General features: G+C 62.6%; 12 protein-coding genes, 1 long non-coding RNA gene, 2 other non-coding genes and 1 pseudogene across 33 annotated transcripts; 9 read left to right on the top strand and 7 right to left on the bottom strand.

Annotated features, from left to right (window-relative positions):
- Positions 1 to 3,724: 3,724 nt before the first annotated feature.
- Positions 3,725 to 7,387, top strand: EDF1 (endothelial differentiation related factor 1). 2 transcript variants are annotated; one of them, XM_033859119.2, is made up of 5 exons: positions 3,725 to 3,909; positions 5,410 to 5,461; positions 5,833 to 5,993; positions 6,282 to 6,375; positions 6,937 to 7,387. In XM_033859119.2, exons 1-5 carry the CDS (start codon positions 3,832 to 3,834, stop codon positions 6,996 to 6,998), a joined length of 447 nt encoding a protein of 148 aa, XP_033715010.1. In that variant the 5' UTR covers positions 3,725 to 3,831; the 3' UTR covers positions 6,999 to 7,387. The 2 variants fall into 2 exon arrangements, with proteins under 2 accessions (XP_033715010.1, XP_033715011.1); XM_033859120.2 differs by having other exon boundaries at positions 3,742 to 3,855.
- A 480-nt stretch (positions 7,388 to 7,867) lies between these two features.
- MAMDC4 (MAM domain containing 4) lies at positions 7,868 to 15,807 on the bottom strand. The gene is made up of 24 exons (XM_073806946.1): positions 15,651 to 15,807; positions 15,404 to 15,577; positions 15,199 to 15,324; positions 14,877 to 15,007; positions 14,709 to 14,793; positions 14,433 to 14,558; positions 14,123 to 14,260; positions 13,944 to 14,032; positions 13,685 to 13,858; positions 13,341 to 13,425; positions 13,076 to 13,255; positions 12,848 to 12,973; positions 12,556 to 12,687; positions 11,889 to 12,005; positions 11,312 to 11,721; positions 11,022 to 11,241; positions 10,783 to 10,920; positions 10,557 to 10,675; positions 10,382 to 10,472; positions 10,082 to 10,228; positions 9,768 to 9,902; positions 9,540 to 9,667; positions 9,326 to 9,434; positions 7,868 to 8,803 (listed from the first exon to the last, which is right to left on the bottom strand). Exons 1-24 carry the CDS (start codon positions 15,805 to 15,807, stop codon positions 8,586 to 8,588), a joined length of 3,555 nt encoding a protein of 1,184 aa, XP_073663047.1. The 3' UTR covers positions 7,868 to 8,585.
- A 2,258-nt stretch (positions 15,808 to 18,065) lies between these two features.
- Positions 18,066 to 19,759, bottom strand: PHPT1 (phosphohistidine phosphatase 1). The gene is made up of 3 exons (XM_033859116.2): positions 19,380 to 19,759; positions 18,884 to 19,008; positions 18,066 to 18,333 (listed from the first exon to the last, which is right to left on the bottom strand). Exons 1-3 carry the CDS (start codon positions 19,537 to 19,539, stop codon positions 18,241 to 18,243), a joined length of 378 nt encoding a protein of 125 aa, XP_033715007.1. The 5' UTR covers positions 19,540 to 19,759; the 3' UTR covers positions 18,066 to 18,240.
- Positions 19,760 to 20,192: 433 nt separating this feature from the next.
- Positions 20,193 to 27,954, bottom strand: AJM1 (apical junction component 1 homolog). Of its 4 annotated transcripts, none has more exons than XM_033859112.2 (3): positions 27,634 to 27,954; positions 24,955 to 25,112; positions 20,193 to 24,879 (listed from the first exon to the last, which is right to left on the bottom strand). In XM_033859112.2, the coding sequence occupies exon 3, from the start codon at positions 24,825 to 24,827 to the stop codon at positions 21,897 to 21,899; it is 2,931 nt and encodes a 976-aa protein (XP_033715003.1). In that variant the 5' UTR covers positions 24,828 to 24,879; positions 24,955 to 25,112; positions 27,634 to 27,954; the 3' UTR covers positions 20,193 to 21,896. The 4 variants fall into 4 exon arrangements, with proteins under 4 accessions (XP_033715003.1, XP_033715004.1, XP_073662947.1 ...); XM_033859113.2 differs by having other exon boundaries at positions 24,955 to 25,038; XM_073806846.1 differs by lacking the exon at positions 27,634 to 27,954 and adding an exon at positions 26,654 to 26,759 and having other exon boundaries at positions 24,955 to 25,038.
- A 151-nt stretch (positions 27,955 to 28,105) lies between these two features.
- On the bottom strand, positions 28,106 to 47,892 carry RABL6 (RAB, member RAS oncogene family like 6). Of its 4 annotated transcripts, none has more exons than XM_033859114.2 (16): positions 47,518 to 47,889; positions 41,447 to 41,581; positions 40,177 to 40,224; positions 37,858 to 37,910; positions 36,841 to 36,932; positions 36,572 to 36,712; positions 35,936 to 36,041; positions 34,360 to 34,463; positions 31,949 to 32,268; positions 31,625 to 31,775; positions 30,924 to 30,977; positions 30,527 to 30,739; positions 30,223 to 30,445; positions 29,695 to 29,866; positions 28,858 to 28,916; positions 28,106 to 28,762 (listed from the first exon to the last, which is right to left on the bottom strand). In XM_033859114.2, the coding sequence occupies exons 1-16, from the start codon at positions 47,645 to 47,647 to the stop codon at positions 28,571 to 28,573; spliced, it is 2,193 nt and encodes a 730-aa protein (XP_033715005.1). In that variant the 5' UTR covers positions 47,648 to 47,889; the 3' UTR covers positions 28,106 to 28,570. The 4 variants fall into 4 exon arrangements, 3 of the variants coding, with proteins under 3 accessions (XP_033715005.1, XP_033715006.1, XP_073662948.1); XR_012332777.1 differs by having other exon boundaries at positions 28,670 to 28,762; positions 28,858 to 29,456; positions 47,518 to 47,892; XM_033859115.2 differs by lacking the exon at positions 30,924 to 30,977 and having other exon boundaries at positions 47,518 to 47,888.
- Positions 47,893 to 48,317: 425 nt separating this feature from the next.
- CCDC183 (coiled-coil domain containing 183) lies at positions 48,318 to 57,202 on the bottom strand. The gene is given in 17 exon segments (XM_033859118.2): positions 48,318 to 48,430; positions 49,090 to 49,186; positions 49,257 to 49,367; positions 49,453 to 49,529; positions 49,532 to 49,620; positions 49,814 to 49,956; positions 50,567 to 50,667; positions 51,116 to 51,117; positions 51,158 to 51,210; positions 51,289 to 51,404; positions 52,513 to 52,645; positions 55,129 to 55,233; positions 55,432 to 55,607; positions 55,752 to 55,821; positions 56,287 to 56,408; positions 56,948 to 56,985; positions 56,987 to 57,202. Coding segments are annotated over 17 exon segments (1,575 nt in total). The 5' UTR covers positions 57,016 to 57,202.
- A 1,955-nt stretch (positions 57,203 to 59,157) lies between these two features.
- Positions 59,158 to 61,132, bottom strand: TMEM141 (transmembrane protein 141). The gene is made up of 5 exons (XM_033859117.2): positions 61,017 to 61,132; positions 60,673 to 60,739; positions 60,364 to 60,447; positions 59,997 to 60,104; positions 59,158 to 59,598 (listed from the first exon to the last, which is right to left on the bottom strand). Exons 1-5 carry the CDS (start codon positions 61,068 to 61,070, stop codon positions 59,585 to 59,587), a joined length of 327 nt encoding a protein of 108 aa, XP_033715008.1. The 5' UTR covers positions 61,071 to 61,132; the 3' UTR covers positions 59,158 to 59,584.
- An 8,378-nt stretch (positions 61,133 to 69,510) lies between these two features.
- LCN15 (lipocalin 15) lies at positions 69,511 to 71,946 on the top strand. The gene is given in 6 exon segments (XM_073806945.1): positions 69,511 to 69,938; positions 70,331 to 70,470; positions 70,541 to 70,611; positions 70,814 to 70,854; positions 71,114 to 71,803; positions 71,890 to 71,946. Coding segments are annotated over 6 exon segments (1,095 nt in total). The 5' UTR covers positions 69,511 to 69,842.
- Positions 71,947 to 74,621: 2,675 nt separating this feature from the next.
- Positions 74,622 to 77,091, top strand: LCN8 (lipocalin 8). The gene is given in 6 exon segments (XM_033859351.2): positions 74,622 to 74,705; positions 75,670 to 75,800; positions 76,233 to 76,300; positions 76,596 to 76,703; positions 76,783 to 76,872; positions 76,971 to 77,091. Coding segments are annotated over 6 exon segments (564 nt in total). The 3' UTR covers positions 77,054 to 77,091.
- Positions 77,092 to 86,161: 9,070 nt separating this feature from the next.
- LCN6 (lipocalin 6) lies at positions 86,162 to 91,790 on the top strand. The gene is made up of 7 exons (XM_073806944.1): positions 86,162 to 86,251; positions 86,431 to 86,570; positions 89,956 to 90,026; positions 90,539 to 90,649; positions 91,004 to 91,105; positions 91,406 to 91,431; positions 91,606 to 91,790. Exons 1-7 carry the CDS (start codon positions 86,162 to 86,164, stop codon positions 91,606 to 91,608), a joined length of 543 nt encoding a protein of 180 aa, XP_073663045.1. The 3' UTR covers positions 91,609 to 91,790.
- A 1,112-nt stretch (positions 91,791 to 92,902) lies between these two features.
- Positions 92,903 to 96,314, top strand: LCN10 (lipocalin 10). Its single transcript, XM_073805687.1, has 6 exons — positions 92,903 to 93,013; positions 93,769 to 93,908; positions 94,242 to 94,312; positions 94,637 to 94,744; positions 95,880 to 95,978; positions 96,286 to 96,314. Exons 1-6 carry the CDS (start codon positions 92,903 to 92,905, stop codon positions 96,312 to 96,314), a joined length of 558 nt encoding a protein of 185 aa, XP_073661788.1.
- Positions 96,315 to 102,420: 6,106 nt separating this feature from the next.
- LOC101337575 (uncharacterized) lies at positions 102,421 to 107,592 on the top strand. 4 transcript variants are annotated; one of them, XR_012332774.1, is made up of 6 exons: positions 102,421 to 102,439; positions 103,819 to 103,860; positions 104,215 to 104,302; positions 105,253 to 105,323; positions 106,371 to 106,461; positions 107,393 to 107,592. It is a non-coding gene; the product is annotated as an uncharacterized lncRNA (long non-coding RNA). The 4 variants fall into 4 exon arrangements; XR_012332775.1 differs by lacking the exon at positions 102,421 to 102,439 and adding an exon at positions 102,850 to 102,868; XR_002176112.3 differs by lacking the exon at positions 102,421 to 102,439 and adding an exon at positions 103,041 to 103,353.
- LOC117312850 (small nucleolar RNA SNORA17) lies at positions 104,009 to 104,139 on the top strand. Its single transcript, XR_004527256.1, has one exon. It is a non-coding gene; the product is annotated as a small nucleolar RNA SNORA17 (small nucleolar RNA).
- On the top strand, positions 105,390 to 105,523 carry LOC117312848 (small nucleolar RNA SNORA43). The gene has a single exon (XR_004527254.1). It is a non-coding gene; the product is annotated as a small nucleolar RNA SNORA43 (small nucleolar RNA).
- A 949-nt stretch (positions 107,593 to 108,541) lies between the features above and the next one.
- On the bottom strand, positions 108,542 to 118,036 carry DIPK1B (divergent protein kinase domain 1B). 9 transcript variants are annotated; one of them, XM_073806835.1, is made up of 6 exons: positions 117,706 to 118,036; positions 116,577 to 117,182; positions 110,666 to 110,760; positions 110,353 to 110,460; positions 110,073 to 110,228; positions 108,542 to 109,672 (listed from the first exon to the last, which is right to left on the bottom strand). In XM_073806835.1, exons 1-6 carry the CDS (start codon positions 117,758 to 117,760, stop codon positions 108,860 to 108,862), a joined length of 1,833 nt encoding a protein of 610 aa, XP_073662936.1. In that variant the 5' UTR covers positions 117,761 to 118,036; the 3' UTR covers positions 108,542 to 108,859. The 9 variants fall into 9 exon arrangements, with proteins under 9 accessions (XP_073662936.1, XP_073662935.1, XP_073662939.1 ...); XM_073806834.1 differs by having other exon boundaries at positions 110,073 to 110,249; positions 117,706 to 118,033; XM_073806838.1 differs by lacking the exons at positions 110,666 to 110,760; positions 117,706 to 118,036 and adding exons at positions 112,957 to 113,091; positions 115,842 to 116,072 and having other exon boundaries at positions 110,073 to 110,249; positions 116,577 to 116,701.
- Positions 118,037 to 120,272: 2,236 nt separating this feature from the next.
- On the top strand, positions 120,273 to 120,339 carry LOC141279034 (U4 spliceosomal RNA; annotated as a pseudogene).
- The last annotated feature ends 3,470 nt before the right edge of the window (positions 120,340 to 123,809 follow it).

Here is a 123,809-nt window from a genome sequence, read left to right as displayed (position 1 = left end):
ATGGTTTCACAGTATCATAAATGTATTTAATGCCACTGAACTCTACACTTTAAAAATGGCTAAGATGGTAATTTTTATGTTAAGTGTATTTTATCACAATAAAAAATGCTTTTTTACAGAGGGGAAAGGGATGACACAAAAGCTGGGCTGCCAGGAAGTGGGGTCCTTGGGGCCACCTCAAGGGCTGTTGGCCATGGTGATCATGAGCTGCCTTTGAATGTGTGAGTAGCCCCTCCTTCGTGAGGGTACAGACCTTCACGTTTACTAGATTTTACTGGATAGTATTTAGTTGATAACTTTTTTTTTTTTTTTTTTTTTTTTTTGCGGTACGTGGGTCTCTCACTGTTGTGGCCTCTCCCGTTGCGGAGCACAGGCTCCGGACGCACAGGCTCAGCGGCCATGGCTCACGGGCTTAGCTGCTCCGCGGCATGTGGGATCTTCCTGGACCGGGGCACGAACCCGCGTCCCCTGCATCGGCAGGCAGACTCTCAACCACTGCGCCACCAGGGAATCCCAGCTGATAACTTTTAATGCTAATTTTCACCAGGGAGGGACTTCCCTGGCAGTCCAGTGGTTAAGACTTCGCCTTCCAATGCAGGGGTTGCGGGTTCGAGCCCTGCTCAGGGAGCTAAGATCCCACATGCCTCGCGTCCAAAAAACCAAAACGTAAAACAGAAGCAATATTGTAACAAATTCAATAAAGACTTTAAAAATGGTCCACATCAAAAAAAAAATCTAATTTTCATCAGGGATACAATATTCAAGTTAATATCTTTATTTGGGAAATAGAGAAATAGCCATGTTTTATCTTTGTTTTCCAGAAGGCTACAGAATTCTCTTTTCCCTTCTCCATGAATGGAGATGTGTGACGCTGGCTACTTTAGTGAAGGCAAGCAGGGGATTCATTAAACAGCAGTGGTGTGACGCCTCAGGGGAGATGTGAGCTGCTCACCAGGCCTCTTGAAGCCGATTCTCCATGCCACCTGCTGCAGCTTCGCCCCCAAAGCTACTCTCCCGTGGACCCTGAGTAAATCAGGAGCACCCAGAGCCAGGAGGGGGTGAGCACGGGTGACCCGACAGGGAATGGGTCGGGGGGAGGGGCACAGACACCTGTACCACCTGTGCCCTGGTGGTAGCTCATGCCACAAGGACGGGGGCTGCAGAGGTCTCTGTGGCATCAGGCCTGGACTCCTGACCAAGGGCCAGATGTGATGATGGCTATCCTGGCAGACACCTGCATGGACAGAAGACACCAGGGTCTAGGATGCCCCCTCTCTGGGCTGAGCCAACCAGGGCAGATGCAACACCACGGAGCTGATGCAACTTCTCCTTTGGGGATCACAGCCCTCAAGAGAGGGCCTCACTCGAGGGTTCACATGGCCGGGTGTTGCTTCAGTTCCAGGAGTAGGATATCTTGACTTAAAGAGGTTAAGACCGCCGTCTCTTTCTAAGCAGCCTCCTCTCTCTTCACACTCTTCCTGGGCCCGCTGCAGCGACCACAGGCATTTTTGGGACCCCACTAAGAGGAGCTTGAGTTGGGATGCACTTAGTTGGGGTACATGGGATATTTTTATGCTGTTCACAGTCTTGCTGGCCTGTCCTGGGGCAGGTACATCTTCTACATCTGCCAACTACTACCCGCACAGCGCCTGGAACTGGAAGTACGTGGAGCAAAGGAGAAACAAGGTTTGTCGTATGAACCAAAAGGGAGTCTATGCAAAATTGTTAGCAGAGGACTCGGCTGTCCTGACTCCTGGATAGAATGTGTGGATTTAATTACAGAAAACTCAGCCAGAGTTGGAGTCGACTCGGGACTGGCCTGTACGGTGTGCCCTCATGCCTGCCATGCATGTCAATTACCCCAAACAGGAAGAGATCTCTGCCTACATCTTGGGCAGGAAGGTGCCTCTACTTACCGTCAGGCAGGAGGAAGGAAACTTCCCTCCACCCCCCAACAGCCCAGCCAATCAGAGACTGCAGCAGTCCAGCCAACAAGAAGCCTCCATTGGACCCCCAGCTCCCCAAACTCTTTGGTTATCACAGCCCGTCCCAACTCCCCCTTCTCCCTATAAAAGCAAGTTCTTCCTGTTCTCCCGATTTGCCTACGGGTCTGCCACAGTTTTAATATTCTGAACTGTAATTCCTAAATATACTTGCTTTTGCTGGTAAGATAACTGGATGTTATATTATTAAAGTGTACACATTTATCAGAATTCCTGTGTTGTGGAGCATAAACCTATAAGAATGCTACAAAGAGTGAGCACATCTGTGCGAAGCGCAAGTATTACCCAAACCGAGGTCAACGCTAACAATCAGAGACAAATTTGATCACACAGGTTAGAAAAATGTCTGAATTGTCTTCCTGTTCTTTCCGTAAAACAATTCTGCAAAGTCATGATGTGGCATTCAATGAGGATACAGCCAAAAATGTAAGCAAAAGCATTAGAGATGCATTCATTAATTCATACAAACGTTATTTTTCTGAATTTTGTGATGTGTGGAGTTTGTCAGTTTTTTTAAATTTATAGACTTATTTTTTCATTATACAAGATTATCATAGGGCTTCCCTGGTGGCGCAGTGGTTGAGAGTCCGCCTGCAGATGCAAGGGACGCGGGTTCGTGTCCCCGTCCGGGAAGATCCCACATGCCGCGGAGCGGCTGGGCCCGTGAGCCATGGCCGCTGGGCCTGCACGTCCGGAGCCTGTGCTCCGCAATGGGAGAGGCCACAACAGTGCGAGGCCCGCGTACCGAAAAAAAAAAAAAAAAAAAAAGATTATCATAAAATAACTATAAAATATTACAAAGTTATTGTTAAATAACTTATTCACATTATATTATGTACACATATATTACATATTGTAAAATTATGTATATATTATATTATTCAAAATATACGTGTTATACAAAAACATTCTCTTTTGTAACTAATTTTTTTTATAATTTTATATATTTCCTTGGAGTCCTCCCACAAAATATATTTGCTTCAGGCCCCACCTAACCCGCACCCTGGCCCCCATCATCTTTGCATCACGTGAGCAGAACTCCAGAGAAACAGAACTTCCATTTGCGTGCCAGGTGACCAAAAAAGGCATGAAACAGAAACTAACCTCAACTACAGGAAAATCAATGAGGCTACCTTTCCCTTGCATCCAGTCTGCGCGCCCACCTTGCCCGCGAGGGGCCAGGCCAGGCCGGGGCTGCTCGATCCCCATCCCCAAAGCTGCGACCAGGAAGCCAGGTGCGGACCCCAGTCTCCCTCCCCCTACCTGCTCCTCCCCCGAGTCCCCTCTTCTCCCCTTCTCGCCCCGGCGCACAGTACCCGCTACTCGCATTTCCCCTTCCCCTCCCAGTACCCCTCTTCACGTCCTGCGCCCCGACCCCGTTCCAGAGCCACCCTGCGCCGCCTCCCCAAGCCGGGTTCCCCTTCCTCCCACCCCCTCATCCTCTCGCCTCCCCGCCCACGGCCCCTGTACCTCTCATTGCCCCACATGCCCCTCATCACCCCCCAGCGCTCCCAAGCGCCCCTCCAGCTGCCCCTGGCGCCCCCCCCGGCCACCCCCACACACAACGCCCCCCAGCGGCCGCACGCCCCGGCCGCGACTTCTCCCGCCCCACGTCACGCACCTCTGGCGTTTCCACAGACGAGCCGGGCACGGATTGGCCCCGAGCCGCGGGAAGTGCCCGCCCCCAGAGCCGCCGGCCAATGGGAGGAGGGGGCGGGCCCGAGGCGGGCGCCGGAAGCGCTCGAGCGACTAGGGGTCGTCGCGTCGCCGGGTTTCGAGCAGCTGCCGCGGAGCCGCCGGACGGACCGCCAGCGCCGCCTGCCCCGCCATGGCTGAGAGTGACTGGGACACGGTAACGGTGCTGCGCAAAAAGGGCCCCACGGCCGCCCAGGCCAAGTCCAAGCAGGTGCGGGCTCAGCGCGGGCCTCGGGGCCCAGGAGCGGCCGGGCGGGCGGGGCGGACGCGGGGCCGGGGGCGGGGAGGACGCGGGGCTGGGGGCGGGGAGTGGGGACTGGAGCAGGGACCGGGTGGGAGCGGAGCGGGGACAGGGGGCGGCGACGGGGCGGGGGCCGGGGGCAGGAGTGGGAGACAGGGGCGGGGTGGGGGTGGAAGGGTCCGGATGGTCTTAGGGCAGTGACACAGGCCTGCGGGCGAGGCGCTGGACCTCTTGGTGGGGACAGGTACATAGGGACTGGAGGGGAGCGGGGCGAGGTTAGCGGGGTGGACCTCGGGGCGCAGATGGGGGATGGAGCGCAGATAGGTGGTGGGTCGAGGGGAGGGATGGGACAGGGGCACGGTTGCCTGGCACCCCCGCCCCAGGGTCTCCTTCCCGCTTCTGCGGGCTGCCGGGTGCCTGGCCAGTCCGCTGCCGCCTGTGGAGCCCACTGAAGCACATTGCCGGTCATAGGGAGTCCCTGGCCCCAGGCTGAGGTGGCCTAGGACCCTGCGTCCCCAACTTGCAAGGGTAGCCGGCATGCCCTGAGGGGTACTTGGGGCAGAAGGTTCCCTGGCTAGTCCATCCGGGGTTCATCAGTGAGTCGATGTGAGGGAAAAGGGGAAGGGCAGTTTAGTCCCCACCCCTGCTTGTTTCTGCTCTCAGGCCGCCTTGGGCCAGCCTTAGACACGCAGTGCCAGGTCTGGGCCAGGACTAGCTTTGGCACTGGTGATCAGCATTCATTGACCTGCCCAGGACTTCTCAGTTAGTCAAAACCAAACTCACTCTTTTTTTTTTTTTCCAAAGGAAACTTAATAGCCACAAGCTAGGAATCACGTGAACAGCTCTAGAAAGCATCTGTGCACCTGTCACACTGAGAATGTCGCACAGTCATGTCTCTGAGGTGTCAGAAGCTTCAAGAAATACACTACATTAATACTCGGGGACTGTAGATCAGGGGATGTCGCTGTCTTTGCTGATGTTGGGGACGGGGGCTGCAGGCTTTGTGCGACGTACTGTCTTTTATCAGGAGCCGGACTGGCCGAGGAAGGCCAGACCAGGTCCTCACTTGACGTTCCTTCCTGCTTTTGCAGGAGAGTGTACTAGAGAGGTAAATCTATTTCAAGTGTGGGTTTCCGAAAGGAATCCATTAGCACGTTGTTTTCAGCAGCCAAGACGTGAGCTCTTTCTGTTTTCCTTAGCAGGAGTTTATTGAGAGTTGCCTGGATATTTGGTTGTAGAGGGATTTGTATAACGGGCTTTGGTTTAAACCCAGCATTTGCTTGTCAGTGCTTGGAAAAGCATCAGGTACTAAGCACGTAGCACTGCGCTTAGGGGCATGAGCTCGGAGCTCACGGGCTCAAAAAGCGCCAGGCGCTAGCAGTGCGCTGACTGGCTGACAGCAGCCTAAACCGGTGTTTGCCAAATACTGCAAAGCTAATTTTGACCGAAGAACACTTGCTAATTTTCCAGGCCATCTTAGCAGCTCAGAGACGAGGAGAAGATGTGGAGACTTCCAAGAAATGTAGGTACTCGTGTGTCCACTCGCAAGACCGGGGGGGGGGGTGCTCTTGGGGTTCGTACCTGCAGACGCGTGAGTGCTGCCCCCGGGCTGTCGGGTGGCTGCTGGCAGCTGAAGCCGCCGCAGAGCTGGGCGACGTCAGGGATCTTGTGAGAGCAGCTGTGGTTGGCGTAGGTCAGGAGGGATTGTTCTCCTCCTTAGTTCACAGATTCTGGACTTGTCCTTTGCGTGCTCTTGTCCCCACTTTGGGTGGCCTGGCCTAGCACGTCACCCTGGGCACAGGGCGCCTCTTGGGCCTGGTTCCCATTCTGAAACGGCTCTCCTTCGGCTTCATTGCAAACCCTCTCCTCTGCTCTTGCCTCGTGCCGGTCCAGGGGCCGCCGGCCAGAACAAACAGCATTCGATCACCAAGAACACAGCCAAGCTGGACCGGGAGACCGAGGAGCTGCACCACGACCGGGTGACCCTGGAGGTGGGCAAGGTGATCCAGCAGGGCCGGCAGGGCAAAGGACTGACGCAGAAGGACCTGGCGACGGTGAGCGCGGCGGGTCCCCTCCTCCCGGGCCGTGGTCGGGCAGGCGGGAGGCGTGGGCTCCGCTCTCCTGGTGACTTGAGGGCTTCAGTTCGCTCTTGCCCCGGGAACCCTGAGCCCTCTCGGGGGGGCCACACGAGTCGGCTGTAACTTCCTGAGCTGCTATCCGCTCAGACCCTCGGCCTGCACAGTGCCGCGGGGGTCGGCGCCTGAGGCGCCTCACCTGGATGTGTTCTAGTCTCCCAGCATCTCCTTCTGGAACTGACGTGTGCAAATACACGTTCTCTTTAGAAAATCAACGAAAAGCCACAGGTCATCGCGGACTATGAGAGTGGCCGGGCCATTCCTAACAACCAGGTTCTGGGCAAGATCGAGAGAGCCATCGGTGAGTGTCCCGCCATCCTTCAGTGGGTCTCGGCTGCCACTGCCTGACCGCGCGCGGTACGGCCGCCCCTCCTGGGTGGGCTTGGTGAGGAGGGGCGCAGGAAGGCCCCTGGGGCCCCGGAATTCTCCGGCGCCTGAAGAAAATTCCCACGAGCATGTAGCGTCTGGGCGCCTCCCCCTTTGGCATCTCCCCGAGCCCCCTGTGCTGTGGGCCTCGCTCTCCCTGCCCCGCCCCCAGCATTGGCGGCAGCGTGGCTCCCAGAGCGAGGAGGCCTAGTTCTGGGGAGGGGCGTCCTCTGTCCCCATGAAGACGGGCAGGCACGTGCTCTTCAGAGTCAGGCGTGGAAGCTAGCGTGGTGGGCGTGGTGCTCATCGGTTTCCTGCCCCTCCACACACGCGCCCACTGCCCCCCGCCTCCAGTGGAGCCTGGGAGCCGCGCTCAAGGGTCGGTGCTGGTGCCGCTGCCCCCTCCGGGGCAGTGGGTAGTGGTGCTGTGGAGCTGCCCTGTGCCTTGAAGACCCAGGGGCGAGCTGCAGCGGTCATGGGCCGGTGGCTCTTTCAGGCCTCAAGCTCCGGGGGAGAGACATTGGGAAGCCGATCGAGAAGGGGCCGAGGGCGAAATGAGCACAAAGCCTCGAAATCAGTGCGTTCCGGCTGATCTCGTCTGGCTGGTTCCCCTTGACCACCAGCGCCAGCGCGGGTCTCCTCACCGGCCGTGCGGAACACAGGGCGGTAGCCCTGCCCGGGAACCCCCTCTACCCGTACCTGCTGTCAAACTAACAAAACCTTGCAGCGTGTTTGCTTCTCCTGATTGTTTTCCTTCCTGTCCCCGTCCCTCACGTGGGGTGCAGAGCGCTGCCTTCCTCTCCCCCGGGGTCTGCCCTGTCACGGCTGTGGCTCCAGGGAGCTCGGAGGGGGGACCGCCTCGCACACGGTGGGCAGCCACCGTCTGGGAGAGGAGCTGCGTGTCCGGCCCGGCTCGTAGAGAAGCCAATAAACGTTTGTCGCCCTTCCTGCTGGTGCTGAATCCTGCTGTCCGGCCTCGCCTCTTGTGCCTGCAGCTCCCCCTCCCTCTGGCCCCCAGTGTGGCGAGGGGCTGTTTGCATGCAGCACTGTGGGGGAGTCTGCGGGCCAGGAGGGTCGCTCTGCAGGCTGTTGCTCGTCACCTCTGCTGGGACGGTTAGTGGGCGTCCATCAGCTTCTTGGCGCCAGACCCTGGCCCTCCCCGGCACTGAGTCCCTGGTCACATCGTTCCGTGCAGAGCCCAGTGGGCCGGGGTGGCAAGGTGGAGCCACCTGGGCTGGAGTCCAGGGTACCTGGCCATGCAGGTGTGGCCGTCACCCCCTCCCCTAGGACAGCCATGCCCGGGGGGCCTTCCAGACCTGGCGGGTGGTGTCTGAATCTCCCTCGTGGAAGACCAGAGCCTGGGACTGTCCCTAGGTCAGAAAGACTCAGCTCCATTTTATTAGATGAGGGTGGCGTGTGGGCGGGGACCTTGACCATGGGAGGGTGGACACGGTGACCTTTATTTGGGACAGGGGACACATCAGGGCATTCCTCCTACAAGTCCAGCTCCATGCCACCTTGGACCCAGTTAAGTGTCTGCTCCTCAGTCTGTCACCGGCAGCTCTGGGGATTTCTCTCTGTCTTAAATCAGATGCAGAATCGCCCGGTGAGGTGGGGCCCCTGATGGGCCTGGGTCGGAGTCCCACTAGGCTGGCCAGAGGCTCGCTTGGCCTGGGGCAGGGGCTTCTCAGGTCCCGCTGCGCCTCCCTCCTGGTGCCCCTAGCCCCTGGCGCCGTCTCCGGGGACTGCCTGTTTCCAGTCTCCTGAGCCACTGAGGCACGTGGGAGGGGCCCCCAAGCACATCCTCTTGGGCAGGTCGGGGAGCCCGGGGAGCCCCCGCTTCCTGCTGGCCTCAACCTTGGCTGGCCAGCGGGGGGTCCCTTGTGGGCCAGGCCACTTATTGCTGGGGTATGTAGCTGCGGCCCCTGTGAGGGTGAGGGATGCAGGGGCTCGACGCGTCCTGGGGGGTGGGAAAGGTGTCGGTCCCTGGGCCACGGGGTCTTCTCTGCGTCATCTACTGGTCATTGGTGACCGATGCTGGCAGGGTGACATGGCCCTAGGAGGAAGGAGGAGATCTGTGGCCACCGGGCAGCGGTGGCCCCGCGTGTGGGAGGGTCCTGTTCACCGTCCAGCCGAGTGCAGGGCTCAGGGGCTCCTGCCCGCCACCCCCCCCAGGGCTCCTACCGCGTTGAACAGAATGTTGTCAAAGCTGGGGGCCACGGTGTCCGTCTCCCCCCAGAAGGGGCAGCCCCCCCTGTTCTGCAGCCAGCGCCGTCCCGCAAGTCCAAGCAACACCAGCAGCATGAGGAGGAGGAGGGTGCCACCAACCACCGCTGGCACCGACGTGGCCACTGCTGTGTCTCCTGTGGGTGTGGGGTGCGTGACCCGGGATCCGAGCCCTCCCTGTCAGCCCCACGCCCGGGCACGGCCGTCCCCACAGCCCTGAGGACTTCTGCGCCCCCCGCTAAAGGAGGGGCGCCGGTCGTGCCCACACAAGGCTCCCAGCTGAGGCCGGGCCCTGGTGGGCAGGCGGCTGCCAGCTGCGGAGCTGGGGGAATCGAGGCCCCAGGCTAGGGCCCCACCCCGCCTTTGTCACAGAACACCAGCAACCGCAGGTGCTGCAGCAAGAGGCTGGCTGTGGCCTCTGGCCTGACCGGACGTGGGGGCGCGGAGTGCAGAGGCCGGGGAGGGGCGCCCCAGTCCTGAGCGAACAGGGGCCAGGGGCGGCCCAGCCCGGCATGGGGCACAGCGGGTGAGCGAGGGGACGGTGCAGGGCCCGGCCCGGTGGCTCTCCTGGTCTCTTGGGCCAGGAGCAGGCCGCTGGCAGCCACGTGGGCCGTGAACCACCGAAGCTGGTGGAGGCCCAGACCCGGGGCAGGGCTTACCCTGGCTGGGTGTAGGCAGCTGGCAACGTTGCCCGGCCAGGTACTCAACGTCATCCAGGGCAATGGGCCCCAGGGCTGGCTGGCCGCCCAGAGTGGCTTCAAACACAATCTAACCAGGAGGGAGAAGAGGCTGGGTGGGCCCGAGGAGGAGGATGGCCCCTCCTGAGCTCCTGAGCCCCCTGAGGTCCCCCGGCTCTGGGCGGTCCGGCCTCACCTGGAACTCCTCGGCGCTGGCCACTTCCACCTGGCCTTCCAGCCACTGGTGCCGCAGGCGCCCGCCCGCGCCCCACACGGCCAGCTGACCCCGGGCGCTGCTCAGGAGCACCCTCAGCTCACCCTTGTCTGAGAGCAGGGGGCCAGGTGTCAGACCCCCGACCCGGCGGGAGGCGGGGCTGCCCCCGTGCCCGGTGCCCCCACCACGCTCGCTGCCGGCCCGACTCACAGAAATGCTCAGGAAAGCCCATGTGGTACCAGAAGCGGAGGCAGGAGGCCTCGGTGGCGGGCAGTGGCTGGCTGCGCAGCCAGGCCGCTCGGCCCCCCGGGCCCAGCACGCCCGTTTCGAAGAGAGCAAAGTGGCCTGGCAACGAGAGAGGGCACGGTGCCCCGTGGACCGGATGGAGCCAGGCCCCCCTGACCTTTGGCCTCTGACCCTGGCGGGAGCCTGGCTGGGCTGGCCGGTTGGCCCGGACTGGGGTGAGTGAGGTGTGTGGCCGGGGGCGTGTATGGCGCTGGGGTCCCTTCCCGACTCAGACCCACCTGCCTCTGTGCCCAGGGTGTGGTCCACAGGCGGCTGGGGGTAGCGGGAGGGCGCGGCTCCACTGCTCCAGTCCCAGCTGTACCCGCCCAGGCCAGGCCAGGGCAGATGGTTCCAGCCACACAGACCAGCCTCAAAGTCACAGGAAGCTGCAAGGGACTTGGGCAATAAGCGGTGCTGCCCCCGTCCCCGGGGCACCACCGCTGCGGGGGGTAGAGGTCAGGCCAGGCGTCTCGGGGGAGGCACGGAGCTGGTACCACCAGGAGCCAGGCAGGTCCCAGGGCCAGGCCACGGGCTCCCACCTGGCCGAGGGCAGGGCCCATCCTGGAGGAGCAGGTCGTCCAGCGCGATGTAGGAGCGCTCCACGCCGGCGGCCACGGCCTCAAACACCACCTGGCGGGCACGGGGCGGGGGGGCTCGCTTCCGGTCGGTACTGGATGGCCCTTGGGGGTGAGGAAGGCCCTCCACCCCGCTCACCCTCCAGGCCCGCTCGGCCTGCAAGTCCACGCTGCCCAGGCGCCAGGCAAACCCTCCATCGGTGCCGATGCTGAGCACCTGCCTCCTCTCAGCCTCCTCCACGTGGACCCTCAGCGTGCCTGCCGCCCGAGCAGCCACAGCCCCGGTCAGCGGCAGGGGCGGCTCCCGAGCGGCCTCCAGCAGGGGCCTGAGGGACCCACGGGCCCCGCTCCCGGCAGCCCCTCACCTGGGTTGCGGAGGCTCAGGTGGTACCAGAAGGTCAGGCAGGCGGCCTGGGCCAGGGGCCTGTGCTCCTCTGAAATCAGGGAAGCCACGTGGCCACGGGGCAGGGCCTGCGGGCTCATGTCCACCACCATGTAGTGCCCTGGGGGGTGCCAGCGTCAGCCTGCCGGCCCCCCCTGCCCCGCCCCTGCCTCCCAGCTCCCCACCCCCACCCCACGCCTCTGCCCCACCCCCTGCTGGCACCCTGAGCCGTCTCTGTGGTGTGGTCTGCAGGGGGGCCCCGGGCCGCCTGGCCCGTGGCATTGGTCTGGCGTGTCCAGAGGCCCCGGCCCCCCGTGGAGAAGCCGCAGGCTGAGTCCTCGAAGGAGCAGCGCTTGGGGGCCCAGCAGGGCCCGGGCCGCACAGTCATGTCGTCCAGCGCCATGGTGCCGTGGTACCCGTCCCGGAGGCCCTCGAACAGCAGCTGGGGGACAGCGGGGGGTCAGCTGTCTGGGGCCTTGCCCTGCCCACCTCTGCCGGGCACCGGGCCTCACTTGGTACTTGGCGCTGGAGTCCTGCGGGTGGTGGAGGGTGGCCCAGGCCTCATGCCAGCGGTTGCCGTGGGTGCCAGACCGCGACCACAGGTGCCTTTCTCTCTCCCCTTCTCGCCTCATTGCCAGGCGCAGAGTCCCTAGGGGGAGGCAGGGTTTGGAGGGGACAAGACCCCGACTCCTGCCTCTCACCCCTCCTAGAGCCCCGACGGGCCCAGAGACAGAACTCGAGCCCCCCGTGGGCCTCCACCGCGGCCCCGCCCAGCACGGGGTCTCACCGATCTGGGGCCCATAGAGGTGGTACCAGAAGGAGAGGCACTCCTGAGCGGCCGCGGGTGACTGGGGCCAGGTGAGCAGGTGAGCACCGGGGCCCTGGGCTGGGGGTTCCGTGGGGTCTAGGAGCATGAAGTGGCCTGCAGGCGGGCCGTGGGGCTGAGCCGCAGAGACGCCAGGCTGGGGACACTCAGCCCAGAGCTCCCCTCTGCCCCCTGGGAGTCCGGTCTGGGAGGCCCCCGGGGTGGGTATGGGAGGCCGCTCCGAGTCTGAGAGCCGCCCCCAGGTCGGGGCGCCCCTGCCTCACCTTGGCCTGTGGTGTGGTCGTACCCAGGGCCACGGCTCTCGACTCGGTGCCAGTGGGCATCTGTGAGGTGGCCAGTGTGCCAGCCGCAGGTGTCCCGCTCAAAGTTACAGGAGATCTCTGGGGGTAAGGCACTGGGGGGTCAGCAGCCCCCGCACCCCTCCTGAGCCCCGAGAGGGTGGGAGAGACTTGCTCCCGGACTGGGGACTCCCGGGGGTTCCTCGAGGAGGCCTGGGTGGGAGGCCCCTGGGTGGGGACTGGGCCACGGTGGTCACCTTTCTCGGTGACCGCCGCAGGGCTGCAGTCCTTCAGGGTCACGCTGTCCACCCCAGCGCCCTGCTGGCCAGGGCCATCCAGGTCCAGCAGCCCAACGAACTCCAGCTTTACGGGGGCGCGGGGGACGGGCCGGTAAGTCAGGGCCGGCTCCGCGTGCCCCTCGCCCCCCGCCCCAGGCTGCCCGCCTCACCCGGAAGGGCCGGTGGCGAGCCCCGAGAAGGACTGTGTCCACTTTCCAGCCCCCGGAGCTGCTGCCTGCGGCCTGCCACACCAGCTCACGGCTGCTGCCTTCCACCACGACCAGCTCCAGGAAGCCTGGTAAGGGGTCACTGTGGGCTGGCCCGCCCCACCTCCGCCCCAGGGCTGGGCAGAGGGCCTGGAGGGACAGCGGTACCTTGGGGGTGACTCTGAAAATAGTAAGCCATGTGGAGTTCACAGCGGGGGCCAGAGGGGCCCAGGGTGGGTGTGAGGACGCGGGCCTGCTCTGCCAGCTGCCCCCAGGCCCTCTGCACGGACAGGAAGTGCCCTGGGGAAGAGCAGGCGTCTCAGAGCTGATTCCTGAGAATGGGGGACACCCCCCAATTCAGAGACCCTCCCCGGTGAAAAGAAGCAGAGCGGGGACCCTTGTGCGGGTGCAGTTGGAAGGCAGGCTGCAGGCTGCCCTGGGCGGGGCACTCGGGCCTCACCAGCGGCCCCGCTGGCGTCCATGCCAGGGCTCCCGCTGTCCTGGGCCGGGAGACGCACCCACTGCAGCCGCCCCACGCTGGCATCCTCCCAGCCCCCGGCCGAGGGGGACTCGAAGTCCGTGGTGCCTGCAATGGCAGCCGGTGTGAACGGTCCCGCCCACCACTGCGAGCGGGGCTGGTCTGGGGGAAGGGAGGTGAGGGCTCCCCGCACCCAGCTCCGCCTCTTACCGCATTCCTGCTCGTCCTCGCCCCCAGGGCACTGCTGCTGGAAGTCACACAGCTGCTCCGGGGGGACACACAGCTCCCCACACAAGAGATGTCCGGGCTCGCAGAAATTCCAGGGCTGCAGGCTGGACAGCTGGGACCGGGGACCTGGAGCCCAGAGCCCAGGAGGTGGGCCAGCCACCTCTGTGGGGGCAGAGCAGGGATCAGGCAGGTGGGTGGGGGCTGTGCCTCTCCTCACGGGGGGCGGGGGGGTGCCCAGCAGGCTCACCTGGGACTGGTTTGCAGTGGTCAGACAGGATGAGGTCATCCAGGCCCACGACACCCCCCGGGCCCGTCTGCCCGGCCAGGAGGATCTGAGGGCGGAGGCGGCTCTGTCATCCCTGGGTCTGCTCCCTCGAGCCCTCTCCCCACGACCCACACCTCGTACCTGTCTATCGCTGGACGCTCCCTCCCGTCACCACCCCAGCCCTGCAGGAGGGGCCTCGGTGGGCAGCCCCTCCTCCCCTCTGGCTTGCCTTCCTGCTGAGACAGCGGAGGGGCCCAGACCGGACTCCCTGAGGGGCCCCTGGACCTCCCCACGTCCCTGCATGGTGCTGCCCTCGCCAGCCTCACCCGAAAGGGGTGCTTGCTCTGGATGTCAACGCGGTCTCGGACCCAGGCGGCCCCCAGTTCCCTGTGGCGCCTGCGCAGCAGGACAGCGGCGTGGGGGGCGCCAGCGCTCCGCGTCTGCAGGAACACCTGGAGGCAGCCGGCCTGGGACCCGTGCAGGTAGTGATAGAAGGTGAGCTGGAAGGGGAGTGAGCATGTCAGGGGAGGCTCTCCAGGGCCTGGGCGATCAGGGTGGCCACCCTGTGTCCTCCACCCGCCTCACCGAGCACTTCTCGGGGGCCGAGGCCTGGAACTCGGGGCTGGAGAGGATGGCTGGGGCGCTGGGCTCTGCCACGGCCACCAGGAAGGAGCCTGGGGAGACAGCAGGCGTGAGCCGGGCTGGCAGGGGTGCTGTGGCCGAGCGTGGCCCGGGTGGCGGCCGGGGTCCCCGGGGGGCCTCACCCTGCGCGCTGTTCCGGCTGTGGTCACGGTGCGGCCAGGCGGGGTGCTGCGGACCGCCCGCGCTGTGGTTCCGGGCCCAGCCCTCTGAGCGGTTCCACAGGCCCAGGCCCCTCTCAAAATCGGTGGCCGTGTGGTGGTCTAGGGCGGGAAGCGGGGCTCCGGCTACCACGCGGGGCCTCCTCCCTGGGCCCCCCGCCTCCCCGGGCCTGTGCTGATGGCCCCAGCTCCAGGTGGACAGGAGCTGCCTCACCCCCAGAAGGACCGTGCCAAGGGACAACCCCCGCCCGTGGCCCCGCCAGCCCCGGCTCACTGCAGGTGGGCGTGTCTTCATCTGAACCGTCGCCGCAGTTGTCCTCCCCGTCGCACAGCTGGTGGGGCTCCACGCAGGCCTTGTTCTGGCAATGGTGATGCCCAAGGGGGCAGTGTGCCTGCGGGGCTAGGGTGGGGGAGGGTTAACCCACCACCCCACCCCAAGGCTCCGGGCCAGGGCAGCTTGGGGAGAGGCTCAAGGCCGGAATGAGGGGACCACGGGCTCCTGCTAACCCCTCCCCCACCCAGGGGTGTGTTCACGGCCTGGGGACCTTACTGGGCAACCCACAGCTCCAGAAGGCCACGTCGTCCAAGGCCACAGCACCCCTGCGGGTGGCGTTTCGGGTGGCAGAGAAGGTCACCTGAAGAGAGTGAGGTCCCTGGGATCTCAGGCAGAGCTCAGACCCTTCTCGCTGCCCCCACCATGCGACCGTCCCCGTCTCACCCTGAAGTCACCCTGGATGCGGCCGGTGGGCACCACCAGCTCCTGCCAGCCTGGGACCCAGGGCCCCGAGCTCCGCCACAGGGTCAGTGTCTCCACACCGTGGGTCAGCTCCAGCCGCAGCTCGGCCACACCTGCAGTGGGGCGTCCCAGGCATCTCAGGCCCCGGGACCCCTCCCCCTGCCCGGTGGCTGCTGCGCCCTGCCCCAGGACCCCTGCCCGTCCCGTCCTGGGGGCGCCCTCCCGTCTCTGCGGCAGCTCCCCTTCCTTTCCCGGTCCCTCCCCTCGGGACCCGCACGCGGGGCGCACGGTCCTGGGCCCGCACCTCCAGAGGCCACGTGGTACCAGAGGCTCAGCTCACAGGAGGGGGCTGCCTCACGCAGGGTTGGGGAGCGCAGGGCTGCGGTGGCCACCTCTCTCCCACGGTGTGTGCCAGCAGCCGCGTACCAGCCTGGCCGGGCCGAGAGGTCAGGAGACCGGGCGGGAAGCACAGAGGGGAGGGCTAGTGTGGAGACCCGCCCAGGCCTCACCGAGGTCAGTGCCCAGAGTGTGGTCCGAGCGCGGCCCTGGACCCTCCGGCGTGGCCCCTGCCCGGTCTCGGAGCCAGCTGTAGCCCGAGGTGCTTATGTCCCGCCAGCCACAGGAGTCCTGCTCGAAGTCGCAGGCGAAGGGGGCGCCCAGGGTGGGTGAGGCCCCGTGGTAACCTGCAGGGCAGGTGGTCAGGTGGGGTGCCTGCAGGCGCCGGCCCTGCCCGCTCCCCGCCCGGCCCCGGCTCACCGCACTGGGCCTCGTCGGGGCAGCCCCTGCAGTCACACACAAAGTTGCACACGGCCTCGCGGGGGGGTCTGCAGCGGCTGGGGCCCCAGGCCCAGCCCGGGGACCTTGCTGCCAGCAGAGAGACAGCCAGGTGGCCTGGGGTAGGGAGACACCACATCCCAGTTTGCCTGGGACTGTTCCATGGCCCAGAAACTGCTCAGACTCGGGCGTCCCGGGACATAGGTCACACTGCTTTGGGGTCCAGGCCAGGAAGTCATGCAGGGAGGGGGCTGGGTCTGTGTCTGGGGGCCTGGAACCCAGAGAACTGCCACCTGGGGGGTCCCTGTCAGGGCCAAGCAGAGAATGACTGAACCTGGGGAGGCTGCCTGCGTGCCAGGATGGGGGGTGCATGGGCGAGCGAGGGACCAAGGACCCCTGATGTGGGACACTCCCTGGGGAAGAGAACAGGAGCCCAGCAAGAAACCGGAGGGGCTGCCAGCAGGGGGCCCCCTCAAGGGGCTGCATCAACGGGTGGCCCAGGCCCCCCAGAGCTCTGTCCAGGTCAAGAGTGGCTGACTACCATCTGCCTTCAGGGCCCTCTCACCTTGGAGCCCAGGTGGAGATGGAGGCCAGGGAGAGCAGCACCCTTCCCCGGCGGGGCCATCCCCAGGACCCCAAGGGCTCGCCTGCGTCCCCCACTGCAGGCCGTCCAGGGCCTGAACCCCTCCTTCTCTGTAGGCCCAGCACCCGAGCCCCCGGACACTCCTGCTTCGGGAGCCAGACCCGACGACTCACCCAGGAGCAGGACCAAGACGGGCAGGAGGTGGCCGGGCAGAGACATGGTCAGGCCAGAGGAAGGGAGACCAAGGGGCAGTGTGTGCACCGGCCAGCCTGGTGGGCACTTTTCCTGGTCATCAGCCCGAGGCCCCACTGGCTGACTCTGCTCTAATCGGAGAGTGGGGCTCAGCCCCATCTGTACCTGCGGCCCCTCGCCTGGCCCCGCCCTGCGCTGACAAGGACGGGCACCCGGCTGTAAAAGCATCCAGGAGAGGGGCCCCTGGCCTAGGTGGGCTCCCACCTGCCTGGCTCCTTCAGGCCAAAGGTCAGGCTCCGACCATCATGCCCACTGCTGCCCAGCCCTGCCGGGTGGAGGCCCCACTGGAGACAGCACCGAGTGACACCGGCCTCGGCCGCTTCTCCCGGGGTCTCTGACCCCACACCTGCTGGGAATTCAACTCAGCCTGGCCCGGGTCGCCAGTAGGAAACCAGCTTGTGCAAAGCCCCCATCCAGCCCCTGAGTTCCCTGCACGGGTTGGGGCAGCCCTAGCAACCCGGGACGTTGGCCTCCATAGCTCAGCCTGTGGGTTCCTCTTCGCTTGCTCTTACAAACGATGGACAGACTATTCGTCAGCAAGTGTCCCGAACGGTGTGGGCTGGACGCTGCCAGGCACAGGGTCCAGAGGAACCTAGAGACTCTGGGGCTTGTGGCACCGACCCCCCTGGAGGATTTGGAGCCAGGCTCCACCCGCAGTTTACTACGGTGCAGCCTGGGGAGCTTGTCTCACCTGAGCCTCAGTTTCCTCATCTTTGTTTTAAAATGTATTTATTTATTGGCTGCGTCAGGTCTTAGTTGCTGCACGCGGGATCTTTTGTTATGGCGCACGGGCTCAGTAGTTGCGGTGTGTGGGCTTAGCTGCCCTGCAGCACGTGGGATCTTAGCTCCCCGACCAGGGGTCGAACCCGCCTTCCCTGCATTGCAAGACGGATTCTTAACCACTGGACCACCGGGGAAGTCTTTCCTCGTTTTCAGACGCGGTCACAATGGTGCCTGCCTGGACAGGCTCCCATGAGGGCCCTGGAGGCTCACAGGAGGCTGGCGCGGCAGGGTCACAGCCTCGGCAAGGGGCACCTCCGCTCCCCACAGCCCTGCGCCAAGAGAAGGGTCTTGGGAGAGGGGCTCCCAGCTCCAAGTCTGAAGCCCTGCCTGTTTACTTGGAGCAGAGCCTGTGGCTGCGGCGCAGGGCCGTGGGACCTGACCTTGGAGTCGAGGGGTCGTAGACTGCCTGACTCATGACCTCAGTTGGCAGCTGGCCAGGAGGGTGGTTGCTGGCGCCTGCCCTCCCTGCACACTGGGATGGGTCCCCGCCTCGGCAGGCCCGAGGGACTCAGCCCTAGCTCCTTGCGTAAGGGCTCGTCAGGCCTCCTCCCAGATGTCCTTGGGGATAGCAGGTGCGTGGAGAAGCAATCAGGCCATAAACGGGGGCAGCAGCCCAGGGGCCCCCTTATCAGGCCCCAAAGGGCTGAGTGTGCACTGCCACTCCCGGGGCCCCCAGGGGTGGAGCGGGGTGAGGGGCAGCCAGGAGTGACCCGCTGCCCCCACTCTAGTCAGGGGTACAGAGAGGTGACCTAGGAACAGAGAAGCCAAGACACACAGCATTCAGGGACCAGCAGAGGTGACGATGCTTTTAATTCTCCCCAGAGAGGTAACCCCGGGCACTGAGGCCTGGCCAGGGTGGCAAAGTGCCAGGGGGTGCAGCCCAGCCTCTTGGGAGGTGGCCTTGAGAACAGAGTTCCAAGTGGGTCGCTGGAGGTGGCTGGTCTCAGGTGGGCCTCAGTAGCCGTCGTCGGCCCAGGTGACCTCGTAGTCAGGGTACCTGGCTTTGATCTTCTCAGTGGAGACGGAGTGCTGGGCGCGACCGTAACCCTGAAGGGAGAAGGCAGCTCTCACAGCCCTGTCCTGGCTCTGGGCGCCCGGTCAGCAGGGACACCAGGGGCCAGCTCAGGAGGGGGCTGTCATCCCCTCCGACCACACCAGGGCGCTCTCCTGTGGAAGCGTGGCCACCAGGGTGAGCAAATCTTGAGGGAGGTTCCTTTAGCTGGAGGCCCAGACCCCTCTAGGTGCCCCTGTGTATCTGCTGGTAGCTTGGTGAAGGGAGGGACAGGGGCCTCTTAGTTTCACCCCAGCACTGATGGCCTCAAAGCACTAAAGGATGACGGCCGGTCAGGCTTTTGGACCAGGAACAGCACGCAGACCGTCAGAGCAGAGGGGCAGGGGGCGGCTCCCTCCCACCCTGTGTGCTTCCTGTGTCATGCCACGTGAGAAATGGGGAGCCTACAGGCCCCGGATGGGGGGGTTCTGCCGCCGAGAAGGGCCGGAAAACTGAGCACCCCAGGTCAGGCAGCTTGGAGGGCCAGGTCTCCCCAAGCCAGGACTGGGGCCCTCGGCCCACCCAGGCCCGAGGCTGTGGGCTCACCATGGAGTAGCCGTACACATGGATCTTCTTGTCCTGGCTCTGGTGGGAGATGCGCCCGCCCCCCAGGCACACGCAGTCATAGCCTTTCTTCTGCATCTCGCCTGATACCTTGTCATAGATGTCCGCTGGGATAGGAAGGGGGGCTCAGCACGCGCCCTGGCTGCCCTTGAAGGCTGAAGGGGTCTGAAGCCCCGCTCTGAGCAGCTCCCTCCCCAGGAAAGGAGACCCTCTGGGAAGGGATGAAATGGAGGAGGGGGTGCACCCGGGCAGGGGCGCTGGGACTAGGAGGGAGGAGTCGGGCCATGGCAGCCCCTCGTCTCCAGGACCATCTGGGTACTCCAGACTCTGGGTACTCCACGCTCCTCTGGGCCAGCCAGGGATGAAACCGGGTACAGGATCACCTCCCACTACGCCCCTCGGCCCCGCCCGCAGCCGTGGCTAGTCCCGCTCACAGACGCCGGAGACCCCGCCCCCTGGCCCTCCGCCCCGCCCTCACCGTGGTACTCGGCCCACTTGTAGCCGCGAACGATCTCTTTGCTCTCCCCCGCCGGGGCCCCGGAGGGCGGCACCGCGTGGACTCGAATCAGCACATACTTGAAGACGCCGTCGGAGTCGATGTCCACGTCGGGGATCTGGGAGAGGTCCGCCGCCGTCATGTTCCCGGAGCGCACTCACCCCCTGCGGCCCGCGGCCCTTCCCCCACGCGACCCGGGGCTGCGCCGACAGTGCGGGAGGCGGGGCCTGGGAGCCCGTGACCAATCCTGCGGGGTCATGCTGCCCGAGCCCAGTGCCTCAGCCAACCACGCGGCAACCCGCGGCACAGACTGGCCAATCGCGATCCAGCTCCTTGCAGCCCAGACACCACGCCGGCTCCACTTAAAGAGGAACTTGGGACCGGGAGTAGGTGGTGACTCAATCCAGCCCCCGTAAAAGTTCCTTTCCAGGGAGCTTGCGGGGAGGAGGGGGGTGTGACAGGCCCCTTTGGTGGGGGTTAGGAGGCCCATGAGGCCCAAGGGACGCGCGCCGGCCCTGGCGCCGTCCCCCACGTGACCGAAGGCCTCCCTTCCCCTACACCGATCCTGCTGTCCGCTCCCGCTGTCCCTTGGCTTCCCTCCGGGTTCCCCCCACCCCGTGCCCGAGGGCCTCCCTCCCCAGTCCCCCACCGAGGCCGAGGGCCTCTCTCTCCTGCTTCCCACTCCGCGTTGCTCCATGGTGTCCCTCCCAGGTTTCCGAAGGCCCCCCCCCCACGCCTCCGAAAGTCTCCGTCCCGCGTGCCACCCACTCCCCCGCACAAAGAATGAGGCAGCAATGGCTACATTCGAGTTTTATTTTCCTTGGTTCGAAAGCGCTCGCCCTCTGGAAATAATCCCGGCCCAGGGTCCTTCCTGGAGGGCCGGCCCTCAGGCGCGGGGCAGAAGGCGGAGGCACCCAGGCCGGGGGGCGCGGCGGCCAGTTTGGGAGGCCGCGAAGGCGGGTGGGGCAAGCGGGGCGCGTGGCCGGTGCAAATGCGCGGAGCCGAGGTGGGCGCACAGGCATTTAGGGGAGGGAGATGGGCGCGGGTGCACGGTCAGGGGCGAGGGCCGGGAACAGAGGCGGGGTTTGGGGGGGGGGGGTCCACAATTTAATTCAGTCGATGCCCCACCTGGCCCCAATGGGGGACTGGGGGCTACAGGAGGGCCCTTCCGGGCTCCCGGCCTTGCCCCCTCTCCAGGTTACTCGCCATCCTTGGAGCCCGGGCCAGGGCCAGCGGGCACCCCGGGGTAGGGCGGGGAAGGACGGACACTCGAGCGTGCGCTCCCGAGGGCCGGAGCCGGGCCCCCTGGCCGCACCACAGGGCACGGCTAGAGCGAGCGTTCGGGGGCGTTTGTTTAATCGCGCCCCCACCCCTCCGGTGGACCACCGCCCTGGCGAACCTGCTCCCATCCACGCTTTCCCCGCCCTGCTCCAAACTGGGAACGCCCCTCTTCTTTGGTCCTCCCTGTGCCTAGGAATAGGGTCCCTGCTGGACGGCCTCTTCGGCCCCTCCCGCAAATCCATCCTGTGCACCTGCTTCCTGCCTCCCTGTATACCTGCTTCCTGCCTCCCTGTGTGGTTAGGGCCTGCGCTGCCGTTTGCACCCCGGGTCTGCCCTGGCACACGCCTAGGGCCATCCTGTCGGGTGAGGGCAGGCAGCCCGATTCACGCCCAGCCAGGTCTCAGGTCTGGCCAGCGCCCCTACCCATACGTCCGCTCTGCTTCCCCCACCCAGGACTCCCTTCCCTCTGGCTGGGTGTCTTGCACCTTGGCTGAGGACCCCCGAGTACCCCTTCACTGCTGCTTGCCCAACCCCTGCAGCAGGGCGGGCAGCGCCGTCAGTTTGCCATGGTCCGGCACACCAGGGATGGGGGCCAGCGGAGACACCACGCGCAGGTCCCCGCCGGCCCTGCCCATCAGGCCAGGACGTGCTTGGGATGCGGACACACCGAGGCCAATCAGGGTGTCCTCTAGAGGGGAAAGGCCTCTGAGCAGGACGCATCCCAGACCACAGGAGGCGGGTGGGGAGTGTGTTTAAAGGGACGGGACTAGGCTTTGGTCGACTCGGGCTCCTGGACCAGGGCGAGCCGGGGTTGGAGAGGTTCCAGGGAGGCCCTGCAGACGGACAGGGGTCGGAGGAACCGATTATGCGCGGTGGGATCTGCAGCAGTGACCCCTCCGCGTAAAGGCAGGGCGGGCTGGTCCTCAGACCCACCCCGCCTCCCAGCGGGGAGCACCAAGCGGCCGAGGACCGGCCCTTGGGGAGGCCCGAAGGCGAGCTGGGGGAGAGGGAGCCGGGCGGGACTGGTCTGGGGGTTGGGGGGGAAGGGGGTTCGCAGGAAGGCGGAGGGAAAGGCGGAGCCTGTGGAGAACGCAATGGGGCGGAGCTTTTGGCGAGCTGGGCGGGGCCTGAGTGGACTGGGCAGGGCTCGGGTGGACTGGATGGGGTTCAGGGTGGGCCCTGGGTGGACTGGGCGGGCCCCGGGCGCGCCCTCGCGGCTCACATAATGTCATCCAACAGGTTGGCACTGGCCACCCAGTCTAGCGCGCGTGGCTCGGAGGCGGCCATGATCATGCACATGAAGGGACGGCCTGTGCGCCGGTCCGTGGGGTAGATGGTGGTGGGTGTGAAGCGCCGGTTGGCTTCGACGAACTCGCAGAGCTGCTCGTAGACGCGCGGGAACTCGTGGCGTAGGAAGACGCCGCGGAGCCGCAGCTCTCGCTGGATGTGGATGAAGGCCACCTCGCGTGCTCGCCGGCCCGCCTCGCCGTCCTGGTCCAGGCCCGCAGTGCCGGGCGGCGGCGTCAGGATCAACGTCTCCATGTCGGGTTCGCGGCCCCGCGCCGGGGGCGGCCGTGCTGGGCTGCCGGCCGCCAGCGCCACTTTGGCGAACTTGCGCACCGTGGGTCCGGGGCTGCGCGGCGCGGGAGCTGGCCGGGCAGGGGCGCCGGGTGGCACAGCGCCGGGGCCCACGGCCACGGACACGCTGAGCAGGAAGCACTCCGCCGGCTCGTAGAGGCGGCCGGCGGCCGCCAGCTCCCGAGCATAGCTGCCCAGTGGCGCCGCGTGCATGGCCAGCTCGCGCAGCGACAGGTAGGTGGGCGACAGCAGCAGCCCCTCGAGGCCGAAGCGCAGGAAGTTGTCTGCGGAGCCGGGACTCGGGAAGCCCAGGAAGAGAACGCCGCGGCCGCGCGACAAGAAGCCGACGCGCGCGATGCGCGAGAAGGCGCGGTGCACTGGGCCGCTGTCGCGGCAGAATTGCAACACGTGGCGGCACACGCTGCCCACGCGGCCGTACACGCAGCGCACCTTGTGCGCGTCCCAATCCTCGCGGCGACAGAGGCGCGAGCAGTAGTAGGTGTAGCAGCTATGGCAGGACTTGAAGTAGAGGCAGGCGTTGAACATGGTCTCGGTGCGCCCGCAGCGCGCATTGGAGCACGTCATCAGGTCATCCTCGTCGGCGCTGGGCTCCGGGGACGCGTCGGCCGCCTGACCCGGGCCCGCGGGCTCCTCAGCGCTGCCGGCAGACAGGGGTGGCGAGCGCGGTGCCCGCGTCGGGACCCCGGCGCCCGAGGGTCGCGAGTCTAGCAGGCGCCGCAGCTGGCGGCCCAGGCCGTCGGACGCGGGCTCGGGCGCTTGGCCGGCTGGGGGCCGCGAGTCGATGACCAGATCGGTGATGAGCTCGTCCAGCTGTTCGAGGCTGCGCTGGCGGCCAGAGGCGGGGCCATCGGGGACGGCGGGCGGAGGCGGCCGCGGGCGACTCCCCAGCAGCTCCCAGCTCCTGGCGCTCGGGCGCTCAGCCGCGCGCAGGTCGTTGTCGGTGATGGTGATCTCCGGCGTGACGTACCAGTTTCGGGCCAGGCCCTCGCCCATACGGCCCTTCTCCGACAGCGACGTCTCGGACAGCGACAGCGCCGCGTAGCGTCTGGGCGAGGTGGACAGGTTCACTATGACGGGCGGACGCCGGCCTTCGGGGGATGTGCCCCGCGGCTCCCGTGCCTCGCGCCCCAGCAGGTTCTCGTAGCTGCGGCCGCGGCCCAGTGGGTCTTCGCGGCGCGGCGCGGGCGCCAGGATGTTGTCCCAGGAGCGCGAGTAGTGGCGGCTGTCGGTCGCTAGCCGGGGTGGGCTGGTGCCGGTGCCGCCGTGCCACGAGGCGAGCAACGGGCCGGGGTCCGGGGGAGGAGGCGCCACCTGCAGGGTGCGGTAAGGCCTCGGGCCCCAGTCGCCCCAGGCCGGGCTGCTGCGCGGGTGCGGGTAAGTCCGCGTCAGGGCGTCTCGATTGCGGTACCGCCCGAAGTCCTCAGTGTAAAAGGGGCGGGCGGCGGGGTGAGCCCGGGGCTCTTCGGGGGCGTAGCGGGGGCCGCAGGGCGGGCCGTAGGCTCGGGGGGCCTCCCCGTAGTAGGAACGGGAGGGTGGTTCTTGGACGGGGAAGGTGCGAACTTCCCCCGCATAGTAGATGCCCCCGTGTCTTGGACTGGGCCCGGGTGGCTCTTCGGACAGAAAGGGCCTGGGGTAGTAGCTGTCGAAGGGCGGTCCAGGGCTGGCCATGAAGCCACCGGGGTGGCCCTCGGGTTCCTCGGTGTAGAAGAATTGGGTGGGGCCCGGCGGGGTGGTGAAGGGCAGACTCCGGCGCTCCGCGTAGTCTCGCGGCCCGAGAAGGGGCCCATCGCAGTACAGCGCCCGGGGGTCGGCGCAGTATGAGTCACTGGGGGTGGGGGTGAGCGAAAGCCCCACGTGGCGAGGCCCGGGCACCGTGAGGCCGTGGAGTTGCGGGGCGGCGCGGGGCCAGGGCGCGGTCTCGGTGGGCCCGCAGGGCCTCGAGCTCCGGGCGGCATGCTGCAGCACCGCGTCGTCGGGCTTGACGTCCAGGCGGCAGCGGACGTGGGGGGCCGGCCCCGCGGGTGGCTCGGCCGGCGCACAGCGGTTGGCGGCGGCGCACAGGGGCGCCATGCGGCCCGGGCCGCCCCGCTGAGGCTGCAGCTTGATGGGGTGCAGCTCGTTGGCGAGCGCGCGCAGCGCGGGGTACGCGGGCTCCCGGCGGGGCGATGCGTCGGCCGGCGCCGCCCGCTGGGCCTCCCGGCCTCGGCGCGGCGGCACAGGCGGCGAGGCGGGTGCGGGCGCCAGGCCCGGGGCCGCACGGGGTGCGCTCTTGGAGCGGGCGCGGCGCCGTGGCTCGCCGTCGCGGGATCGGGCGCGCGGCGCGGCGGGCTCCGGAGGCGGCGGCTCCGGACGGGCCTCCATGGCCTCCCGGTCCAGTGCCTCCAGGAAATCGAAACTGCGGCAGTGGCGCTTGTTGAAAGGCGCGGGCGCAGCAGGCCGGGCCATTGGGCGCTCACATGGCGGGGGCCTCGACACGGGCCCCGGGGCCGCCACCTTGATGTCCTGGTACACGGTCGACACCAGCAGGTCCGGCGGGTCCGTGCGGGTCATCTTAAAAGAGGCCTCCAGGCTGCAGCTCACTCGGCCTTTTGGGGCTTTCGCCCTGAGGGGAGACGCGGGTCAGGGCGGCCCCTCTGTAGCCCAGGCCCCGCTAACCCCCAGCGCTGGCCCGGCTTACCTGGGGCACAGTGGGCGGGGCAGCCCTGGCCACGGGCCTTGGCCGAGGCCGCAGGGACTTGCTCCATGCTGGCGTCAGAAGCACCTGCAGGAGGAAGCCAGCTGTCCGGCCACTCAGGTCCCGCCCCCTCATCCAGACCATCCTTTCTGTGCCACTTTCTGTTGGGATGAGGCGGGTCAGCCAGAACAGGGATGTCATTGCAGTGGTTCCCGAACTTCTGCGCCCACTAGTGACCACTGGGCAGGCTTGGGTAGACCCCCTTTCCTGGGACAGGCCAGCAGCGGGGTAGGAAGAGTGGGGGTGTGATCCCAGGACCACCACCGTGGTGCCCACTGCTGGAGCAACTGGGTACTCCTTTGGGGCCTTCACAGACTTCTTCACAGAGCAGGTGGCTGAAGCCCCCTCCTTAAGACCCAGTGCAGAGCGAGCCCTCCACTGCTGCAGTGTGAGGTCCCGGCCCCGGCCTTCAGCAGCTCCACTCAGTCACCTGATCGTCCCGCCCCACCTGCTGGCTAGGCTGGACAGGCAGTCCTCCCCCAGCGCTGTGTCAGGCCCCAGGTCCTGAAGCGGCCCCACCGGGTCCAGGCATCTCGGCTCGTGGACTTGCCGGCCCCACCCTCAACTCTCCGTGTGGCCCAGGCCAGAGTAATGCTTCCAAAGGTCACAGTGGACCCTAAAGCTCCCTTTCCTTTGCAGAAACATCCTTTGACTCTCCCTCATCTTGGGGTGGCGAAACCCACTAAGATCTTTGGGGCTGTCACGAAAAGCCCGGGAGAGCGACCCCCCATCTTTGCAGTGAGTACACTGCAGCCGGCGACCGGGCCCTGGTTGCAGGACCACGTGGGGGCTTGCGAGCCAGGAGCTCGAGGCTGCCCCTGGGCCCTCTGAGCAAAGCACCAGGCCAGGAGGCTGCCAGCCGGGGAAGCAGGGCGGTGGGTGGGTAAAGCCCCCGCCGCCCCCGGTTCTCAGGCAGGCCCTCCCCACAGCCGCTCGGGAAGGCGCCATGGAAACCTGAGGTTCCGTGCCCCCGCATGCAGGCTGAGCTGGGGTCCAGCCCTCCGTACCAGGCTCACGTTCAGACCTGAGCCACCGGCTTCACTGGGTACCCAGAGCCTGGACAGGCTGGGAGGAGCTCAGACAGCGGTACAGGTCCCCACTTCCTCACACAGGCTGGGGGAGCGTGCTCCAGGGTGAGCTGGGTCCTCACCTGGTAGGACCTCTGGTCTGGTTGACCCTCTGTGTCCCGGGTGTGCCAGGGGCTTCCTGCCGGCAGGGCTGCCCTCCTGGGTCAAGGCCACCCAGGCCCAGTGCCTGCCCCCAGCTCGGCCTCAGGCGCACCCCAACTGCCCCTGGTTTGCAGGACCACCCCCTCCCACTCCCTTCCATCTTAAAGCTAGGCCGGAATTGGGGGCTGGATGACGGGGTGTGAGGCTCCGCCCCAGGGAGGTGACAGCCAGGCCTTGGTGCTGCTGTGATGAGGAGCTAGACCGGGCGACACCCCTGCCCGTGGGGATGGGACAGTCCGCCCTCGCCGGGGTCCTAGGCCTAATGAGCCCGGCGGGTGGCCTCCCCGCCAAGCAGCCCGGCCCCTGCCCCGAGCGCCCGGGTGGGGGGCCGGCGTCCTCCAGGGGCGGCACCCCCATCCTTGCAGGTGCCGCACCTGCGAAAGACCCGCGGGGCAGCGGCCTCGACCCCTTACCTGGGCGGTGCTCCCCCACCTTGCCCGGTGGGCTGCGCAGGCCCGGCGAGCTCTGCCGTCCCCCGCGCTGCCGCCGCGTCCCCGGCACCAGCAGAAGCTTCCAGGCAGCGGCGCGAGGCCGCCGGGCCGCTCAGTGCTGCCCCCAATGGCGACTGGCAGGACTGCACTTAAAGGGGCCGCGCCGTGGGCCGGGGACGCGTGTGCCCCGCTGGCTCCAGGTTGGGGCTGTGGCTGGGCGCGAGGTGACGGGCTCTCTGCAGCCTCAAGGGCAGGCCTGGGGTCTAACGAGGGGACCCGGGTCCAGGGGGCACCTGGCCGGTCCTGCCAGCCCCCATCTCCAGGACACCTGCCCAAGGGCAGCTGGTGGCCTGGCAGGCCTTGGAGCTGAAGCCTGGAGAAAGCCCAAGCCCTGGCCCGCACAGCAGACAACTCCCGGAATTCAAGCCTCGGTTCAGCCCGGGCAGGAGCAGATGGGCGGCTCCCCGCCCTGCTGGCCTCTGCGCTGCAGTGCTGGAGGTGCCAAGCCCTCCCCAGGTACCTGGGTCCAGATGGGCACCACCTGAGTGCCTGCAGCCTCCTGTCCCCAGGATGTCCAGCTTCCCCATGCAAGCGCACACTCTTGCGCTCCCCACCTCCAATGTCCAGAGGCGGCTGCTGCTGCTCTGGGCAGCTCTGCACACCCATGAACTGCATGGTGACAGCCTCCCTCCAGGCCCCTCCCACACACGATACTGAGCAGGAAATATTCTAGCTTGGCAGAGGGGCAGGTCACCTGGCAGAGGAGCAGGTCACCGATGCCCTTGGCTCCGAAGGCCGGGACCTGCCACACTGTGGGTCCGTCAGATGAGGGGCCCTGGGCAGTACGGTCAGTATGGTCCCCACGTTAGCAGGTACTACAGGGACAGTCGACCTCACAAACTCTGGGCTAAAGGGAGCCCCTAAGGTATCTGGGGTCCAGCCCCCAACACCTGTCCACTGACCGATGGCCCACGGCCTCGTGGGTGCGAAGCTCTCTAGGCACGGCAACTGGGGAGGGGGAGGCCCGGCCACCAGGCCCCGCTTCCGCCTGCACGCCCTCGGAGGGAGCAGTCCTCTGGGCGCCTGTGGGGTTGCGGGCGGGGCAGGGCCCTGCTGACAGCTGGCGGGGAGTGGCCTGTGGGGTTAGGGTTGGGTGTCAGGTGGGAGCAGGGACACACAGCTGCCCTCAGAGGGCTGGACCGGGCACACAGGATGGTGGCCGTGCTGGTCCCACCTGGATAGGGCATGGCACACGGAGGGCTGGGCCTGCTGGAGGCTTCCTACCCCCAAGGGTAGTCATCCCTCAGGGGAAAAGGGCTCCGGGGCCTGAAGGTAGGGTGCTAGGACCTTCCTGCCCACCCACGCCGACCGGGGGCTGGGGGCAGGTGGGCCCGTCCCAGCCGGGCAGGGGCCCCGCAGCAGCATACACAGATGCGCAGTAAAACAGGAGAGCTTTATGGTCCGAGTGGTGTGCAAGGACAGCAAAAGAACACGAGTGCTGTGGGCCTCCCCGCTTGGCCCGCGCACGCCCGAGCTCAGGTGCGGGTGCAAAGCCGGTCGCCGTGCCTGGAAAGAGCTGCCCCGAGACACGCGCCAGCGTCGCCTGCCCTCTGCGCACAGGTGCCCCAAGGGTCTGGGGACCAGACGTCTGCAGAGCCGGCGCAGCTGAAGCGGAGGCCGCTGCATGCAGCGGGCCTGGGTGAGTGCGTGCGGCGGGCCGAGGGCAAGCAGGGGCCGGGCGGGCGACGGGAACATTGCCCCAACCCTGCAAACAGCCTCACGGGCTTCCTCGGCCTCAGTCCCATCCCTGAGAAGCGCTGGGGGCCGGCTGCCCCTCCCCGCAGGGCAGGCCCAGCGCCCCCAGCACACGCGGAGCGCCCTGCGGTCTGCGCGCCAGGCCTAGAGCTCCTCGTAATCGCCGCCCCCGCGGAGGTGGCCGCCCGGGGCCCCGCCCCCCAGGAAGGCCTCCAGCTCGTCGACCGCAGGCCTCTCTGTGCCCCGCCGCCGCCGCCGCTCCTCCCGACCCTTGTCCTCCGCTTGGTCCCTGCTCTTCTTCCGCCGGCTCTTCTTCTTCGCGGCCTTCTCTTCCTCCTGGGGGGGGGGGGCGTGCAGCGTCACCCGGGGGCTGGGAGAGCTGGGCCCGCCCTGCCCAGGGGCACCCGGGAGGGCTCCGGGAGCGTGTGTACCTCTCTGCCCTTCTTCTTCTTCTTCTTCTTCTCCTTCGAGGGAGGCCTGCCCTCCTTATCTGCACGGGTGAGACGCAGCCTCAGCTCCCCGTGGGCCAGAGGCCAGGCCCTCCCCGGGCCTCCCGGGCTGCTGTGAGCCTGGGAGTGGGCGGGTCTAGCAGAGGCCCTGAGCCGGGGTCCCAGTGTGAGCACAGCCCAGAGTGAAGACCCAGCACCTCAAGCCTCTGCCCTGGGTCTGGGTGGGGCCCTGGCTACAAAGGCAACAGGAGCCGCTCCTGTGGACGGGCCGACACTTCAGCACCAGGACAGGCCCAGGAAGGTCCTTTCCTCCCCACTTTGGGGACGAGGCAGTTCCAGGACCGGCCCAGGTGACGCTGCTGGGCTCGAGCTGCCCAGGGTGGAGGCTGGGGATGAGGCAGGGAGCGGTGGAGCGGGCCAGGGTCGTCATGGAGCACATGGGGGCTCAGCAACGCAGGGCCGGACTGAGGGCTCAGAAGAGCTTGCAGCAGCGCTGCCCACGCCGCCAAACGCCTCCCCTGTGGCCACTCGGTCAGCTGCCTCAGCTGCCCATCCTTCCAGCCTGGTCCTGGCCTGAAAGCCTGGGATGTCGTCAGAACACAGCCGGACCCCAAGCAGGACAGAGAAAAAAGAAGGAACTGGGCTTCCGGCCCCGCGGGATGGCCTCGCTGCTTGCGCCCCTGTGCTCTGGGGCCCCCAGGTTCAAAGGCACAGGTAAGGGGGTCAGAAACATGGCCCCTGGCTGGGACACAGTACAAGTCACCAGTGCCGACACCGTTGGATGGGGAGGGAGGGGCAGGCGTGTCGCCCCGCAGCTACCTTCCTCGCTGCTCTCCTTGCGGCCTGTGTTTTCCAGCCCCAACCCGAAGAGATCCGAGTCGTTCTTCAGTCTGAAGGAGGGGGCAGGGGGTTTGGGGGGCGGGGGCGGCTGGACAGGGCCGGCTTCCTCATCCGTCACGTCCGAGAGGTCCTCTCGCACCGGGAACTCACCCTGGAGAAGGAGCGGGCAGGTGGGCCGCCGAGCCCCTCCCCAGTTCCCTGTCACGTGACTCCGTAAGGAGGCTCCTGCGCCGGCCCCGCACCACGGGCTCACCCAGAGTGACGACAGCCCGAGCGGGGCAGCCGTGACGCCGAGGCCCCCCACCACATCCTCCCCAGAACGGGGGCAGCCTGGGCCTGGCACACGCAGCCCCCTGCGGGGCAGCCCTCCCGGCTCAGCCAGGCTGCCCTGACTCACGCCCCGCGAGACCCCTGCTGCGTTCTCGTGCCTCCCGTGCCTTTCTGCCACTCCCCACCCACCACTCGCCCTGGACTCGGAGGCAGCGTGGTGCCAAGATCGGTCCTCACCGCTCTCCGCTGAGCATCTGAGTCACTCTCAAAGTCAGGGTCGTCCATGACGAAGGAGAGCATCTGGGCGGCAATAGGCCCCTCGGGGTCACTCTCCGATGACACCTGCTTGTCCCCCCCGTCCTCCAGCCCCGGAGAGGAGCCCTCAGTGCCGCCTGGCCAGTGGGGCTCTGTGGCCTTGGGAGCTGCGTCCTGGTGTGGCCTCGAGGCCTTCGTGGAGGAACTGCAGGACACACAGGAGGGTCACGGAGCCTGAGGCTGCCCTCCCCCGCGGGACACCCCTTCCTTCCCACCCCCAACATACCGTTTGGTCCCTGGTTCAGAGCACTTCTGGGGGGCCAGGACGGTGGCCTCGTGGTGCCCTGCCGCCACCTCTTCCTCCTCGCTGGACAGAGTGATGTGCTCCCTGGGGATGGGGCCCGTGGGTGGCAGGGGCCTACTAGGCGGCTTATCTTCAAGGTCCACGTCGTCCTGGAAACCCGCCACCATTGGGTTCCCCCCTGGGGCCTCCCCATCACTGCAAAGGACAAGCAGGGCAGTCAGAGGTCACAAGTGGGGTACGGAGCACCCACCCTGATCACCAGGCCGCTCTGTGCCAGGCAAGGGCCCTGACGGCGGGGTTGTCCACCCTTGCATGGATGCAGCAAAGGGGGATACACTTCGAGGGTGGCCTTGGGGGCTGTCCCGTGTAGGGGACCCACCACACTGCAGCAGAGCTGTGGCAGAGGTCGACAGGAGAGCAGGCGTGAGGTGGGCTGAGGAGAGGACAGAGATGCCCCTGTGCGACGGGAAGCCACGGCGGGGCCCGCGGGTGGACACCTGAAGTGGGTGCCCTCCCGTGGGGCGGTGGGGTGAGGGGTGTGGGGCCCAGGGTGATGAGGGGCTCAGTGATGCCGGGGCCCTCCCTTGGCAGGGGCACAGTGCTGGCTTCGGCCTGGTATTTTGCACTTTGGGACACGCGGTGGTGGTGGAGGCGGAGCGGCGGGCCTCACTCGGGCTCGGCACCGGGAAGGGAGAGTGTGCGCCGGGCCTCGAGCCTCTCCCGTGCGGCCCTGACCGGCCACCTGCTGCGGGAGAAGCTGACGGCAGCTCTTTGGCCCCAGGGTTCCTCCTTCCACCCGGCCAAGGCTCTCAAGTGGCATCAGCCCCAGGAAGTCACTGAGAGGAAGATGCCGCCGACAGGCGGGTCACCGGCTCCCTGCTCCCTCCCTGCAGGTGTGAGGCTGCCCTTCCCGCAGCTCCTCAGGCCCAGCTCTGCTTCTGTCCCCAGAGCCCAGATGGGGTGCCTGTCCCCTCCGCCCGCCCAGTGCCAGGGAGGCAGCAGAGTCCACACCTGACGGGCCGAGGGCCAAGGCTGAGGACGGCAGCAGCTACCCGCCTGCCTTCCAGGCTCCGCGCTTACCTGTCACTGTCCTGCGGGACCTTGGCTCCAACTTTCTTTTCATCCCTTGGGGGGGCTACGTCCTCCAGGAAGCTGCGGTCAAGACTGTCGTCAGGAACAAAGTCCTCCACGTTCTGGACTCTTGCCGGGGCCTCTGAAGCTGGGGCCGGCTCTGTGGACAGCAGGCACCAACTCTTGCCCAGCGCCCAGCCCAGCCGGGTCCACCCCAGGCTGGGCCACAAGCAGGATGCTGTGTGGCTAGGCTGTGGGGCTGCCTGCCCAGCAGGGGTGTGCCCCACTTGGGATGCCTGTGCCCACCTCCCGAGGGCTGCTTCTGGGGCCTACCTGGGGGTGAAGGGGCCACCTCGGCCGCCGGCGAGGTCCCGAACAGCCGCGAGATGATGCTGCGCCGGGGGGGTGCCGCGGGGACCAGGGGGTGTGCAGGGGCTGGCGGCGCCTCCGAGGGGCAGGGGGGCCCCGGGCAAGCCGAGGGGGCCTGGAGGGGCGGCTGTGGAGCCGGCTGGGGTGTGCTGGGGCTGGAGCTCCCCGTGGACACTGCACTCAGAGGCACCACAGGAGATGGGGAGCCCGAGGATGGACTCTGCCCGTTGGTGGCCAGCGGGGACGCGTGGCCACGGCTGCGGGCCTCCATCATCTCAAGGAAGCTGGGGGCAAACAGGGCAAGGGGTGAGAAAGCCACCTCCCCGCGCCGCCTCCTCTGAGGCTCCTCAGAGGCTGCTACTGCTGTGCTGGTGGGGACGGGGTGTCCCCACTCTCAGGCTCAGAGCCCCTACCTGCCTTTCCAGGTTTCCCAGCGCAGGCTGGTGGCAAACACTGCAAGCGCCCCCAGGGCGGGGAGTGATAGGTGCGAACACAAACACTGGCTGGGAGTCTCTTCCCTCAAGGGGAAGGGTGCGCGTGTGCAGACAGGCAGGCTTTGCTGTGCCCCCGCCCTATGCCCCCTGACCCTGTTTCTAGAACCCACCTACAGGGACAGGCTGCAACCCTCCCAGACAGGGAGGGGCCTAGACCCGGGCAGCCTGGGCCCGACCGTCCCACTGACTGAGGACCCTGGTGTCACCTAGGCCTGTAGCAGGGCCCTCCTCCCGTGGGGTGGGCTTTCAAACATAAGGTGTGGAATGGAGAGCCGGCCTGTGCTTGTGGGCCGGGGTCCCGGGGGGCTGGGGTGTCCGGGCCAGCCGGCCTCACCTCTAGGTTGGTATTTGGGTGAGGGGGTGGGGGGTGGGAGGAAGGACGGGCAAGGCACTGGGTCCTGGCGCAGGCTGGGAGCGGATCCGCCCCAGACCTCGTCCGGTCCCCCAGCTGCTCAGGGGAGGTCACAGGGACACCACAGCCGAGCCCCCCCATGGTGCCGTCTTCTTCCAGTGGCCTGGTCCTGGGGGCTGGCTGGGGACGGACGCTGTGGGGAGGCTCCAGATGCCACCTCCCCAGGGACCCTATGCTTGGTGACGCCGGGCGCCCAAGCTCTCCGTCAGAGAACACCTTGCAGGAGCTGGTCAGCCCCAGGGTGGCATCCACAGCAAGGCCAGCCTGGCAGACGGAGCAGGTGAACCCCCCCCCCAGAATAACTCCTGCTGCCCCCCTCTCGCTGTTCCAGGACCAGCAGCTGGATCTTTCTCGGGAGACCCAAAGGCCCTTCCTCGAGTCCCTCTGGGGCAGCTGGGAGGTGCGAGGGTCCTGCCTGGGCCGCAGCCAGAGCCCGTGCTCCAGGCCGTGAGCACAGGTGGGGCAGCAGCCTGCGCCCCACCCCCCAGCCCCAACATTTGGATAATTCAACAAAACAAAGGAAGCAGCTGTTTTTAGGGGTGGTGCAGGGTTAGGCCTTCCCCCACGAGCTGTGGAAGGCGGACGGGCCTGCTACCTGCTCTGGGCGCCCCAAGACCCTGCGAGGGCAGAGGAGGGCCTGCCCGGGGGCTGCTCCCCGCCCGCTCGGCCGTCCTGCTGCAAGTGGCAGGACAACGCCCCTTCCTCCACTATCAAGGGCCAGGAGATTTCGTTCCCACCCAACACGCCTTCCCAAGGTCAAGGAGCTCTCTCCACTGGCATCAACCTCGGAAACCTATGTCAAAACAGGGACGGGGCCTCGGCTGGAAAACGCCAGGATGGCCGGTCTTGCTGGGGCCTGCGGTGGACACGTGGCCGGGTCAGCGGCTCCCCCTTCTGCATGCCAGGTGGCCGACAGGCGGGCCGGTCTGGACAGAGGCAGGCTGGGGCCGGGCAGCTAGAGCGCCTACAGCCGCACCGGGCCCGCACGCCGTGTTCCCTCCACCCCCGCAAGGCACGCAGCTGTCTGAGGGCAGCAGCTGCAGAAGCACCTCCGTGAAGTGCCGGCCACGCTGCGTGCCCATCACACCCGGTTAAAGCAGGCCGGGCCCGAAGTGCCCAGTGGGCGGGGGCGGCAGGGCCCTGGGGTGTCCAACCTCACATCCTCAGGGCCAGCAGGAGCCCGGTATCTGCTTCCCAAGAAGAGCCGAGGCCTGACAGCGTGGAGAGAGCCACCCTCACCCCCTTCCCATGGGGCCTGGACCACATTCAAAGCTGAAATGACTCCATTTCTTTGAGCAACACACCTCCACGCGGACAGATCTACCCGGGTGGGTGGCACTCAGGCTGCGGGCCCGCTGAGCGCACACCCGAGCTCAGAGGGAGGCCTGGCCCACAGGGTGCACGTGCCACCTGCCCGCAGAGCCCCGCCTGCAGGGTCTAAATGCTGAGGGCAGCCGCGGCCGACATACATGTCGTAGTTCTGGTCCTCGGTCTCCTGCTGCACGGACAACTCCTCCAGCGTGGCATCGATGTCCAGCTGGTTCGTCTCCAGCTGCCGCAGCAGCGTCTCTCTCTACAGAAAGGAAGCAGACACCTGAGCCGGGACCGTCGCTGCGGTGAGCCACCCCTTCAGCCTGGCGCCCCTCTCGGCGGGCCCTTGATGGACAAAACCACCTGAAGCTGAGTGCCTGGAGCCGGGAGCCCGCACGGCCTCGCCCAGGGGGGCACGATGCCTCGGCTGCTCTGCAGGGCTCCAGGGGCAGAGGTCGTGATGCGAGCGAACCGCCCAGAGAGACAGCGCCCTGTTCACACAAGGTACCCCAAAGTGTAAGAAGCCCCAACACTTGCTGAAAACCACGCGCTTCCTGCCAGCCCCAGGCTCAGGACCAGCAGCGGCTTCCAGCTTCCATCCTGCCCGACGCCACCCCCCAACCCACGCTGCGGGCGTTTTCCTGCGATTTGTGTGCACGTTTTACTTGGACAGAAGGTTAAAGGGACTCCTTCAGGCGACGAGGATCAACACCCAGGAAAGGGTGGCCAGCACGTCTGCGAGGTCCGGACACCCTGAAAACGCCCGCCGCCCTGGCCTGCAGAGGCCTCATCCCGTCAAAAGAAGGCGAGAGGAAAGGAAAGAGCCGCTCGCCCGAGTAAGTTCCACATCCTTCTGGAGAAGGGCCACGGGTCAACGTCCCAGTGACAAGCCGCATGGGTGACACGTGTCCCCGCCATGTGATGAGCAGGGCAGTCACCTCTGGGGTCTCGCGCACAAAAGCCCATCACCCATCTGAGGTCAGACAGACCCTGAGCCAGGCACGTCTGAAGAACTGTCACAGCCCAGCGCAGCCGCGGAAGAGTGACCACCACGTGTGGGGTGGGCTGGGTGGGGCCCAGGACAGAGGGCCGGCGGGAGGTGCCGACAAAGCCTGGTTCTGTGGTCTTGATGGGAACACGTGGAAACGTGAGGCTGCAATCGGGGAACTGAACCGGGGCACGGAACCCTCTGCGCTCTCTGCAAACCTACAACTGTTCCCAAATACGAAGGTCAATAACACCAAGAGCAAAGGGCTGCACAGTAGGCAGGGGCCCGAGGCAGGGGCTTCTCGGGCCCATCCCGGCACCTGTCGCCAGAGAGGGGCCAGGTCCACAGCGGGAACACAGCGGCACGGCCACAGGGAAGATCCGAGGCGTCCTGATCTGGGTGCCGGGGCCGAGTGCACCTCCTCGGTGAGGACGGACACACGAGGGCCCCAGCAGGGGTCAGCGCAGAGGGTCGCAGCTCCCGGGAAGAACATGCAAGGACACCCATGTTCTCCCGCAGCTGGTGGGTCCGTGGCTCCAGAAAGGCCCAGGTCCCAGACCACCAGGCAAGGGGAGGGGACAGGGTGGGCCATCCAGGGGCCGCCAGCATCCGCACACGGCATCCTAACTGACGGCCTCGCTCCAACCAAACCACCAAGCTGCCCGCCCGCTCGGGCCCCGCCCCTGCGCCACAGCGGCCCTGGCAGATCCAAGCCCCACCCCCTGCACCCTGCCGGCAGGGCTCACCTGGAGCTGCAGGAATGGGATGTTGAAGAACCTGTGCAGGTACTTGAGCCCGAAGCTGTTCTTCATGGAGGACTCGGCGTAGCGGAAGTAAGAAGACCCTGGGGGCCTGTTCGTGAAAAGCACGGAGACATGAGACACGGTGGTGGCAGCGGGCAGCGTGGCCTGGCCCCAGCACCCCCTTGCAGGGCTGAGTCGCCTCCTGTGGGTGACGGGCTCATGGTCCACAGGCGGAGACCTGAAGTTCAGAGGGCTCTGCTTAGCCGGGCGCCCACCAGGGGATGCCTGGACCAGGAAGGTGCTGCCTGCCTGCCCGGCAGGACCTCGAGGCACCATCCCCAGTGCCCGGCCCCGGCCTCAGAGAGGGAGGGAGGCCGCCCCCACCTGGCACCTGGGGCTGCTCGGTGCCAGGAAGCCAGGTGCCCACCCACACCCCGCCCTCCAGGTCTGCGTCCGCATCCCGGAGGGGCAGGGTGCGGGCCAGGCGGGGCAGGGAAGCCGGGGGAGCTGGCGCACCTGGGGACCCGGGGCTGTGCAGCTGGGTGGGCGGCCAGGGCTCGAGGCAGAGGAGGGCGCAAGCAGGAGCGTCCCAGGCGGACAGCCCGACCGCAGCAGCCGCGCCTGCGAGCTGGCACCCACCTGTCCAGGTTGTCGATGAAGTCTCGCGCGTCGTCGGGCAGGATGACGCGGTGCTCGCCCATGTCGCGGTAGTTCCCCAGCACGCACACAGGCACGTGCGTCGGCACTTTGGGAAGCTCCCGGAGAATGTAGTTGAAGGTCCTTGGGAGGCGCATGTGGGGAGAGACCCGCCTTAGCTTCCGCCCCCGGGAACAGCGTGGCTGAATGGCCAGCATGCACACCGCCCACGGCCAGCCCTCAAGAAGCACTGAGTGGGCCAGCGCCCTCACCACTGCTTGGTGATGTCGAACATCATGACCACCCCGTTGCAGTTCTTGTACACGTCCAGGAACTCGGCATCCAGGGCCATCTCGGACTCTGCCTAGGGATGGGGGAATCGGGCCTCAGAGACGGTGCCCCAGGCCAGGTCCCACAGGCGAGCACCCGCCAGCTCCTGGGAAAGGCTGAACAGGACTTTTACAACTGAAAAGACAATGGCTATTTTCATTTTGCGAAAAAGAAACATAGACGCAAGGTTATCTGGGGTGGAGGCCACACCGTGCCTGCCCTCAGCTGAGGGTCTCCCGCAGTGGCCGGCGGCGGTGTCCCGACCTTGGGGCTCACAGACGCTCCGCTCTGGGACAACGGAGCAGAAGAAATGCGCCGCAGCGCTGGCGACGCCCCGGAGAACCGTCCAGGGCACACACACCAGGGGGGCTGCAGTGCTGGGGCGGTGGCAGCATGCCCACAAAGACCACACAGACCTGGGCCAGGCGGTCACTGGATCTTCCTGTCCTAAAAGGGAACCCTAAAGGCTGCCCGCCGTCAGGAGGCCGTCTACGGACGGGAGGACCCGGAGAGAAGGGCCCTTGGAAGCCGTCGGAAAGCTTTGCAGCTGGCCCCTGAATTCTTTGTGTCGAGGTGGCGGCCGTGGTGAGAGCCTCCCGGAGCCACACTCATGCCCACGTGTGCCTGGGGCCACACCTGAAGGTGTGCCTATGCTTTTATTGGCTGAGGCCTTTGTAACACGGATATAAAATTTGGCCACTTCACCTAAATACCTCTCAGGTCACCCCAACTCCGAGTAGGGTCTGGCGGGCATCCCTGACACAGAGCAGCAGCTCAGGTGACCCCAGCCACCCCAACGCGACCAAGGGCAGCACGAGAGTGGCCACTGAGTCCACCAGCACAGATGGAGTCCTCAGGAGGGCCAGGCCAGGCGGGAGGCAGAGGGGTCTGAAGAACAGATGCCTGCTCACAACCCCCCACCCGAAAGAGTGGGCCACGTGGGAACAGACGCAGCTCACCTCCTGGGGCTCATTCTCCATCTTCAAGGCATCGCCTCGCTTCTTGCATTTTCCTTAAGAAAAGACACAAAGTCACGGGGTGGAAATGCTGGGCCCAAGGATGGCCTGAGGGGGTAGCAGCCCCTCCTTGTGTCCCACTGCCCCCCATGCCCCTGCCCCCGCCTCCAGTAGGTGCCTTACGGGCTGGGGTTGGAGCCGCCGGGACCCTAGGGCAGGACATGGCCAGGACCCCAGGGAGCCCACGGAGGCTCCCTGAGCCGGTGCTGAGGGTGGACAAGCTGGGCTTGGGGCCAGGAAGCCGTGGAACCACCTGAGCAGTAAGAGCTCCCATGCCCAGCCTCCCTTCCCTCCATCTCAGACATTTCTGACAGAGGAGAAAGGACCACTCGTCACCCTAGGGTCCTGGGGCCCTCAGTCTCAGAGCAGCGGGCTAGGTGAAACCAACAAGCCGGGGTTCGTTTATTAGAAGGCCGCCCTCTGCCTCTTCCACAGCCTCTCCCAGAACCTCTCACCACCCTCTGGTCCCGTCTCTGGAGGTGCCCCAGCTCAACAGACGCTGGCCACCTCGCGCCCTCCCAGTGGATGCCTGGGGCCATGGGGTCGAGGCCCGAGCACCACGACTGCCGACAGGTGTGGCCAAAGCCCAGGACGTGCCACCACCACCCAGCTGCGAGCAGAGCGGAACCTGGGCCGGTGCTCCTGGGAGGAGGGCCGGGCAGCCAGAGTTACGCCGCGCCCACGCCCGCCACGAGGGGCACCATTTCTCAGCCGCTGCCACCCCCCTCCAACTCGATGCCCTTTGCTGCTGTGGACGAGCCTCGGACCGTGTCCAACAGGGGACCAGTCAGGGTGGTAGAGAAGGCACGTTTCCTCCCCACTCTGCAGATGACACCAGATGACGGAGCCGTGGGGATGCTGGACGCTCATACGGAATGCTGCCCCTGCCCCTGGCCGCCAGCACACGAGCAAGCCTCCTCTCCACGCCGCAAGGAGCTCTGTGGTGAACAGCCACCCAGGGAACTGTGGCCAGCCCATCACTGCCCTTCCATGGGCGGGAAGTGGGGTGCTCGGAGGTTCCCAGAACAGGGCAGTGCCTGCCTCTGTACCATGAGGCCGTTCCCCCCACTGAAGACACGACATGCTGCTGATGGAAGGGGTCCCGTCAGCAAAGACAGAGCCCATTCTGGACATGTGCATCCCGTCCCGAATGAGTGCAGACCCAGGGAGTCGGAGCCAGGCACGCGGGGCAGGGGTGCGGGATGTGCCGGGGCACGGAGGGCAGCCTGGCCCGAGCGACGGCTCCCCCTCACATCTGGGATGGCGGCTGGACTGCAAGGGGCTGCTTCCTAGTGCTACCCGGCCACACGCACACAGGACACAGTGCAAGCACGCTCTGGAGCACGAGGCCCCTCCAGGCCCTGTGGGGTTTAAGGCATCCTGGGGGCAGTAGCCCCAGCATGGCGCTCGGGCTCAGGGCAGCAGCGTCCTCACCTGGCTCGATGGGTCCTCGGGACCCAAACCCACCTCCAAAGAACGTGGTGTAGGAGAGAGTGCGTGTCCTGCACCAGAAATCACAAGCTCGTAGAAGACAACGTCCCTTTGTCCCTGAAGGACGGGAGGAGCTATAGCAGGCCTGCGGGGTCCGAGGCCGGGCCTGGGGGTCGGAGGTCAAACCTGCGAGGCCAGACCACGGTGTGCACAGGGCACTGGCCCCAGGAAGGAACACGAGCATCACACAGGAGGGGCCTGTGGCCTGTGTGCGAGGAGGAGATGAATGGGATGAGACGCTGGCGGCGAACGTGCCACGCCCCCACCCCGGCCCGCCTGCTGCACACAGGCACGGCCGTTTGGGGTCTGTGTGCGTGCTGGGGTCCCCGAAAGCTCAAGCCACCTCAGAAGCCAAGGACCCTTGGCCCTGGGCCCAGGGGCAGGAACAAGTGGGCTGCCACACCCATGGTGCTGCAGGAAGGGCTCCCTGAACAGCCCCACAGAGCCTCTGGGTGTGGTCCTGTCTACCCTCCATGGCCACGTGCTCAGCTCAAGTGGCTGGAACAGGTGTTTCAAGAGCAAAGACCACGGTGCCCCGACTGGTCAGCACCGGGCGCTCCATCCTGGACCACACACCCGGAGCCCGACGGCACGCTCAGCAGAGCCAGGCCTCCGATGGCCCCTGTGCCCAGGAACCAGAGTCAAGGGAACGAGGCGCCAGGAGGCGGCAGAGGAGGGGCCGCCAGCGAGGGAGAGAGGACAGCTGTTCTCCTCCACAGCACAAGCAAAGCTTGAAAGAGAAAAGCACACTCGTACAAGGATCTGACTTACCTTTGTCAACCACATCCCAGACTTCAACTTTCACGATATCGTCAGTGGCTAGAATAGGGGGGAAACAGTAAGATGAGCAACCAGTGTGAACTGCCGGTTTCACAGATGGGCCGCGCGGATGTCACTGTCCCCGCTCGGTGCCTCCCCAAGGGCCCCTGCTCCCGCCCAGGCTGGCGGGTGCTGTGCCCAGGACACCCCCTCCCTGGAAGGCAGGGAGCAATCTGGACACCTCCTCCGCTGACACGACCCCGTATCCCGAAGGGTCCTTGGGGCAGGCTCGCCCCCAGCCTGAACCCAGCCCCCGCTAGCCCCCGCTGGCCCCCGGCTTCTGCGGGAAGGCCCAGTGCCCTGCTCCTTGGCAGAAGCCTCTGCTCCGCTGCTTGCGGGGGGCCAGGGCAGCAGGCTCTGGGATGGGCCAGTCTGGCGTCAGGGCCTGTGCACGTGCCCGGGCCGTCAGCGGGTCCACCCACCACCCCAGGGATTCCGTGGGGAAAAGGGAGAGGCGGGGAACTGCCGGGCACCTGCCGGGCTCCTGCCACCGAGCTGCAGGGCACAAGAAGTGCGCTGTCCCCGCCAACTTCACCCAGACCGGGAAGGGGTGCCCTGGGGGGGAGGCTTCCCTGTGCAGCTGGTGGGCAGGGCAGCACGAATGCACACAGCTGTCCTGCGTCGCGGCCTGGCCGTCCCTAGGAGCGAGCCGGAACGTCTACAAAGGCCCGTGTGCCCTGCTGTTGGCCCGCTGGATTTTTTTTTTCAACGGAAAGGAATGTTTAAAATGGCTCAAAGGGCTTTTGCTTTCTGGCTCCTGGGCACGCAGAGTGGATTCTCTCCCTCCCAGCAGGGCGCCCCGTGGCCGCTGTCCCCAGGCACGGAGTGGAGGTGCTGCCGTTCTGCCTCCGGCCGGGTGGCCGCCAGGTGTGTTCTGCCCATCAGGCAGCCTCGCCAACAAACGCCCTCCCAGGACCCCGTGGGGACGGCACCTCACAACTGCCGCCGAGAGCCGGGCTCCAAGGCCCAAGGGGCCTCTGTCTGCCGCGGCCCAGCACGCGCTGTGGCCGGGATGCTCCCTGCCCGGAGGCTCTGCCCCTGGGAGGTGGACCGAGTCTCCCACAGGACAGGGGACTTCAGGGCCACCCCAAAGCGGCTCTGATGAGCCCCCGAGTTCACGCGTGTGCGGTGTTCCTGGGACGACCCCAGGCTGGGGGCGGGCGACGGGAGGAAGGCCCTACCCTGCAGGCCCCGCCCCCCCCCCCCCCCCCCCCCGCCTCACTTTTGTAGCTCCAGTGGATGCTGGTGACCTGGATCTCCTGCGTGGGGATGTACTCCTCCACGAACTTCTTGCCCTGCAGCCGGTGCCACAGGGCTGTCTTGCCCGTGTTCCTGTCCCCTCGGATCACGATCTTCACTGCGGGGAGAAAGCACAGATGAGGCAGACAGTCAAGGCAAAAGGCAAACTTTCATCCCCCGAGCGGGTCCACGCATGGCTTCTCGTGCACAGACGTGGCCAGTGTGGCTGGCGAGCCAGGAGAGCTGGGTGAGGTGGGCTGGCCGGGAGCCCCCGGAGGGACGAGGCCGTGGGCACACGCTCGCTCCCTCGGGGCACCGGCAGCCCTGCTCTCCCCCAGGCCCCCGACGGACTTCCTCCGGGGCAGGTGGTCGACCTCGGGACTCTGCACTCGGGAACGCAGTGCTCCAGAGCTGGGTGCCCGTGGGGCAGGTTGGGGCAGGCTGTGCTCACCTCTGCAGGCCCCACGGTTCCCACGTCCGCTCTCACCCTCCTTTCCCAGAGCCCTGGCATCTTCGGGGCAGGATTCTGCAGGACGCAGGGCTCCTCAAGACCACATCTGGATGACAACAGGAAACCTGGATTCTACTCTGCTTGCTCAGCCGGTGTTTAGGAGCGTGTGCACGTGGAGGGCTGGGGGCAGCGTCTCCCCCACTGGCACCGGGCACCGGGCAGGGCCGGCGTGGACTCCGTGTTTCTCACCCGGTCGTCCTGTAGGGCGCCGTCTTCTAAGTTTTCAATGTCTGGCACAAAGTCGTCCGTGACATCTTATGTTCTAGACTTCGTGGTTGCTGCTGCGTACTCTTCATCCTCCCTGATATTTGTTTTGTCTTTTTAATTAACCTTCCCAGAGGCTCGTCTACTTGACCAGTCACGCACACACACCCTGTGTGTTTTGCTGGACGCCTCCACTGACCCTTCTTAGAAAGCACTTGCTCCTGCGTTTTTGTCGTTTACTTTCTTTCTTTCTTGAGGTTTCTCCTGTTCTTCTCCTGGGTTTCACACCGTACTCTCGGGTCGACCAGCACAAGTGTGTGGGCTGTTCATTATCACTGCATTACACATACTCCTCTGACCCATAAATTACTGAGAAATATTTCTAAGTTCCCCCGGAAAGTTGTCCTTTTCGTTATTCCCATCCAGTCTGGCTCACTGTGGCCCCAGAACGTGGTTTCCATGGCACGTACCCTCGGGGTCTGCTCGGACGGTCGGTTTTAGGAAGGCTCCTTGGTGTGAGCGGGGCTGGGCGCAGACGCCTGCTCTTCACTGAGTCTTGCTCTCGCCCGGCCGGCTGTCTGACCTGCGCCCAGCGTGAGTCCCCACAGCTCCGGCACGAGGACCCCACGGGTGCGGCTTCCTCGCGGCTGATACTGACCCACCGCGTGGTTCCACGACCCTGCTTTCAACCTTTCTATGCCATCGTGTGTTGGATGTGTCTCTTACACATCACACAGCCGGAAAGAAATCAAATCGCAGTCTCTCTTTCACTGGTGCGTCTGCCTGTTCACATTCCCTGGTTGCCAACAGCGGCGGGTAACTCCCTCCGCCACGTGCGATCATTTCCGGTCACTGCCGGGGCTCCCTCCCCTCTTTTCTGCCTCTTTCATGTTGGACGAGGGTTTTTTTAATTCCCCTTTTGCCTGGTATTTATTTGGAGGGTTTGAGATCTATTTCCTTTCTTAAATCTTTAACACACACCTCTGCTGCAGTGAAGCCTGAAGTTAACACGTGTCCTCGGCTCCCACTTAAACACACTCTGGCCAGCGCCATCGTGGGTTACACGCTGATTGCTAGCGTCTGGCTCCTCCTCCTGCGTTCCCCACGGTAGTCACGATGCTTGCTCACCCATTTCCGTGCTGACCTGTGCCTTGCAAACCTCCTCCATCTCCCGAGCTCCCTCTCCATCTGTCTGGAGTACCTCCTCCGGGACTTATTTCAGCAGGAACCTTCGCACAGAAACTGTCCAGCTGAGATCGGAGAGGGGCTTAATCGCACTCACTCACTTGGCGTAGATTTCTAGGCCGACCAGGATTTCCCCACAGGAACGTCTCCACACCATCACTGTCGGCGTGTTGTCAGGCTCTTGGCTGTCCCTCTGCTTGCACTGGTCGCTTCTACAATTCTCCTCTTTGACTTTGCTGTCCTGAAATTCCCATGATGTGTCCAACTCTGGGAGTCTGAAAGCCCTGGCCTTGGGTTTCTTGGAGTTTCACGTACTCCGGGAACTCCGGGAAGTCCTAGCCTGCATTTCTGCAGTAACTACCTCTTCTCCACCCCTGCTATTCTTTCCTTCTGAGACTCAGATCACGTGTGTGTGGGCATCGCTCAGTTCTGGGCCCGCATCCCCCTGCCAGGTGCCAACTCCACCTTCAGCTATTACGCTGCTTCGCCCACCTGCCGGCCTTTTGTTTGCGTGACCGTGCTCTTTCATTTCTGCAGGGTCTCTTTGGTTCTTTTTTCAAACACGGCTTGTCTGTCCAGAGTCTTGATATAATCTTAGAACTGCTTCCTTCTTTTATATCTTTATCAATTTTAACATGTATTGATATTTGTTTTCTATTCTGTTTTGAGAATGAAAAGTCTTAATTTTCTCTCTCTTCAACTGAAATCCTTTTAAAATTTGAAATTTACTCTTCAAAAAAGTTAATTAGAAGAAACCGTACAACGTCAGAAATAAATAAAATGACCTGCTTTCATCCATTAAAAAAAGGAATTGGCCTCTACTTTTAAATTAAAAAGTCCAATCAATCTCAGAACCTTGGACACTGGCTCGGATAAGGTAAATAAGCGATCCACTGAAAAACCTGTAATTAAGATTCTCCCAAGAAGCGACGAGGAGCCCTTACTTAGGAAGCACGTGGCGCTTTACGCCAGGCGTTTTACTAAACAGAACAACTCTCTCTCTATTCTACGTCTTTTCTTTTATTCTAAGTAAAGCTACAACGCAGAAGACCCAAGAATCTCTTCTACTCCGATTCAACAGTAATTCACTCACACTGCCACACGTTTCCTGCAAGATCGGGAATCTCCTTTTTGTGTTTTCATACAATAAAAAAAGTGCTTTATCTTGGATGTAAATGATGCAATCAATCACTCTGCAGGAGGCACAACTGAAATCCAGCGATGCCCTTTCTCCGTACCACCAGCAGGGGTCACTAGACACACGCCCAGCTGGCCACCTCCTCCTGGGCAGCCCCTCACCCCCACCGCAGCAGCGGCTCCTCTGCTCAGAGCCCTCTGAGGTGTCCCGTTCACAGAGGCCCCAGGACGGTGTGAGGGCCGCACTTCTGCGGCTTGGCCCCCCCGTGCTTCTCTCCTGATCTCGCTCCGCTGTGACCCCTCGGCCCTTCTCCACGAGGCCCGCTCTGACCTTCTACGTAAAGTCCCAACCCCAGCCCCCACCCTGCTCCATTCCTCCACCCTTCAGATGGGTGATGTGGTTACCACCTCATCATGCTTAGTGCCCACAGTCTGCCTTTCCACCCCCACTAGAATGGAAGCTCCACAAGGCAGAGACTGCCGTCTGGGTTTTCACTGATCTACGCTCAGTAAATATTTGCTAAGTAAATGAACGCTAGGGAAGGAAAACCTATAAATGAAAACGTGGCAGATCACGGGCAGCAAAGGCTCGGGAATTTGCAAATCGGCCCTGCTGGGGCAGGTCAAATAGTTTGCCAAACACAGCTGTTTATTTCCGAGAGAAAAAGCTCTCTTACCCAGAAACCAGCCTTTCAAAGGTTTCTTGGCAAGGAGGTGTTTAACTCCATTTTAAGTGCTAGCACTGAAATCCGACTGGCCAGGACTCTGGCTGTCCCAGCGTCTGGAGGCCTTCTCAGTAAGGAATGCAGCCTGGAGCAAGGGCACTCTGGACGAAACGCACAAGACCGGGCCTCCTCACTGGACCCAACACGGGTAGAAAGAGCAGACCAACACAGGTAGCATCCTTCCACTTAACACGCGAATGACTTCCAAACCATGGACAACGTCCAATGTCTCATTTGGGTTTTGATTCTAAACGGGATGTGTATGCTGGGACTCTGCATGGGTGTCACTTCTCATCGTCATAGCAATTTAAAAGAAAACGACTTGTCTGCCCCAGGAGGACAAGGTTCTGTAAGAGACAATCATCAATTCTTACCCATAAAAGTCCTGAGTCTATAACTATCGTATTGCTGGTTTGCTCTCCTAAGTAAGATGTTTTGGGAAATAAATATTAGAAATGTTCTATTCTACTGACTAATAAAAAAATTTTAAAGTTTCAAAATTGCAGTATTAGCCAACTACAGGGGCAGCATCACCCTGAAATGTCCTGTGGGCACAGCACCCCGTTTCTCTCAACTGCACCACCTTTCGTTCATTTTGTTCCAGATCAGAATCTGCCCCCCCTCTCCCCAACTTCCTGAGGCGGGTCTCTTCTCTGGAAGGACTCCAATGTCCTTTCTACTTTTTTTTTTTTTTTTTTTGCGGTACTCGGGCCTCTCACTGTTGTGGCCTCTCCTGTTGCGGAGCACAGGCTCCGGACGCGCAGGCTCAGCGGCCATGGCTCACGGGCCCAGACGCTCCGCGGCATGTGGGATCTTCCCGGACCAGGGCACGAACCCGTGTCCTCTGCATCGGCAGGCGGACTCTCAACCACTGCGCCACCAGGGAAGCCCCATCCTTTCTACTTTTTACTCCCGCCCACCCAGGACCAGGGGGTGTGCCCACCAGGGAGTGCTTTTCCAAAGGTGAACATTTTTCAGGTCCAGTTTCCAAAGGACTAAGATTAAGTTTTAAAAAATAATACCGTAAATAGTAAAATTAAATAAGGGAACCAAAGGTGGATTGTAAAGACTTGTGTAAATGAGTATTTTGACTTACTATTACCCTCTTCTTGGAATGTGAGAGAAATACACACAAAATTGGGTAAAATACATGCAAAACGATCCCTCTTTTAAACCCAAAGTCTTTCCAATCAGTTTCTTAATATGGTACATTGTTACCAAAATCTGGGTCATCACAGAGACTGAAAGGCTCCCCTGAAAGTAGCAAAGGGAGGAATGTCCAGTATCTTGTAGCAATATATAGAAATACTTAAAAAGGAAAACAATTTAAAAGCAGAGAACAACATTAAAAAATCTTTAAATACCGCTAGCAAAAAGCCAGCAAGATGGAAAAACTTTAAAGAGGTCAAGAGGACAGTCAGCCTCTAGGAGCTACACAATTTACATAATTTATAACTGAGGACTGGAAACGACCTGGGCTTTCAGGGCATCTGGTAAATAACTCCTCTTTCCCGTAGGAGAAAAGAAATCTCTACAATAACAAGTAAGAGAGTAAGAGCCTGTGCCTTCTGGAGCTTTTCTAAATATATCCCTTACAAATGCTTCTTTTTTAAAAAAAGGGGGGGGGGCAAGAACGTGCGGTGTAGCTGACATTCCGTCTTCAAACGGGGTTCGAAGTCTACAAAGAAAAATCCCATAGCTCAAACTACCGAAGCCGGCGGAGTCCTCCGCTCTCTTCTCTTGCGGGTGACCCCACGGTTCATGGATGGAGAGCTCCACCACCCACTTTAAGAAGCGTCATACACCACAGACTCTCCCCACGTTATGTAAGAATCCCTCTTAGACGAGGTCACCTGGGCCAATGAGGGTACCGCAGACGCACCAGGAACCGCCTAGACCAATTTCACTCGAATGTCCCACCGTGCCAGCATTCCTCGGGAATGACCCACAGGTCAGAGGGGAGCGCCGCGGGCCGAGGAGTCCACCTTCTGGCCCTGGGGTCCTCTAGGACCTCCTCTCCGGCCCGCATCACCTCCCAACCCCAAGGGAACGCCCCTGGGGCACCCGCAACGTGCCCGGCACAGGTAAGGGCTCAGCTCACCTGCACACAGACGGCGAGGCCCTCGGAGCGCGACGGGTCCCCCAGCGCTTCCCGGGCGAGGCCCGCCCCGGTTACCACAAGTCCTGGACGGCGCGGCTGGGGCCTGCGGACCCCGCGGGACGGCGCCCGCTGCACCCGTGCCCCCACTTTCCACGTGCCCCCGCAGGAACCCCACGCCGGGCTACACTCACTGTTGTACTGCACCCCCTTGGCGAAGCGCCTCTGCAGCGCCTGGTTCATGGACTGCAGCCCAGCCGGGATGTTCTTGTCGCGGCCCGGAGCCTGCTCCGACCCCACCAGCTTCTTGAGCGCGGAAAACATCTTCCCGCTCCCACGTCCGAGCCCGGCGCGGCTCCCGAGTTCAGCGGCAGCGGCGGCGGCTGCGCGGCGCGGATCGCACCATGTCCCGGGCCCCGGCGACTGGGCGCCTGCCTCGAGGGCGGCTCAGGGGCTCAGCCGCGGAGGATCAGCTTCGTCCCCCGCGGACCCCGGCGCGGCCGCTCTGTACTCGTCAGCGCCGCCATCTTGGCGCCGGCTCGGCGGGGCGCGCGGCTACGGGGCTCCGCGAGGGCCACAGGAGTGCGGCGCGCGGAGGGGTGCGCGTGCGCAGAGCGCTGCGGTCGCGGGGCGTGCGGCTACGGGGCGCCGCGAGGGCCACGGGCGGGTGGCGCGCGGAGGTGCGCTCTTGAGCCGGGCGGTTTAGGTGCGGGGCGTTGGACTCCGCAGTCCCGCCTTACGAACTGCCCCCAGGGTTTCAGCTCAGCTCAGACCCCCGTCCGCATCCCCGCCCGGACCCCCTACTCACTCTTACCCCTGCACCCTCGGGCCCAGATCCACACCGAGCACCCCACTTCGCCGCAGACTTCCCAACGCTGTCCCCCACATCTGCGTCCCCTCAGGTGCCCCGCAGTCCTGGAAAATTGTTTATTTGTGTAACCAATGACAGCATGGGGGCGGGGTGTGCTGGCGAGGCGGGTTCTTCCTCTTCCGGTCACTTCTTCTTGGCTACCTTGAGCTTCCCCTCTATCAGCCGCTGGCCCTGCCTCTTGATCTCGGCCCGCGAGGGCACGTAACTGTGGTCCACGTCGGCGAACTGGAAGGTCTCTGCAAAGGAGCGTGGGGGGGGGGGGTGGGCAGCCGCGCCCGCAGCCCGTCTGCCCCGCGAGGGTCCCCAGATCCTGGATTGTCCCCTGGCGTCCGTTCACCGCAGGGCCAATTGTACCAACGACGTATATTTCTTACTTTCTGTGTCCCTGATGCTCTGGCATTTGGGGTCTCGCACAGCCGGGGAGAGAGACAGACCAGGGCTCACCCAGCCCTTCCAGAGCCCACACTCGACCACCTCTGTCTAGCGCACACCCCAAGCCTGAATCACCCAAGGCCAGGTGCCAGGCAACTGGGGACAGCCCCTGTGCCCCAAACCTGCTGGAATTATTTGAACGGGCAGATCTTAAGCGGTGTGCCCCCTGCCTTGCCCTTCCCACAGAAACTCCAATAAGCGCCCTGACCAAGGCCTTCCCCTCTGCCTACCTACCGGCACTGGTGCCTCCCTGTGTCACAAAAGGTGGTAAGTTCTTTCAAGGGCATTAACTTCACCAAGTCACCTCCATAAATTAAAAATCCTGTGGGTGCAACTGACACACCCTTTCCATCCCTTTAGCCCCTGTGCCTCCAGGCCGCCCTGGTCAGATGCGGCAAGCGCCGTCCCCAGCCTCTGCCTCTGCACAGCTCAGGCCCACCGCCAGCTGCTGGGCGGCCCGTGCCTGCGACATCCTCCCCCCTCTCCTCAAAGCTGATCCTGGTGTTCTGCTTCTCCTTCAGGGCCGAGGACTCCAGGGCATGCCTCACCTTCGTGTGGACCTGCAGGGCATGGGGACTGTCAGCTCTGAGGGCACACGGGGCGTGTGGGCACCCCCCGGGCCAGGGCTACCTCCTCTGTCCTGGGCAGCATCTGCGCTCGGTCAGCCAGGTACAGCAGCTTCCCCTCGCAGTATGCCAGCTTGCTGTACACATCCAGGGTGTCGGAGCGCAGCGCTTCTTTCTGTGGCCAGGAGGAACAAGTCGTCTCCCTCTGGCCCTTCCAGGGGACCCTCTGTACTGGGGGCCCCTCCACGCTTCCCTGGTACCTGGGCCGTGGGCAGGGGGACGCCCATCAGGCGGATGTGGAGGTTGTCGATGCCAGTTTGGATGGTCAGCAGCAGCTCTGGCTCTTGGCCATGTTGGCGTGGGCCAGCTGCAGCCGGGCTTCCTCCTCCTTCAGCATGTCCTTCATTTTCTTCTCAACAGACTTCAAGCTGTTGAGGATGAGGGAGGTGGGTAGCGGACTGAGGGCAAGGTCGTGGAGTCCCGAGCGGGCGCTGTGCTGATTCGGGCTCAGGAGCTCACACGCGGGCACTTGGGGCCCCTCGGCAGTGGGTGCGCTCAGCTCCGAGCCTGGTGCCAGCCACGGGGCTGTCAGTGAGGAGGAGGTCAGGGGCTCCCGGGTGCCTGATGGAGCTGGGCATCACGCCCTCCGTCGCCAGCTCCTTCGTCACGGCCTCCAGCTGCGCCCGCCTCCCCTCACCGCCCGCCACCTGCAGCGCCAGGTTCTCCTCCGTGCTCCTCTGAGCCAGGAAGCGGCCGGTGATGTCCTGGCGGGGCCGGTGGGGTGAGGAGCAGGTGTGAGCCAGGAGGGAGCTTGTTCTTCTGGCTTCTGGTGGTCAGTAACATTGACCGTGGCTGGGTGTTGAGGACCTGTGAGGCCCTCTGTGTGTGTCACCCTCGTGACAGGCAGAGGGGCCAGATGACCCCAAGGAAGAGCCAGAGAGACCACCGCCACGAGACTGCGTGGCTTTGAGTCACTCGTCCAACGGTGGACAAGCTTACGTCAGGACCATGGACAGGAGCTCAAGGCTTACTGATGATAAATCCAGGGCGGATTAAAATAAAGGGGGTGGGGCGGAGAGGCAGCTGCTCACACGATGCTGTTGGTTTGGGAAGGGGAAGGAGTTAAGAGGTGAAGGCCGCCTCCTCGGGGTTTGAGGTCCTCAAATTCCAGCGGGCTCTGTGCAGCCCCTGGAACACGGCTCGGATTTGCCATCTGCGTCCCTGGAGTGCCCGCTACTCTGAGCTGTGGGGCCGCTGCTTTGTGTGTCCATTCATGCAGCAGGTGTCTGCAGAGCCTGGCCCAGCTCAGCTGGGCCTTGGGCTGGGGCAGGGTCCCCACCTGTCCTTCTGCCCACACCCCAGGAGTGCCAGTACCCAGAGGTGAGAGCACCGCACAGCAGTCTAGACTTTCTCCACCAAAGCCGTCACGTCCGTCTGGTATTCGATATCAGCCTTGAAGGTCTCCCTCCTCCTCACTGGGCACAGCAGACGGGAAGGTCAGCCGGCATGCAGTAATGGTGTGGGAGCTCTGCGCGGGGCCGTCGGATGCCCCCGTACGTCGTCAGGGGAGGCCACCCAAGAGCTGGGTACCCGTCAGAGTCGCCTTCACCTTAACTGGCTCCCTGCTCGGCCAGCCCTCGAGGGATGCCCCAAGGCAGCGCCATCCGCAGGAGGACCAAAAGCGGCCTGGCACAGTGGGGCTTAGTGGGGCTTCTCAGAGGCGGCTCAGGGGTGCATTGTACAGCTGAGAAGCCGGGGGCTCAGCCACCCCTGGCCAAGAGCCCAGAGCCGGCAGCAGCACCTTGAAGCATGCGCTGTGACTGTTGGTGTGCTCCGGTGCAGGTCTAGCCAGGGAGGGGCCGGGGCTCGTCGGTCTCCCTCACCCTGGCCCCCGCAGGTTACCCCCACCTCACGGTGACCCACCTCTCGGGACCCTGGCTGGGGCGGCGGGAGCTGAGCGTTCACCTTTCAGTTTCGGGACCCATCAGGCTGGAGGGGAAGTGCAAGTCCCGCCGGCCCTGAGCGCGGAGGGGGAGGAGGTGAGAGGTGTCCTCTGTGGCACAGGGGCTGCTGTGCCTGGCGTGGCCCGGACGCACCCAGCGGTATTTCTCGCTGGTCTCCTTGGAGTGGATCTTGTCAGTGAGCTGCTTCTGCTGGTTGAGCCGGTCCTCCCATGCCTGGCGTTCCTCGATGAAGGTGGCCTCCCCTTTGCCTCATGTTCATCTGGGGACACAGGAAGGGGGCGGGGGTCTGTCCCACCAAGGCCACCCGGGGTGCTGACCCAGCGTCAGCGTCAGTCCCCGCCTTCCCGATTTGGGACGCTCCACCTGCGACCATCACCCTCACCCTTGCGTTCTGCCCTCCTCTGGGACGCCCCCCTCCTGCCTGGCCTCTGAGCCTTCCCTCGCGTTACGCCCCTTCAGCTGGGGTCGCTCCGGCTACAGCCATAGGCTCAGGGACCGCCTGGGACATGCCTCACAGAATTTTCTCTCCAGCCCTGGTCCTCCGCTGCCTCTGCCAGCTCCCCTTACAACTCACTAGAGTGGATTCCACATGTCTAAACGCAAACTCATCATCTTCCCCCAGACCTCCTGTCTCCCGGCACATCCTGCTCTGGTGGCTAAATCCACTGTCTGGGCCTGCTCACGTGGCCTGGATGCCACGCTCTGCCCTTGCCTGCACGTCTCACTCGCCCCGCCCCTCATCGGGGTGACCTCTTAAAGGCTTCTCGGCTCCGTCCGAGTTCGGCCACCCATCTCCACCACTGGTCTGGCCCAAGTGACCGGTGTCTTGGCCCTGGTCCCCTCCAGTCTCTGCAGCCAGAGCACACCCGTTTGGAGACACGAATCTGATCCCATCTCCCCCCATCTCCTCCCAGGGCTCCAGGTTAGGAGGGCTGCCACTGCAGCCCCGCCACCTGCTGCCCACACAGGCTCCAGCCCCCACACCTCCTTTTGGCCCTGTTACACCCCAAGACTCTGTTGCCCAACCTCCAACCCCCAGAATCCGCCATTCATTGCCTTCCTGAGAAGGTCCGAACCCCAGGGTGGCCCCACTTCATGAGGAGGGGGCAGGCTGGCCTGGCAGGGGCCTCGGCACAGAGTGGGTGAAGGGGTGGCACCTGCCCCGTCCAGGTCAACTCTCTGCCTTCTCTGTCTACCTCTGCCCAGGCTCACAGGTGGTAAGGCAAGCAGGCCGGCAGGGCAGCCACTGGACTCCTCCAGTGATGACGGGGGGTGTGGGCATGGGGGTGTCCCGACGGACCCTGGGCCAGACAGGTTCAAGAGATAGCCCTGCAGGGAGGGCCCCCAGCCTGGGACCTGCTCTCACCTTGACCTCATCCGTAATCATCATGGCGTCTTGGGACAGGACTGTCATGTCCGACAGTTCCGAGCAGTAGTCAACCACGAGATTCTGCAGCTTGTCCAGCTCTGTGGGGTATCCTGCCAGCTTCTGCAGCAGAAGGGCAAGGGCAGGCGGGCACAGAGCCTGACAGTCTAGGGACTGCGGGCCAACCACAGGCTCCCCTGGCCGCTCCCTCGTTCTCTTCTGGCCCCCAAAGTGGACCACGTCTACTCCCCACCCCTCACCCCGGACTGTGCAAGTCCAGGGGACAAGTATAACCTGGCCTGTGGCCCCAGCCGGGCCCAAAGCAGGTGAAAGGACACGTTTGGGGAGGGAAGACAGCATCTTCCTGGTGGATTCTCTCACTGCCCAGGGCCAGAGTCCAGAGACACTTCCAAAGAAGTTGTGATGGGATGTCCCACCGCGTGAGCGGTGACTGTGAAACGCCGGAGGCTGGCTGCTGTAAGTGAAGAAGAGGGTCTCAGAACACTGGTGTGGGGTCAGAGACTCAGGACTCGAGGCCAAGGCTGTAACCTGACCAGCTAGCGTGGGGCCTTAGGACAGCCTGGCTTCTGCCGTGTGTAAGGTAGGGTAGTGGCGGCTCTTTCAGGAGGTCGCTGTCAGGATGGACTGAGCAGGTAGAATGACGTGTATTTAGCACAGGGCAGGTTCGTAAATGTCCAATATATCTGGGCTCTTAGGATTTTGTTGTTGATAACTACAACGTAGAATCTTCACTTTTGTTTTGCGGTACGCGGGCCTCTCACTGTTGTGGCCTCTCCCGTTGCGCAGCACAGGCTCCGGACGCGCAGGCTCAGCGGCCATGGCTCACGGGCGCAGCCGCTCCGCGGCATGTGGGATCTTCCCGGACCGGGGCACGAACCCCTGTCCCCTGCATCGGCAGGCGGACTCTCAACCACTGCATCACCAGGGAAGCCCTTTTTTTTTTTTTTTTTTTTTTTTTAATGCAAGGGAGACTTCCCTGGTGTTCCAGTGATTAAAACTCGGCACAGGGGGCACGGGTTCGATCCCCAGTCAGGGAACTAAGAACCCGCATGCTGTGCCATGCGGCCAAAAAAAAAAAAAAAATGCAGATGACCACAGGAGTTATTTTTTTTTTAGTGCATATGTTCTGAAAAGATAAGCAAGTACCACTGGGAGGACATGATGCATACAAGTGAAGGAGGGTCTGGACCCCAGGGTGCAGTCGGAGTGGGAAGGGGTGTGGGTAGAAGGAGTGGCCCCGGGAAGGACACGTGGGCAGGGCCACAAGGTGAGTCTCCAGGACCCGGGGCCTGAGGCAAGAGGGACAGGCTGGAGGACAAAGCTGCGTGCTGCTGGGCTCTGGGCACCGTGGGCAGGATTTGGGGGGCATGACCCCAGCTGCGAAGAGCTGCAATGCCCACCCATCCCACACCCTCCTCCAAACGCATTTCTACCTGTCACCCTCCCGGCCACACTGCCCTCCAGGGCTTCCCCTCCCCCAGCCCCAGCATGAAGGTGGGGTCTTCCCTCTCTCTCTCGGCCCCCCCCGCCAAGCTGCTCCTCTTTGCACCCTGGCACCCAGCCTCCAGCCCTCCTCTCCAACTGTCCTCGTCCTCACCATCTTCCACCACCGGGCCTGTGGCGGGTGCCTGTGCTCTTCTGTGTGGGGGCCAAAGGGGGCCGCCAGTGAAGGGGGGTTGCCTCACAGCAGGGCTCACGGCCCCTGGGGACTTCCCCCTGGCCTTCTCGGCAGGGAGCAGGGTGGCTGGCTTGGAAGAGGTGGGCAGCAAGCGGAGGTTACTGACCTGCTCAGAGGCAGCTTGCCCTGGATGATGTTAGGGGACTTCTGAGGGTGCAGGACCCATCTCTTGGCCTCAGAAGCCAGGGGATGAGAAACGATGGGGCAAAGAAAAAACAACACTAAACCATCAAATAAGAACCCAAACAGGACGTCCCTGGTGGCGCAGGGGTTAAGAATCCGCCTGCCCATGCAGGGGACACGGGTTTGAGCCCTGGTCTGGGAAGATCCCACATGCTGCGAAGCAACTCAGCCCCTGCACCACAGCTACTGAGCCTGCACTCCGGAGCCTGTGAGCCACAACTACTGAGCCCGCGAGCCACGACTACTGAAGCTCACAAGCCACAACTACTGAGGCCCACGCACCTAGAGCCTGTGCTCCGCAACCAGAGAAGCCACTGCAGTGAGAAGCCTGCACACCGCAACGAAGAGTAGCCCTGCTCGCCACAACTAGAGAAAGCCCGCACGCAGCGACGAATACCCAAGCAGCCAAAAATAAATAAGTCAATAAATCACTAAATTTATAAAAAAACAAAAAACAAACAATTCTGATGTAGCACATGATATGCCTTTTTGGAATAGCAAATAAATTCTTGAAAGAACGTTTCCCACCTACAAGGTGCCGCTGCTCAGCTTGGTGCCCAAAGCGGGGCTCAGCCTTTCTCGGGGTCACCCGGCCTGGGGGAGAGCTGCGCGCCAGCGGGGCAGCCTAACCCGGAGGGCACGCCCCCGCCGAGATTCCCGCCCTTCCTGGCCAGCTGGGCTCCCTGGGACCGGGATGCGGTCTCGGTCTCCGGGTGTGGGTTGCGGGGCTCAGGTGGTCCAGCAGGTCCACGTACAGCAGGTGGATATTCTGGCTAGTGGTGATCTTGACCATCGTCTTTTCTATGTTGTTCTCCAGCTGACGGATGACCTGGGCGGGGAGGAAGGGCACATTGAGAGTGCGTGGGGACAGGCCACCTGGGAGTGCAGAGGCTGGCGGGGGCGGGGCTGGGCTTTCTTCCAAGGGGGCCTCATCCATCTAGCCCCGCCCTCCCACAGAGCCCCGGCCCCTCCTCCTGTGGCCCCGCCCCCATCACCCTGGAGGCCCCGCCCCGCTCCCCGCCGCCACCTGCGGCATGCGCGGCTCCTCCTTGGTGGCCTTGGGCTGGTTCTTAAGGCTGGCCAGCTTCAGCTGCATGCTCTCCAGCTTCTGCTCGCGCCGCCGCACCAGGTCGATCAGCACGTTGTGCATATTCACGCGGTCGAAGACGTACTTGCGCAGCTTCTCCCGCGCCACCTGGGTCGGGGAGGGCACGGCCCGCGCGTGGGTGCTCAGAGGCCACGGAGCGCGCCTGCAGCTGGGCGGGCGGGGAGGGACCCGCGGCAACGCCACACGGACGCTGGGGCTGGGAACTCGCTCTGCTCCCCACAGGCTCCACGTCGTAGTGGTGCAGCGGCTGTGCGCCAGGCTCATGGGCACGTCCTTTCCGCAGGACTTGGAGGTGGTCCGCTGGTCATACTGTGGGGCGCGGCGGCTGAGCGGGGGGCTCGGCCCCTCTGCGTTCCCCCCCGCCGGCCGCCGGCCCCTCCAGGGATTCTCCCCGGGTTTCCTCTGCCCTGTGCTAGCCCAGCAGCAAGACCCCAGCTCCTGGGGCCGCAAGGGGCAGAGCACTGAACGACTCCATCCGGGCCATCCCTGCTCCGATGTGATGGGGGTCCAGAGAGGCGGGTCCCTGGCTCCCATATATGGCTGCTGCAGAGGGTAGCCCAGGAAAGGGACCTCTGTCGGGCCTCTGGCCCTGCCCTCTGAGGTGTGGTGGGGAAACTGCCCCCCTCCACCCAGTTTCAGAATGGTTGGGGTTAGAGTGGGGAAAGGAGAGGAGGTGCCAGCTGTCCACCTGTGTTGGGGGAAGGGCTGTTTCAGCACGTGCCCCGCCCCCCCCACCCCCAGCCAGCAGGTAGCAGGGAGGGTCCCGCCGTCCACCTTCTTGGCCAAAGCCCCCTCGTGGGACCCGCGGCGAATGTTGCTGCGCAGGACAGCCAGCGTGGCCTTGTTCTTGAACGTGGTCTCCTTCACCGCCTGGATCTGCAGCGCCCGACGTTGCTCTGTGTGGAGGGACAGGGCAGCCAGGATGTAGGCCAAGGGCCGAGGGCCTGGCCAGGATACCCGGGTGGGGTATGCTCCACGCCGGGCAGGACAGAGGTGGGGGCGTGAGTTTGCTGTCTCCAAGGCCGCACTCCTTCCTCCCAGCCTGCATGGGGGCCAGCTTCGCTGCTCAGCAGTGCTCATCTGGACGGCTCTCAGTGGACAGCAGTGCTGGGAGGTGGGGAGGGCGGGGTGCAAGCCAGGGACGGGCAGGCCTGTGATTTCTTCCAGACCCTCTAGCCACAGAAGTGGGTGGATCCCCTCCTGTCCCCTCTGGCTTTGAGGCCACCGTGCTTACAAATCTCCCTGAAGCCCCCAGCTTCTCCTCCCCCTGGTCCCTGCATGGCAGACCCCTCCGATCCCTTCCCCCCAGCTCTGTTTGGGGGTGAGCAGTAGAGCGGCCCCCAGTCCATATGCCCTGGACCGTCCATGTGTTAAGATCGTAAGTCCTGCCCCCAGGAGCCCCGGAGGCCCTGGGTCACCCCAGCGGCAGCTGCACCCTTGAGCCGAGTGACAGCCTTCAGCTCCTGGATCTGCCTCCACCTCCGCCTCACTACGGATCTTCATGGCGGCCCACGGCGCCCTCCGGGGCCTGTCCGCACCTCCCACCCTCTCTGTGCTGAGCCTGCCCCGCAGAACCACAGTTCAGATTGCCACTGGAATCTCGGCCCATTGGGACGGGGGCGGAGGTTCTCAACGCCCAGGGAACCCGGGAATTCCTGGCCCACCCCGACGACCCCACCCTCTGCCCCCAGCCAGCCTTGGGGTTGCTCTCCTGGACACGAGTCTCGTGGCTGCTCTCCTAAAACTTCTGACCTCTCACTGCCTACAGGGTCTCCGTTCCCTTACCCCACCCCAAGTTCAAACTCCAACCCTGGTGACCTGGCTCGTAAGACCCCAGCCTCGGCCCTGACTACCCCATCTCTCCCTGGGGAAGTCCTGGGTCCAGCTTTACCTGTCACTTACTCCAGGAGGAGTCAGTCCCCTCCCTCTGCACCCCCAGCACAAGCTTCCCTTCCAGCCACGTGGCCCAAGCCTGGGATTCCAGGGCTGCACATCAGATGGGTTACTTCTTCCAACCTGCATGAGTTTGCCAACAAAGCACCACAGACCGGGCAGCTTAAACAACAGAAATTTATTGTCTCACATCCTGGAGGCTTGAAGTCTGAGATCAAGGTGTCGGCAGGGCGGGCTTCTCCTGAGGCGTCTCTCCCAGGCTTGTGGACGGCCGTGTCCTCGTGGGGTCTTTCCCCTGTACTCATCTGTGTCCTAATCACTTTCTCTTATAAGCACACCAGTCAGACTGGATGAGGGCCCACCCCCATTTTAACGTAATCACCCCTTCAAAGGTCCTGTCTCCAAATGCAGAGTCATATTCTGAGGTCCTGGGGGCTGCAAACTGAGTTTGTGGGAGACACAGTTCAGCCACAACGACAGTCTTCACCCGTGCGCTGTTACAGCGCCCATCTTTCTCTGTGACCTCTCGAACAGATCCTTTACTTTTCTGGTCACTCTCTTTTTAAAAAGTGAGTCCAGTCCCCTCTGAAACTCGAAGTTCACCCTCTGCCCTCCCTCTGAGCCCAGGTCTTTCCCTCAGGGGGTTGGGAGGGCCTGCCGTGGGCAGGGTCTATTCCCTTGATGCCCGTGTTCTCCCAGGGTGTGAGGCAGAGCCTGTGCCCCAGTGCTGGTTCTCCTTTCCTCAGATGGAGAACCCCTGAATTTTAGTGGGCACGAGGCTGCCCAGAGCAAGCTGCCCTCCTAGGTGCCTTTGCACTAGGCGTCCCACATGACTTAGTTCTAGCCAATGCAGTGTTCAGAGAAGTGAGTGAACTGCCCTCCTCCTCCCCTTTTCTCTTTCCTGTTGACAGGGATGAAGACCTGATGGCCGGAGCCAGCACAGCTGCCTGGGACCATGAGGTGGATTTGGAATGAGGGCTGTTACAGCACAGAACACGCTAAAAGAAGCCTGGGTCCCTGACTCCACACAGCCCCAGACCACCCACTTGAGCTTTTCCATGAAAGAAATTGAAAACTCTAGCTTGCTTATGCCGTGGTTATCTTGGGCTTCCTGTCGTTCTGCCTTCCCACGAACAGATTCCCTGGTGCATAGAGTGTGCAGTAGACGTTCTTTTGCGGGACTGGCTAGGTCAGCAGGCGCAGGGGCGGAGCTGGGGCTGGAGCAGCGGCCCTGTGTGCCTTCAGTGTTACCGGGAAGCCTGCTATAAAGGACGGTGGCTTTGCCCAGGTGTTATATAATGTCTGCCTCTCCCTCTGTTGGGGGTGGGTGAGGTGGGCAGTCTTGCCCGCCCAGGAACACTCCTCCATGTGGACAGAGCTCCAGTAAGCCGACTCTGGCCTCCTGAACCACTCACTTCCTCCTCCCCAGGGGAGAAGTGACTTAATCTGCTAGGTGGGTTTGGAATGATAGGCAGGTGGGCGCGGCCACTTCCTGTCCCTTGTCTCCTGGAAGCTAGGTGCTGCCTGGCTGCACACCGTCTGCTCTGCTTCTCTGTGCCAGGTGGTACAGAAGCACCCCCGCATGGAGGGACCATGGGGGCTGCCCAGAGTGTCTAATCCTGGGGTTCGGTGTTAGGAACAGCCCTGGCACCTCCTCCCATCAGCTGTATGGTACCGAGGTGACACTTCTCTCATCTTCTTACTGCGCTGACTTGTTTCCCAACTGCTTTAGAACTCAGGCGGGAAACGGGAAACAGGAAAAGGCGTTTATTAGTCCCACAACCCCCAGCGGCAGCTGTCAGCTCTGACTGGGGTGGGCGGGGGGATGCAGGGGTCAGAAAGGGCGTACCAGCAGCAGGAAGTGCAGAAGGCCCAACCCCCCACCCCAGAGCTGCCGCCCCCAAATATGCATGAGACAGGCCTGGTCTTCTCCAGCTCTGTGTCCACCACGTTTCTCACTGCCTGGCAGGAGGCCAGCCACCCAGGGGCAGCACGTCCTGGTCTGACCTTCTGGGCGTCCAGGCTGGGCAGGAACAGTTTGCACAGGTCCGACAGAGCTGGCCATGCATGTGTGCAGGGGACATGGGTGTGGGGAGGCCAGCCTGGGGTGCAGAGGTGCTGAGGGCTGTGTTCTAGAACACTCCGGCCCCAGGTCCTCTGTGCCCTGGCTGGAGCTCTCCTAGCTGTGTCGATCTGTAAGAGGCAAAGGGAGACAGCTAGAACCACACCCCAAAGCTGCGCCCGGTCCCTGTGCCCATTTTACCGGGGCAAAAACTGAGGCCTGTAACAGGAGGGATGCAGGCAGTGGAGGCCAGGCTTGAGATCAATCAGCTTGATGTCCACTGCGGCGCCTCTCAATCCGGCCGCTCTTCTCGGGGTGCCCACCCTCCTCGCTCTGCACTCGCCCCTCCCAGGGCCACCCAGCCCCTCCTGGGTCTTCCTCCTGCACAAGGGCCTGGAAGTTCTGTCTGCCGCAGGCCCCCTCCCTCCCGCCCCCACCCCCATGCGCGTGTCAAGGGGACAGGCCCGTCCCGCCTACGCCCGGGGAATGGAGCCTCGGTTCCGCGTCCTGCTGCCCCCAGGACCCTCACCTGTGTCCATGTCTTTGGGGAGCTGCCCTGTCTCCAGGAAGAGCCAGAGGTTGCTGCATTTCTGCGACTCCACTCGGGTCACCCAGTAGCTGGCCACTGAGCCTGCGACTGGGGAGAGGCGGGCAGGGGCCAGTGGGCGGGGGGCGGGGCCTCTGCACTTGTCAGGGGAAGGGAGCAGGGTGCAGGTTTCTTCCTGGGAGCGGTGGGGTCCAGCAGGGCTCCCACTGAGAACTGGAGCCCCATCCCCGGAGGCAGGGATGCCCGGAACCACAGCCCCCCACCCCTAGTGGGATCCACTTCTGCTGAAGAGCCAGCGGCAACAGGGGTGCATTTCAGGGGCGCCAGGCACCAGTCCTGGAGTACCCACCCACGGCCACCAGCACGTTCCACTGAAAGGGGTACGGAAACTTCCTCTGAACGAGCATCTGCAGGCCGACGGTCGCACCGGTGCCTGCCAAGAGCCAGGGTCCGCATCAGCCAGCCCGTCCACGGGGCTCGCCAGGGGACCACGGGGCTCGCCAGGGGACCACGGGGCTCTCGGCCTAAGTGCTCGCGACACCTGCCAGGCTCTGAGCACTGCGGGCTGGCGACCTGGCGCCACCTGCTGGGGAGTCAGGGTGAGACAGGAGGGTGAGGTCTCGTCACACTCCAGGACAGACACCTGGACCCAGCCTACCTGTGACAAAGGTGAAAATGCCCTTCATGAAGGCGTTCGACTGGCACGCGGCATACTCCCCGAGTCCCTGGTATGGGGGAGGGGGTTGAAGGCTCAGTTCCCCGTCCCTCCTTTGGGCACACTCCGGCCCTGGGGTAGGGGACCACTCATCGTGAGGCCCTGGGGGCCTGGACACATCCCACCTGCCCCCATGCCCACCCAGGATGCCTCGATCTCCACAGCAACAGGGTCCCCCACCTCTGTCCCTCTTCTCTTCCCTGATAAGGGCACTCCCACCGAGGCCCCCGCCCCGCTCAGGTCAGCTTCTGAGGTCAGGGGCCCGCGTCCCAGGCCAGCCTTCTCACCGGGTGCTTGCTGGCCACGGCGTCGTCCACCCGGGACAGGCCCAGGTTTACCATGGCTGGCGGGGCGCGGGGAGCCGGCGGGGCAGAGCGGCGCCGGACCGGGCGGAGGGGCGGGGCCGGATGGGGCGGGGCGGGGCCTGGCGGGGCGGGGCCTGGCGGGCGGAGGGCCGGGGGCGGAGGGCCGGGCGCGGAGCGGGCCGCGCGCTCCCCAGGCCCAGCTCTGTGACGTTGGGTGGCCAGGGGGCGGCGCGAAGGCGGCCGCCGGCTAGCGCTCCTCCCCGCGGGCCCGGCCTGGGTCGTCCGCCTCGTTTCCAGGCTCTCAGAGACATAATGATTAGTTAGTATTATTTGTGGGGGTGGGGCTTTGCTTACGGCATTACATCTACTGAAAACGACCACGGAATAGCGTATCCAAAGATGATATAGCGAGTTAATTCCGAAAACACCGTAAGCGCGTACTTGGCGCCAGTTCTGTGCTAGGAGCTGGGGGTCCCACGGAAGGGTCAGAGCTCCTAGCCCTCATAGAGCAAACAGGTAAACAGACCTGGGAGGAGGTCAGGAAAACAAAATGGGTAAAGCGTACGGAGAGAGGCCCGGGCCTGTGTGTACGTGTGTGTGTGTGTGTGCGCGCGCGCGCGCGCGCCCGCCCTCAAGGAGAGACCTGCGTGGGAGGGTCAGGCAGACCCTCAAGCTTCAACCTTGGGCTGCTGTGTGGGACTAAGCGTGGCCTATTTGCATAAGCTTCAGGAGGCCCATGTGGCTGGATGTGAGGGCGAGAGGCGAGGGTTGGGCTGTGCCTTGAAGCCTGGTGGGAACTTAAGTTCCTCTGATTGCGCACAGCCAGGCACAGCCAGGGATGTCAGCTCAGTGGACATCTTGCTGTCCCTGCGCGGTGGGGGGGCCAGCCTTCCAGGAGGGCAGCTGCTAGGGTTTAGAGAGTGTTTCAGCAGTGGAGCAGGCAGGGGTGCTGTCATGGTGCAGCACGCTGTCAGGATATCGGGGGCTACTGGGGTGCAAGAGTGCTGTCAGGGTGCTCTCGGGGTGTGTTTGGAGGCTGCACGAACAGGCCTTGGCATTGGGTTGGAGGTGCCAGCGAGGAAGGAAGGGGACCCAGGCTGGCCTCCAGTGCTTGCCCTGAGCACAGGTGGGCACAGCAGTGCGGGGCTGAGGGGAGCTGATGGTGTGGGGCACGCTGGGAGGTGGTTTGGGCTCTGTCGGGTCTGAGATGTCTGGAGGCAGGAGAGTGGGATGTGTGAATTTGGAACCCAGTGGGGAGGTCAAGGTTGTAGTTAAAAACGCTTTCTCTAAAGAAAAATTTATTATTGCTTGTTAATGAAAATAGTGTATATTCCATATAAAAATGAAAGCTGTGCAGATGCTCCTAAAGTAAAATGCACGTCCCCCACCACCAACGTGGGCGCTGGCGGGGGCGTTCCCGGTGCAAGTGGGGGAGGGGGGATGGGGGGGATGAAGAGACACAGGGTGCAGCCGTTCCCAGCGCCTGCTCCTTCCCAGGGCTCTGGAGAGAAGTGCCCCGGGCGCCCTCAGGGCGGGCTGGAGGGGACAGGGCGATTTCACCAGGTGCAGTGTGATCCGAAGTCACCACTGCCTCTGTGACAAGGTGTGGCTGGTTCACTGCTACTCCAGTTAAACCCAAAGTCGCTGCTTGTTAGTGGGTGTCTTTGGAAGTATCACCACGAAGTGGGTCAACAGCTTACTGTTGAAGTCACTTGAGGAAACTGGCTTTCAAGCCTAAGCAGAGGGTGCAGTGCTCTCGTAGTACAGAGTCATCAGGACTGCCTGGCAGCCATTTCCCACCCTCGGCTGACGCTTTGATAATCTTAGTATTTAGTTTCTCAGACAAGCCACCTACAGACTCCTGTGGGTCAGCTTGGGAAGTCTAGAATACATGAACTCAGAGAGCCGTTTCATCTTCTCTGTGTTGAAGAGACAGTGGGGAAATTCTACGGACATATGAAATATTCTTTTGCTTCAAAATCTATTGCCTTGGGACTTCCCTGGTGGGCAGTGGCAAGGAATCCACCTGCCAATGCAGGGGAAGTGGGTTCAAGCCCTGGTCGGGGAACTAAGATCCCACATGCCGCAGGACAACTAAGCCCCCGTGCCACAACTACAGAGCTCGCATGCCGCAAACTGCAGAGCCCATGGGCCACAACTAGAGAGAGAAAACCTGCACGCCACAGCTAGAGAGAAGCCCACGCGCCCCGACGAAGTGCCCACGCACCGCAACAAAAAAGATCCTGCATGCCTCAACAAAGATCCCGCGTGCCGCAACTAAGATCCCGCGTGCCGCAACTAAGATCCCGCGTGCCGCAACTAAGACTCGACACAGCCAAAGAAACCAAAAACCAAAACACACACAAAAAACTATTGCCTTTCCCAAATTCCCTTTTTGTACCATTCATTTCTTCTTGGCTCCATAATCTGAAGATGGACTGAATTGTTGAAGTTTACCATTTTCTTCGAACAGCTCTTTTGACTTACAAGTAGGTCAGCGGGCTGGGGCCTGGGCCTCTGCACTTCTCAGGGAAAGGGCACAACCGATACATTTCAGGCTGAACCTTGCAGAAGCGTTCCTGCCAAATGCTTCATCTTCAGGAAGAAGCCCCGCCCAGGTATCGCTAACCTATCCATGTGCCACCAAGCTCCAAGGAACAGACACTTGGAGTCACGCGTCACATCTGAAAAAGCACCAACCCCTGACTGGAGCTGCATACCATCTGGTGACCTGAAAGTAAAGATTTCCAGGAATTAAAGCAGGTGACATCTGACCTGACAGCTTTCCCAAGATGTCTGGACCAGGCCTGTGCGCCCTTTTCTCACTGTTGCTGCTTCTCTCTCTCTTTCATGGGAAGACAACACCCTTGTCCACATTTCCCAAACCCTTGTGAAAGGGGGAGACCTCTTCTTTTGATTATGGCTTTTTGGAAACAGCCTTATCATGATCCCGTGACAAATTAATCTTTTACTTGCCTTTTGGGAAGCGTTAGACGGTTCAGGATTCAGTCTTTATTTCATCTGAACTATTAACTGACTCTGGTTCTTACCTACACTCTCTGAATTTGCAAACGTACAGGCTGTATTTTTCATAATATAATTGGTTCCAAACAGTTCTTTTGAGATAACGATACTATTTTTAATAGATCTTTGAAGTTTTGCAGAGCTCATCAGTTATTGCTTCACGTTTATTTCTGTGCTGTTTCTTCCCAACGTACTCAGGTAATTCTTTCAGTTTGAGTGTGCTCCTTCTGTATTTACTGTTCTATTTTCTCCTCATAACAAAACGGAAGCCTCCCATTGATCCACTTTTCTAAACCTTCATGGATGCCTAAGTGGGAACTTCCAGGAGGCATATTTGACTCCAGATTTCCCTCCATGGGGAGAGCCTTTTTCCTTTGGGTCAGAGTAAGTACCAATGAAAAATGACCAGAAAAGTGGAAACTCGGGAATTCCCTAGTGGTCCAGTGGTTAGGATTCAGTGCTTTCACTGCCAGGGAGCCCAGGTTCAATCCCTAGTCAGGGAAATAAGATCCCGCGAGACACGTGGCACGGCCAGAAAAAAAAAAAAAGTGGAAACTCAACTGCATAGAATCAGGCATAGCTGCACGTCTCACCTGCCTCTCTGTGGCCCTTTGATTTGTTCAGTTGGCCACCTTCAGGCATAAGGTCCATGTTTGGAACCATCACACAATTTAGAGTTGTCATGTTACTCTTAATTCTGTTTTGTATGAATATTTTAAATTCTGCATTTTGTTGCCTGTCAAACTTTTGTAAAAATGATGTGTCCTGGGACTTCCCTGGCAGTCCAGTGGCTAAGACTTCACCTTCCAATGCAGAGGGTGCGGGTTCGATCCCTGGTCAGGGAGCTAAGATCCCACATGCCTCAGGACCAAAAAACCAAAACATAAAACAGAAGTAATATTGTAACAAATTCAATAAAGACTTTAAAAATGGTTCATGTCAAAAAAAATTTAAAAAGAAAACAATGTAGCCAATAAAGTGATACTGGCTCAACATTTCAAAATACTCTCCCTTGGCCTTAATAAAACAGCAACACGGGTTTATTCGGGAACAGTAAAGAACTACAATTCAGGACAAGCAATCTAGGGCAAACCACAAGCAAGTGCAGAGAACAAAGGAGAGGAAACTCTTTTATAGAGGAGAAGGGGGAGTTGGGAGGGGCTGTTCTAAACAAAGTGTCCGTTGGAGGAAACGGGGAGTTCGCAGTGTGGTGACTTTCCATCGGCTGAACTGTGATGGTCTCTCATTGGCTGGGTTGTTGCTGGGCTGAGAGAAAATCTTCCTTCCTCCTGCTGGGCAGTAAGTAGTAACCTTCCCGTTGGGTCTGCAATTGAGGCTGCACGGCAGGGTGTGAGAGCTCCCCCTTCTGGCCTCCTGACTGCAGTTTACTGAGGGTTCCCTTTATTAAATTTTCACATAAAGGAGAGGCCTGAGGGTCCAGAGGGAAACCACCCCATGCCTCCGAGAATGCTGCAGCTCCCTGGCTCCAGACCTGGACCTCCCACCCCCACCAAGGGACCCTGCTCACTAACGAGGTGCAGGGATGACCCCGCCCCTGCCTGGCTGGGCCTCCCATTCCTCACAGCTCAGCTTTTCTCCACAGAAATGGAACCCAAGTCATATGCAAACACACCACTTCCCTGACCTTGGCTAGCTTCACTCATCTGTGCCCCAAGACCCTTCTCCAACAGGAGGGCAGGCACCTCGCCTGACCCCACCCAAGGTGCTTCCGAGAATCACGGGCGGCTGGACACATGCCCTGTGACAATTGGCCCAAATGGGCAGGACTTGAACGATAACGAACAATAATTTCTGTCCCCATCTTCAACTCAGGACCAACTGCAGAAAGACAAATATGCCCCCTAAACAACCACAGGGGGTGCCTGCTTGTTCTCATTTTGTGGTCTTCATTTATTTCCACTGTTGTAATCGGTCTTTTATGTTTTTCATCTTTTTTGTTATTAAAAAAGAAATTCTAAATATTCCTATAGAAAACGGATTAATCTTTATCAGGTTTACCTTTTCTGGTTTTCGTAGACTTGGTCCATACCAAATTAAAAATTTTTTTCCTACAAGCACTGTTAAATTTCATTTTTATGTGGAAATCTGATCCATTTAAGTTTATTTTGATGTAAGGAGTGGGGTGGTGATCTAGCTATGTATGTATTTTCTAAATGGTCCCTAGTGGTGACAGTTTTGTTGACTGCGTATTCAAGTTTTCTCCACAGACGGAAACATGTCCTTCATCGTATGCTGAATTCCCCTGTCATTTGTGTCTCTTCCCATTGTTTCTAGATTCTTCTGTTATTCTATTTGTAATCACGCTCTTACTGCTCATGATTTTATAACAGGTTTTCATGTCTTGTAGAACTAGTTGCCTGTGTTTATTTTTCCTTTGTAGGGGGGAGGGGAGGGGGAGGCGAGCGGCCGGGCAGCGGGGAGGCGCAGGGCAGCCAGGTCAATCCCAGCTCACCCCCTATGTCAGCACCAGGCTGACCGTTGCCAGTGCCCTGAGTGCAGCTCCTGCCCTGAGGGGCCCTCCCTGGCCTGGCGTCCACCCTGTCAGTCCAACCTCCCCAGCGAAGAGTGCTGGGAGGGGCTCTGGTTCCTGCCTCCTAGGCAGTCGTCCTTCAGCCCCTGCCCTCTGGTGCCCTGGGCCTCTTCTATGGAGGGCGTGGGGAGCCACCCCTGCCCCTGGCGGGCTGTCTGTGCCCGAGGCCCTGGCCCCTGGGTTTGTCCGCTTCGCGGGCCCTTGTGATCTGAGCTGGAACAGGGTGGGGTGGGGTGGAGGGCTTCACGTGTACTTTTCTTTTTTTCCTGAAATTAAGTCTCTGGCACCGGCAGCATCACACCTTCTGTCCTTAATGAAAAGTGGAATAGTGGTTGGCAGAGGGCTTTATTTCCAGAAGCCTTATTGAGATTTAATTCAGGGACCGTATAGTTCGCCCATATAAGTGTACAGTTCAGTGGGTTTTAGTGCATTCATAGAGTTGTGCGACCATCACCACCATCAACTCTAGAACATTTCCCTGACCCCACAGGGAGAGCCTATGCCCATTAAACGGCTGCTCCCCACTGGCCCAGGACCTGGTAACCAGTAATCTCCTTTCTGTCTCCACGAACTTGCCTCTCTGCACGTTGCGTACAGGGGGGTTCCTACACTACGTGGCCTTTGGGGCCTGGTCTCTCACCCAGCACCCTGTCTTCACGGTTCATCCTGTTCCTTGTCATACGGACAACTTTCTGACGTGTGGATAGACCCTGTTTGTTTATCCATTCATTGGTAGCAGGTTTGACGCTTGGAAACCCTGCAACGGACCCCACTTCAATATAAGGTGACCTTCCTGCTCGGGGACCCCTCCCCAGCCCCAGCGGGCGCGAAGCCCCGTGGAAGCCCTTCTGCCAGCCCGGCAAGCAGGGTCCCTTTGCTGCCACCCTGTGGCCATTGCTGGGACCACGCCTGCTGTGCTTGGGTCCAGGGCCTTGCCAGCTCTGGCCTGCCCACTGCCCACACCTCTCCTGCCAGTGCCCCCGTCCACGTCCTGAGCCCCCTCCTGTGCACTCTTCCTAGCCTCCTCCAGGGGGCTGAAGCCGGCAGGAAGCGATGGAGGCCCTGGCAGCGGCGCCCCTGCACTGCGGGGAGGGGGGGCGGGGCTCCCACTGACCCGCTGCTATCTGGGCCTGCAGTGCCAGCTGCGCCCACGGACCGTGCAGGCCAGATGTGGCCACACAAACTCTGCCCCGGCAGCAAACGTGCTGTGGAGATCGCAGTTTAGCAGACCTGCGGGTCAAAGCGACTTGGCCCCTGTCCTTTATTCATTCACAAGCATTGACGAGCCCCTTCCACCGCCAGGCCCTGCGCTCCAGGCTGGGGAAACAGACGCCAACAGGCTGCCAGCAGGCCGGTACAGCTCCTCTTGTCACGGGGTTTACAGTGTGTGCGGGAGAGCAGACCACAAATAAACACAGCAGAGAATTCGGATGGTGTTAAAGCCGCCAGAAAACGGCCGGCAGGTGCAGGCTGGGGTTTGAGGAAGGCTGCTTGGAGGATGCGGAGGCTGAGAAGTAGCCCGGGGAGCAGGGGCTCTGGTGAGGGGGCTGGAAGGGACCACCGGAGGGCCGCTGGGGGGGAGGGGGCAAGCAAGAGGCCTGGGGTGGGGCGGGGGCTGCTGGGCGGACCGCCGGGGAGCTGGGCTGGGCACAGGGGTGGGCTGGGTGCGGGTTTTGCGCTCAGGGCCACGATGACTCGGCAGCGTCTCAAGCAGGGACACATCAGACGGATGCTTTACCAGCTTTGCTCCACCCACTTTGTGGAGAGGGGACTTGGGGGGTGAGGGTGAGTGGGGAGGCCAGGAGATGACCGGGCATCGAAGACTCGCGATGGAGAGTCCCCAGACCACGGCTGGGGACACACCGGTGGCAGGTCCTCCACAGCTTGGCAGGCTGCCCTGCACCTCGGAGGCTCCGAGGGGTCCCCGGAGGGGTCTGCAGGTTGTTCATCCGGCCCCCGAATGGCGCTTGGTCACTTCCACTTTCTAGGGATTGTCAGTAAAACCACATGACCAGCCGCCGGCAGATTCTGTGTGTGTCTCGTTTCTCTTGGGTAAACACCTAGGCTTGCGAGCGTCCTCGAACCGTATGGTAATGAATGTTTACCTTCATAAGAATCTGCGAAACCATTTCCCAGGGTGTTGCTCCCTCTCGTTTTCTCCATCCCAGTGGTGACAGCCTTGATTTAGAAGCAGAGTCGCCATCCTGCTGGTGTGTAGCCGCGTCTCCTTACGACAAGCGCCCGCGAGCCTCTCTGCGTGGGCTTGCTTTGTGTCTGGGAATCTTTTCAAACCTTTTGTCTGTTTTTAAAAAAAAATTTATTTTTTAATTGAGTCTTGAGAGTTCCCTACAGGTTCAGGATTGAAGTCCTTTATCAGATAGATGCGTGTTTCGTAAATATTTTCACGGGAAGGCTTTCACTGCATTCTGTCCAATGACTCTGGGACCTGACTGAGAGGCGTGGCCTGAAACCCAGTGGAGGCTGCGAGCGGAGCCCTCGGCTCTGCCCCTCCCTCCCTGCTGGCCGCTGGGGTCTTTCTCTGACTCTGAACCCACTTCCACTCCAGAGCGCAGTGCTGGCTTTCCCTGGGCACCCCTGCCTCTGACCCGAGGCCTCGGGGTGGTGAGTCCCAGGTCACACGCTGCTCCTCAGAGTGTCTCTGGGGCCCTCTGAGTGGACATGAGAGGTCGCCTGCAGAGGCCTCGGCAGCTCAAGCCCCCTCCAGCCCGCGGAGCCACCGGGAGACGCTCTGGTCCACACACTTATGCAACCAGGGATAAGGTGGCCGGACACCCTAACCCACCCTAAGTGGCAGCCCAGACCCACCCTCCTCTCGGGCTGCTGGAGGCCCAGCTGGGGGTCTGGAGTGAGGGGTGCCCAGGCTTCTGACGTCACCTCTGTCATCCCAAGACGAGGTCCGGAGGCCTGGCCAATGGTGGCTCCACTCCCGTGCGAGGAGTGGGGACTCTGGGGGCTCGGAGGGGAGCTCACTGGTTGGGGCAACCCGACTGGCTGAGCTGCGGTCACGGAGGTGGCCGGGACACGAGCCAGGTGAGGGCCGGGCTCTCTGGATCCTCCTGGAAACGACTCCTGGAGCAGGTGCGGACACTCGAGCGATTGTGCCGGACAGTGAGCAAAGAGGGCCTGGAGCTTCCGGAGCTGCTCATCGCCGAGCCCCGCTGCCGGGCCGGGCTGCAAAGCTGGGCGCCAGGGGCCAGAGGACCGGCCTGGGGATGGAGGCCACCCTGCTGAGCTGCGTCCTGGCGCTGCTCTGAGCGTCCTCGGCGCAGGCTGAGGTCCTGGGGCAGCCAGATTTTGATGCCAAAAAGGTATCGGAGGCCTCTGAGCTATGACACGCGGGTGGGGGTCTGGGCTGAGCCCTCACTGGGAACAATAGCGACGATGTGATACCAGTACCTCCTGCCTTCCACCGAGCACTTGTTGGTGCCTTGGGCCGCGCACCCTTTAGAGCCGCTCTCCACTTAATCCTGAAACAGCCACGTGTGTGGGTAATTACCGACCCACTTCATGGTTGGGAGAACTGAGGTTCACAGTGGCCATGAGGCCTGCCCCAGGAGAGTGGGAGAGCAGGGACCCAGACCCAAGAGATGGACACTCTGGAGACCCCCGGCTGTGTGGCTTTGGAGAAACCTGTGGTCCTTGCGGCCCAGGGTCCCGGTGCCCGGAGGATCGGGCCTGAGGTCACTGAGCTGTCTTGCAGTTCTCAGGCCTCTGGTACGTGGTGCCCATGGTCTCTGACTGCAAGGTCTTCAGGGACAAGAAGGGCCACCTGCTGACGTCCACCAGCAACATCAAGGCCATGGCGGAGAGCAGCCTCTGCGTCCACATGCAGCTCCCCGGGTGAGCGCGGCGCTCGGGGAGAGGTCGGGTGGGCGGGGCCGAGAGAGTGAGCCCGGCTGTGCACCCCCAGGGCTGAAAGCTGTAACCAGATGGGTGCCGCGTAGCTGAGGGAGGGCTGCCAGGGGCACATCCGAGTCCCGAGTAGGTGTCCTCCCTCCCTTCTCCATGGGGTGACATGGGACCATCCTTCTACCCGGGACCCTCCCCCACGCCCCCCCATCTCCTGCCCCTCCCCTCCCTCAGCCCCTCCCCTGCCTCGGCCCCCCCTCCCCTCCCCACCTGGCTGCCTTTGCAGGCCCTGTCCCCATCTCTTCTCCTGCCCCCCCTCATCACACACTCCCAGGTCAAGGTGGGGGTGGTCGAACCCCACAGCACTTTGGTCGGGTAGGGGTCGACTGGAGGGGGCTCCGAGGGCTGGGCACTCAGGCCAAAGCTCATACCTCCCTCCGGCTGGGGACCCGCTCTCGCCTGCTTGGCCTGCTGCCTCACACCCTGAGCGGGGGCCGAGGTACTATTTTGCTTTCATTTCTGGGGGGCTTGGTAGAGCGAAACGGGGGGGCTCCCCAAGGAGAGAGGCTGGGGTGAAGGCTGGAGGCTGGCATTGGGAGCTGCAGGTAAGGATGCCTGAAGGGGGCGGGCCCAGGGGAACCTGGTCCCGGAGGACAGCCAGGCCACCCCAACCTCCCAGGTGCGGCTGTGTGAATCAGGAAAGGGCGCTCCTCTGGGCAGCTGCCGTCCCCGCTGGTCCCTCGGCCAGGCAGGTACTTTCATGCAGTGCACAAGCGGCCCAGCCCCGGCTGGCGGCCCTGTTGTCAGCCTTCAAGAAAGTGCAGTGAGGCCAGGAGACCCTCATCTGCCCTTCTCTCTCACCTCTGTGAGCCACAGGGGTTCACAGGCACCCCTGCTCTGCCCCAGGCCGGACCCAGGAAGCGAGCCCCCAGGCTTGAAGGCCTTCCAGGACTTCTACCCAACGGTGGGGCTGCCGGAGGACACGGTGGTCACGCGGCCCAAGTCAGGTACCCGCCGAGCCCCGTCCTGTGGGAAACCCCGCCCACCAAGCCCAGCCCCGCCCCCGTTCCGGAGTCCTGGGAGGCACAGGCAGGAGGTGGCCTTCTCTTCTAAGGATGGGTTGGCAGCCCTTCCAGCCACTCTTCTTCACACCCCGCCCTTCCCCTTAACACACATGAGGGAGATGTTTGGGACAGTCGGGGCCCGAGGGCCCCACGCTCTGTGGGGGGCTGTCCTGGGCAGGTCCCAGGAGCAAGTGGGCAGTCCCAGCCAACCCAGCCTCTCACAGACCCTCTGCCTTTCTACAGATGCGTGCTCCTCGGGGGCAAGGAAGCACGCTGACAGCTCGGGACACCCACCGTGGCCCTTCCTAGGTGGGGGCCAGGGTCACTCCCCCCTCCCGTCCTCCAGGGCCTGTGCGTGTGGGCTGCCCCTTCTCGCCATGCCTCCTGCCCGCTCACCTTCTGAGGGCTGCAGGTGCAGATCCCCGCCAACATCCATTGTTCTTCCTGGACACTCACCTGTGTGCTCCAGGCCTCAGCTTACACATCACCTCTTCCAGGGAGCCTCTCCTGATTACCTAGGGCTGCCATAACAAACTACCACAAACTGGGGGCTTAAAACAACAGAAATTTACTCTCTCACAGTCTAGAGGCCAGAGGTCCAGAATCAAGTTGTGGGCAGGGCTGGTCCCATCTGGAGGCTGTAGGGGAGAATCCCGGCCTCTTCCACCTTCTAGTGGTGCTGGTGAGCCTTGGTGTTCCTCGACCTGTAGACCATCACTCCCATCTCTGCGTCCGTTGTTACCTGGCCAGATTTCCCTCTTCTTATAAGGACATCAGTCATTGGATGTAGGGCCCACCCTAAATCTAGGGTTATCTCATCTCGAGATCCTTAACTAATTACATCTGCAAAGACCTTATTTCCAAATAAGATCACTTTCAGAATTCCAAGTGGACTTGAATTTGGGGGGACACGGTCCAACCCAGTACATTCTGTGTCCCCGTAGCCCCTGACTTACCCGTGGGACACTGGGTCCTGCCTTGGAATCCCCTGTCCTCGTTCGCTTCCTGAGGGTCCCACGAGGCAGTCTTCTGGGTTGCTGCCATCACAGGGCTGGGTCCACAGCAGCTCTTGGGACACGGATGCAGGTGGGCTCTTGGGAACACCTTCTCCCAAAGTGGACACCAGGAAACCATTGGGCCCCTCACCCGTGTTCATCGTGAAGAATTTGGGAACCTATGTAAAACAATAAATAATGGACACGACGTGACAGTCACCGGCATTGGGAGGTGCCCCCGCAGCCTGTCCTGGCAGGATTAGATGTCGCTCGGTGGGGGCTTCCTGAGTGGCCCGTGGGCAGTGTCCCTCCGGCCTTCACCGCATTCTGCTCTCCTGGCCGGGCTGGTTTACCCAGTGCTGTGCTGGGGCCGCCGGGGCTGCCGCATCTTTCCATGGGTCTGAATGACACTGCCCAGGATCCCAGCCCTGTCTCCTGTCACATGAGTGCTTGTTTCAGCAATGTTACTGGGTGGGAGAAGGGCGATTAGGGATCGCGTCACATCCCCCTCAGGAAGGTTCGAGCTGCGGAAAGTGTGAACCTGTCTTCCTGCTCTGTGCCCCACCCTCCAGGATTATCTTAGAAAAAAGCAGCTTTCGGAGTAAAGTGCCCCATGTGGACCCCCTCTCAGGTGCTGAGCTGTGGGGTTCAGCATGGTTTAGTGGCCATTCTGGGGCTTTCTTGCCACGCCAGTCCCTCACTGCTAACCAGGGAGTGAGCGAGGCCCTGGGGAGAGTGGCTGGGTCCCCAGAAGCCCGGGGCAGGGGCGGCCTCCAGCCTGGGCCCCCGGGGGGTGGGGGCAGCACTGCGGGTGTGTTTCCACATTTGCAGAAGTTTGGGTGGCAGGATCCACTCGCACTGGCCTTTCTGGTGATGAGGAAATTGGGGGGCCCCGCTGCGTGAGGGGGGCAGCTTGGGGTGTTCCAGGAGTGACCAGACCTCTCCTGTCTATGCAGGGTGAGCTGGAACAGCAGGCCGTGTCACGCGGAGCCGTCTGGACCCAAGGCCCTCCTGGCCCCCTCACCTCCCCATCCGCGGTGCTCTGCCGGCAGCTCCTTGGGCCTCCCCCTGGCACTCAATAAACAGATTCTGCAGTTTTGAGGCCCCTCGCCTCTCTGGAGAGACCGTCAAGGAGGGCACAGTGGGCCAGGCCTTGACCCGGGCCCTGGGGCCACTGAGGCAGGGAGGCTTGGGGCTGAGGGCAGGAGGCACCAGCCGAGGGTGGCACCTGTGGGGGCTGCCACCACAGACAGTGTCCGGTGCCCCCTGCCCAGCCCCTGTGGGTTCATGGCACCTGTGGGGAAGCCGAGGTGCCCTGTGCCGCCCAGCCCTGTGGCTGGCTCTCCTCCAGGTGCACAGGTTCCCCTCCACAGGCCCGGAGGCAGAGCGGCTGCTGGCTCCCTGGCGTCTGTAGAGGCTCACGGGGCCTGGTGCGACCCCACTGCGCCCCACTGCCACCTCCCGTGGGCCCTCCCCTCCCACTGGGCCTCTGTGCCTTTCAGGCACTGCTCCCTCTGCAGGGAACGACCTTTCCCACGCAAGCTTCGCACTGCCCGCCGTCGTTTCCCCCACCCGGGGGAGGAACCCCCCACCCGGCTCTGCGGTCCAGGCCCGTGGAGCGTATGTCCACTTGTCCCAAGAGCCATCGGAAAGAGCCTGAAAACCACCATGTGTCCTGGGAGGAGGGCCCGGGAGTGCGTGCGGAGCTCTGAGCCCCTGGGGGTCTGGGCTTGGTGTATCCATCCCATTAGTGCCCCCGGGGTGGGAGATGCCGTCCTGGGTCACCCCCGTGCAGGTGGGGGGGGCCTTGTCCTGCTCTCAGGACCCCAGGCGGGCCCCGCCGCGGTGTCCACCATCATCCCCAGGCCAGGCAGCGGGGGGCGCCGGCATCTCTAGTGCAGGCCAGCCCCCCTCGGCCCCTCCCCAGGGCTGTGGGTGTCACGGGGCCCGGATGCATGCCCCGTGAGCATTTGGAGGCCAAGTTCGCCGAGGACACCCTTGGGTGATTGCGCCACCCGCCAGATCTCCCTCCCGATATAAACCCGGGTGCGGGGGGCACAGGTGCGGCGAGCACAGACCCTCCATGGAGGCCGGGCTGCTGAGCGCCGTCCTGGGGATTATCCTGGTGCAGGTGGAAATGACCACGCAGGACCTGGACCTGCAGAAGGTGGCTTTCTTTCTGGGCCCCGAGAGGAGGTGGGGCGGGGAGGGGCCCGCATGTGCAGCTACTCCAGGCCCCGCCGCTGCCCCAGCTGATGCTGGGCAGCTGCGTCGGGGGCCCCAGGACTCACCCAGGCCAGCCCCATGAGGGCGGGTGGTGGAGTGTCTGAGCTCAGCCCTGCCTGGTCTCCCCTCTCCTAGCGAGCGGGTGTGAGGCAAGTGGCCAGGGCCGCGCAGGGGCGGCGCCCTCCCTCAGGGCCTCCTGTGGTCTCCAGGGCGTGGGGTCCCCGCTGTACCCTCTGACCCCGCACACTGTAGGAGCCAGAGGAGGAGGCTTTCCTGGTGTGGAGACCTGGGCTGCGGGCTCTGGTTTCCAGCCCGATGCTTCTTTGCCGGAGTTCCTTCTTCGCTGGCTCTGTGTCGGCTGTTGGGCCAGGAGCACATCAGCAGGCTCAGAAGTGACAGATGTCGGACACGGATGCGTTTCTCTTGCAAAAATGATCAGTTTTCAAAAGTTTCAGATGGAAGGTCTGGGCTCTGGGCGGCCGTTTCTGCGGCAGGCGCTCGCTCCCCAGCCTGGTTGGGCAGAGCCGGGCCTCTTCCGCGGGGGAGGGCTGCTGGCCACTGCTCCCCAGCGGCTTTCACATTCGGCTGGCCCTCTCCAGCCCCCCTCTCTCAGGCTCTAACCACCTCCGCCCCTGGCGTCCCATCCCCAAGGACAGGCAGCAGCAAGGCTGGTTCTCCTTGGAGACTGGGATCCAGCCCTGTGGCAACTGCAGACAGGCCTGTGCGGGGAGGGGCTCGCCCTGTCGTCCCCAAAGGGACCCCTCAGGAGGCCGAGGGCTGCTGCTTCAGAGCCTGCCAGCTCCCTGCCTGGGAGTTCCAGGGAGAGGCGTCTGCCTCCTGGGGCCCAGGGGTGGGGTCTCTGTCCGTCTGCCCGAGACGGGCTTGGCCCCGGCCCCTTTCTCTAGATTGCAGGGTTCTGGCGGGAAGTTGGGGTGGCCTCCAGCCAAAACCTGGCACTGCAGACCCCAAAGAGGCTGGCGGCCTTGTTCCTGACCTTGAGTGGGGAGGAGCTGACCGTGAAGGCTGCGTATAACAGGTAAGGGGCCTGGGCAGAGCCCGGCTGTACCAGCCGCAGCTGTGGATGTGGACTTTACCGTCACTTGGGTGGACCAGCCCTCCCTGCGTCTATCCTGACCCGCCCCTGAGACCAGACCGCCAGGCTCCTAGAGCTGCATCTTCTCCCAAATAAAAGCACAGGGTCTTAATGAAGCCGCATCAGTTTGCAAGAAAGGAAAATGGACTTAGGGGCGGGCGGCTCTCTGGAGGTCACAGAATCCTTGGGTGAGGCTGGCACGGCCCCATCCTGTGCCTCTGCCGTCCTTGCCCTGCCCCAGGCTCGCCTGGGGGTGGACACACTGCCAGAGCCCTTCCTGAAGACACGCACCCACCCCCCCACCCGCCCTGGGATGTGCCCAGCAGAAGGAATGCAGGCTGGCGTTTTCCTAATGAGTACTTTCCTGCCTCTCAGTTCAGGAAGCTGTGAGACTGAACAAATAGTGAGCTCAGAAATAAATGTTTCGGGGAAATTTGTTTTCCTGGTAAGAGCCGTTCCCTTGCTGCTGCAGCCACAGCCCTCTGGTCCTGCGCACCAGCTCTGCTTGGCCTCGCTGTTCCCCGTCCCGCGCGCGCCCCAGACGCCCGTTCTCCCACCAAGACACTGGTCATCCTGCCAGGGCCGCTCTAGTCCTCCCCTACCCCACCCTGGCATCCCCAGAGGGTCCCGGCTGGGTGGGGAGAGGATGGAGTCAGGCGCTGCTGACCCTGGCCTCTGAGGTCCACCCACCCCGAGGGTGCCCGGTCCGCCCATGCCTGTCTCTCCCACCTGCTTGCACAGGCCACAGGGAGATCCAGCTGATAGACACAGACTACGGATAGTACGCCATCCTGAGGGTGTCCCTCCACTGGCGGGACAAGGAATTCCACGTGCTCAAGTATTTCAGTAAGCTGCCCCTGGGGTGGGGCGGGGCCGCTGTGGTCCTCCTGGGGACCACCCAGCCCAGGCCCCTGTGCTCCCACAGTTCGAAGCCTTGAGGGCGAGTATGAACCAGGCTTCTGGAAGTTCCGGGAGTTGACCGCAGACACGGGACTGTACCTGGTGGCCCGGCACGGTGAGCCCCAGACGTTGGGGTGGGTGCTGGGCTAGGGACCCCCCCGGGTGGGGTCCGGGCGCCTGTCCCGCAGCCCCTCACACTGTCCCGTCCCACAGGGAGGTGTGCCAAGCTCCTGAAGGAGGCGAGCCTTTGCCTGAGTCCCGGCCTGAGGGGAGCCCCTGGGCCTCCAGGGTGGTGACACCAGGCTGCCAGGAGGGGACCCTGGAGGCTGGGGGGGAGGGCAGGGCTGGGCAGGGAGGGGAGGAGGCTGGCCCTCGTCCCCCATTTCCATCCAGCAGGGTCCGGCCGGGGGCGGTGGGGTAGGCGCAGGCCCTGTGGGCCCCTTCTCGGGCTCCCCGGGTCCCCCACTGGGCTAACACGTCAGCTGCACGACCCCCTCTGTCTCAACGGCCCCGAGAGGTTGGGACAATTACCCCGCTTTGCAGGTAGAGAAACTGAGGCCCAGGCCACACAGCTAGGACACCCACTCCTGGCCGTGGCTCCAACCACTGCCCCCCAGGGTCCTCGGAGGCCAGGTGGCGCCCTGAGGCCCAGGCCTTCTGTGTCACAGGAGCTGACCTAGGGGAGCCCCCGCCCCCATCCGGGATGCTGGGAGCCCCGCCCACCCGGGCTCCTGCTCTGAATAAACTCTACTGCCAAACCCGCTGCCCGAGTCTTTCCTGGGGCCGAGGGGTGACAGGTGGGGGTGGCGGGGTCAACAGAGGAGCTTCTGCCATGAGGAGGTGGGGTGAGTTGAGCACCGTGAGGCCCTGCTCCATCTCCAGGGGCACAACCGCTCAGCTCTCCTTGGAGCCGGGACCCCAAGAGTCGTTTCCGCATTCCGTGTGCCTCTCTCCCACCCTGCCCCCTTGTATTCTCTCGTCTCGGCCTCTCTGTGTCTATCTCTCTCTCTGTCTCTGTTCCTCTGTCTCTCCCCCACCCCTCTGACTTGGCTGCTGTCTGCTGGGAAGCCCTCACCCGGCCGGTCTACCTGTGAGGACGGCTGTGGCAGTTGGAGGTGGGATGGGGTCAAGGGCAAAGGAGGGCCGCCGCGTGTGTGCTGCGTGGACTCGGACAAGTGCCTTCCGCCCGCTGCTCAGGAAGCTCTTCACCCGTAAGATGGGGAGACGCTGTCCCCGCCTGGGGGCACGATGCTGTGGGTGAGAAGCGAGTACCAGCAGGCGGGGCTGCCTCTGGCCGCCGTCTGGGCGGCAGGATGCTGCTGGTTGGCCAGTCGCTGAGCGTGGGGCTTCTTCAGTCGGCCAGCAGGGCTGGAGGCGGCAGGACATCCCGGCCCGCTCCTCGCTGCCCGCAGCCCGGGGGGGCTGGGCTACACAGAGTCAGCGTCGCGTGGGCACCCATGTCCCTGGTGCTGCCCCACTGAGCGGGCCCACGCCTACTCAGCTGGCAGGCCCCGGGGGGCACGCGCCCACGTCCTGAGCATGCCTGGGGCTCCCGGGTGGGCCGTGTACTGGGAGCTGCTGAGGCTCCTGCCGGAGCCTTCCGGGCAGCTGCCGGGTCCTGGTGCTGTGAGGGGCCCTGCCCGCCGAACTCCCTCAGCACACATTCCCAAAGTGCTTCCCAGAGCACCTCGTGCCCTTTCATGTCCCCATCCCCTCACCCTGGAGCCTGGGGGCCCTGGAGGCCCCTCTGGCCACGGGACGTGGTCTGAGCACCTGGGCGGCCTGGGGCCCAGCCTGCAGGCGAGCGGATCAGGCGAATGAACACAGGAGGGAACCTGGGCGACACCCGCGCCCCACGGGTGGGTCCCCCTCGGGTCTGGCCCTGCCGGCTGGTGAGCAGGCAGCCGCGTGAGCTGCCGGACTGCGTAATGAAGCCAGCCTGTGCCTTCCCCGATGCCCGCAGGGACTGGTGCCGAGGCCCGTGTCCTGCGGCTTTGGGGAGCTGGCCCCAGCCCCTGCCTGCCAGACACGAGGGGCAAGGTGATCGCAGCCCTGCTGGGGCTGTTCTTGGCGCTGGCAGACGGTGAGGAGGACTTAAGCCTGAAGGACTTCGACTTTGCCCAGGTGGCCGGGTCAGGGCGCCTGCCGTTGGGGACAGGCCCGTCCCGGCAAGCCTGGGAGACCCTGCAGGACCTGCTGCCTCTGGAGCCCCCTGCTAGCTCCGCAGCGTGCGGGGCCCTGGAATTTCCCAGACCACTGCCCTGCTCTGTGGTCGGGGGGGTGGCCCTTGATCCCGGCTGCGGCTTCCCCGGGGCAGCCCCCCTCCAGCTCTCCATCCCCCCAGTTTTCAGGTATCTGGTACGAGATTGCCTCCGCTCCAACCTGGAGCCCCAGGGCTCGCCCCGGATGAAGAAGATGGGGGCCGTAATGGCGCAGCAGGAGGGGCCCCCCCTGGCCCTGACCTCCGTGTCTGACCAGTGAGTGGCGCCTCTCTCCCCTGTGCCACGCGGTCACCCTGCTGGGATGAGGGTGGGTTTTGGGCCGAAGGACACCGGGGGTACAACCCTTTCCAGATGAGGGGTCTGCAGAGCAGAGCAGGAGTGCGGGGGGCCGTCATTCTCTAAGACGGCGGAGGAGGTGACCCTCAGCCTCAGGGCCAGTGCGGGCTGGGGCTCGGCCTCTGGCCCCACCGCCCGGGACCCCTCCCTGCCGGGTGTCGGGGCCTCCCTGCGAGGCTGCCCCAGCCCAGGCACTGTGGAGGAGCCCATGCTGTCTGCGGGCTCGCACGCCCACGGCCTGGCCACCTCCCCTAGAACGTGTATGGGCTGGGGAGGTGTCTCTGGCCCCTCCGAGGACCCCGAGTCGGATCCTCAGAGGTGGGCACACTTTCACTGCAGGAGAAGTTTGTTCCCAGAGGGCGGTCTCCTCCTGCCCGGCCGGGAGGCTGGGGGCTCCTGGGTGGTCTCGGGGCTGCCCCTGGTCCAGAGCAATGGTGTGGCGGGGCTGGAGGCTGCTGGGCTGACAGGCGTCTGCTCCTTGCAGCACGAGCGCTGTGTGGAGGAGAAGAGCCAGGCTGTGAAGGGGTCACCCCCGGGAAGTTCAAGCTTCCTATGGAGTCTGGTAAGAGCTGCCTGCGGGAGCCCTGCACTCCGCTCAGCCTGGAGGCCAACGTGGTGCCCGGTAGGCTGGGGCCCTCTAGCCGTGCCTTCCCTGCGGACTGGACCAGGTGGGGACGCTGTGTCCCGCCACATGCGGCCCTTGCTCAGTCACACCGGGCACCGAGGGTCTTCCTGTGGGGACCCGGCCTCAGTGGGGTGCTACTGGTCACCCGGCCCAGAGCCCTTGGCATGGGGCTCAGTGCAAAGCCCGTGCGGAAGCCCCCCAGCCACCGTCTCCAGCCCCCAGGCTCTGGCCTCAGCTGCCAGGACTTCCTCTCTGAAATCCTTGACAATGTCGATCAGACATCTTCCGGTCCTGGTCAGCCGGGTTCCCTGCCCACCGTGTGTGTGTGTCCTTTACAAGGCGGGGGTGGGCCCGGGGGCGTGGCCTGGGGGAGGTCCCCACCCAGAGCCTGGGAGGCCTGTGTTTGGTTCATTTCCCAGGAGGCAAAGAGGTCACTGTGGTGGCCACGGACTACGAGACGTCCAGCATCATGAACGCTGTCTTCCACAAAGGAGGGAAGGCCCACAGTGTCCTGAAACTTCACAGTGAGCCCACGGGGGAGTCTCTACTCTGCCTCTGCCCAGAGAGGGGGCAGGAGAGGGCTAGGAGGTGGATGGGGTGGGCGGGACAGGCAGGGAAAGGGACAGGACAGGGAGGGGGACGGGGTAGGGCAGAAAGGGGCACAGGACAGGGCAGGGAGTGTGTCTGTGGCTCCAGTCTCCGCCTGTGCCCCCCAGCCAGCGGCAGCCCTTCCTCGCAGGCCGGATGGTGGAACACGACGAAAGAGCCGTGGACAGGTTCCTCGTAAAGGCCGTGGAGCACGGGCTGTCAGCAGGGGATGTGCAGCTGCTCTCCAGGGACTGTGAGTGTCCGGGCCCCCGGGGCAGGCCTCTCTTCTGGCACCCATCCCCCCGCGTCACCATCTTCTCTTCTCCACAGTGACCTACGTGAACTTGCTGCGCTAGGTGGTGAGTTCCTGCCCCCACTCTGAGGCTGGGGCTCCGTCCACCAGGCCTTCCCATCACACCTGGAAGAGGAGTATGGGGTCCGAGGGGCGGTGGGACTGTCTGGGGCAGACAGAGCAGAGGCAGACAGTGGGCCGAGCCGTGAGGGGCTGCCTGAGGGTCGAGGCCGTCAGCAGTCTGCTCTGGGCCAGCTCATCCTCTGGTCACAGAGGCTGCGCTGAGAGTGCGGTCCGGGCACCTGTCCTGCAGCCCCTCACGCTGTCCCGTCCTACCGGGAGGTAAGCCTTTTCCCCGGTCTGAGCCCCACCCGAGTCCTGGCCTGAGGGGAGCCCCGGCTCGCTCTAGTTCCTGCGCCTCCGGGGTGGTGACACCAGGCTGCCAGAAGGGGACCCTGGAGGCTGGGAGGGGAGGGCAGGGCTGGGCGGGGGAGGGGCGGAGGCTGGCCCTCGTCCCCCATTTCCATCCAGCAGGGTCCTGCCGGGGGGGGGGGGGTAGGCGCAGACCCTGTGGGCTCCATCTCGGGCTCCCCGGGTCCCCCACTGGGCTAGCACGTCAGCTGCACGACCCCCTCTGTCTCAACGGCCCCGAGAGGTTGGGACAATTACCCTGCTTTGCAGGTAGAGAAACTGAGGCCCAGGCCTTCTGTGTCACAGGAGCTGAACTAGGGGAGCCCCCGCCCCCATCCGGGATGCTGGGAGCCCCACCCACCCGGGCTCCCCTGACCGCCCAGCCCTGGGGGGCCCACCTGCACCTGCTCTGAATAAACTCTACTGCCAAACCCGCTGCCCCAAGTCTTTCCTGGGGCCGAGGGGTGACAGGTGGGGGTGGCGGGGTGTGTTTTCTGTGACTGCCCTAAAAAGGACAGCAAACCCAACTCTCAGGTGGCCTGGGTTTACTGTGACCACGTCTGGCCCACCCCTGGCTGGACCTCCCCCTGCAGGGGGCTGAGTCGGCCGCAGGCCAGGCTGCCCTGGGGGTGGTGCGGGGGTAGGGGGACGGGACGCCATCTGCCACACTCCTAGGGTCTTCTCTGGTCCCTGAGAGCCAGAGGCAGTCCCAGGCCGGGCTCCCTGAGCAGAGCTCCTCTCAAATGAAAGGTGACCACAGCCGGCACCTGTCTACCTTCTCCCATGGCTCCCTACTGCCCCGAACTCAAATCCACGGGCACTGGGTCCAAGGCCCTCAACCACGGCTGCCCTCCGGCCCCCCCTGGCTCGCACCCGCAGGTCAGCCCAGCCTCGTCAGTGCCTGGGGTCACCCTGCATTCTCTCACCCCAGGACCTGCACTGTGATGTGTGATTCCCCCTCTCCTTCCATCGGCTGGGGCAGGGTAGAGAATGTGGGCGGGTGTCAGCCCCCTACCCACGTGCAGAGCAGCGTGACCGGGCTTCCAAGCACGGCTGGGGGGCTGGGGTGCTGATCCAGCCAGAGAGGAGAGACCCTGCTGACCCTCAGGCGTCCAGCCAGCCACCAGTAAGCCCTGCAGGAGTAAAGACCAGCCCTGAGGGAGGACCCACCTGGGACTCTCCTTAGCAAATCCTGAACCGTCCCAACAGACCCACAGGGGAGATGCTCGGAGACCGAATTCTGACACATTTGAGGTGCTTGGGGAACATTTGGACTTTTCCCCAGATCTGTCAGGCCAGAGCTCGAGGGAGCATGGTCGTCTGCCTCAGGGGAATTCCCCATAGAAGATTCTAGGATGTCTGCTTGGTTCCGTAACACAGAACCCTGCTGGGCGTGGTGCAGAAACAACAGTTCACTTTCTCAGGTTCCTGGAGGCTGGAAGCCTGAGATCAGGGTGCTGAGAGGGCTGGAGTCTGGTGAGACCCCCTTGTTGGCTTGTGGACGGTGCCCTTCCCGCTGCGTCCCCCGCTGGCCTCTTCTCTGCACACACACGGTGTCCTTCCCTCTTCTGAGGGCGCTAGCCCTACCGGATCAGGGTCATACCCTTATGACCTCACTTAAGCTTATCACCCCCTAAAAGGCCCTAATGCCCAATACGGCCACATCGGGCCCTGCGGGCTTTAGTACGGGAACTGGGTTGGGGGGGACCCAAATCAGGGCGTGATAATGGAGACCAGGGCTTCCACCTGCGGCATCAGTAACGTCGAGCACAGAAGTTACTACACATACAAAGAAACAGGAAAATACGACCTCTGGTTAAAAAAAAAGAAGTTAATAAAAAGTGATCCTGAGAAGGGCCAGAGCTGGATTTGGAAGGTGAAGGTCTAACTAAAGCAGCCTTTGCATTCTGAACTTGTACTCTGCTCCACTGTCCCGTCTGTTCACGCGTGGGTACCATTCTGCCATCCATTAGTCTAGTCCTTCCTCATAGCTTCTGTTTTATCTCTATCATCCATCTATCTATCTATCTATCTATCTATCTATCTATCTATCTATCATCTATCATCTATCTACTATCTATCTATAGATCTAGCTCTTTGTCTAACAGGGTAAATTTTGGCAAACTGAATTTTCCTGTAACATTATCCATGTCATTGAGGACTTCAAAGTGATTTGCTTAGAGGTCAGCAAAGTACTTTCTGTTGATGAAGCATCTTTTTCTTCTGTCCCAAAGGTCACTTCCCCCTTTTGTCACTTCTTACTTCATGTATTTATGGTCTCTCCATCTTTTCTTCTTCATGTTAGTTAATTCTGTTATTTTTAAAAAGAATACTAATGATTTTGTTAATAATTCTGCAAATTAACGGAAAAATTCTGTTCATTTTTCCAAGGATGAGGACTTTGGTTCATTAATTATATCTGCTGTTCTCTATAGTCTATTATTTCCCGCTTTTATCATTATTATTTCCTTCCTCGTGACATCCTACAGTTTATTTTGTTCTTTGTCTAGCTCTTAGAGTTGGGAATTTAATGCATTTAGTTTCATTCTTTTATTTTTTTAATTTTATGTTGTTGTTGTTTGTTTTTTGTGGTACGTGGGCCTCTCACCGTTGTGGCCTCTCCCGTTGCGGAGCACAGTCTCCGGACGCGCAGGCTCAGCGGCCATGGCTCACGGGTCCAGCCGCTCCGTGGCACGTGGGATCCTCCCGGACCGGGGTATGAACCCGTGTCCCCTGCATCGGCAGGCAGACTCTCAACCACTGCGCCACCAGGGAAGCCCCTCATTCTTTTATTTTTAATGGTGTGTTTAAGGTTATGATGTTTCCTCTGACCCTGAATTACATGGTATTTTTATATTTATTTTAAATAAATTCTGTAATTTCAGTTTGTATTTTTCCTTTCATCCAATAGTATTTTTTAAAATAGAAAGTTAAAAAAAATCTAGTTTTATTGTATTTTGTTTTGTTTTGGGGGTTTTTTTGGCCACGCTGCACGGCATGTGGGATCTTAGTTCCCCGATCAGGGATCGAACCCACATGCCCTGCATGGGAAGCACAGAGTCTTAACCCCGGGACTGCCCGGGAAGTCCCAGTTTTATTGTATTTTGGTCAGAGAACGTTTGTATTATTTCTACTTTGTGGCACTCATCGATGCCTTCTCTGTGACCAATCAATTTTGTGCATGTTTTGCTCTGTGTTATCAAGAGTACAGTTATAGGGCTTCCCTGGTGGCGCAGTGGTTGGGGGTCCGCCTGCCGATGCAGGGGATGCGGGTTCGTGCCCCGGTCCGGGAGGATCCCACATGCCGCGGAGCGGGTGTGCCCGTGAGCCATGGCCGCTGAGCCTGCGCGTCCGGAACCTGTGCTCCGCAACGGGAGAGGCCATAATGGTGAGAGGCCCGCGTACCGCAAAAAAAAAAAAAAGAAAGTTAGAACTATGAGAAATAAATGTCTGTTGTTTACAAGCTGCCGGCCTATGGTTTTCTGTTATTTCAGCCCCAACGGGCTAAACAGCCTGCCTTTAATTCCCGCGTAGGAAGCATCGCCCATGGGTCTCTTCTGGCGTCTGTTTTTCCTGCTGCTTCTCACTCACATTGTCTTCGTCTCTCAAGTGTTTTTTTTAGGAAACTGAACTTGAAAAAATAACGAACGAGGTTAATGTCAAGGTCGGGATGATGTTTCTGTCTTTTATTGTCATTTTCTTCCGTCAGGCATCTGGGAGGACGGTGGTCAGGGACCACCCCCAACCAAGCTCAGGCTTGAGGCTCTCTGGGCCCTGAGGCAGGGCAAGGCTTAGCTGCAAGTCTGTGTGCAGCGGGCTTACTTTCATCCCCTTTCCCAAGCAGGGCTGGGGTGCTGGCTTGGCCGAGGTCCCTCCTGGGAAGGCCCGGCAGGACAGATGGCTTCATCTGTCCTCACCTTCCAAACCCTGCCTGTTCTGTGTCCACAGCACCCCTGGAAGCCAACCAGCAGAGGGGTCTGGGAGCTGTGGCGTGCAGGGTCCCCCGCCCCGGCGAGGCATCTTCCCAGTTACTTCCGCCTGGGTTTCGGGGGCTCAGACAGATCCTGCCGAGCCCCCTGCCCTTCACTCCCAGGCAGGGTCTCCGATGACCCAGGGCGGGCAGCCCAGGCCCAGGGAGAGCTCCCATGCGGCCTTGGGGGCCTGGCCAGGGTCATGGTGAGCAGGGGTAGGAGGCAGCAGGGTGAGGCTGCCAGAGAGTGGGCAGGTCCAGACGGGCGAGTGGAGGGCGGAAGGAACAGGGTGTTCCGCTGGGTGTTGCCGTGATGGGGCAGGAGCCCGCAGCCCGCAGCCCGCAGAGCAGGAGGGTTGCTGGGCCGGGAGGAGGTGGGAGCTTTCCAAAGAGCTGCGCGGGGACTTTTCATACTTTTAAGGATGAAAACAAAAGCTATGCACAGCTGCAGCTTCTGGAGGGGCGGCTTGTTCTTGACGCTCTCCTCAGACATGACCTTGGCCTGGGTTCAAGGGCAGGGTCCCTGGCCCGCCCAGACTGAGCCAGAGACTGTTGGCTCCCCGGAGAGGAGGGGAGGGGAGGGGAGGGGAGGGGAGGGGAGGGGATGGTGCGGCTGAGGGTGGGATGCTCCTTCTGGAACCTTCCAAGTGAGAGAAGCGGGGATGGCACGAATGTGTCTACGTAGGAGGGGCTTCGCACACGCTCCCCAGGGCCCATGGCCCCCTCTCCGGCACGTCTGGAGGATTAATTCCCCCGCCTCCCCCCCCCCGCCTCCCCCCCCCCGCCTCCCCTCCCCCACCGCCCCGGCACTTTTGCCACCTCGCGAGGAGAGGCCAGGATGGTGCCCGGCGGTTAGCGGCCGCCCACAGCAGTGCATTCCGAGCCTTTAAAGAGGCTTCCAGGGGCTGGAGGGCTCGCTCACCCCCGCGCAGGTGTGCTGGTGTGCAGACCTCTGCGAGGATGAGGGGCGTGCTGCTGGCCGCCCTTCTGGCTTTGGTCTTGGTGCCCAGGGCCCGGGCCGTGTGGCTGGGGAGGCTGGACCCTCGGCAGGTGACAGCCCTCTTGTGCCAGCACATGCCTTGGGGCCGCACGGCCTCTGGGCTCCCCCAGTGCCAGCCCAGACCACGGGGGCTGTGGGTGGATGGGCTAGCCTGCGTCAGGGCCCCCAGATCAAGAGGATGGGCCGGGGCTGGAGGGACAGGCCCCCTCACCCGTTCCTCCTCCATCAGCTCCTGGGGTCCTGGTACATTCTCGCCGTGGCCTCGGGCGAGAAGGACTTTGTGGTGGACAAGGCCACGAAGAACATCGAGGGGGTCATGCTGACCCTCACGCCAGAGAACACTCTGAAGGTGCTGTCCTCCCGGAGCCGGTGCGTGGGGCTGGGGTCTGGACGGCGGGCCCCGCCCTCCCCTCCCCCGCCCCCCCCTCCCCTGCGCTGGGCTCTGCTCTGAGAGCCACCCTCTGCCTGGCGTCTGGGCTCTGCATCCCTGGACTCCTGGCTGGGGCACCCCTGGGTAGGACTCACGCCTTCTCCACCAGGGCGGGGCACAGCTTCTGACCTCCCCGCCTGCTGTTCCAGGCCCTTGGGTAGCTCGGCAGGGTCTCTGGTCAGCAGGAGAGGCCTCTCCTTTGCTTAAGGCCCTCCTGAGCTGCTACTTAAGGTGGGTCCGTGCATCTGTGGCTGGGAGCCCCTGGTTCTGTCGGACAATGAATCCCCCAGAAGACGTGGTCACTGAGGCCATTTACCAGACAGGACTTGTGGAGTCAGGCTGAGCCTTGGCCGCTTTTGGCCAGTGGAGCAGACCCCATGCACGCCTTGGGGCAAGGGATGCTGGAAGGAGAGGTCGTGCTTCTGGGGGACCTTGCTGCCTGGGACACCTGGGGGGAGCCAGGCAGGGGGCGGGGGGCATGGTGTGCTGGGGGAGGTGTCGTTCTAGCGTCCCCGTCTTTCACGTGGGGAAGGCCAGGCAGTCACCAGCTGGTGGCGCACCACGGGCGTTTCTACCCTGAATCTGGAGCCCCTGCGCGGTCTGAACAGCCACGCAGACCCCGGCCTGAGAGGGGAACTTTCTCCCCTGCTCCCCGTGGCGCGCTCACTGCCTTCAGGAGATGGTGGGGCTGCCGTCCACCTGGGCCAGCCAGGCCGAGGATGCGCAAGGACCGAGGAGGTCTGTGCTGGGGCGGGGGCCCCTCTGAGTTGGGTGAACACAGGGTCACATGCGGCGTGGGTGGTAGCCCCAAAGCCACATGGCTCGGTGAGTCCTGATGAGGCTGGTGGGAAAACAATCTGCATATGGAAACCTGGCCTCTGGAGAGCCCTGGGCTGTGGAACAGCCGTGGACGGGGAGAGGACCACGGCAATCGCAGGGGAGGGGGGTCTCCGACGCTCTTGCTGGAACCTGCTTGCGGTTGGGGCTGGTGAGTGGCCTTGCTCTGAGTCCCGTCAAGGTGCCTCTGTCTGAGGACCTCGGCCAGCCCGTCTGCAGGACTCACACTCAGACCAGGGCTTACAGGACAGGCAAGCAGCCGTTTCATTTTGTTATGTAATGTGAACTTCATTTGCCGGATTTTGAATAGGAAACACATTTGCGTGTTTCAAAAAATCAGAGTGCCCTGGGAATTCCCTGGCGGTCCAGGGGTTGGCACTCAGCGCTTTCACTGCCGAGGGCATGGGTTCGCTCCCTGGTTGGGGAACTAAGATTTTGTAAGCCACGTGGCACAGCCAAAAGAAAAATCAGAATCCCCAGGGGTGGAAAGCAGGGGTCTTTCCCCCCCCCACCTCAGCCAGTGGCCCCCTCCCCACAGGTGGCCCACGGTTTTGATCTGCTGCAGCTCCTCAGGGACGTTCAGGCACACGCAAGCACATGCGCGTCATTTAAACATGAGGGCCAAATACCGTTCCGTGTCAGTCCCTGGGGTCTCTGCCCTCTTTTTTTAAAAAATAAATTTATTTATTTTATTTTTGGCTGTGTTGGGTCTTCGTCGCAGTGCACGGGCTTCTCATTGTGGTGGCTTCTCTAGTTGCAGAGCATAGGCTCCAGGCGCACAGGCTTCAGTACTTGCGGTTCGCAGGCTCCGTAGTTGTGGCTCACGGGCTTAGTTGCTCCGCGGCATGTGGGATCTTCCCGGATCAGGGCTCAAACCCGTGTCCTCTGCATTGGCAGGCAGATTCTTAACCACTGCGCCCCCAGGGAATCTGCCCTCTTTTGAAACATTTAAAATTTTATTCTCTTTTGTCTTTATAGGCGACAAACTTGCCCACGTTAGTTTTTGCTTCTTTCTCTGATCACGAGGGAGTGAGACGTCTCGGTACCTGTTCCTTCTGTGTTTCCTTCCCAGCCCAGCGTCTGTTCATATCTTTTGCATACTTTTCCCTCGGGCGGGTTATTATTGACTTGCAAGAACCCTTAAGTGTTAGGGTTTTTTAGCCACTGTCTGAGATAAAGTTAGATGCGAATATATTTCCCATTTTGTCGTTTTTCTTATACCACCGAGGAGCTGTCGATAGGAAGGGCTCTTTTAGTTTCTGTGCAGGTGTAAACACCTGGCTTCTCTCAGAGCTTCTGGGTTTTGTGTTCAGAAGCCTTTCTGTCTCCCTGGAGCTAAGAGGGCCTCTGACCTCTGACCGGCTCAGGGCTGAGCCTGGGGATGCACGAGCTGGGACCGTCGCTGAAGGGGCCAGTCGCCCAGCCCCACTCACCCAGTGGTTCCTCTTCCTCCACTGACTGAGATGCTACCTTGTCTCGCGCGAACCTCCTCTGCTTTTTGCTTTATTTTCGGGCTTTCTATTCTGTTCCCTTGATTTGTCTATTTCTGTGCCAAGTCCCATTGTTTTCCCTCTTGGGGCCCCACAATACGCCTTGTCAGTTTACTGGCTTGTTTTTGCTGGTTACACTTCCTTTTAGGCTGTTCCTTGCTATTCCTGTGTCTTGCACGGAACTGGGCCAGGAGCTGGTCTTGCTGCACTTACAGAAGTGGGTCTGCTCATTTTGCGGACTGGAGGCTTAGGGAATTTGGCCCCTTTTGGTGTTGAGTCTCTTTATTCAAAACTGCAGACCTGGGGCTTCCCTGGTGGCACAGTGGTAAGGATCCGCCTACCGATGCAGGGGACACGGGTTCGAGTCCTGGTCCAGGAAGAGCCCATGTGCCGCGGAGCAACTAAGCCCGTGGGCCACAACTACTGAGCCTGCGCTCTAGAGCCTGCGAGCCACAACTACTGAGCCCGCGAGCCACAACTACTGAAGCCCGCACGCCTAGAGCCCGTGCTCGGCAACAAGAGAAGCCACTGCAGTGAGAAGCCTGCGCGCCACAACAAAGAGTAGCCCCCGCTCGCCGCATCTAGAGAAAGCCCATGCGCAGCAACGAAGACCCAGTGCAGCCAAAAATTAAAAAAAAAAAAATTAATTAATTAACAACGACAACAGAACACAACTGCAGACGCCCTGTTCGTCTCACGCTCCTTTGCTGCCCTGAGCAGCAAGAAAAAACTAAGTTTTCTCCGTGTGGTTCTGGCAGAGCGGGTCTCTGGGGAGGTGACGGAGCAGATTCGCATTCTGCAGGTGCCGAGCTGGCCCATTTCCCTGACGGGTTCGCTTTGGTCAAGAGCAGGGTTTCTGGCTAACTTGGGCCACCGAGGGGGAGGCGGAATCCCCTCTGCAGCCACGCTGGCCCCTGGCCGGGTCTGGGTGGCCAAACCTGTCTTCTCTCGTCCTGCATACGGAGCCTGGGTGATGACAGACCCTTTTCCTTTCCAGGCGGGAGAGATGCCACCTGCATGCTGTGGAACTGACGAAACAAAATTCCAGATGGGTGTTCAGGAATCCCTGTAAGGATGCCGGCCACGGTGGTCCGGATTCCGGGCAGGCTCCATTTCCCTGACCGTGATCGGGGCCGGGTCCTGCCCCTGGCAGCCCTGGACCCCCTGCGCCTGCAGGCAGGGTCAGCACGCAGGAGGGGAAGGGGAGGGGGCGACTCCACCCCAGGCTTCAGTGGCGTTCTCGCCCGGGAAGTGAAAGGTCCTCATTTTGTCAGAGGTTTGGCGCCAGTCCTGAGGACAGAGGACTCGACTGTGTCAGGCAGGCTCAGCTGGGACCCCAGGCCTCCCGCTGTACTGTGTGGGGGCGGGGCGGCTGGCACTCTTACCCTGTGGGGACAGGATCGCGGGAGGGCGCCCCAGGATGAGCTGGGACTCACCTGCTGTCCATCAGCCACCGCAAGCCTCTGTGTGCCGGAGCCGGGTGGGGGTCAGGGACCAGGGGGACAGAGCTGGGAGGCTCTCGGCCAGCTGGTGGGCCCCCCACGAGGTCTGACCCCACCCCGGCGGCACCTGTCTCCTAGCCCTGGGTGTGCTGGAGTACCGGGTGCTGGCCACCAACTTCAGGGACCATGCCATAGTGCTCACGCAGCTGGAGCTCCAGGACGAGGCCTTCAGCACCGTGGAGCTGTACAGTGAGTGCGGCCGCGGGCGCGGAGGCCTCCCTGCCGTGCTGGGCCTCCGTCCTCCCGGGGTCCCAGCCTTGAAAGAGCCCAGCGGGCTGGCGGCTGCTCCGCTCCATCACTCATCCCTGCATGAAATCCCCACCGGGGCCCCAAGCCTTCCTTCCCTGTCGCCCCCTCCCCGCACTTGTCCTCTGTGGGAGACGTGACCCTGCCTGGAGGGAGGGACAGGGTGGGAGCTGCATGTGGTAAAGGGCCTTGGGGTCAGAAGAGCGCAGGGTCCCAGGTGTCTGTCTGGTTCCTGCTGCGGACCCCCTGCTCGCCCCCGTCCCCCAGCCCGGCTCTCAGGGGGCACCTCCCCTGCAGGCCGGACGGAGCTGGCCAGCCAGAAGGCCATGGGCCTCTTCACCAAGTGGAGCAAGGGCCTGGGCTTCTCGTCCCAGCAGCAGGCCACGCTGCAGAAGGACCGTGAGTGTCACCGAGCCTGACGCCACCGTGTGCTGAGGGGCACGGACCGTGGGGCCATTTGCTGGCTTCAGCTACGCTCGGGGACCCTCCAGGCCTCAGGGCTGGCAGGGCTCGGGGGTCTTCAAGGAGTCACCTAGTCCCCGCCCAAAGTCAGACCTGTGGGGATGGGGGGGGCAGGGGGGGGCTGTGTGCTGGGGCCGGCAGGGCCCCAGGTGCTCTGCGGCCACGGTCTGTCTCAGGCACTCGGCTGGGCAGGGAGACCCGCCCCGTCCTCACTGCCGTCTCGCTTTCCTCCCCCAGTCACCTGTGCACGCGAGGCCTTCCAGGTAAGCGGCCTTCCCGAGCGTCCCTGAGCTCCTGTGTGGTGGGTGGAGTCTGGGGGCCCTGGGGGCCCCTCCGTCCCAGTGGCTGTACCGCCGCCATGCAGGGCTGGGGGCTTGGGGGAGCCGATGCCTCTCCGGGTGAGCCCAGGGTCCCCCAATGTTCCTCATGGTTTTCAGTGAATGCTGCAGCCCCCAGGGGACCGGAGGAGGCTGGCCAGACGCTACCCTCCCTGCTCAGCCTCCCAGTGCTGGGCTTTGGGCCGGCTGCTCCCAGGGGCTCTCGACGCAGATTCCAATAAAGCGGCTCCACAAACCTGTGCCACGCCTCTCGCCTGTGTGCGCGCGGGGCCTGGGCTGGGGGCAGCCGGAGGAGCCCTCAGGGAGCTGCCTGTGTGCGCGCGGGGCCTGGGCTGGGGGCAGCCGGAGGAGCCCACAGGGAGCTGCCTCCTCGGGCCCTGGGCTGAGAGCAGCCAGAAGACCCCACAGGGAGCTGCCTCCTCGGGCCGGGTGGCTGCAGGGAGAGGCGGATGGGCAGGGTGGGCTTGTCAAGGGCTGGGCACAGAGCACAGAGCCAGCCTGGCACGAGACTGCGGGCCTGCAGCCCCGTCCCTCCCCAGCGGCCCTCTGGCCCGGAGGTGGAAGCTGGGCTGCAGGCGGCTGCTCCTCCCACAGGGCTCACGGCAGGCGGGGCTCCGGGCAGGCAGGAGGCTGGTCCGCTCAGTTTGGAGGACGACCCTGTGATCTGGATGAAGAGTGGGCAGGGCGCTGGGCTGGGATGCCCAGGGTGTGAAAGATTGGCTTTTCCTGGCTGGAGCTCTTGGATGGGGGGTGGGGGCAGGGACCCCAGAGGGCTCGAGCCTGTCGGTCCTCCTGTGTCCTGAAGTCCTGGCAGAGCACAAGCCGTCAGGGGAGGTGGGCTGGGAGCAGGGTGGGGACTGCCTCTCACTTGAGGTGAGGTCAGGTGCACACAGGCTGCCACCCTCTTCACACACACGCATGTGCACACGTGCGAACACGTCAGTACCTTCTAAGGGCATCGAGAAGGCAGCCCCCGCGTCAGCGCCGGCACCATCTGAGCCCCGTCTTCACGTCCTTCACTTTCGTCCCTGTTAGGTGACTCAATGACACGTTCCGACCTTTGCCTCTCTCCCTGGGGGGCTAGGACAGGAGGCCCAGGAGCCTCCCTGCCAGGTGCAATGGCTCTAGGGGACATATGGTGACCGGACGCCCAGGAGTTGACCTGGGGAACATCATGGTCTCCATCTTTGGGGCATCCCGGGACAGCAGCTGTGCCGCTCCGAGGGCCAAGGGTAGGGCTGGCCCTCCGTGCGGGGAGGGAGGGCCCCAAGCTCCCTCCCCGCCATTGGCCCACCAGGCTGGCTTGCGGCTGCAGGCTGGCCGGACACCCACGCAGGGCTGGTGGGCTGGGACATTTAAGCGTGGCGTCCAGCGGGCAGCTGGGAGGAGGGCCAGGATGGGGCCAGGCTGGCTGTTGCCCATGCTGGTCCTGGTGCTGGAGCTGCCTGGGGGGTCCCTGGCGCAGAAGCATCTCCCCAGGGAGCCCCACAACCTCAACTGGGACAAGGTGAGTCTCGTGCCCCCAGCCCACCGGCCGGGCGCTGGGGCCAGGGTGGGCAGGGGCAGCAGGAAGAGGGGTCCCTGGAAGTCTTCGCAGAGCCACCGGAATCCGCTGGACGGGCTTTCAGAGGGCTCCGGCACAGGCTTCTGTTGGCCCTGTGGGGCAGCCCACGGCCTCTTTTGGGGACAGGCTGGGGCTTCAAAACTCAGCTGACGGCCGTGGGCCACATGCCAGGAGCCCCGAGGAGGGGCTGTAGCAGAAGCCCCCAGACAGGCACAGCCTGAGGTGGCCCGGAGGTGCCAGGTGGGCAGAGCGGAGGCAGCACGAGCAGGACACGTCCTGGAATAATGAGGCCTCTGGCTGGGTGGAAGTTTCCTGTGGGGGCGGCCATGGGCACAGGCCGAGGAGACTGGGGGGCATCTGGGAGGGGCTCTGCTGCAGGGAGAGCAGTGGGACGGGGTGCGGGGGCCAGCTGGGAGGGAAGGGGCCCCCACGAGGCCCATGTGGGCAGGAAGCTCTGACACCCGGTGCCCAGGGCCCTGCCTGGTGCCGCCCCGGGCCCTAGAGCAGCCGGGCATCTGCATCCTCAGCCTGGGGTGGCAGCGGGGGCCCCGAGGCAGGGGCCGTGCCACCCTGTGGGTGTTGGACGTGCTCTGGGCCTCAGGCTAGGGTCCCCTGTCCTGTGGGTTCTCTGGGACCTGGGGTGGGGGCCGAACCCGTGTGGCAGCCCAGACCCTGTGCCCCCAGCACCCTCTCTACAGTTTTCAGGGTTCTGGTACATTGTTGCCATCGCCTCTGACACCCAGGGGTTGTTGCCGGCCAGAGACAAGAGGAAGCTGGGGGCATCCTTAGTGAAGGTTCACAAAATGGACCAGCTGAGGGTGGTCCTTGTCTTTAACCGGTGAGTGGACCAGGGCAGGGGTCCCAGCACATCCTCTGCAGACCCCTGAGCCCAGGGAGGGGAAAGGGAGCCGGGGGGTGGGGGCGGGGACCAGGCCCGAGCGTCAGTCTGGAAATCCCACAAGGACTGTCCCCGAAACCCCAATACCCATCGCTCTCTGCCCCTAAAACTCAAACGGCTGCTTTTGGGAGAGGCTCCCACAGTCCACCAGGGGCTCAGCGGGCACAGGGTGTTCGGAGTGTTTCCCCTGAGCTGTGGGACCGGTCCGGGTCCACGCTGGAAAGTCCCAGGGTGGCAGAGCCCAGAAGAGGCTCACAGCCCGCCTCCCCCCAGGTCACAGGGGTGCAAGGCACACTCGCTGATCCTGCGGAAAGACAGGAAGAGGGCTGTGTTCAGGAACACCTGTGCGTAACCGCTGGGCCCTCGGGAGAGCAAGGGGAGGGGTGTCCAGGGCTTCCTGGCCACCAGGACCCAGGTTTGGGCTACCGACCGCACTGGCCCCAGCTGTCCTCCTCTGAGAACATGGGCCGGTGGGGATGAACGCCCAGGACACGCAGTCAGGCCACCGTGGCCCAGAGCCGACATGGCAGACGTGTGCCCGGGGGCCTGGGTGGAGGGGACTCTGTGGCCCTTCCAGACACCCCCGCCGTGCGGGCGGAAGGGGTCAGGGGGTCGGGGCCCACCGTCCAGGCGCGAGCAGGCGACTCTGTGCTTCTCTTCCCGTCCAGTGAAGGGGGTGGCGGGCTTCCACGTTCTGACCTCTGACTACAAGGACAGCGTGGTCTACCTGCGCCTGGGCCGGGCGGGCCAGGCCACCAAGACCCTGCTTCTCCTCAGTGAGTCCAGTGGCCGGGTGTGCGGGGCAGAGAGTGGGGGCCGAGCGGGCATCGTGCTGGACACCCAGACCAGCGGCCACACAATGGGCACTCACCCCTCATTCCAGGGCGCCAGCCTGTGGGGTCTGGTGGTTTGCAGACGGCCGCCTTCTCGCTGTGTCCTCGCACAGGGCTTGGGGCGGTGCTCTGGTCTCGTCCTCTTCCCGTAAGGGCACCAGCTCCATCGTGAGGGCCCCACGCTCACGACCTCAGCTTCCCCGATCACCTCCCAAGGCCTCCTATGACCACCCAGTTGGGGACTCAACACGTGAATTTGGGGGACACACACACGTAGCCCACAGTGGCCGGTCATGGCCCGTGGGGTGCGGCCTGGCAGGAGGGGTGACGTGGGGAGGTAGGGCTGGCCGAGGATGTGAGCAGAGGGAGGGAGGGAGGGAAGGAAGGAGGGAGGGAAGAGGGAGGGAGGGAGGGAGGGAGGAAGGAGGGAGGGATGGAGGAAGGAAGGAAGGGAGGGAGGGAGGGAGGGAGGGAGGGAGGAAGGAGGGAGGGAAGGAAGTACGTAGGGAGGGAGGGAGGAGGGAGGGAGGAGGGAGGGAGGGAGGGATGGCAGAACGCGGGACCCTTTGCTTGGAGACCATGCGGGAGGGTCTGGGAGGTGCCCCCAGGGGCGAGTGGGGAGGCCATTGCGGAGGGGGGTCAGAAAGGCAGAGGCCGGGAGGGGCGGGCTGTCCATGTGGAGGCAGAGGCCCCCAGGCTGACAGCAGGATTGGGGGGCAGGAGGTGAACCAGGAAGAGGTTCTGCCCCGGGTTGGGTGGGTGGTACAGAGAGGGCGGGAGGGGGTGTTGGGGCGTCTCCGTCGGGGTGGACCCGTCCAGGGATGCAGCGGGAGGGGCAGCGGCCAGACTGGCCAGAAGGAACTGGAGGGCCCTGCGTGGTGACCCTGCATGGTGACCCCACCTCCCAAGGCTCTCTGGGGACCCGCCCTGGCTGACGCTTCCTGTCACCCACCAGTAGCCGCCTGCCCCTGAGCGCACGCACCTTGCTTGTCTGTCCCAAAGCCTGCGGGCGTTCCGGTGCTGAGGGGCGGGTGCCACATCGCACGGCTGATGACGCGGCTCTGCTTCCCCACTGCAGGCAGGCAGAGCACGGCCAGCTTCCTGAGTATGAGAAAGTTCATAGACGTGTGTGAGGCTTTGGAGCTCGCCCGCAGTGTGACAGTTCTCCCGAAAGATGGTAAAGTGCGGCCACAAGCGCTCGGGCAGCACCGCTCCCGGCCCCGTGCCCATCCCGCTGGGGTGCTGACTCCTGTGGGGGACAGAGAGGTGGAGCGGTGACAAGGGCGCTTGTTAAAGATCTAAAGCCACCGTGAATGCACGGCCACGTGTGCGAGCCCACGGCACCCAGAACACAAATGCTGCCTTGGCCAGGTCTCTGCCGTGTGGCTGGGGGCCGGGGCTGCATGGCTTTGCCCTCTGCGGTGCCCGAGGCCCCCGGGAGAGCCAGTCCCCCACCCCCTCACTGCCTCTTTCCTCTCCCGCAGCTTCCTGTGCACACACCATCCTGCCGTGAGAGTGAGCTGCCACCCACCTGCTCTTCCCTTTGAGGCTCGACTTGTGGTCCACCTAGACCGCAGGAGTGTTGTTCCAAATTGCAGGTTTTCACCTCCAACTCGTTGTGGAGTGGTGTTTGGGGACCCCAGGCCTCTGAGGATGTGGAACCTGGGGCCCGTGGCTGTAGCCCAGCAGGGTCCTTTACGATCACTGAGGGATGGGGTGAGGGGCACATGCTGACCGGGCGGGGGATGCGAAGCCAGGCCCCTTCGGCCTGTGTCCTCTGGATTACGCGGCAAAAAGGTGCGGCTGGGCCTTTTCTGCTGCAAAATAGACCACGGGTCCCATGTAATGTGCCACGTGCTTTCTCTGCAGTGAGTCTCTGCCACCGTCCTCCGCGTCCCGTGACACCCTACACTGTCTCAGGAAGCCGTACGCTTATACGCACCACACGCATGTCGCGGACATCGTGCTGGCTGCTGGGGAGAGAGCAGTGGGCACACAGGCAGCCATGGTTCTCTCTTTAGGAGAGGCGGACGCTGACTCAGTCATCCAAGCACACAGTCATAGACCCTCAGAATACGTCCAGAGGTGCCAAGTGCGCACCACAGCAGGCCTGGCTCATTCCAGGTCGGGAGGAAGGGCCAGGGAGAGCTTCTTGGAGGAAGTGACGTTTGAGCTGAGAAATGAAAGGCAGTGCGGGTTGAGAAAGCTATGGTGAGGCTGGGAGGGAGCAGGCCCTCCCTGGAAGATGAAACAGTCTGAAAAAGCCCAGAGTGGTGGAGATGGAGGGGAGGGCGTGGGTGCAGGGCCGGGGCTGAGCTCGGAGCAGCTCAGGGATGTCCGGATGCAGGTGTCCTGAGGGAGTGCGAGTCTAGAGCAGAGGTCAAGGTGGGAGACAGATATTTTGGAGTGACTGATATTTATTTGGTGACGGAGGCTGCACACGGATAAGATCACCTAAGGAGAAAACGACAGGATTGACTCAGTCAGCCCCTGCTGCTTAACAAACAGCCACACAGATGTATTTTTATTTTATTTTATTTTTTTGGCCACGCCACGTGGCTTGTGGGCTCTTAGTTCCCCAACCAGGGACTGAACCCGGGATTCACCTGGGCAGTGAGAGTGCCGAGTCCTAACCACTGGACCACCAGGGAATTACCCCCTACGAATGTGTTTAGCTTCCCTGCCTGGGGCTCAGTTTGGGATTGGCTGATGTAGGCTGGGCTCGGCTTGGGATTGGCTGATGTAGGCTGGGCTCGGCTTGGGATTGGCTGATGTAGGCTGGGCTCGGCTTGGGATTGGCTGATGTAGGCTGGGCTCGGCTTGGGATTGGCTGATGTAGGCTGGGCTCGGCTTGGGATTGGCTGATGTAGGCTGGGCTCGGCTTGGGATTGGCTGATGTAGGCTGGGCTCGGCTTGGGATTGGCTGATGTAGGCTGGGCTCGGCTTGGGATTGGCTGATGTAGGCTGGGCTCGGCTTGGGATTGGCTGATGTAGGCTGGGCTCGGCTTGGGATTGGCTGATGTAGGCTGGGCTCGGCTGTGGAGCTCGGCTGCATTTGTTCTGACAGTTTTGTGTCGGCGGGAGGTGGGTTGATCTGGGCCGGCTCTGCTCCACTTGTGCTTCAGCTGTGGCGCTTGTCTCGTGGCCGTGAAGAAGGAACAGGGGCCCTTTGAAGGCTCAGAACGGGCACAGCGTCACTTTGCCTCATCCTCTGAGTCACTGCCTGGTCCTCACTCTCAGCCACAACAGCTCACGTCCGGGGTCTTCGTCCCACCTTGCGTCTCAGGTCCCCCGAGTCTCCTGTAACCGGGGTGCTGGAAAGTGGACCCTTGTGGTCTGCGTCCTGCAGGGGCTCCGCTACATCACACACCTTCCAGCTAAACGAGAAGTGGCCCCAGCCCAGGGGTCAGCATCCCCAGTGGACCAAGGGCGGATGACGGCCTGGGAGCTCCCGGAGAGGAGCAGGGCGGCCCCCTCTGGGGGTGGGTGTCCCTGAAGCACTGGCTCTGTGGCTGCAGTGTGCTGTCCTCTTGTCTCTGTCCTCTGAGACGCTTCCGTTTCACATGTTCACTTGCTCCGGTCACATCTGAAGGAGGCGTCGGGACACGCGCCATGTGTGCAAGGCGCTTAGCCTGTCTGCTGACTGGAGAAGTCGCCCCGCGGCAGCCGTACCCCCATCTCAGCCACGCGGGGCTTCTGACACTTGGAGGGTTTTCTGTACATTTGATTCCAATGTACTCCAGGTGCCCAGGGCCACCCCAGGGTCCTTTAGGAAACGTGCCTCTTTCTCCAGGTTTGAGGATTAGAATTTGGGGGCTGTTAGCCTCGAGGACCTCCCTGGCAACTTAATTCTTCCACAGGTCCAGCAAAAACATCGCACCCCAGTCTTGATTTGGTCTGTACCCTGAGGACGTGTCTCGCCGCGGCGCCGGGATTGAGTTTTGTTGCCTGTCTGCATTTTAACAGCCATGTCGTAGATTTGACCCCTGGCCAGCCTCAACCCTCCCATGGGGTTTACTCTGAGATGAGAGTCCCTCAGATCCCGGAGGACCCCTGCCCACCCTTCCCATGCGGAGCCCATCCCTCTGGGCCTCCCCACAAGGGCACAGGTGTGCGCACACACACACACACACACACACACACTCACACACACACTCACCCACTGACTGCCCTGCTGGGGGTCAGAGGGGAGTGCATATGGGGGAGGTGAGAGGGGCAGGGATATTGACCCCCTAGCGACATGCCTGGTCCCATAGCACGGGGAGGGGAGAGATGCCAGGCTGATGGCAGGGGGTCCCCAGGGTCCGGGGCCCTGTGTCCACCACTCTGGGCACCGGGCACTAGGATGAGACCTACCCCTACTGTGGAGGAGCTATAGGAGAGGAGGCCTCAGCCTACTTCTCTGTAAAGTGGGTGCACAGACGGGGTGATCCCTAGGGTCCCATAAGCTTGCAGAGGAGTCTGCGGGCCTTGGTTCTCCATCCCTGACCCACTCTGCTCTGAGTCCTTGGAAAATGCTTTCTACCCCCCGAGGCCCTTCTGAGCAGGGGACAGACTTGGGGGACTGGGGACCTGGGGTGCAGAAGGTGGCAGAGACTGGACCACTCGTCGGGGACCAGGGACAAGACCCTCCTTGTTGGCGCCTGGGGGTCCGCATTTGGAAGTGGGTGGAGTCACTGCCCTGGTTGGGATGAGGAGGCCTCTGGAGTGAACTGGACATGAGGACAGTGGAGGGAAGGAGGGGAGCAAGAGAGGCTCTGAGGTCCCTCTCATCCCCCGGGAGCCGGCAGGTCCTGCTCGTTTGCCCCCTCGGCCCCGGTGGAACCACTGCCTTGAGGACCCCCAACAAGTTCTGTGGTTAGTTTTCTGGTCTCCTGCCTGGGGCTGCAGCTCCTGGAATGACCACCAGGGGGCAGGCTGTGCGCACTCTACTGGATGGAGCAACTGGGGCAGGGAAGGGACACCCGGGATCATTCTCATTCTGGGCGTCCCCCTGCCGCGGACCCACAGGCACCTTTTATTGTTATCTTCCAGGCCCACAGTGAGAGCTGCTCAGAGGCGGGAGGGGGCTCTGAGACCCTCTATAGATCATTCAGCTACCGTCCCCCCTGCACTCACCCTGAGCAGGGGCCCTGTTAGCCCTGGGGGCGGTGCTGACATGACAGATGGTCCCTGCCCTGCAGGAGCTCACAGCCTGGAGGGGCAGATGGACAAGAGCAGGAAAGCAAATCCACGTGGGAGAGAAGAGCAAGTGCTCTAGGGAATGAGTCAGGGTCCTGGAAGGAGGGCCAGGAGCCCCTGGGGGTCTAAAAGGCTCCCTGGTGACATTGATGCCGGGACCAGAAAGACAAGAGCAGCCAGCCCTGCACACTCCGTGACAGTGAGCTGGGTGGGGGGGGGGCTCAAAGGTGCAGAGACTCGGAGGCAGAAGAGGATCTGGCCGGAGAGCAGGCGAGACAGGAGCCAGTGTGGCTGGAGAGAGCTGGGAGGAGAGGAGGTGGGGGGATGGGGGAGGCAGGGCCAGACCCGGGGCCGGAAGGACGTCCTGGTGTCTGTGCCCGGCGACAGCATCCCCTAACGTAGCGCGTACAAGGACAAACACTGACCCTCTCGGTGTCTGTGACCAGGAGGCAGGCTCAGCTCAGCTGGGAGCCTCTGCCCCGAGGTCCCCCAGGAGGCTGGGCTGTGGTCTCAGCTGAGGCTCAGTCAGGGTGGGGTCTGTCTCTGAGATCATTCTCGGGTTATTGGCGGGATTCAGTGTGGACGGGGGCTCGGGTCTTTCCTGTTTGTGGGCCGGGACCCAGTGTCGGTTCTTTGCACTGGAGCCTCTCAGGGCAGCTCGTTAATACCTGATCTTGCTTCTCTAGAACATTGGACCAGAGACAGAGAGACAGAGACAGGGTGAGAGAATGAACACAGGAGGGAGGGAACCAGGCAGAAAGTCACAGACTTTTCATAAACCAGTCTTGGAAACAACTGCCCATCCCTTTTGCCCAATTCTATTCATTTGAACCCAGTCCCAAAACCCATCCACTCTCAGGGGAGGGATGACACAGGCATGTGTGGCAGAGGCAGGGATGCTGGGAGCCGTCGTGGGGCGGCCCACCCACAGGCCGAGGTGAGACAGGACAGGAGGACCTGGAGGGTTGTATGTTATCTAGCACTCATCTATGGAATAAAGTACATTATTTCATTTTTATCTTTTAAAGGTTTTTACTCCAAGGACAATAAATGTAAAATAATGAATTCTAAAGGATTTAAGAATTAACTAAAGAACAAAGTCCTCCCACTCTAGCAGGTGGTGCCCCATTTCCCGCCCTCCCCCTCTGTGTATGCCTGTGCCCATCCTCTTCCTCTTTTGCATTTCCTGGGGCCCCGAATCACAGCTTCCGAAGAGCCCCTACTGTGCATGTTGGGTCCATTTCCTATTTTTCCCCCCCATCACTGTGCTGAAGGGAACGTCCGCGTCCATACGTCTTTGTTTATAACAGATCCCTGGAAGTGGAGAGTCTCGGTCGAATGCAAACGTGATTTTAATGTTGGTCACAGTTTCCAACGTCTGAGATCTCCTTGACCACTCTGAGCCTTGTTTGGGAAAGCAGGGGTTCACACTCTGGGGCTGAGACCCCTGGGAGGGCGGCAGAGGCGGGGCTGTGTGTGGGGTGGGCGTGAGCGTATGAGACAAGGTTTGTGCTGGACACACAGGGCACAGTCCCCAGAGGCTGAGGTTAGGCCGGGAGCAAAGATGGTCGCCCCCTACGTCCCCAGCTTCCAGAGCTCCAGCTCCGACCAGTGACCCTGCCTGGGCCTGGGGAGGACTGTAGGTGTTGAGCTGCAGTGCGGCAGGGCCGGAAGCCCCTCCCCCTGCCCCCAGGAGCTGTTCAAGAAAGCGGTGCCCTACCACTGCCTGGGCTCCATCTGGTCCCAGAGGGACAAGAAGGGCAGGGAGCACCTGGCTTTCACCGTTGTGCCACTGTCACTCAGTTCAACAGTGTGACCAACTGCGTCATCACCACCTGCCTCGGGGACCGGAGCGTGACGGCCCGCGCCAGGGCCGGGGCGGTGGAGCAGTCGATCCGGGGGTGGCCGAGGGATGCTGTGAGAGGGGCAGGGAAGTCCCTCTCCAGTTTTGGAAACTTCTTGTTCTTGGAGAATTGGGTCTCTGGCTTGCCAGCTGCTCCCTCTGGCTGGGACTTAGCTTCCTCCAGGCTGTTGGGTGGGTGGGAAGGGACGGGTCCTTCCTTCCCCAAACCAGCTCAGCCTGTGCCTGCGAAACCGCGCCCCATTGCTCCTTCTGGCTGCACTGAGTTCAAGGGGAGGGCACCCCACCGCCCAGGGACAGGGTGCTGCTGGGAATGCTCTTGGCTAAGGGGCCAAAGGGGCTGCCCAGGGGCAGGTCTGGGCCTCCCCACTCTGCCCCGAGGACAGGTGCTGCTAACCACAGAGAATCCTGTAGGATTGTTGCCTCACACTGGGGAGCAGCCCACGTCAGCAATAACTTGTTAGCGTGCGAGAAATCTCAGAGGACTAATGAATTCATGGCGGGTCCTTCCTGACCCCACTTCAGAGGTCTCCCTGTCAAAGGGGGCAAAGTGTCGCTCCCCGGCGCCCCCTGGCAGCCCCTACCCCGTGTCAGAGGTGGGACCCAGGAGACCCCTCCTGAGAGAGCGAAGGCAGAGCTCCCTACGCTGTAGGAAACGCGAAGCTTTAGCAGGGCCTCAGACCCAGCCTGAGGGGCAGGGGCTCCAGGGGAGGGAGAGCAGCAGGGGCTCCAGGGGAGGGAGAGCGGCAGGGAGAGCAGCTCAGCCGAGGCTCCCCAGAAAGCGGGAGGCCCTTCTGCAGGGAACAAAGAGGTTGCCCCAGCTGCAGGGACGCTCGTGGCGTCGCGGCAGTAACTACGGGAGACGTTATCAAGTGCCTCTGTGCCTGGCCCTGTTCTAAGCGCTTCGCAGAAGCGGCCTCGTGCTGTCCCGCCGCCACTGGTCCGGGCCGTACTTGCGGGCGGGAAGGCGGGACTTCCTGACAGCTGGGAGGGGCTGGCTCGGGAAGGGCCCGTGGACGCGATAGGTGAGCCCAGGAGGCCCGGCCGGGGAGCTCGGCCGAGGTACGGAGGCGCCACGTGCGCGGTGCAGCCTGGAGGGTCCGCTAGAGGGCGCTGCGACTGCGGCGAACTCGGGGAGGGCGCGGGTTGGGCCCCGCGGGCCGCCGTCCGCGCTATAAAAGGCGCGGCGCGCGGTCGCGCGGCCTTTCCGGGCTACGGGGATGGTGGGGTTCCGGGCTCGGGTTCTCGCCCGCCCCAGCGCCCGCCGCCGGCCGAACCCCGACCCCCGCGTCTCCATCGCGGGTCGCGATGGTCGAATGTGCGCCCGGGTCCGCGGGATAGGCGGGCGCAGAGGTCCCTTGTGTTGGCGGGGGTGGGTGCGGCGAGGTTCCGGCGCCTCCGCGTAGCATCGTGGGGCCGGGGCTGGGGGCGCCGCGGATGGCTATGCTTTCCGCACCTTCCCGGCTCTGAAGCCTCGAGAACACGGCTATAGGCAGCAGTAGTTTAGTGGGTGAGTCGGGACATTTCATTCGGAAGTTGCTCCCTCCCGCCTTCAGCGCCACTGCTTTCCCTGCTTGCGACCTTGAGGGAGTCACATTATACTCCTGGCCATCTGTTGTTTTGTCTTTAAACGCACTGGTTGTCACTGCTTACTGAGCTCTAAGAGTGAGGCGATTTCCGTATTATAGTGTGTGTGTGCAGTACAGTGGGTGAGTGCGGTGGCCTCCTTGTGGAAGGGGTGGCTGCATTCATAGCCTGGTCCCTTGATCACCTGCGGTCTGCACTACTGTACTGTAACCTCCAATTTCCACACACCCCCAAATTAAACAGGGAGTAAAACACGGAGGGTACCTGGGTTTGGTGTGCAGACACGTGTAGGCCTGGAGATGAAATGCAGCAAAATAAAGCTTGGGTGAAGGGCCTTTTTGTGGGCTTGTAAGGTTGTTATAATGCGTGAGTTTCTTTTTTTCTCTAGGGAGTTTGCCTGCTGGGAACTAGGGGCCTGCTGGGGTCTCAGGTGAGTTGACACGTGTGCTGGGACAGGTTTGCGCTGAAGAATAATTTTTGTGCTAGTTGAATGCCTTTTTTGTTACATTCTAAGCACGGGGCCAGGGCATCCCAGTGGTCAGGGAATAAAAGCTTGAGTTGTTTAATCTTCTGTAGGCGCTGCCCCTAGAGGCGTTGCAGGTGTGGCTGCTGTGCCACATCTGTGTCATTAGGTGGCGGAGAGAAGAGAGGCCTGACTGTGCCCAGCGTCCTGGCCCGTGGACGTGTGGATGATTGATAGTCTGACACTTGACTGTGCTGACTGGGGGTGTGTCTACTGGCAGCCTGAAGCCTGTCGTGTAAAAGGACTTTCATTCCCTCCTAGTTCTTGGCTGGCCCTGGAACACGAGGTTGCCAGGTGTGTGACGGCAGCAGGTAGGAGTGACCCGCTGGTGCAGTGATGAGCAGGAAAGGTGAGTGGGTTTCGGTAAGGCTGACTTGCTGAAGATTTGTCACATTGGATTAAAAAAGGGTGGCACTAAAATTTTCCTTTCTGGCGTGAGCTCGATAACACCACCTAACGATCTGGAATAATCTGACTTATTTAGGTGGATCCACGGGTAGTTACTCTCTCTTAAAAGAAATTTTATAGTGGGCTGTGCAGCCAGAAACTCTAGAAATAAAGTCGGCAGGTTTAAACGTTACAGAGACAATTCCGAAGGCCGGCTGTGCTGCCTTACGTGAGGTTTTTCTGAATTCTAGAGGACTGTTTCCTGTGTCGCTTTGTATAGTGTACTTTGATCCGTTGATCTATCTAGGACCTCACTAGTGGCTCCCCGGGAGAGGGTGCAGAGGTTTCTGAGGAGGGTCCTCCTGGCTGCACTACGGTCCCCTGGGCTCATCAAACACCAGCCTATTGCCAGGTGCCAGCACAGGCAGCCCTTCTCAGTTTTCGCCTCGGGCTGCCCATTGCGGGTCTGAAGGGTGACGGTGGAAAGGTGGAGGGTTCATGTGTTGGTAGCAGTCATCACTACTTCTTTTTTGTATATAAATTTGTTTATTTTATTTATTTTTGGCTGCGTTGGGTCTTCGTCGCTGCACATGGGCTTTCTCTAGGTGCGGCGAGCGGGGGCTCCTCTTCACTGGAGCCACGGCCTCTAAGCGCTCGGGCTTCAATAGTTGTGGCTCATGGGCTCTAGAGCGCAGGCTCAGTAGTTGTGGCTCACGGGCTCAGTTGCTCCGCAGCATGTGGGATCTTCCCGGACCAGGCCTCGAACCCGTGTCCCCTGCATCGGCAGGCGGGTTCTTAACCACTGCACCACCAGGGAAGCCCAGTCTCCACTAGTTTTAAGTACTGGCAGGCGTAATAATGGCAGCCAACTTTTCCTGCGCTGATTCTGGGCCGACCACTTTTGTTGTTCAGCACAGGAAGGACAGCGGCTGTTGGCCTGTGAACCTAGGCAAGAATGACCAGCCGACACGGTCCAGACCGAGGTGAGAGGCGGTGCTTTTCTGAGCTCCTCCTGGAGGCCTGCTGGGTGGGCGGGACACTGCCCTGCAGATGCCGGACTTGCCGGCACCACAGGTGCGGCAGCCCTGCTGCACCTGTGACGTTGGGGCGGAGAGGAAGCGGCTATTTCTACGCTCAGTGCTCAGAACAGTGGGCGCTAAGAATGGTTTGTAGCCGGACATCACCAGAAGCTGCAGGAGGGAGCACCTTGTTCCCACGTGCGCTTGCAGTGGGAGCTGTGTGCAGGTCCTTGAAGACTTTGATGTTCTTTTTCTTTATAAGATGAAGCTCGTTGTGAGAATTAAAGGAGATATGTGTACAGGCATATGGCAGGCTTTGGGACAATGGGATTGACCAGGAGAGTCTCCTTGCTGGAAATGAATGTTCTGTTGGTCTGCCTGGCGGGGAGTTTTTAGGAATCCTTGGGCAGGTTTGACCTGCATCCCTGGCTGAGGGCCGCTGAGGGGGTATCAAGGTCCTGTGGGGCTTCCAGGCCATGTTCAGAGTAGGACCCTAGGTGGGGATGAGGGGGGCCCAGCGCCACCGGTCCACGAGCGCTCGTACTCTGAGGACCTTGAGACGAGTCACTGGAAGGAAGGCCAGAGGTTCGCTCCTGGCCTTTGTCCTGTTGGTGAGGCAGAAGTCGGGCCCTTTGTGGAGCCCCTCGACGGGCCGACCGTAACCCTATAAAGAATGATCCTCCAGGCCAGGGGTGTCGTGGTCTCCTTGCAGGTGGAGTGCGTTTTGCTGTTTCCCGAAATGTTTAAGTTGGAGGGTTGGACAAAGGCTGTGGGCTAGTGGCTCTTCGACTAGGGGCGGCGTGTCCCCCCCCAGGGCACGCGGCAACTCGCAGGGCAGGAAAGGGACGGGGTGCTGCTGGCATCTAGCTGGTGGGGTCCAGGGCTGTGGCTGCATGTCCTGTGGTGCCCGGGACGGCCCCACAGTAGAGCTACAGGGTCCCAAATGCTGATGGGGCCAAGGCTGTAGAAGATAATTTGGGAGGGGTTCACGGACTGGATTCCGTTTCTCAGGTCCGTGGGCCCAGCTTGGTCCTCTGCGGCCGGTCAGTGGGACAGACCTGCAGGTGTGGCTCCTGTCACTCTAGGACTGGCTTCAGGACAGGTAAGTTGGGAGCGGGGTGCCTGGCTGGGGGTCTGACAGAACTTTTGGACCCTTTAATACAAGCACGTGGTATCAATTGTGGGTGTGCTTTGAGGAGAGGTGAGAATGTCCAAGTAGCTGACAGTGAAGGCCGCGGTGGGCAGAACTGGTGGTGAGGCAGGACAGTGGCCTGACCTCAGCCACCTCCCCCGTTAGACAGCGTGTTGGCAGCAGATGGCCAGGCCTGTGGCTCAGGGCGGCCTGGCCGGGTGGCTCTGGCTGCAGCATCTGAAGGCTTGATCGGGCCAGAAAGAAGCACTTCCAAGATGGCATGCCCGAGGCTCCTCACGACGGGACAGCTGGCTTCCTCCAGAGCTGGTGTGACCCAGTCTCAGAGCCCCGGTGCCCTTGGGAGGGGCCGTGGGGTGGGCGGGGGTGGCCTGCGCAGCACGTGTCCGGTTGGTTCTTCATCCACACTGTGGAAGTGTGCTCTTCATTTTGTTGTGTTTTTGAGAATCTTGAGCTTTTGGCTGCTACTAAGCAGCTACCAGGGTTTTTGCCCACTTCCTCGTGTCGTGCGCTGTGGCTTGTCGACTGGAGTGGGGTTGGGGTGACAGTGTAACTGCCGGAAGCAAGCCGACTTGAGCAGAGAGGGTGGCAGGTGGCGGTACATCCGGTCGGTCCACCTTTGAGCCCGGCGGCAGCTGGGTTTCCTGTCCCATCCTACTTGGTAGAACCGCCCTGGCTGAATTCCCCTGGAAACTGGGTGGAATGGTCAGAAGGAGAGGGGAGCAGGGCTTGGCGTGTCTGGCAGGAGAGGCTGAAGAGGCTCGAGCAGCTGTGTCCTTGCGTTCCAGAAGCCAGGTGCTCTGCTAAGGAGGCTCGACTGGGGTCCAGCCCACCCAGCGCTGGGAGGCGTGGCGAGTGGATCACCTCTGTTTTCTGTCTGCAGATCCGGCAGGAAGAGCCCAGGGCACCGCCCTCAGTTCTCCAGGAGAGTGGAGCCAGGAGGGGTGTGCGCGACTCGGCACGGGGGCCGTGCGCCTCCAGTCTGCCGCAAGGGCGGTGGGGAGCCGGGGGAAGTCACGGCCTTGCGAATGTCCTCTGATGGAAAGGAACCTGCGGGCTTAATAAAATAACTTGTGTGTGGAACGTTGGTGTGCTGAAAAGCAGTTGTGTGTGCTTTTCCCCCTTGGTGTGGCTCAGCGGTGCCGAGGCAGCAGGCGCGATACAGAACTGTGAGCAGAGACCTGGAATCCCCAGACTCCAGGGAAACTAGGTGACGGCCAGCCTAGTGAAGAGGACGGGACGTGGGGGCGGGGGCGGCAGCCCAGCAGGCGCCCCTCGTCTCGGGGCCCTAATCCTGGCTCCAGCCCGCTGGTCAGGGGAGCTGCACGGTCTCCTGGGTGAGCAGAGCCCACAGTCCTGAGCCGTTCTTCGCTGTGTTGGGTCATCTCCCCCCATCCAAGGGGAGAAATCTAGATGAGGTTTAAGAACTAGTGCTTTAAGAATGTGGATCTCATAGTTGAAACATCGGAACACGTGTCTTCAGCACAAGGTGTTAAAGTGAACGGAAGGATTCAGCCCCTTTTCCAGGAGGGTGTCTCCATGTGGGCAGAACTAGAGAATAAATGGGTCTTGAATAAACTGTCTTGACTTGCGTTTCTCTGTCTTATCAGCTGAGGGCCCAGCAGGAGTTGAGGGTGTGAGGGTCAGGCTCCTGGGCTCACAGCTTCCTGTTTCAGGGGCAGGAGGGAACAGGGGACCCTTGGCTTTTTCCCGGACAGTGGATGTTACAGCTAGTGGCTCGTTGCCATCAGCGGAGCAGCCTTGGTGGGCTGGGCCGCACTGTTCTGTGCAGGAAGCAGTACAGGGAGAAGTTGGTGTAGAAGGTCCTTACGGGAGAAAACTTCTGTCGGCTACCCTCCCATCCCCATCGGAACCACTGTCGGCCCACCCTCCCATCCCCGTCGGAACCACACCGGATCCGGGTTGCCCTTGGCTCCAGTCATAACCCCAGCCAACCAACAGCCAGGATGTGGCTGCCCTCCAGCAGACCGTCCAGGCTGGGGTCTGGAGTGGGCTGAGGGGACTCGGGTGCTCCCGGAAAATCCATTTATTTACACGCATGTTCTCCAAAGTAACAAAACCTTGGTCTAGGCAGGTCCCTTGGCCAGCCCTCGGTGCTCGGGCTCTAGGTCCTTCCCGCTCCTCCCAGCCTCTCCCGTTCCGGCTGCACAGTCGCGTCTGGGAGCCTAGTAAACCCTGGGGGTGGTGGGTGTCCTGCCCCACGGCTGCCTGAGCTCTGGAGACCCATAGGGTCGACACTGGAGCAGCCCTGTCCTTCAGTGGGGGAAGTGGGGAGAGGGCCAAGGGCAGGAGTGGTTCTTGGGGCAGGGCGGGAGCGCCCGGCTGGCCGTCAGGTGTACTTGGTGTTGGAGATCTCCTTCCAGAGCAGGGTCTTGAGGTGGCTGAGCACCAGCGAATGGTGCGCCTCCACCTGGCTGGCCAGCCCGCTCAGCGTGGTGCATGTGCGCAGCTGCTTGCCCAGCGCGGCGCGCAGGCCGGCGGGGGCGCCGGGCAGCAGGTAGTCCTGCAGCAGCTCGCACACCTTGGCCAGGTTGGGCTGCACCAGGTCGCCCTTGCACTGCCGCAGGAGCGTGTCGCAGGGCGCCCTGCAGTCGCGCCCGTAGGTGCAGTCCGAGCTGTGCTCGCAGTGGCGGCCCCGCAGGAAGCGGCGCACGGTGGCCTCAGGCGCCACCTGCTGCAGGTCAGCCATCCTGAAGTCGTACGTGGCTGTGTAGCCCACGTTGGCTAGCGTGGTCTCGCACATGTAGAAGGTCCCGTAGGCGCCGTGGAACAGCTCCTCCACGAACTCCAGCAGGCCGACGGCAATCTTGGCGCGCCGGGGCCACGCGGGCCCCAGCCACTGCTGCAGGGCGCCGTGCAGGGCGGGTGGCAGCAGCGGGCGCAGCAGGGGCGGGAGCACGGCCCCGGGCCAGGAGCTGTGCGGGACCCCCTCGGTGAGGTACAGGTCCCCGCAGTAGCCCAGCAGCCGGGAGGCGTGCTCCTTCTCCTGCAGGGACAGCAGCAGCAAGAACTCATTCCGCTGCAGCAGGGCCCACACTGACTTGGCCTCGGCCAGGGACACCCTGTGGTCCTTGTTGAAGTCGGCCATGAGCAGGACCTGTGCGGCCAGCGCGGGCAGAGAGGGCAGGTCTCCCAGGTTTGCCTGCGGTTTGGGGGCAGGAGAGAGGAGGGCAGGGCGTCGGCCAGCTGGCCAGCAGTCTGCGCTCCGGACCCCGCATGTCCGCCAGGCAGGGGGAGCCCCGCCTCCAGCCGACAGGATGGAGGGGACAGCCAGGGACCTGCAAGGCCCCCTCGCCACTCCTGGAAGCCCAGCTGTGGAGCCTGGGGCCCCCTCACTGCTCATCTGCCCCTCCCGCTCTCCCCGAAGATGCCCCTGGGGCGGGGCCTCAACCCTCTGGCTGCTCCCTGAGGGAGGGTCTGCTTGGAGCTGGGGGCGTAGCCAGGCGCCTGGCTGGCCCGCGTGGCCTCCACCCAGCCTGCCTCCTGCCCTGTCACACGTCCCTGGGCATGAACTTGACTGGCCCCCAGGAGGGCCAACTGACCTTGAGAAAGCTGAGGGTCATCTCCTGGAACTCCTTAATCGAGGTGCCGCGGGTGGGCTTGTCAAAGAGGACCAGCTCCCGCCGGGGGGCCGCGTCTGCCCCCGCCTTCGAGTCCAGGCTCTCCTCGATGCCACACTTGATGGTCACCTCCTTGCCCTGCCAGAGCCCGCTGTACACCTGCACAGGACCACAGGGACCCTCCGTGCAGGTGTCCCCCTCTGGCTGCACCGCGGGCGTCTGAGCCCTGGGGCTGACCCTGGCCCGACCCTGCTGGGCTTACCTGCTGGCCCGGGACAGAGGAGAGGCAGGTCCTCCACTCCACCTGGTGCAGATGGCACAGGTCCTGGCAGATGGAGCCCGAGATGATGCCCTTGCGGTACTGGTCACACTGCGGAGAGGAAGAGGCAGGGAGTGGCCTGGGGAGGCGGGGGCTTGTCCTGCCCGCCCTCCGGCCCCTTTTTTAGCCAGATGCACAGGGAGAAGCTTTCTGCAGTGATTAGCTCAGGCTCTGGAGTAGCTGCCGCCCCCACTGGCCCCTTCTCGGCTCTAGATGAGGCCTTGCAGCCCCCTGAGTCCTGGGGGTCTGGGCTGACCTGAGCAGGTGAGGCCGGAGGGGATGGAGTCAGGCCCGTCCCTGCAGGGGGTGGGGGGGAGTCGTGGCGTCTGGATCGAGTGGGGGGGTGAATTCCTGGATGCGCATCACGTAGCCATGGTGCCCAGGCCCTTGGTGGAGAGGGCCTGGAGGAAGGAGAGGGAAGGGAGGTGCAGAGACAGTGCTGAGGGGCGGGAGGCGCCAGAGGCCCTGGACTCACCTATGGGGACCAGGGAGGCCACGACAGCCGTTCAGCCAGAGGAAAACGAAGAGACCACACACTGTCATGCTGCCACCTTGGAGGGAGGCCCTCCACCACGGGGGTCTGTTCTGACCCGCGAAAAGCCCCAGGGCCACAGGGCCCTTGTGGGGGGGTCTGCCAGGGAGCCTGGGCGGCAGGGCTGGGCCAGGGCGGGGGAAGGGACCTGTCAGCCACACTGCCCACCAGTGTGGGGAGGGGCTTCCACGGAAGCTGAGGTGGGCAGTGTGTCCATCAGCCTCAGGGCTCCTGCGACCCATCAGACATCTCCCCTCCCAGCCTGTTTACTGGTGGGGACCCGGCCGAGCACCCAGAGGTCCATGGGCACCAGGTCCGTGGCCCCTGGTCCTGCCTTCCCCACACACACACTGGGTGGCCTTGGACAAGCTGTGGAATATCTTGGAGACGGCTGATACCCCCATGAGGCGGGCAGGTCTCCCCTGGAAAGGAGAGGGTGTCCCCATGGCCCCAGGGACAGGCCTCAGGAGAGCTGGGCCCAGCAGCCAGGGCACTCTGGGAAAACGGGAGCTGCAGTTCCTCTGGCTGGGAGGGGCGGGTGCCTCCTCTGCTCCCCCAGGGCCCCTCAGTCCTCTGCATGTTGGGGCGCTGCTGGGGGCACACAGGAGGTACTCAGAAAACACCCGCCAGCCCTGAGCGGTCTGCTCCCTGCATGCCACTGGCCAGACCCCATCGCATGCCACCTTCCAGGTCTTGCTGCCCGCAAAGGCCCCTCCACCCCTGCCAGCACCAGGCGGCCCGGGCTCATCCCAGACCTCCCGCCCCGCTCCCTGGCCCGAGGGGTCCCCAGAGCAGGGCCTTTTCCCGCCCGCACCCAGAGGCCGGGCTCCATCCCCGCACACGCCTGCCCCTGGGTCTCCCCAGCTCCCCCCCCCCCGCCCCCGACTGTGAAGGCAGAGCCATGTGTCCAGCACCCAGCTCGGGCCAGGCCCCTGGAGGCCCCCAGTGAGCCTTTCTGGAATAAATGAGCTTGCCTGAGAATGGCCGGGAGGCCCGAGGCCTTCTCCTCTGAGCTGGGACTGCGCCCTCGGTGCCTGGTGGCAGCCCCGCCCCCAGGAGGCCTGAGCCAACCATCAGTGGGCCCTGTACAAGTCCCTACGCACGGGCTCTCCCGCTCTGGAGCCCCGTGCCGCTCCCACCGCCGCCTCTGGGCTTTCCCAAGTGTGGCCCCCCGGGACCTTGCCCAGAACAGGCCTGCTGAGCCCTTCTGGGGCGCCACACAGCCCCCCAGGAGGAGTGCTCTCATCCTGCAGAGGAGAAACTCCAGGCCCCTGGCTGGTGCGAGGCAAGGCTCCCCCTTCGAGACCCCAGGAGCTCTGCTGGGGCAGGGCAGGTCTGTCCCCAAGTGGCATGGAGGCCTCAGAACCCTGGTCGCCTCGCCAAGGGCTCCAACCTGCCCGGGGAGGCCAGGCAGGGCGGCCGGGGGTGGGGGTGGGGGATTAGAGTCTGAGGTTTGCCAAGGCCCCTTCGGCCGGCCTCACCCCGCCCTCCAGCCAGTCACTGCATCAGCAGGAGCAGTAAGCCACCCTGTGTGCACGCTCGTGGGTGCACAAGCGCTGGCGTGGACAAGCACACGCAGGCTCACGCGCCCTCACATGCACGTGCACGGCCTTGCTGTAGACGCCACGGTGGCGACTCAGCGCTGTCTCCCGTCTGAGGCCCCGAAGACCATGCCCCGCAGCCTCCTTTGCTGGACTCCTGGCTCCAGGAGGGGCCCTCAAGGCCACCAGTGCCTGCCTGTCCCCGTCTGGGCTAAAATGTCTCCCTCATGGACACCTCTACATCTGGCTCTGTCCATCTGCCCGTCCCCAGCCGCCCGCATCTGCGCAGCCTGCCCTTGGCCTCCGCATTCCTCTCTGGCCTCCCCCGTGGCCCGCCAGGGGCAGCTCTGCAGTCAGCACGGTCAGATGTGTCTTAAAACCCACTGAGCCGGTGCCTCTGAGCCACGTCTCTAAGCTGCCACGGCAGGAGCGCTGGCCCAGGAGCCCACAGGCCTGGCCCGAGGTGACACTTACGATGACCACCTGGCAGATATGCCCGCGGCAGAGCTCAGCGTAGGACGAGTAGTGAACGTAGGCCAGCCAGCTGCCCGCGAAGACGCCCAGCCAGACCAGGAAGACGTACTTGACCCTGAGGCCCGGGAGCCGGCCCTGCGGGGGAGGGGGCCATGAGGGAGCGCCGCATTTGGGGTGCTGACCCCACGTCCCGGACCCCAGCCTTCCCGAGGGGTGCCCCTCCCTCCGGGGGCCAGCACCTGCCCAGCCCAACGTCTCCCTCCCCCTCCACCTACTCACTGTGGGTGGGGCCGGGGCCTGGTGTCTCCCAGACCTTTAAATCTCACGGGCAGGTAAAAATAAATTCCAAAATGAGGGAGATCTGGGGTAGACGCTCGTTATTTTGCTGAATAAAGAGATTTCGAACAATTTTCCCTCCTGTCCTGCCCGCATTTCATAGTGACATGTAACCTCTGCAGAAGGTCAGGCTGGAAGAGCACCCACACCCCCGCGCACTGTCCCCCTGGGTGGTGGAGATTTCGGGCTGGACCCGGGCCAGCAGGGGCCGCGGGGCTGGAGGCACGGTCACCCTGTGAGCCTTTAAGAGACACGGCCTCACCCACCCACGATCACAGAAGCCAAAGGGTGGATACAGCCCGCTTGCCCATTGACAGAGGAGTAGATAAACCAAGTGTGGTCCGTCCACACGACAGAATATTACACAGCCACGAAAAGGCAGAGAAATCCCGACCCAGGCTACAGCAGTCCCTGCCCTGGCCCCTGTGGGTCCTGTCGCCCATGGGCGAGTGAGCCCCTAGGACAGGAGCACATCGTGTCCAGTGAAATGAGCCAGACACGAGACAGATCCTGTGATGCCACCCACGCGAGGGCCTCGAGTCAGACCCACAGAGACAGGAAGGGCTGGGGGCCAGGGGCTGGGGAGGATGGGGGGTGGGTGTCTAAAGGGGATGGAGTTTGTTTGCGAAGATGATGAGACGGGTTCTAGAGACGACGGATGGTGACGGCCGCACAACAATGTGAATGTGCTTAATGTCCCTGAACCGTGCACTTAAAAAGGGTTAAGATGCTCAATTTATGTGATGTGTAATTTACCACGATAAAGAACAGATAACCAAGACATGCAGCCCCGGCCCTGCCGCCACAGGCTCTGTCCCGGAAGTCTGCGCTGGGCCGGGAACTGCTGCTATGGAGGGCTCGGCCCCTCTGCCACGTTTCGCCAGCTGACGGGTAGAATCTCAGGGTGGGAGAGTCCCAGAGCCCTGCAGGAGCTGGGGGCGCTGTCTCCCATGCAGCCCCCAAGCCGGGATTGCAGGGGCCTCAACTTCCTTCCCCACCCCCACCCTGGTAAATCACAGGCCCCGCTGGCTGCCGTCCAGGGGCGGCCAGCTGGTGGGATGGGGTTACCATGTGCTGACCCATGCAAGAGCTCAGACACCTTGACCAGGCAGCTGAGCCCCGGGCCCAGGGCCCAGGAGGGCAGGAGGGCCTGGGGCTTCAGGCCAGCCTGCCCTAGAGGGGAACCACGGCCAGCACTGGTCACGCACCCTACCACCCGCGGGCCAGGGAGCGGCTCCAGTCCTGGTTAGTCCTGGGTCCTAGTCACCTGGGGGCTGGGGCCGAGAAATGGGGCCAAAGGGTCCCCACTGAGGACAGGGCAGGGCCCTGCAGGCCCAGCCCAGGCATCTGTGCTCATTTTTACGGTTCTTCCAGGAGAGGCGGGGTCCTCACCTCCTGCTTCCCTAGCACCGACTCACATGGAGGTGCCGCAGCAGGAGGGCCTCTGAGAGCTCCAGGGGCAGGCTCGGAGCCTCAGAGGCCGGGGGTGGCCCTGGGGCCGAGTGAGCGGGTTGGGTCTCAGGCCCACTAGTCCCTGCCACTGCATCTGTTTCCGCCAGTTTTGTTCAAAGGGAAAAACAGGAAAGCACAGGGACAGTGGGTGGGGGGCCGGGGAGCTGGGGGTGTTGTCTGGAAGGATGAGGTCAGAGGACTTCCAGCCGCTGGTGACCCACGCCCCGAGGTGGAGGTGGGCAGGGCCTCTGGGGGGCCAGCGCTGGGAGTCCTGGGGGGATGGCCAGGACGAGGGCAGGCTGTAGCCTGCACTGGACCCAGGGGCTGCCCTGGGCTGGACCCAGGCTTCCCAGACTGACTGCAGGGCCCACCCTGGACACTGCCCAGTGTCCCGCCAGACGCCCTCCGGCTCGGGCCTTCAGGTGGCGGCCCAGCTCCCAGGACACCATCCGCACTTGGCTAACTGTGACCGACCCCCGGGCCCTTATCTCAGGCGGGCACCTCCTCCAGAAGTAGTCCCTGCCCTGGCTCTCGTGGGTCCTGTCACCCATGGGCGAGTGAGCCCCTAGGACAGGGAGTGCGCTGCTCCTCAGGGGGTCCTGTGCAGCTGCTCCCTCACCGTGGCCTGCCCGGCTCCTTGTGGAGCCGCTTGGGGGGGGTCACTCGGGGGACAGTAACAGCACAGCGATCGGCAGCCTTGGGGCCAGTGACCCACATGGGCCACAACCTCCAACCCTCGCTACCAACCCAGGAGTGTGCTTCACAGGCAGGGAAACTGAGGCTCAGGGTGTGTCCTGACATTAACGGGGGTCCTGGGCTCAAACCACTGGGAACCCACCAGAACCCCTCTCCTGTCCATGCCCATCTGCCGTTCCCGGGCTGAGCTCAGAGGCCTGACACCCAGGGTCCGGGACCCGCGGCTCTGGCCTCCCCTGCGGCAGCCCCATCAAGGCCTCTCCCGCAGGACGGGGGCTGCTGCACCCCCTGCCTCCCAGCCTGGGGGTGGACACAGACCCTCAGCTCTCACCTTGCCCAGCGTGGGGTGGGGACCGCCACGAACCCAAGGCCCCAGGCGGGCAGGAAGGGCTTTGGGTTACCTGGCTCCCACCCTTCTCCACAGAGGGGAACACGGTGGCCTGGGCTCTGATCAGGGCTGTCTCCTTCCGCCCAGGGGCTGGGGTCCTGGAGGGCACTGAGGTCGTAGGTGTGGCCTGGATCATTTGAGACTCTGATGTGGGCCTGGCTCAGATCACCCAAAGCAGAGGTGACAGGGTTCCTGACAGCTGGCACCCGAGGCAGCCTGGGCCTCCCCTGCAGATGGCAGGGTCCTGAGAGGGACAGTGATTCGCCCAAGGTCACTGTGGGGTCAGGGCACGCTCCTAATCTCGGGCTGGCTGGGGGATGGCCCGGGGGGAGGGTAGTCCTTAGGGTGGTTCTACGGGCCCCAAGTTTTCCATCACAGAAAAACAAACCTGGTCTTTTAAGTAGAGGGAAGCGGAGCGGACTTGCTGTGGCTTCTGGGCCTGCGGGAGCGGGTCCAGCCCGCGGCGGGGTGGGGCCTCCTGCAGCCCCAGAGGCAGGGGGGCCACCCTGCAGCATCCGCGGGGCCCTGCCGCTCCGCTCACCGCATGGACAACCCTCACCCCAGTCCCCAGTCCCCTCCCCGCCCCCAGCCTCCCCGGGAGCCACGCACCGCAGCGCTCATCGGCCTTGAGTCCCGAACCCGCCCCGGGCCCCAGGCTGGACGCCGCGCGCCCCCGCCGAGGCCCGGGCCCCACAGCGGGCGGGGCGGGGGCGGGCGCCGGCCGGGGCCGGGGCGGGGGCGCGCCTACCTGCAGGCCCTTGGAGAAGGGGCAGAAGAGCACCAGGTGCGCCAGGCGCCGCAGCCGCCGCATGGTGGGCGCGGGCCGTGCACCGGCCCGGCTCGGCTCGGTTCGGCTCGGCCTCAGCCCCGCGGGCCGGCCCGCAACGGCCGCCGCGCCTCCTCCCCGCCCCGCGTCCGCGCCGGAGCGCTCGCCTCTGACGGCCGGGCGGGCGCGCGCGGAGGGGAGGCGCGGGGAGGGGGCGCGGCGGGGACGCGCGCGGGGTGGGGGCAGGGAGCAGAGGCGGGAGAGGGCGCGTGGCCGCGAGGGTGGCGGTGCGGGGGCGCGCGGCGGGGAGGGAGGGAGGGGGAGGAGGGGGGAGGGGGGAGGAGGGAGGGAGGGAGGGAGGGAGGGCCGGGGGCGCGGCGGCGAGCCGCGGTGCTGGTGGGAGGTGACTGCGGCCCCGCCTCCACCCCACCGCCCCCCTCCCCGCGCCCCGCCCTGGAGAGAAAGGGGAGGGCGCCGAGGCCCCGCCCGCCCGCGCCCCCAGCCCGCACCCTTGAGCGGCGGGGTTGTCACAGGCGGGGCCGTCGTCACGGGAGGGGACTGTCACGGGCGGGGCTGTCGCGCGGGCCCCTGCAGAGAAGAGACAGATGGTGGAGCCGGGCAGCCTGAGGAGGTCCCACGGGGCAAGGCCGGTCGCGCGGGGCGCGGGAGGGGCGGTGAGCCCAGGGACCGGGGCGTGTCGCGGCTAGGTCCCTAGTGGGGTCCCGCGCCAACCACCCGGCCTGGAGGGGCCGTGGACACTGCGGCAGCGTTTGCCTCTTTCTCCCACTGTTTAAAGAAATACAGGCAAATGCGCCCTTTCACTGTGCATCTCTGCCGGTGTTTACACAGACAGCCCTGTGGGCACCACCGCTTTCAGGCTACAGAACAGTTCCACCCCCGACAGACCCCGGGGCCCCTCTTCCTTCCAGCCCTCCCGTGGCCCAGCCCTGGGGAGCTCGGGCTCTTCCCCTGCACGTCACATATTTGGAATAAAGCAGCCACAGCCTTCAGGTCTGGCCTCTGTCATTAGGCAGAGGGCGCCGGAAATTCAGCACCCCCTCTCTGCCAGGGGCACTCCCGGCACCAGGCACCGGCTTGAGCCAATCGCCACCTGAAGGCCCTCGGAGTTGCTTCTGGCTTTGGGAGAGCAAGAGCAGAGCTGCCATCAAGTCTGCATTCGAGGTTCTGTGTGAAGGAAATCCATTGTCCCTGGGGTGATACAGAGCAGGGACGCTGAGCGGTGCGGTCAGGGTAGGTTTAACTTCCTCCAGAGTTGCCAGGACGCTTCGGGCTGCGCGTTTACATCCCACTGCAGGGTGTGGGAGTTCTGGTTGCACCACATCCTCAGCAGCGCTTGGTATTGTCTGTTTTTAAATTCTGGCCATGCGGGACTTCCCTCGTGGTCCTGTGGTTAAGACTTCGCCTTCCAATGTAGGGGGTGCGGGTTTGATCCCTGGTCGGGGAGATAAGATCCCACATGCCTCGCAGTCAAAAAACCAAAGCATAAAACAGAAGCAATGTTGTAAGAAGTTCAATAAAGACTTTAAAAACGGTCCACATCAAAAAGAAAAAAATTCTGGTCATTCTACTGAGTGTGCAATGGTGTTTCTTTGTGGTTGTTATTTGCATTTCCTCAACAGCTAATGATGTTGAATATTTTTTATGTACTTAGTTGCGACCTGTATATAATCTTTGGCAAAGAGTCTATTCAAAAATTTTGCACATTTTTTAAAATTGTTTCCTTGTTGTTGAGTTTTGACAATTCTTTTATATCTTCTGGAAACCAGTACATTATCAAATATGTGATTCGCGGGCTTCCCTGGTGGCACAGTGGTTGAGAGTCCGCCTGCCGATGCAGGGGACACGGGTTCGTGCCCCGGTCCGGGAAGATCCCACATGCCGCGGAGCGGCTGGGGCCGTGAGCCATGGCCGCTGAGCCTGCGCGTCCGGAGCCTGTGCTCCGCAACGGGAGAGGCCACAACAGTGAGAAGCCCGCGTACCGGAAAAAAAAAAAAAAAGATTCGCAAAGATTTTCTCCCAGTCTATGGCTTGCCTTTTCATTTTCTTAACAGTGCTTTTCAAAGAGCACAAGTTCTTAATTTTGGTGAGGTCCAATTTGTCCATTTTTTCCTTTTTTTCATTTGCACCTGTCAAGTCTAAGACACCTTATCTTTGCTTAACCCAACCCAGGGGCACAAAGATTTCCTTCTGTGTTTTTCTTCTAGAAGTTTTACAGTATTAGGTTTTACACTTGGGTCAGTGATTCAATTTGAGCTAATTTTTGTACATGGTGCAAGGTATGGGTCAAGGCAGTGTTTTGGTTTGGGGTTTGGGGGTTTCTGTTTGTGGGTTTTTTGCGTGGACATCCAGTCGTTCCAGCACATTTGTTGAAAAGATGAGCCCTGGGACAGTTCTGTAGCAGAGTGCCTCCGACGAGACGCTGCCCTGCAAGCAGTTTCCCCAGCTCCCAGATAGTGGTTTTCCAGCAAGTTCCGGAGGGCAGATTTCCTGCAATTCTGCCAACACCACAGTGACTTCCCTGCTGTCCCGAGAGCCACAGCTGAGCTCTGCCGACAAGCTCTCAGCCTGGGTGCTGGGGTTCCAGCTCAGCCCTACAGGTTACTTCTTTTTTTTTGGCTGTGCTGCGCGGCTTGTGGGATCTTAATTCCCTGACCAGGGATCCAACCCGGGCCCTCGGCAGTAAAAGCGTGGAGTCCTAACCCCTGGACCACCAGGGAATTCCCTACAGGTTACTTCTTGTGTCTGGTCTTCAGGCCAATCCTCCGTTACAGTTAGTAATTCTTGTAGCAAACTTTCCCGGTTGAGATTGCCATGTGGCTTCTGTCTCCTGATGGGACCCCAACTGACACAGGTCCAGTGCAAAAGGGACATGGGCATTTTTATTTATTTTTTTGGCCACACCGCACGGCTTGCGGGATCCTAATTCCCCAACCAGGGCTTGAACCCGGGCCCTTGGCAGTGAAACCGCAGAGTCCTAACCACTGGACCACCAGGGAATTCCTAACATGGACATTTTTATAAAGCTTATGGAGCCCCATTACACCCCACACCGCGGGCACCCAACGTCCTCAACCAAATGATCGTTATACTCGGATTGATGGCCAGGATGGTCCCATAAGAGAGTCCAGGTGGCTGGACCAGGATTAAGTTTGCACCCCCTCGATCCCCTTGTGGACCCTCCAGGCTGGCCAGGGAGTCCCCTTAGGAGAAGGGAGAAGCATCTGCACAGGAGGGTTGGGGTAGAATCCTGGTTATCTCCAGAGGATCTGTATAACCGCACCCCCACCCTTTCATGCTAGTCATTGCCAAGGTGACCAAACAGAGGTGCTCCTCTCTGGGGACAGCCACATTCGGTGACCAAGCTACCTGGCTAAGGTGTGTGGGCCAGGAGGAAGGGATGGAGGTAGAGTCAGAAATCTCCTAAGCGAACTTTGGAGAGGCCATTCCAATGCTCTGTGACACCAGCGGCTGTGGGCACTGGGAAGCGGGGAAGGGCCTCTGGCACCTTGACTGCCAGCCCACCGCGGGGCGGCTTTTGTGATGAAGAAGCACCACATCAGGCTGCTCAGAGCCATGTCATGCCTTCTCTGTCTGTGTCCTCACATGACCTTCAGAGACGCTACTTCCAAATAGGCCACATGCTGAAGTTCTGGGTGTAGCTTTGCGCAGTGGCAGCATCCTAGCCAGTGAGGTTTATCCGAGGTGCGATTATTGCTAACTGAAGTTCTGGGTGACCATGAACCCGGGTGGGGTGGCGGGGGGTGGGGCCCTATCCAACCCAATACACAGACCAAACAGATACATCATTGGAAACGGCCCAAGAGTCAGTGAAAACATAACACGCTTTATCAAGGGACCCCAAAATAGAAATGGCTTAATCAGGAGAGAAGTGTATTTCTCTTTCATGTAGCACTCTGAGTGTAAGCGTCCGAGGGCCGATACGAGACTGCACTTTCTCAGGGACCTCCTCAACACCTGGTTTCCGTCAGTCTGGCAGTCCAGAATGGCTGCTCCAGCTCCAAACATCACCTCCACACGCCAGCAAGGAGGAAGAGCAAAAGGGACGTGACGAGCAAAAAAAAAAACAAAAAAAAGGGACGTGAAGAGCATGACTTTCCCTTTAAAGACAAGACCTAGAAAAGCATACCTCTTCTGCTCACATCCCATTGGCCAGAGATTAGTCATATGACCTTTCTTGCTGCAAAGCCTGCAGGGAAATGTAGTCTCTTTTTTCCTGGGCAGCCGCATGTTCAACTAAACTCTAGGTTTTTCTGGTGCCCCTCAGCCTCAGGCACAAGTATGTCACGGGGAAAATGGAGAAATGGAGACTTGGGCCCTGGGCATGTTGCCCTTCCAGACATAGCTCATCCCACTGCCGCAGGCCCCGCTGACCTAGGACTGAGGTCAGGGGTCACGCAGCTCCCTTCAGACAGGTGTTTTGGGAGGTGTGGATGCCTTCAGGCTCAGGCCAGGCCTGGGGAATGTGATGTCTGCATTAAGACCCAGAGGATGGGGGCAGGGGGAGGGAAGGGGAGGATGGAGTCCAGGCAGAGGAACAGAACCTGCAGAGGCCCAGAGGCACTGGACCGTGGGCAGACGTGGAACCTGCACTTTGCACGATGGATGTTGGCACATTCAGGTGACGCAGCAGCAGGGCTGTGTCCCTCGTGCCTCTCTCTGCACTTACACTTCGCTGTTCCGACTAGGCGGGTGTCTGAGGGTCCTGGGGGTCTCAATCCGACGTGTGTTGCCCCGTTCTCTCACTCGTGCTGCGTCTCCACCACGTGCTTGTCAGGCTGATCTTGAACTCATGGTTACTTGACCTTAACCCATGGGAATCCCGTAGCTGTAAATCCAGGGTGCTGGGAGGGATTGCGCCTGTGCGGGTGGGGCCCCGCAGAGCTGGAGGTGCAGGGCTCAGGGCACAGCTGCGGGCATCTGCCCTCGGGGCCGGGGTCTTCCGGCCTGCTCACCGCTCACCTGCTCCACAGAGGTCAGAGGTCTTGGGAGACTTCCGCTTCTCAGATCCCAGAATCCAAGTTTTGTTTCTGCAGTGGGAGGGTCCCTTGGGTGTCTAGTGCACTGCCTGCAGTGAGCTGAATAGTTGCCCCCAAAAGAGATGTGTTCACATCCTCACCCCTGGACCCTGTGAACGGGGCCTTATTCGGAAGAAGGATCTTTGCAGATGTCATTAAGTTAAGATCTTGAGAAAAGGAGACCACCCTGGATTACCTTGGGGTGGGGGGCAAATCCAGTGACCAGTGTCCTTATCGGAGACTCACAGAGGAGAGACAGACACAGGGGAGAAGACGGGGCAGAGGCAGGAGCCGTGCTGCCCAGGCTGAGGAACAGCTGGCCAGCAGGAGCTGGGAGAGGGAACGGCCTCCCCTGGAGCCTCCAAAGGTAGTGCGGCTCTCCACACCGGGATTTTGGACTTGTGGGCTCCAGAACGGGGAGACTAAATTTCTGTCATTTTAAGTCACCCTTCGTGGTAATTTGTTACGGGCGGTGCTTTCAAGAACCAAAAAGTTCCGTGTCTGGAATGTGGCTTGCAGCAGGGGCCCTGCACAGATGGGGCTGGTGGGCCTGGTCCTGTGAGGCTTCCAGCTCCTGCCCCTGAGTCTGGACTGATCCTATTTTCCAGACGCTAAGGGATTCTTTTCAAAATGCCTTTTGGACTCCTCCTGGCACTTCTTCTTCCCAGAATATTCTCCCTATGGATTCTTTTTTTTTTTTTTGGATTCTTTTCCACGCATCCAGTTGCAAAAGCGTCTCGTATCAGTGATCCACTGCGGTATAACAAAGCACCTCAAACCAGCGGCTCAGAACAGCAAGCAGTGCTGTGTGTCAGGAACCCGGACACCTCCGCCATGCGATTCGGGCCCAGGATCTCTATGACATTGATGTCAAAACGTCAGCCAGGCCTCTCGGTCCTTTGAAGGCTTACGTGGGACTGGAGGACCACGTGCTGGCAGGTTGGTGCTGGCTGGAGGTCAGCCTGGCCATGCTGACCTTTCAGCGGGGCTGCGTGAGCACCCTCACAACATGGTGGCCAGCGATCTGAGCTCCAGGCCAGGGCCGCGGTCCCTGGAAGTTGCACACCAGCACTCCCCCCTACGCCGGGAGTGAGGGTCCCCGGGGTTTCCTGGGGGCCTGCACTACACATCCCCAAGGACGAGTCAGGTCTACACAGGGAGGCTACAAGGGGATTAAACCACAGCAGGAGACCCTGAGGTTAGGCCCAGCGCAGAACTTTCTTAGCGTGACACCGAACAATGCAGGATATCTCCCGGAGCGTGCTCACAGGAGCCCTGAGATGGAGGACGGTTCCTCCACGCTCTACAGATGACCACCCGGGTCCAGAAGAAGAGCAGCCCCTCCAAGCCACGCGCTGCGGTGATGGGGCCGGGATTGGAGCCCATCTGCTGACTCTGGCCCAGCCTTCCCCTCCCCCCTGACACCCCTGCTGTCTTGGCCTAGCGCCATGGGCCTGTTTTCCGGGTGAGGCCCCCTGATGCCCTTAGTCAGATTGTGTGGTCCCCTCGCCCTCCCTCCTGTGTCCTCTCTCCCCTCTCTGTCGCTCCCTCCTTCTATCCCTCCTCCCCCCACCTCCTCCATCCCCACCCTGACCTGCTTGCTGTCTCTGGAGGGAGGCAGAGGTCACTGTCCTGCAAGGTCTTGGTCCAGGCCGAGGTCCAGCCGGCCTCGGGGAGACAGAGGACTCCATGGACTCGGCAGCACAGGGCCTCAGGCTCAGTGGCCGGAGCCTGTACCCTCCTGACAAGCATTCCCAGGGCCATGCGTTCAGTCAGCCAGCCCTGGGCCGGGCCCTGCTGTGTGTGTGTATATATGAGTGTGTGTGTGTGTGTGTGTGTCTGTGTGTGTCTGTGTGTTTATGTTTGTGTGTGTGTGTGTGTGTGTGTGTGTGTGTGTGTGTGTGTGTGCAGGCTCACGGGTGCCTGCACGCCCAGCCCTGGGCTGGGATGAGGAATCCAGCAGTGATAGGGGCCGGACAGAGACAGACTCGGCCCCGGCTGCGGGGGCCTCAGGGTCAGTGGAGAGCCTGACACTGCCGGGCAAATGGAATGGGGGTCCCACGGGGAAGCCCAGCACTAAGGGGGCCTAAGTGACCAGCAGATCAGGAGGGCCTCAGTGAGAGGGTCTTTTGGGCTGGGACGCACCCAAAGGGGCCTG

Source organism: Tursiops truncatus, chromosome 6 (assembly GCF_011762595.2).
Source record: "Tursiops truncatus isolate mTurTru1 chromosome 6, mTurTru1.mat.Y, whole genome shotgun sequence".
NCBI lineage: Eukaryota > Metazoa > Chordata > Mammalia > Artiodactyla > Delphinidae > Tursiops > Tursiops truncatus.
The sequence above is the reverse complement of the archived record's forward strand: the minus strand, read 5'-3'. Positions and strand labels throughout refer to the sequence as shown.

Bases quoted from the DNA above. Each gene is read 5' to 3' on its own strand.
- EDF1 (XM_033859119.2), top strand. From the start codon at position 3,832: ATGGCTGAGAGTGACTGGGACACGGTAACGGTGCTGCGCAAAAAGGGC. The intron at 5,462-5,832 runs GTAGGTACTCGT...GTGCCGGTCCAG, and splicing joins TGTGGAGACTTCCAAGAAAT to GGGCCGCCGGCCAGAACAAA. The intron at 6,376-6,936 runs GTGAGTGTCCCG...TGGCTCTTTCAG, and splicing joins CAAGATCGAGAGAGCCATCG to GCCTCAAGCTCCGGGGGAGA.
- MAMDC4 (XM_073806946.1), bottom strand. From the start codon at position 15,807: ATGTGGTGTCTCCCTACCCCAGGCCACCTGGCTGTCTCTCTGCTGGCA. The intron at 13,859-13,943 runs GTGAGGCGGGTG...CTCCCCTTCCAG, and splicing joins CGGCCCCCGAGAAGTGCTCG to CTCACCTTCTATCACTACCT. The intron at 11,242-11,311 runs GTGAGGCCCGGT...GCTGTCCCCCAG, and splicing joins ACTCCAGCGCCAAGTACCAA to CTGCTGTTCGAGGGCCTCCG.
- PHPT1 (XM_033859116.2), bottom strand. From the start codon at position 19,539: ATGACGGCGGCGGACCTCTCCCAGATCCCCGACGTGGACATCGACTCC. The intron at 19,009-19,379 runs GTGAGGGCGGGG...TTCCTATCCCAG, and splicing joins CAAGTGGGCCGAGTACCACG to CGGACATCTATGACAAGGTA. The intron at 18,334-18,883 runs GTGAGCCCACAG...TTCTCCCTTCAG, and splicing joins ATGTGTACGGCTACTCCATG to GGTTACGGTCGCGCCCAGCA.
- AJM1 (XM_033859112.2), bottom strand. From the start codon at position 24,827: ATGACCCGCACGGACCCGCCGGACCTGCTGGTGTCGACCGTGTACCAG.
- RABL6 (XM_033859114.2), bottom strand. From the start codon at position 47,647: ATGTTTTCCGCGCTCAAGAAGCTGGTGGGGTCGGAGCAGGCTCCGGGC. The intron at 41,582-47,517 runs GTGAGTGTAGCC...TTCTCCCCGCAG, and splicing joins CAAGGGGGTGCAGTACAACA to TGAAGATCGTGATCCGAGGG. The intron at 30,978-31,624 runs GTAAGCGCGGAG...TCCTCTCCTCAG, and splicing joins GTCCCGCAGGACAGTGACAG to CCCACCTCACGCCTGCTCTC.
- TMEM141 (XM_033859117.2), bottom strand. From the start codon at position 61,070: ATGGTAAACCTGGGCCTGTCCCGGGTGGACGACGCCGTGGCCAGCAAG. The intron at 60,740-61,016 runs GTGAGAAGGCTG...CCCCCATACCAG, and splicing joins CCGTGGCCAGCAAGCACCCG to GGACTCGGGGAGTATGCCGC. The intron at 60,448-60,672 runs GTAGGCTGGGTC...GGCTCTTGGCAG, and splicing joins CATTTTCACCTTTGTCACAG to GCACCGGTGCGACCGTCGGC.
- LCN6 (XM_073806944.1), top strand. From the start codon at position 86,162: ATGAGGGGCGTGCTGCTGGCCGCCCTTCTGGCTTTGGTCTTGGTGCCC. The intron at 86,252-86,430 runs GTGACAGCCCTC...CTCCTCCATCAG, and splicing joins GGAGGCTGGACCCTCGGCAG to CTCCTGGGGTCCTGGTACAT. The intron at 91,106-91,405 runs GTGAGTGTCACC...TTCCTCCCCCAG, and splicing joins GGCCACGCTGCAGAAGGACC to TCACCTGTGCACGCGAGGCC.
- LCN10 (XM_073805687.1), top strand. From the start codon at position 92,903: ATGGGGCCAGGCTGGCTGTTGCCCATGCTGGTCCTGGTGCTGGAGCTG. The intron at 93,909-94,241 runs GTGAGTGGACCA...GCCTCCCCCCAG, and splicing joins GTGGTCCTTGTCTTTAACCG to GTCACAGGGGTGCAAGGCAC. The intron at 94,313-94,636 runs GTGCGTAACCGC...CTTCCCGTCCAG, and splicing joins GGCTGTGTTCAGGAACACCT to TGAAGGGGGTGGCGGGCTTC.
- DIPK1B (XM_073806834.1), bottom strand. From the start codon at position 117,760: ATGGCAGCTCTGCTCTTGCTCTCCCAAAGCCAGAAGCAACTCCGAGGG. The intron at 117,183-117,705 runs GTGGCGATTGGC...TCTTCTCTGCAG, and splicing joins GCAACTCCGAGGGCCTTCAG to GGGCCCGCGCGACAGCCCCG. The intron at 109,673-110,072 runs GTCAGTTGGCCC...CCCAAACCGCAG, and splicing joins TGACCCTCAGCTTTCTCAAG to GCAAACCTGGGAGACCTGCC.